Source organism: Schistocerca cancellata, chromosome 2, assembly GCF_023864275.1.
Source record: "Schistocerca cancellata isolate TAMUIC-IGC-003103 chromosome 2, iqSchCanc2.1, whole genome shotgun sequence".
Lineage (NCBI taxonomy): Eukaryota > Metazoa > Arthropoda > Insecta > Orthoptera > Acrididae > Schistocerca > Schistocerca cancellata.
The window spans coordinates 772892813-773036991 of NC_064627.1; the positions used below are offsets into that span (position 1 = coordinate 772892813).

A 144179-nucleotide genomic window follows, 5' to 3' on the forward strand; every position below is an offset into this window, starting at 1 on the left:
AGAAGAAGGGATCGGTCGGTAGGACATGTTCTGAGGCATCAAGGGATCACCAATTCAGTACTGGAGGGCAGCGTGGAGGGTAAAAATCGTAGAGGGAGACTAAGAGATGAATACACTAGGCAGATTCAGAAGGATGTAGGCTGCAGTAGGTACTGGGAGATGAAGAAGTTTGCACAGGATAGAGTAGCATGAAGAGCTGCATCAAACCAGTCTCTGGACTGAAGACAACAACAACAAACTAGGGCGACTGGAGGCTGGTCAAACACAGCAGGTCGAAACATAGGCCCTCAGTGTTCCACAAAGTGTGACCTCAAGATTATGGCAACGACTCCAGCAGACAGGAAACTTGTCCAGGCGCTACAGCACGGGACGTCCACAGTGTACAACACCACAAGAAGACCGATATCTCACCATCAGTGCCCGCAGACGCCCACAGAGTACTGCAGGTAACCTTGCTCGGGAGCTTACCACAGCCACTGGAACAGTTGTCTCTAGATACACAGTCTACAGACGACTGAACAGACATCGTTTATTTTCCCGGAGTCCTATGAGGTGCTTTCCACTGACCCCTGGTCACAGGAGAGCCGTAAAGCCTTGTGTCAAGAACACAGTACATGGTTATTGGAACAGTGATCCAAGGTTATGTTCAGGGACGAGTCCACGTATTGTCTGAACAGTGATTCTCGCCGGATTTTCATCTGATGTGACCCAGGAACCAGATATCAACCCCTTAATGTCCTTGAAGGGGACCTGTATGGAAGTCGTGGTTTAATGGTGTGGGGTGGGGCTATGATTGGTGCACGTACACCCCTGTATGTCTTTGACAGAGGAACTGTAACAGGTCAGGTGTATTGGGACGTCATTTGGCACCAGTATGTCCGCCTTTTCAGGGGTGTAGTGGGTCCCACCTTCCTCCTGATGGATTATAACTCACGGCCCCATCGAGCTGCCATCGTGGAGGAGTACCTTGAAACAGAAAATATAAGGCGAATGGAGTGGCCTGTCCGTTCTCCAGACCTAAACCCCAAAAGGCACGTCTGGGATGCTGTCGGTCGACGTATCGCTGCAAGTCTTCAAATCCCTACGACACTTCAGGAGCTCCGACAGACGTGATGCAAGAAAGGGAGGCTATACCCCAGCAGCTGCTCGACCACCTGATTCAGAGTATGCCAACCCGTTGTGCGGCCTGTGTACGTGTGCATGGTGATCATATCTCATATTGATGTCGGGGTACATGCTCAGGATACAGTGGCGTTTTGTAGCACATGTGCTTCGGGACGGTTTTCTCAACTTATTACCAATACAATGGACTTACAGATCTGTGTCGTGTGTGTTCCCTATGTGCCTATGCTATTGGCGCCAGTTTTGTGTAGCGCCACGTTGTGTGGCACCATATTCTGTAATTATTCTTAATTTATGAGCATGAGTGTATAAACGTTAAGAGTTATAACGTATGAAAACATCCGTTGTTGTTGGTTTCCTCTTTAGTTTGAAGGCATGCCTATCATCATGTTTATTGTGTTTATTGTAGTTCACCACTATTTTATTGTTCACTTTTCTAGTGTACTAGTGTATTGATCTCGCTTCCCCTCCTCTCCCTCTTGTTCTCTTTATGGACGGTACATGAGAAGAGGTACTGTTGGTAGCTTTCCACACGAGACCCGAGTTCTCTGCTTTTAGCGTCGTGGTAACTAGCGTCGTGGTAGCTAGCGTGGTGTACGTTGCAGGACGTAGTACTTTCCTTGACTCCTTTGAAACGTGAGGTCTGAGATGTTTGAGAGTAAGGGTCTGGCATTCTACGGGTCTGAGCGTGGAATGTTAGATTCCTTAATCGGGTAGGCACTTAAGAGAATTTAAAAGGGGACTTAACGAATGGAAGTGCCTGATGAATAGGACTACTAGTCAGCTGAGTACAGGCTTATGAATACTAAAAAAAAAAAAAGAGGTAATGCGGTATTAGGTCTAATAGTGAATAAAGAAATCAGAACGTGAGTAAACTGCTATGAACAACACAGTGAACACGTTATCAGAGCCAATGTAGAAACGAAGCCAACACTCACCATGGTAGAACGCGTTTATATGCCAACTAGCCTTGCAGACAATGAAGACCGAAATAATATGTGATGAGATAAAGGAAATTATTCAAATAGTTGAGGGAGACGACAGTTTGTGGTAGTGGACTGAAATTCGATAGTGGGAAAAGGGAGAGAAGGGAAAAATAGCAGTAGAACATGGGCTGCAGGAATGGAATAAAGAAGGAAGCTGAGTGGTAGAATTTTGCACAGAGCGTAGTTTAAGCTCGCTAATAAAGGGTTAAAAATAGTGAAAAAGACTGTTTACGTGGAGGAGACCTGGCGGATACAGGAACGTTTCAGACTGATTATACGAGGGCCGTTCAAAAAGTAATGCAACACTATCTTTTCTGAAAGCAGGTTGGTTTTTTCTACCATATTATTCCCCAACCTTTTGGCTAAAAAACTTATTTTTCAAAATAATCTCCGTTCAATGCAACTGGCTTATAACACCTTATTGAAAGGGCTTATATCCCGCATGGTACCACGCTACCGATCAACGTAATAGCCAAGGTCTTGCTGCATCCTTAACTTCCTCATCATCTACACACTGCTAGCCGCGAAATGCATCATTTATTGGAACAAACGGATGAAGTTGGAAGATGCGAGATCCAGGCCGTAGGGTGGATGAGGAAGAACAGTCCAGTGAAGTCTTATGAGCTCCTTCGGGTGACCAGACTTGTGTGAGGCCTTGCGTTGTCATGGAAAAAGAAAAGTTGGTTTGCATTTCTATGGCGACAAACGCACTGAAGTCGTTTCTTCGATTTCCAGAGGCTAGCACAATACACTTCAGAGTTGATCGTTGCACCATGAGGGAGGACATGACACAGCGTAACCGCTTAAGAGTCCCACGAGAAGGTCATCATGATTTTACCAGCTGAGCGTGCAGCTTTGAACTTCTTCTTCAGAGCAGATGTAGTATGGCGTCACTTCATCGATTGCTGTTTTGTTTCCGGTTCGAAATAATGAACCCATGTGTCATCGCCTGTGACGATATTCGACAAAAAATTGCCATGATCAGATGGTCCGTCGCTGCTATTTATGCTCTTCTGTTAGGCGGTGAGGAACCCAATGGGCACACAATTTTGAGTACCCCAACTTATGGACGAGTGTGTCAACACTACTAGTTGAGCAGCCAGGTCTTTGATTGTAATTTGTCGACAATGTCGAGTGAGAGTGTCCGTACGTCCCAACATTGCAGGAGTCACAGCTCTGAGCGGTCAGCCGGCACGCGGGATATAGGGCAGGTCAGCGCGACCTTGTTGCGACGATGACAGATGCTTCACCCAACGACTCGCCGTGCTTTTGTTCAATGCCAGATCTCTTTAGACATTGTGCGAGCACTTATGAATATCTGCGGTGCTCTGGTTTTCCGTCAAAAGAAACACAGTGGCAACTCTCTGCTTGGAACGCGCCTCCGTTACGAATGCCACTTTGAAGGCTACGTATGGCTTTGCCGCCAATCATAACTTCATGAAACTATAGGGCATGAGGCGGGAATATTCCACGTCGTTCCACAACAAGTTCTCCATTTCTTCAACCGAAACCGGCCAAGAAAAAAATAATCTGTTGCATTACTTATGGAACGCCCCTCGCAGAATAGTTGGAGATAGATTTCGAAACAAGATTTTAAACTGCAAGACAATTCGGGGCACAGACGGAGACTTTGACCACAATTTCTGCTGATGGTCTGCAGATAAAAATCGAAGAAATGGCAAAAAAGGGAATTAAGGAGATGGGACGTGGATAAATCGAAAGGACCAGAGGTTGTTGAGAGTTTCAGAAGGAGCTTTAGCCAACGATTAGGCTTTGGGAGATAAGATAGTGAAGGCAGTAAGCGATCGAAAAGGTAAATAGACAAGGCCTGGTAAATATCTTTGGATACCTCAGAAGGTATGGAATTTAATTGGACAAAGCCGGATGGGGTGGCCGAGCGGCTCTAGCCGCTACGATCTGGAACTGCGCGACCGCTACGGTCGCAGATTCGAATCCTGCCTCGGGCATGGATGTGTGTGATGTCCTTAGGTTAGTTAGGTTTAAGTAGTTCTAACTTCTAGGGGACTGATGACCTCAGAAGTTAAGTCCCATACTGTTCACAGCCATTTGAACCATTTTTAATTGGAAAACAAAAAATATATATAATGCAGCAAACGCAGCCGGCGAAAGAGAATACAGACGTACAAAAGCGAGGTATGTAAAAAGGGCAAAATGGTTATGTACGAATGGCCAGAGGACAAGTGCAAGGTGGTAAAAGCTTATGTGACTCGGAGAAACGTAGATGCCACATACATCAAAATGAAAGAAAATGTAAGAAACAGCCGGCCGCGGTGACCGAGCGGTTCTAGGCGCTTCAGTCCGGAACCGCGTGACTGCTACGGTCGCAGGTTCGAATTCTGCCTCGGGCATGAATATGTGTGATGTCCTTAGGTTACTTAGGTTTAAGTAGTTCTAAGTTCTAGGGGACTGATGACCTCAGATGTTAAGTCCCATAGTGCTCAGAGCCATTTTAGAAGAAACATTGGGAGGACAGAGAAGCAAAGAAGGGAAAGCTGAAAGTTGAAACTACTATATAAACTGGAGTCTAAATTTAAGTACTAAACGGAAATTTTGCAAGGCTGCGTTTATTTTGCCACAAAACTGTATAAACAGGGGATAATAAAGTAGAAACAATGTAAAGAATACATAACGTAAACAAGTGCAACATGCATAACGGTAGACAAAAACGTTCTTCGTTTTTTTTCAAGTACGCGGATTTGCACGCACGTTCCGACCATTTCTTAATGCGTTCGGTATGGGGTGTGACCTTCTCTGGCAGCAATACAGGCCGTACAACACTTATTCTTCCTGCAGAGCTGCTCACAAGTCTTCAAGCGTGATTGGTGGACGCTGAGGTGATGCAACCCGCCTCCCTAGTGTATCCCAGATATGCTCTACGGTATTCAAATCGGGGGAGCGAGGAGCTTGCAATATCTTCCGTTTCCAAGAACACATCAACCACACGTGCTCTATGAGGTCGAGGATTATCGTCCTTCAGTAAGGAGTCCGGGTCCACAGCACCTCACAACAACCGCATATTTGGTCTCAAGATCTCGTCAAGACACCCAACAGCAGTTAAACGTTCCCCATTCACCAACACAATTTCATGATGTGGTCAACATAATCCCTGCCCACACCATTAGGGATCCTCCACAATACTGGTCTCTTTCCACAATGATTGGGTCCCGAAATCGTGTTCCATGTTTCCTCCAGATGCGAATCCGTCAATAACCACTCTCCAAAGCGAATCGGGCCTCATCTGTGAAATGAGCGTTATCCCACTGTTCGACGGTCCAGGTGGCATGTTGACGACTCCTCTCTAGGCGTCCCCTTCTGTGAAGACGTGTTAGAGGTAAACATGCAGCAGGTCTCCGACAATAAAGGTCACTCTGCGAAGCCTTCTGTACACCGTTTGCTTCGACACGACACCTCCTGTGGAAGCTGCGAGGTCAGATGCCAGTTGCCGTGCAGTACTAAGGCGGTACCGTCATATCCTTACAGCAAATAACGGTCCTTTATTTCTAACGTCACACGTGACCGACCCTGCCCTGGTCTTCGGGATACAGTTTCGGTCTCTATTAACTTTCACCACATCCGAGAAACAACAGAACGATTCACATTAAGCCATCGGGTCACATCAGTTTGAAATTGTCCTGTTTCCTTTCTTCCTATGGCCCTCCACGGCATAGAGTCGTCTTTTCTGTACCACACTGCACCGCCTGTGACACAGCGATTGTGGATGTGGGACTACCCGGCAAACACTACCCCGTTTAAAGCGTGCCCTGACGTCACTGGCGTGGCTCTCCGTTGACCTGAATGCTATCTCTCTTGAAGAACACGATCGTACGGACATCTGACAGTCAGTATGATTATATCGTGAATTAGACACATGATGGGGAAATAGCGGTTTGGAGCTTTAATTTTGGACACCAGTGTAATAGATTGTACAAGAGAAACGAACTCGAAGATAGTGTTTTACGAAGGTAAGATGAATTAGATGATCAGATGGGAGATATGATACCACACCAAGCATTTGAGAGACCACTGAATGAACTAAGGCGAAACAGTGACCTCGAAGTAGAAGACATTCCCTCAAAGTTACTGACATCTCTTCCAGTTCCAAAGAGGGCAGGTGCTGACAGGTGCGAATATAAGCGAACAATCAGTGTAATAAGTCATGGATGGGAAATACTAACAAAAAATGGAAAGACAGACAGAAACCTAACTTGAGGATGATATGCGGATTGCAAAGAAATATAGGAGTTCGCGATGCAATACTGACCCTGCGACGTATCTTAAAAGATAGCCTTTATAGATACAGGGAAATTTCCTGACGCCGACCGCTGTGGCCGAGCGGTTCTAGGCGCTTCAGTCCGGAACCGCGCTGCTCCTACGGTCGCAGGTTCGAATCCTGCCTGGCGCATGGATGTGAATGATGTCCTTTGGTTAGTTAGGTTTAAGTAGTTCTAAATCTAGGGGACTGATGATCTCAGATTTTAAGTCCCATAGTGCTTAGAGCCATTTGAAAGCTCCTGATACTGTTGAATGACATACACTATTTGAAATTCTGACGGTAGCAAGTATAAAACACAGCGAGAAAAAGGTTATTTACAACTTGGACTGAAACCAGATTGGAATTATAAGAGCCGAAGGACATAAAAGGTGTGCAGTGGTTCAGAAGGGGTGGGACAGGGTTTCAGCGTATACCCGACATTGAGCAATTAGTAACGGAAACCAAGGAATAATTTGCAAGAGAATTAAAGTTCAGGAAGAAGAAATAAAAACGTTGTGGTTTTCTGATGATATAGTAATCCTGCCAGAGGCAGCAAAGCACATGGAAGATCAGCTGAACGGAATGGATGGTGTCTTGAAAAGAACGTATGAAATGAACATCACAAAAATAAAACAATGGTAATGGAATGTAGTCGAATTAAATCAGGCACCGCTGAAAGAATTTAGATTGTAAAATAAGACTTTAAAAGTTGTAGATGAGGTTTGCTATTTGGGGAGCAAAATGTCCCATGATGGCCGAAGCAGAGAAGATATAAAATTTGACTGGCTACAGCAAGAAATCATTCTGAAAAAGAGGAATTTGTTAACATGTAATATAGATTTAAGCACTAAGACTCCTTTACTGAAGGTTGTCTGCTGTATATAAACTTAGACGATAAATAGGTCGAACCGAAGGATACTAAAAACTTTTGAAATGTGGTGCTGCAGGAGAACGGTGAGTAGTAGAGAGGTAGATCGAATAACCAATGAGGAGGTACTGAATAAAACAGGAGAAAAACTAAATTTATTGCACAACTTCACTAAAAGAAGGTATGGCGTTGCAAGCGGTCCTGGGAGGGGAGGGGGGGGGGTTAGGGTTAAACTACGTTACAATCTCACATACTACTGTTGCACACAATGCACTATGTTATGCAGTACAGTCACGTGGACTCAAATATTTTAGGACCGTGTAGTTAGATTTACAGTATCAGTTTCCCCTCGGTACTTAATATTTTGATTCTCCAAACAGCATCTAAGAATTGATTCTGAAATTATTTATTATTAGCTGCTTGCTGAGGGACTAAGTGCACCACCAGGACCACAAATAACTGGTAGAGAACCACATATATTCTGCCAGCAAAATATCGTAATGTTGGTTGCGCAACAGACATATATTATAATTAGTTGCGCAACAGATATATATTATAATTAGTAAGTACCGTACTTCAGCCGCGTGGTCTACCTCCAGTACACTGAAAACTATTTTCGTGCAATCACGTCCACGTTTGTTGGTTCCATAATTGGGGCGAAGCAGCTGAATCTTACCTCGATGACATGACACACGAATGAGAAAATTACTCTTTTCGTAATAAATCAGTGATACTGATCTGTTAAAACTGATGTAAAATAAAAACAAAAATGTACTGTTGCCGAGTAAGCGCAGGGTCCGCCATGGGCCCGGATAATTTATTCCATGCGTGAGGCCATCGATTAGCATAAGGCGCGAATGGCGTCTTGTGGGATAGCCATCCATGCTGCACTGACCTGGTTGCAAAGTTCATCTGTGGTGGTTGGGATTGCGTCACATCGCTGTGCCTGTCGTTTCACCACATCCCACACATTTTCGATTGGCGACAAGTCTGGTGAGGCTGACATCCTGTGACAACAAGAAGGCACGTGTTCGTGCAGCAAAATGTGGTCGAGCATTGTCTTGCTGAAAACTGGTGTCTGGGGTGTTGTGCAGGAAAGGTATGATTTACGCTAGCGCTCACCTCTCAATGATGTGTTCACCAGAAACGACACGTGTTTTGGATTCCACGTTAATCTGTAGGTCCACTTTCCTTCGTGTGATTGCTAGGGTGGGTAAGAGCTCGCAAGTCGCCGAAATGTCCTCCAATTGAACTTGCAAACAGGCGGCTGAACCTTCCCCCTGGAGGGACTCCCAGTCAATCGTGCCATACGAAATTACGTTTATACGGAAGATTGTTCAAATGTGTGTGAAATGTTATGGGACTTAACTGCTAAGGTCATCAGTCCCTAAGCTTACACACTACTTAACGTAAATAAACCTAAGGACAAACACACACACACACACCCATGCCCGAGGGAGGACTCGAACCTCCGCCGGGACCAGCTGCACAGTCCATGACTGCAGCGCCTAGAACGCTCGGCTAATCCCGCCCGGCGAAGATTGTTGAGTCAGCTAAAACTATGAACCTATACCACGTAAATCCAATGCTTACAAACTGACTTCTTTTGATTTTAAAGACGCTTCTAAAACATTGTTGTGAATTCGGGAGTGTAAGATCTCTAAATACAGTATGATTAAAGTGTCTCACACTACTCCATCTCAAATAACTATTAAAATTCTTGCTCTGAAACAGAAGTATGGAAATATGTGAATGTTTTCAAAAGAGGAAAGACAATGGCTGGTGTATGCCATGTCATACTTCATCCAAAAGACCAGCCTAGTCTATCAGTTGCAAAACGGAAAGAGCTGTTGACGATGTTGACGTTTCTTCCTCAACAGCACTGGGATTTGGACAGTAAACTTTGCAATATCGGATCCCAAATCTGGGCTTGTATAAGAAATAGAAGTTAATAATGAATGATTTTTGTTTAATTTAATTTTGTTATTCTCTTACTAGAAATATAAAAGATAGTTGCAGAAATGGTTTCTGTTGGATATAGTTTTACTACTTACAACATTCCTCCTGTATTTCTGTTCTTTTATTTTCACAAATAAAACATAGTGCCTCAGTATTAAAGGCACTTGAAACAAAGACTTTTTTACTAACACTTGCAACCAGTCAGCTCCCTGGTACTTAGAATGTTCTTAACAGATTATTTATTTTCTAATTTCTCTCAGTTTTTTGCACAGATAAGATGATAAACATAATTCTGTGCATAATTCTGTTCTCAATTGTTTGGAGACAAGTAAGATAACTACAAAAAGAGATAAATTGTTTTGTGATTCGTGTCACAATATGAGATTTGGCACGTAGAACGTTTGACATTTCCATTCCTCAACTAGCATCGAGCAGTCCTTCTAACACAACAGGACACTACGATTGTAGCTTTTGAACAGAATGGTCAGTGCAAACAGTTAGAATACATCTTCAGTCTACACTTCGTAAACCTTTAGGAAAATTCCAAATTTTGTAGTGGATATCCTCTATTTGTCTGAAATCATAGATGTCTACTACTGTATTTCTATTTTTGATAATTTGGCAATCTTCCCAAATAATCTCAGTCAACTGCATCTCTTACGATTTTCGTAACAGTTGCAACCACAACACGAACAGAAAACTCTGGGCTTGTAAACGGCTGGCCAGACAACTATTTGAAAACATACGAATTCACTAAAGCATACAGCATTCTTTTCAGTTTATGGTTTAATTATCATTATCCAGTGTGATTTTCCAGGAACAAATTATTGACTATTGCACATAGTTTTGTTTTTCAGGAATTGTAATACGAAAGAAATGGCGAAATTTACGCGATAAATTTAGTATTACATTGGTTTCCATTCCATAGCCAGAACAAATACGGTTTACAGCTTGGCATTCAGTTCCTCGTTATTATCGAAATTGCTTCAATGGCGTCTCATAGAAGCTAAGAGCATCGCTTTGCCTTCGAATTGCTTTCTTCGACGTTCTTAACCTTTATCAGGAATCTAACATAAACGTATACCACGGATCACCGCGATTTGACTTACGTCGTCTCTCTCATAACTTCTCTCCCACTCCATTGCGTTGAGCCTTTCTGTGACTAAACAAACCCGTGACGTATCGTGCCCGTCTGTTTTGGTCAGATGTTTGAGCGGAGCGAAAAAAAGACTCCTTAGAAATTACACAACCGATTTTTGTTCGAATTTTCATAGCCGAACGACGAATAGGAAATGAACAAGTGAGGTATTCAACTGAGCAGCGAGAGAACTAGTACTACAAAAAAATATTAAAAACTTGAAAGTAAGCAGGGTAATAAATATATTTTATTTCATGTTTTCTGAACAAAAGTTGAAAATAAAAAAAATTGAAAGAACAGGCAAACTTCTGTGAAATGATTTGCCTAAGAGTGAGAAATAAAACAGATTAGAGAAACATTTGACGTCCCTCTGAATGATACTCGAAAGATTATAGCAAATGAAGTGCTGATTCAAGTTCAAAGTTCTTTGTTTGAAAGAGCGTTAGAGGATATTTATCTGGTGGTCCAAATAATCCATCAGGCATCCTCTAGTGCTCTTTAGAATTATAAGTTAGACATTGATTTCTAAGTGTCAAACTGCACCTGATTTTGTATAGGGCCTACATGATTTCGAGCATAATTCAAAGGTATATCAAATGTTTCTCTGATCTGTTTTACTTTTTTACTTTTAGGCAAATCATTTCACGAAATATTTGACTTTTTTTTGCAAAATATCCTTTATTGAGTCTTTCCTGTGTCTTCGATTAGTCGACCGTGGGAAGGGTCCCAGACTGTCAAACAGTACTCATTAATTGGTCGAATGAAGGTCCTGTAAGCTGCCTTTCTCGAGCATGAGTTACACTTTCTCAGGATTCTTCCAATAAATCTGCGTTGCAGGTGATTTGGGGATGTACAGGGTGGGGAATTGAGTGCACAGATCTTCCAACTCCGGCAGCAATAAAGATTCAAACTACGGTTAGAGTTATATATTTGATCGACATCAGATCTACCCGGACAGAAATTCCTAGAAACTTAAAAGTTGTGACTGATTCCAGTGACTTATTTCCTACTGCATGACCAGTAGAAACGAACAGGGTGAAGTAACACAGGGCTATTACTATTCACGGAAGGTAAAAATCTACATCTACATTTACATGGATACTCTGCAAATCAGATTTAAGTGCCTAGTAGAGGGTTCATCGAACCACCTTCACAATTCTCTATTAATCCAATCTCGTATAGCGCGCGGTAAGAATGAACACCTATATGTTTCCGTACGAGCTCTGATTTCCCTTATTTTATCGTGGTTATCGTTCCTCCCTATGTAGGTCGGTGTCAACAAAATATTTTCGCATTCGGAGGAGAAAGTTGGTAATTGGAATTTCGTGAGAAGATTCCGTCGCAACGAAAAACGCCTTTCTTTTAACGATTTCCACCCCAAATCCTGTATCATTTCTGTGACAATCTCATATTTCGCGATAATACAAAACGTGCTGCCTTTCTTTGAACTTTTTCGATGTACTCTGTCAGTTCTATCTGGTAAGGATCCCACACCGCGCAGCAATATTCTAAAAGAGGACGGACAAGCGTAGTGTAGGCAGACTCCTCAGTAGGTCTGTTACATTTTCTAAGTGTCCTGCCAATAAAATGCAGTCTTTGGTTAGCCTACCCAACAACATTTTCTATGTGTTCCTCCAATTTAAGTTGTTCGTAATTGTAATACCTAGGTATTTAGTTGAATTTACGGCTTTTAGATTAGATTGATTCATCATGTAACCGAATTTTAACGAGTTCCTTTTAGCACTCATGTGGATGACCTCACACTTTTCATTATTCAGGGTTAACTGCCACTTTTTGCACCATTCAGATATTTTTTCTAAATCATTTTGCAGTTTTTTTGATCTTCTGATGACTTTATTAGTCGACAAACGACAGCGTCATCTGCAAACAACCGAAAAAGGCTGCTCAGATTGTTTCCCAAATCGTTTATATAGATAAGCAACAGCCAAGGGCCTATAACACTACCTTGTGATAATTAACGCTAATAACTCTCCAAAGCAGTACGCAGACGACGCAGATGTAAACAGGAAGAGTGTGTACAGAGAGGTTTCATCGCAGGAAATAGTTGCGAAAAATAGGAAGATCTTCAATAGATCAACTCTGCCTGCGAAGACAGGCAATCGACGAGCAATACGAAGATAAATGTGATGCATATAAAGACATTTGATACTGTTTGATTACACTGTCGTGAATCAGTCAACGGGACCAATGAAAACCTCAGCCACACGTATAAAATACAAAAACACTAAATTTGAGTTTTTTTATTTATGGCATGTTTCGGAGGTTTTGCTCCATCATCAGGTGGCAGTAACAATCTTTTCCTCAGAAGCATTGATCCTGAGAAATCAACGATGTCGAAATATGTAGAAGGGATTTGCCACTCTACAGGGCTACCATTCGAAGAGGAATAAGTTGACACGAAGACCTAGGCCTTGGTGTGTCAAAGGGAGCTGCTAGATAGAAATTCGTTGGAAGAGTTTTAAGGATGTTTCCTTATTCACAAAATTCTTATTCGGCCAAACTTTGAGTAGGAATCATTAGTCTTGGATTACAATGGACTGTGATGCAGCTTTTGTTTTTTCGACAGAAACTCGTCAGTGCACGTACTGACCCCGATATGTAGGTGGCGGATAAAAATACCGCTGTGCCCCGAAATCTGAGGCGGCACCACGCCCAATTAGGCGCTACTGTGCTAAGCCCGGTCCGGTCCTGTGGCAGGGCTGCAGACGGCGGACCAGCTGGCTTCTAGACGCTGGCGGCCGCTATATAAGACACGCCGGCGCGCTCAGCTGCCAGAGCACTCCACGAGCCGCCTCCTCCGACGTCATGGCCTGCAAGGTGAGGAACGGGAAACACACACACAGTAGCAGCGCCTAGAGTTTCATACAGTTATTTGTAAACTCTAGATACAATCTTTGCATCTTTTAGAGCATTATTCCTCATTAGAGCTGAAGACCGATTTTACGAGTACCGTATGTGGCGATCTATGCTCGTTGGTAGATAGGCTGGATTGTCTTGCGTTTATACTTTTCTTGTAAAATTCTTGTGTTATTATATTTACCATAGCGGCTTGGAAATACCGTGACTGTTTCTGAATCTTTCAGTGAGGAATGACGCTGCGACAGGCCATACTACGGTATAAAGGGGGAAAAAGGGACGAAAATCGATAGAAATGTTCCAATTCGGTTTTACAGAGAGTACTCTACTGCATTGGCTCCTTACTTAGCTTGCATTTATCGCGAATCTCTTACCCAACGTAAAGTCCCGAGCGACTGGAAAAAAGCGCAGGTGACGCCTGTATATAAGAAGGGTAGAAGGACGGATCCTCAAAATTACAGACCAATATCCTTAACATCAGTTTGTTGCAGGATTCTCGAACACATTCTCAATTCGAATATAATGAATTTCCTTTTAGACAGAGAAGTTGCTGTCCATGCAACAGCACGGCTTTAAAAAGCATCACTCCTGCGAAACGCAACTCGTCCTTTTTTCACATTATATCTTGCGAACCATGGATGAAGGGTATCAGACGGATGCCATATTCCTTGACTTCCGGAAGGCGTTTGACTCGGTGCCCCACTGCAGACTCCTGACTAAGGTATGAGCATATGGGATTGGTTCCCAAATATGTGAGTGGCTCGAAGACTTCTTAAGTAATAGAACCCAGTACGTTGTCCTCAATGGTGAGTGTTCATCGGAGGTGAGGGTATCATGTGGAGTGCCCCAGGGAAGTGTGGTAGGTCCGCTGTTGTTTTCTATCTACATAAATGATCTTTTGGATAGGGTGAATAGCAATGTGCGGCTGTTTGCTGATGACGCTGTGGTGTACGGGAAGGTGTCGTTGTTGAGTGATTGTAGGAGGATACAAGATGACTTGGACAGGATTTGTGATTGGTGTAAAGAATGGCAGCTAACTCTAAATATCGATAAATGTAAATTAATGCAGATGAATAGGAAAAAGAATCCCGTAATGTTTGAATACTCCATTAGTAGTGTAGCGCTTGACACTGTCACGTCGATTAAATATTTGGGCGTAACATTGCAGAGCGATATGAAGTGGGACAAGCACGTAATGGCAGTTGTGGGGAAGGCGGATAGTCGTCTTCGGTTCATTGGTAGAATTTTGGGAAGATGTGGTTTATCCGTAAAGGAGACCGCTTATAAAACACTAATACAACCTATTCTTGAGTACTGCTCGAGCGTTTGGGATCCCTATTACGCGGAATTGTGGGAGGACATAGAAGCAATTCAGAGGCGGGCTGCTAGATTTGTTACTGGTAGGTTTGATAATCGCGCGAGTGTTACGGAAATGCTTCAGGAAATCGGGTGGGAGTCTCTACAAAAAAGGAGGCGTTCTTTTCGTGAATCGCTACTGAGGAAATTTAGAGAAACAGCATTTGAGGCTGACTGCAGTTCAATTTTACTGCCGCCAACTTACATTTCGCGGAAAGACCACAAAGATAAGATAAGAGAGATTAGGGCTTGTACAGAAGTATATAGGCAGTCATTTTTCCCTCGTTCTGTTTGGGAGTGGAACAGGGAGAGATGATGCTAGTTGTCGTACGAGGTACCCTCCGCCACGCACCGTATGGTGGATTGCGGAGTATGTATGCAGATGTAGATGTAGATGTACACGTACAGACAAACAAATGATTACAGTTTCAGAAAAATCGGATTATTTATTCAAGAGAAAGAGCTTTACAAATTGAGCAAGTCAGTAATGTGTTGGTCCACTCCTGACCTTTACGCAAGTAGTTATTCCGCTTGCCATTGATTGAAGGAGTTGTTGGGTGTCCTCCTACGGGATATCTTGCCACATTCTGTCTACCTGGAGCGTTGTATCGTCAAAAACTCGAGCTGGTTGGAGACCCCTGTCCAAAATGTTCCAAACGTTCTCCATTGGGGAGAGATCCGGCCACCTTGCTGGCCAAGGTAGGGTTTGTCAAGCACGAAGACAAGCAGCAGAAACTCTCGCCGTGTGCGGGCGGCCAGTATCTTGCTGAAATGTAAGCCCAGGATGGTTTGCCATGAATGGCAACAAAACAGGGTGTAGAATACCCTCGACTACCGCTGTACTGTCTCCAGTCACATCTTCGGCCTGGAATCTCAGTGGAACTGTCTTTTGTGATGAGCCCAGCTTCGAAATGAGGCACAATGACTAGCGGTAACATGCCTGGAGGTGCCCCAGACAGAATTGGATAGAAATCCGACTGCCGCCCGCCATACGGCCTAACAGCCACGAGTGATGGTCTGGGATGGGATTTCTTTTCAGAGCAGGACCCGTCTGGTTGTCATCCACGGAATCCTTACAGCACAGCGGTAGGTCGACGATGTTACACCCTCCGTTTTGTTGCCCTTCACGGCAAGCCGTATTGGGCTTAAATTTCAGCAAGATAATACCCGCTCACACACTGCTTGACTTCGTGCTTGCCAAACCCTATCTTGGCTAGCAGAGTGCGCTGGATATTTTCCCAACTGAGCGTGTTTGGAGTGTTATGGATAGGGCCTTGCAACTGGCTCGGGATTTTGAAGATCTAAAACGCCAGTTGGACGGAACTTGGAACTATATCCCCAGGAGGACCTCCAACAACTCTATCAGTCAATGTCAAGCCGAATAACCGCAAACGTAAGGGCCGCCAGATGTGGACCAACGCGTTGTTTACCTGCTCAGTTAGTGGAGCACTCTGTCTTGGATAAATCATCCAGTGTTTACGAAACTGTAATCATTTGTTTGTCTGTACACGTAGTCACGTCTACCTATATCCATCTCGTTCTGATAATTGTTTCGTGGTGCGTGTTTTTTCCTTACAGTGTATTTCTGGAGCAGTAAGTCAGTTCTACGTAATTATGCTGCTCCTCATTAAAATTCCAGTACCAAGAAGGACAACAAATAACGAACTTTTACTTTATACAATACAGCAGGAAGAATACGTGATTAAAAATGTAGGTGATTTGGGGGCATACTGGAAAGGAAATCCGGTATACAGATCTGTCACCTCTGTCTGCAGCAACGACTCTAACCAGGCTGGGCATCGAAATGAATTGGGCTCACCATTCCATGCTGCTTCAAATGCAAGCCATAGTTCATCAGTTATAGAGGCTAGCGGATGGTGGCGTGCCAGTCTCTCAGCAACGTATGACCAGATGTTCACAGTGGGCGAGAGATCTGGAAAACGTGCAAATAGTCGAACACTCTCTGAATCGAGATACATCAGGACAGCAAGGACAGAATGCGGAGTTCGATTATTTTTTGAAAGATAGTATCATGGAGACCTCCAAGAAGGGCACAGCCACAGGCTGAAACACTCTAGAAATGTCAAAAATCACTAGCTATTCGGTCCAGATGTGATTGTCTTGCGCACCCAGTGGCATTCCGTACTGTCACGCCTCGTGCTGGGGCAGTATGATGATGCATAATGCGATCTGGCTACGTTCGTTTTCATTCCATCCTCTGCAGACGTATATGTCCTTTGGGACTCGTCTGAAGGCACGACGTGATAGCACTCCTGTGTCCGGTGTTGGACGCAACACTCTTTGTGCCACCTCAATGGAAGGCGCAACAATGGTCGTTATGCTGACGGATGTTGTCCTCCAACCCTCATATTGTTGTCGGTAATGATACTTGTCTTGCTGCAAACAAGCACATTTATCTCCTGACTCGTTGCCTACATCAAGCGCGGCAGAGCGAACAATATGTCTGTACTCTCAGGCGTAAGTCGCGTGGGGCCACTGAGATCCAGTATGAAGCCGAGGATGGCACTGCTGAACCCATCAATTCCATAGTCACATGACACTCATGTTATTCGGACCAAAGTGGACAGCACGCCTATTTTGCCTTTGCAGCTTGCTGCTATCCTGGTGTTGCAAATTTTATGGCTAGCAGTGTAGTTTCGGAAAGAGAACCTATCATCAGACGGAAGTCGGGTTCATCCTAAAAATTCTAGATTTCGATGACAAACAAACGATTTTTCTTGAAGAAATAATGTAAAATATGTACCATAATTCGTCACTGCCGTGTCAAATAAATTATTCACTCACGTATAATGTATGTGGCTGCAGTTTCCTCCCTCACAAACAGTTTTTGTGTAGGTTTCGCGTAATTTGTTCATCTTCTTGTGCCGCGCGGGTTAGCCGCGCAGACTAGGACGTCTTGTCACCGTTCACGCGGCTCTCCCCGTCAGAGGTCGGAGGTTCGAGTTCTCCCTCGGGCATGGGTGTGTGTGTGTGTTGTCCTTACTGTGTGTTAGTTTAAGTTAGGTTAAATAGTGTGTAAGCTTAGCGGCCGATTACCTCAGCAGTTTGGTCCATAAGATCTTACCACAAATTTCCGTATTTTTGATTTTAGCAATGCGTTGTTGCGTGCTATCGAAAATGATTCATGGTTCTTGAGCAGTACAGGCAGTCGAGTGTAGTCCTTTCGGGAACGGCCACGCACCAACTAAGCGGGCGCTAGTAAACGCGTATGGCGCCGGTTTGCGAAGTATTCTTTCAACAGATGTCTTACTTGTCAGTAGTACATATCCTACTGAGTGGAAGCAAAGTTTAATTCAACCTATACCCAAGACTGACAACCCTAAGTCGCCAGGTGACTACAGGCCGATCAGCATACTACCTGCAATATCTAAAGCCCTAGAATACATCGTCCATGAACAGCTGACGGATTACCTCAAAACTCATAACATCCACGACAAATATCAGTCAGGCTTTCGAAAGCACCATAGTACAGCAACTGCATTAATCAAAGTAACTGATGACATTAAACATGCTATGGACAGACGTGAAGCTACCATCCTAACGCTGCTTGACTTTAGCAAGGCTTTTGATACAGTTGACTTTGATATATTACTAATTAAAATGATGCAGCTGAATTTCTCAAACAGCGCAATACACTGGTTCGACAGCTACCTCAAAAACAGAAGTCAACAAGTCATTTGTGGGTCGGAAAAGTCATCATGGAAAAACGTGCGCTCTGGAGTTCCCCAAGGCTCCGTCCTTGGTCCATTACTGTTCTCACTGTACATTAATGATATTTCTCCAGTGATTCACTCCTGCAACTACCATCTATATGCCGACGACATCCAACTGTACATAAGTGCAAGCCCCAAGAACATTGCTGACGCAGTAGCGAGTATGAACGCAGATCTTTGCTCTGTTTCTCGATGGGCACAGAACCTAGGTCTGAAACTAAACCCCAAGAAATCCCAGGTCATTCTTATATCTCATCCAAAGTTAATCAGTCGGTACTTTCGCGAAACAGTCCCTCAAATACTCCTCAATGGTACCCAACTACCATACCAAAAAACAGTAAAAGACCTTGGAATAATCTTGGATGAACACCTAAACTGGGAAGAACAAACAGTCACAGCTTGCCGGAAATCGCTCTCCTCCCTACATGCAATTCAAAAATTTAGAAAAATATTTCCAACCCATGTTAAACAAAAATTAGTCCAAACACTAGTCTTGCCTAATCTTTACTACTGTGATGTAGTTCAACACGGCACAAATAGTGAAAATTCGAGATGCCTCGAGCTAGTGATGAATGCTTGCGTTAGATACGTATGCAATATACGGTTGTATGGTCATATCAGTCCTTCATACTCCCAGCTAGGTTGGATACGCCCACATAAGGCACGCGATCTCCACACGATGTGCTTACTTCATCGATTTCTTAGCCACTGGTGCCCCCAATACTTATCTTCTCACATTAAACACCTATCATCATTCCACAACCGCAATACCAGATCGGATACGTCTAGCATCTTGGCTGTACCTTTACATAACACAAAATCTTTCTCCATGTCATTTTCCATCTCAGCCATACGACTATGGAACGCGCTCCCCTGTGATCTGCGTCTTATTCAGAACCACTTAACATTCAAGAGGGAACTCAAGACTTACATATTAGGGACGGTATAGCCACCATTGTTGTGCCCCTCTCATCTTTTTCTTTCTCCTCTCCATCATAGTTTCGAATTTTACCATTCTATTTCTCTTCCTCTAACCTATCTACCTCTTCTATATCTCTTTCACCCCATTCTATCGTCTTATGTCTCTGCTTGATGAGAATAACTCACAAGCTGCGAGAATATAACGAGAAAATTCCCAACTAGCATTAGGACTGACATTCATAAAAGAAAAATATGTTTACTTTCATACACATAGTCATTATTATTATTATTATTATTATTCTTGATTGTTATAATTATTTTTTGATTGTTATAATTATCATTGTACTACTTTTATAATCTCTATTTTTTTCTTTAACATTAATACTGTATAACATGTTATATGCCCTTAATGTTCTGTAGAAACTGAAATTTGTTGAATCTGAGTATGCCTGGTTAGGTGTAAGAGAGGGCCTGAAGGCCCTAATCTTGCCAGGTAAAATAAATGCATAAATAAATAAATAAATTAATTAAAATCAAGAGTAATGCTTGCGGAGATGTAAGTAAACTGCGATTCAACTAAGAAAAAAACGTGAACGAGCGTAAGCAGCTAAAATCAGGCAATAAAATGTTATACACTCATTCTGTCAAGAGAGCGGGACTAGAACCTCAGCTATTATTTTGTAAATTACTGCTGAATGACGTGGCTTATCCCAGAGTGCACGGATCAATGTGGTAGAGATTAAATGGTGTTAGTGCATATCAAAATGGTTCTGAGCACTATGGGACTCAACACCTGAGGTCATCAGTCCCCTAGAAATGGTTCAAACGGCTCTGAGCACTGTGGGACTTAACTTCTAAGGTCATCAGTCCCCTAGAACTCAGAACTACTTAAACCTAACACACAGTAAGGACATCACAAACATCCATGCCCGAGGCAGGATTCGAACCTGCGACCGTAGCGGTCGCGCGGTTCCAGACTGAAGCGCCTAGAAACGCTCGGCCACAGCGGCCGGCTGAGTGCATATCAACAACTAGGATTAGCTTCGAGTGTGAAGCCAGTAAGAGATAATGTCCTGCGATCGCACAATATTCAGTAGGCTGACTCCTAGCATCTGCAGTTAGGTGGTTCTTAGTGTGTGCTGTAGTTTACGAGCACTACACTTATTCAGAGATACAGTTTCTAGATCGTAAATCGTAACTGGTAATATGCACACCCACTTACGTGCAGAAATTAAGGATGAAAGTAACTTCCGCGTGATGTGTCACTGCAAAGAAACATAGCTCGATACATAGAATGAAATGTTACAGTACAGTATGGTGTATAACAGTGCAGAAGATAACTGAAAGAATTATGTAATGAGAGGGAAAGAAATGACAGTTATGTTCAAAGACAATAATTACATTGATGTGAGTGCGTTTTATGATGGTCCCCTGGACATTACAAAAGGTGGGACACGATTCTAATAGGGTGGGTGATCAGCACGGACGCCACTGCATGCACTGCAACGTGCTCTCATGCTGGCAACAACGCTGGTCTGGAGTTCTCCTGGTAGGGCGTTCCATTTTTCCAGCTGCGCGGATGACAGCTGCTGGATGTTCTTTGGTGCATGTGGACGTTCTGCAATATGTCCCCTATACGTCCCAGACGTGATCCATGGGATGTAAGTCGGGGAACGGACAGGCCAGTCCATTCGCGGAATATCCTCTAGTTCCACGAGCTGCTCCACCTGTGCTGTCCGATGCGGTCGTGCATTGTCATCCATAAAAGTTAAGCCAGGGGTGAATCCACCTCTGGAGAGACGCACGGCCGCAAGGGGTAGCCGTGCGGTCTGAGGCGTCTTGTCACGGTTCGCGCGGCTCCCCTCGTCGGAGGTTCGAGTCCTCCCTCGGGCATAGGAGTGTGTGTCGTCCTTAGCGTAAGTTAGATTAAATAGTGTGTAAGCTTAGGGACTGATGACCTCAGCAGTTTGGTCCCATAAGACCTTACCACAAAAAAAAGACGCACGTGTGATAGAAGTACAGTGTCACAAAAAGCTTGTCCGGTAAGTGTACCGTCTTCAAAGATTTGGCACTCAACATGCTCATGCAGTATCATACCTCGCTACACCATAACACCTGGACCACCAAAACGAACGTCTTCGATACTGTTCTTGGGCGCATTAAGAGTGGTCATACAGCACTTCTTTCTGTGTATGGTCCAAGTTTTATCGAGTTACGTTATTTGGCAGTGACACATCAGCGAAAAATTACATTCGTGCTAAGTTTTGAACACAAGTGTATTACTGACATTGGTTTTTAGGGTTATTATAACAGCTTAAATCAGGATTTCAAGTTCTCCCCTCCAGAATGCGAGTGCGGATCTTATACATCGCAGCAGCGTAGCTTTTGTGGTGGCTGTAGGTGTTATAGGCATGGAAATAATTATAGAGGAAAACAGTGAAATTCTATAGAGGTAAAAGTGAGCGTACAGATGAATGGCAGTAGAGGTAACTGTTCTGAACTGGCAGATGCAGGACAGCAGAGGTAATGTGGATGAGGCGTCATTGTTCTGCACGTGTCAGAACACGAAACTCGCTGGTGCTAGTGATCACTGATTCAGCCGCTGCCTCGTCGATGACAAGGATATTAGGTATGGAGCTCAGACTTAGATAGCACAACGATTGGGGAAGTCCTTTTCAAAGAAACTATTTCAGTCGCTTTAGGGGAAATCACGGGGAGCCAAAATCTGAATCGCTATAAGGGGATTTGAAACGCTAGAGCGTGATTTCTGTGTCTTATCTACGGTCTCACTCCGCCACCTCTCTCTCATTAGATGCCGGCCGCCGTGGCCGAGCGGTTCTAGCCGCTACAGTCTGGAACCGTGCGACCGCTACGGTCGCAGGTTCGAATCCTGCCTCGGGCATGGATGTGTGTGATGTACTTAGGTTAGTTAGGTTTAATTAGTTCTAAGTTCTAGGGGACTGATGACCGTAGAAGTTAAGTCCCATAGTGCTCAGAGCCATTTCTCTCATTAGATAGTATTCGTGGACGGACGCGTGACCATCTCACATCTCTCTCGACCATTAATGTCGACTTTCGAAAAGAGAGCCGCTATTTCTCCATCAAGTAGCTCCCCAGTTATTCAGACTAGTCGCCGTGACATTTTTTTCCCCGATATTGGGATTTTAGTTAGCGTTCTTGATGCAACAATGTTGTCGATCTGGTCTAACAGGAAAAGGGAAGAGCGTCCATGAGAGGTAGTCATAAACATTTCAACTATCGTATGGAAAAAAGGACTTGGAAGAGCAGTTGAACGGAATGGATGGTGTCTTGAAGGGAGGATATAAGATGAACATCAACAAAAGCAAAACGAGGCTAATGAAATGTAGTCGAATTAAGTCGGGTAATGTTGAGGGTATTAGATTAGGAAATGAGACACTTAAAGTAGTAAAGAAGTTTTGCTATTTGGGGAGCAAAATGACTGATGATGGTCGAAGTAGAGAGGATATAAAATGTAGACTGGCAATGGCAAGGAAAGCGTTTCTGAAGAAGAGAAATCTGTTAACATCGAGTATAGATTTAAGTGTCAGGAAGTCATTTCTGAAAGTATTTGTATGGAGTGTAGCCATGTATGGAAGTGAAACATGGACGGTAAATAGTTTGGACAAGAAGAGAATAGAAGCTTTCGAAATGTGGTGCTACAGAAGAATGCTGAAGATTAGATAGGTAGATCACATAACTAATGAGGAAGTATTGAATAGGATTGGGGAGAAGAGAAGTTTGTGGCACAATTTGACCAGAAGAAGGGATCGGTTGGTAGGACATGTTCTGAGGCATCAAGGGATCACCAATTTAGTATTGGAGGGCAGCGTGGAGGGTAAAAATCGTAGGGGGAGACCAAGAGATGAATACACTAAGCAGATTCAGAAGGATGCAGGTTGCAGTAGGTACTGGGAGATGAAGAAGCTTGCACAGGATAGAGTAGCATGGAGAGCTGCATCAAACCAGTCTCAGGACTGAAGACCACAACAACAACAATGGAAAAAAGAAATCCATGTTGTTATTTTTTGTTTGTTTCTTTACATGTATATGCTTGAAGCTCTGGTACATCGAAATCCACACGCCAGTGTATCGTAGCTTGTCGCAAGAAGACACAAGACTATGACGCAGACCACTCGTAGTGGAGCTGGGTTGCGTCATTTTGTCTTGTCTTCTCTGGCGGTCTGGTAAAGTACTCTGGCACGCAGATTCCAGTATGTACCAGGGCTGCAGGCATATATCTACAAACAAACAAACGAAAAATACGAAAAATCAGTGTGTGTCGTACTAAGAGATACGATGTAATGTTCCTTCGGACATGCATGGAATATACGCACGTACGAGTGCAGGTTGTGACACATGGACAACGACGTATGGAAGTTTGGGTCTGGCGGTGATTCGTGCTGGGATGGCCGAAGCTGTTAAGGCGACCGCTCGCGTAAAGCGGGAAATCCGGGTTCGAGTCCCGGTCCGGCATAAATCTGCTTTGTCATCATTCCAATATACAGTCGAAAAAGGTCAATGTTCTCAACTGCGAATGTATTTCCTCTATAAACAAATAATTACGTAACTTTATTTTCTCAAGGTGGTTACTACGACTCTGTGATTACCCTTTGTACGTTATCAGAAGTAGGTCGCTCGTACTCCAACTGATCAAGTGCCTGGCGATTAACAGTGCAGCAACTGTTGTAGAATATGTTAATAAGAAAAACTGAAGAAACATTGAAATTGGTTGCCTAATGGACAGACCCTCAATAGCTAGTAGTGTTTTGCTAGAGAGGACCAGAAAACGGTCTTCCGAGTATAGTCCACGACATAATTCACCCAGTGTTACTATGAAGTTTGTCTACAAAGGTCACAAATAGTACAATTTCTCTTGCATTGTTACTATGGGTGTCACACTTTGTCGAACGCTCGACATTTAGGCACGTTAGTGAAATAAACTATTAGTTGTGAGCACCCATTTGCTCTTTCGCTAAAAGCGCATGTTTCTGCAGTAAGAAGGTGACAAAATTTATGGGATACCTCCTAATATTGCATCCGACCTATTTCCCCGGACTACTGCAGCAACGCCAAATGGCATGGACTCAACAACATGTTGGAAGTCTCCTGCAGAAATATTGACCCATGCTGCCTCTTATAGCCGTCCATAATTCCGAAAGTATCTTTGGAGCAGGATTTTGTTCACGAACTGACCTCTCGATTACGTCCCATAACTGTTCGATGGGATTTATATTGGGCGATCTGGATGGCTAAATCATTCGCTCGAATCGTCCAGAATATTTTTCAAATCAATCGCGGACAATTGTTTCCCAGTTACAAGGCGCATTGTCACCCATAAAAATTCCGCCATTGTTTGGAAATGTTTGGGAACGTGAAGTCAATGAATGGCTGGAAACGTTCTTCAAGTAGCCGAACATAACCATTTGCATTCAATGATAAGTTCAGTTGGAGCAGAGGTCCCAGTCCATTCGATGTAAACACAGCCCTTACCATTATGGAGCCTCGTTTACAACTTGAGTTCATGGTTTCGTGTAGTTTACTCCACATTCGAACCCTACCATCAGCTCTTACCAACTGAAATTGGGATTCATCTGACGGCCGGCCGCGGTAGCCGAGCGGTTCTAGGCACTCAGTCCGGAACCGCACGACTGCTTCAGACGCAGGTTCGAATCCTGCCTCGGGCATGGATGTGTGTGATGTCTTTAGGTTAGTTAGGTTTAAGAAGTTCTAAGTTCTAGGGGACTGATGACCTCAGATGTTAAGTCCCATAGTGCTCAGGCCACGGTTTTCCAGTCGCCCAGGCTCCAACTGATATGGTCACGAGGCCATGAGAGGCGCTGTAGGCTACGTTGTGCTGTTAGCAAAGACACGGACGCATCTGTCGTCTGTAGCCATAGCCCATTAATGCCAAATTTCGCCGCACTCTCCTAACGGATACGTGCTATGTACATCCCACATGTATTTCTGCGGTTATTTCACGCCATGTTGTTTGTATGTTAGCACTGAGAACACTACGCAAACGCCGCTGCTTTGTCCTTGGTGAGAAGTAATTCCTGAAATTATGTATTCTCGGCACACTCTTGACACCGTAGATCTCGGGATATTCACTGCCCTAACGATTTACGTAATGGAATGTCCGATGCTTCTAACTGCAACTACCATTACTCTTTCAAAGTCTGTTAATTCTCATCGATTGGCCATAATCAGATCGGAAACTATTTCACATGAATCAAGTCAGCGCAAAAGATAGCTCCGCCAATGCACTGCCCTATGCTTCTGTACGCGATACTACCGCCATCTGTACATGTGCATATTTCTTTTGTCACTTCAGTGCGTTTCACTTGTGGGGTATGTATTTAAGTGCAGTATTTTCTTTCCTCCTGCAGCTGATCGTCCTCGCCGCCCTCGTGGCCGTGGCCCGCGCCGGCTACCTGGGCGCCCCCGCCGTCGTCGCCCCCGGCCCTGCCATCGCCGCCGGCGCCTACGCCGCCCCCGTGGCCTACGCCGCCCCCGCCCTTCGTGCCGCTCCCCTGGCCGTTGCCGCCCCCGCTGTGAGAGCCGTCGCGGCGCCCGCCGCCGTGGCCGCCGAGTACGACCCCAACCCCCAGTACAGCTACGGTTACAGCGTGTCTGACGCCATCACCGGAGACTCCAAGGCCCAGCAGGAGAGCCGCAGTGGAGACGTCGTCCAGGGCAGCTACAGCGTTGCCGAGCCTGACGGCTCCATCCGCGTCGTCGACTACACCGCCGACCCCGTCAACGGCTTCAACGCCGTCGTGCACAAGGAGGCTGGTGTGCACGCCGCCCCCGCCATCGCCGCTGCCCCCGCCATCGCTGCCGCCCCCATCGCTAGGGCTGCGTACGCTGCCCCCGCCCTGGCCTACGGCAAAGCGTACCTTGGTTAAACACTCCCAGCATGTATATTGACTAGAACATCCACCTTGTACAAATTTTTTCATTTCATCCTGTAGTTCAATGTGCTAAAATAAACGTTGAACGTGTATCTTAATTTGGTTTACAACCTTGATTTATAGTTTATCTGCCAAGTCAACAGAAATCTTTCATTGTTCCGTTAAGTACAGCAGGAATAATGACATGAAATATTTAAGTGCTTGGTGCAAACATACAAATAACCCTTGGTCTCAAAGGTCTCATACCAGACTACATGAACTGTCCTTCGAAAATGAAGAATCTCAAGCAGAGAACACTTTACTAATCCATGAAAATGTTATCAATAACGCTTTTATTGCTTTCATATTTCTATTTCTATTTCTTTGACAGACGGGAGCGCATCAAGGAGATGCTGAAAAAGTGGCACATGCTTGAACGTATCTGACGAATGCGTACTTAGAAAGTATTAAGAAACAGCTTTAAGCAAAAAAATGTGTGTGAAATCTTATGTGACTTAACTGCTAAGGTCATCAGTCCCTAAATTATCCTAAGGACAAACACACACACCCATGCACGAGGGAGGACTCGAACCTCCGCCTGGACCAGCCGCACAGTCCATGACTGCAGCGCCCTAGACTGCTCGGCTAATCCCGCGCGGCAGCTTTAAGCAAGGAATCTAGAAACACGAGGGCTATTCGTTTATTAAGGTCCGATCGGACGCGAAATGAAAACTACAGTGACAAGCAAAAACGTTTCATCTGCAACAGGTACCTACACATTTCGGCCACTTCTCTACGTAGCCACCGCTTCAGTTCAAGACATCTGTCATAACGTTGTACTGGCCTTCCAGTTCCCTCATCATAGGAGGCAGCCAGCCACCTGTACCATTCACCATTTTCCTTCACTGGTCTGTAGTCGTTGTCTGTGCCAAAATGTTGTGTTCATAGGCATTGGTTCATATGGGCAGCGATGAAACTCTGAGGGAACAAAGTTCAGGATGATCAAACACTACCCATCGAAAACGCTGTAGGAGCTTCATTGCCCCTGCAGCGTACGGCTGAGAATTTTCGTTAAGAAGGAAATGTATCACAGTTATGTGGGCTGCATGAAATCAGGCGAAATCTCTCAACAGGCAATCATACTTGGCGGAAAATACTGTTTTCCTGACATCTTTACGTGCTCACCGTGTGCTCAGAACTGAAAAGAGCAATGTGACTTTATCAACAGGCATACTAGACACACTGGCCAACATATGTGTGCAAACCTTCATCGAATTTTCAGTGTGGTTTCCATTGTGGGACCAAACGGACTTTAATAAACGAATAATAGATAAGACTCATTACAAACCACACAGAGGCGTTTAAGCAATCATTGTTCCTGCACTTCATGCGTGACTGGAATGGGAAGAACCCCAAAACTGATACAGTGGTAAGTACACTCTGGCCTGTACTTCCTAATGATTTAGTGGTTTGCAGGGTATAGCTTAGAGGTAAATGAAGACGAATGAGTATTCCTTACAGTGTACTTCGCTTTTAAAGTGTAGAACACTAACGTTGCGGTACGAAGTGTATATAGCAGAAAATTGTAGGCCTCACCTAGGATTGGATCTCCTCTACTCGGACTCTCCTAGACGCCCGTCTCATTATGAACATTCCTGCAATCACTTAGACACTGATGGTGACTCAGGTACCAACAAAAGGAGCACTGGGCTGCTGTTCGTTAAAAGGAGAGTTGAAATCTTCATACGGCAATCCTCGGTTACACTTTCTGTGGCTTCCGTAAATCTGTACATTTAATAACGACATGACGGATTCCTTCCTCATTTTTGCTTGTTCCAAGCCAGACCTCTGTTGCTAACGAACTCGTCCTCGGCGGGTCGCTACACTCAAATATTCTTACAGAGGTTGCAAATACCGCTTCACTTGTAAGGGTCTTTTTATTTAAAACACGACCGCTTTCGGCTTCTTATGCCCAGAATCAGGTGTTATATTGAAAATAAACAACACAATTAGTTTTTAAACACGGTAGAGCACACAAAAAGCAAAAACGAAGTTCCATATAAAATTTTAGAAACCGGCGGTCGGGCTAGCTGCGGTAAAACCTAAGTCAGTAGCAAAGAGACGCCAGGCCAGTACTACTAAGGACGACTGTCTGGGTAAAGAAATACGCAATGAACACCAGGATGCTTACACTTTGTGCTGTAATCCCGAGGCCGCGGTGGGCGAGTACAGGACGCGGTGTATCACCAGAGGGCGCAGAGCACGGAGTAGCGTACACGAAGGGGAATGATGATGATGATATTTGGTTTGTGAAGCGCTCAACTGCGCGGTTAGCAGCGGCCGTACAAATTCCCAGTCTTTACACAGCCCAGACTCGCCACTTTCACAAATGATAATGAAATGATGCGGATAACACGAACACACAGTCCCCGAGCGGAGTAAATCACCGACCCTGCTGGGAATTGAACTTGGGACCCCATGATGGGGAGGCAGCAACGCTAACCATTAACCACGAGCTGTGGAAACGCGAAGAGGGAAGCAAACTGGTAATCCAGAGCGGAAAAAGTACTGCCGTCTGTTGACGGAAAGAAGATCGCGGGGCCACTAGCCCGGCTGTACACAATCTGAATTAGTGATTTACGAGGGCTATTGGGAAAGTAAGGTCGAGTCGGGCGCGAAATATAAACCACAGTGAAAATTCGACGAACGTTTGCGTAGATGGGACGGATAGTGTCTCTAGTATACTCGTCGACCGCATTACGTCGCTCTTTTCAGTTCTAAGCTCGCAGTGAGCATGTAAACATGCCTGGAAAATAGTGTCTCCTGCCAAATACGAGGGCCTGATGAGAGATTTCGCCTGATTGTATGCAGGCCACAAAACTTAGCTGTCACGCATTTCCTTCTTCGAGAAAATTCTTGGCCGCACACTGCAGGGGCAATGAAGAGGTCCTGCAACGTTTTCGACTCATGGGAACTACATGATCACCCACCATACAGCCGGCAACTAACTCCCCCAGAGTTTCATTTCTGCTCACTTGAACCACTGTTATGAAGACAACATTTTGGCAAAGACAACGAGTTGCCTAAGTCGGAGCGGCGACTATGTAGAGAAGTAGCTGGAAAGTGTAGCTAACCGTTGCAAAGAAAACATTTTTTTGATTTTCACAATGGTTTCCATTTCACGACCGATCCGACATTACTTTCCGAACAGCCCCCGTACATTCAAAATAAAACAAAACATCACATAGAAAGTTGCATGAAAAACAGTAAAGATATTGTACGAGAGGTAAAGAAATATGTTGAACAGGGGCAGTAAAGAACTGTAGTATACTAACTGGAAGCCGGCAACATAAGATTTATGTATAAACCGTAAAACACAACGAAAAATGTTTTCCCTTTCCACGAGTGGCTCGAAAATTTTTGATTTAGTGGGGCATATATGGTGAGTTGGAACAATGCGCCACAGTTCTGAGCTAAAAGAGCATACACATGTTCCACTCCTATTACAGATCATCTCGCTACTGAACAAAATGGAAGGTAGCAAAAACTTGCAGCGCACACTGTCAAAAAGTACTGTACCAATTAATAGTTAGCGGCAATAGCACTAAAGGTATCATTAAAAGTGGGATCAATTTAGAACCTGCTAACTAAAAGCCGACGACTAAAGGAGGTTTACACAAGACAAGACCTAGTGACCCAACATTCTGCACCCCGTCAACAGATGGCAGTAGTTTTGCCACTCTGGTTTACCAGTTTGCTTCCACCTTCATGTTCGCTAGTCGGTGCTCTGCGCTCGTTGGTGATACACTGCGTCCTGTACTCGTCCACCTCTGCTCTCGGGGTCACAGCACAAAGTGTAAGCGTCCTGGTGTTCAATGCATATTTTTTTTACCCAGGCAGTCGTCCTTAGTATTGTCTGGTGCCACTTTGCCACTGACTTAGGTTTTACCGCACCTAGCGCGATCGCTGGTTTCTAAAATTTTAAATGGAACTTCGTTTTTGCCTTTTTTATATATACTGCATCGTGTAAAAACTATCATTAGCTCCGGAGTCTTGTTTATTTTCAGTATAAAACCTGATTATGGGCATAAAAGAGTCCGAAACCGGTCGTGTTTTAAATAAAAAGACCCTTACAAGTGAACCGATATTTTCAACCTCTGCTCAATTGCGGATGTTTATCCGACAGGATTGTTTGTTGCCAAATGTTCTTGCACTTACTTTTTTTGGCACATTGATTCTATAGTAGGAAAGCAAAGCGAATAAACTCTCCCACTATATTCTTTAATTTGAGTAAAATATGGAAACTGTCATATTCTGCTGCAATCATTTTAAATTACTATGTCCTTATGAATTGCCCTTTTAAAATAACAGACGAATTTAGAATTGAACAGAACTGCACTAAAATCGTTGTCCATCGAGATAACTACAGGGATTCTTAGCGTACATAAGTATCTCCAATGAAGGGAATCCTGAGTTGTGGAACATGAGCTATATTATTTCTCTCGTCAGATATCCCATAATAAATATAAATATATGTTAATACTACTGAGCGACAAGGACACTTGCGTATTGATTGCCGCACAACACAGTATACTGTGTACATCATTGTAAGAATGGTACTTCATTGTAAATCACCACTAAACTCAAATATTCTGCTCCCATACGGATTGTGTTTAGACCATTAAAGAATACACATACGTTGCCCGTCCTAAAAGTTTCCAGACTGATTTTATTCCTGGCGTATAAGGGACGTCACGCAGTAACTACGATGGTAGCTTGAACTAATAACCGTAAACAACAGATGTGCACCCTGCCAGTCAGTTGTGAATAGGTAGTGTTAAATAGTAGACGGTGGCTGCAGTGTCTCACAAATCGCAGTGGAGCAATATGTGTAAATCAAGTGTTGAACACATGTTTCGAAGAAGAGAAAACTGTCTGTGAAGTTTGTCCTGCACGCCTTGACTCCCGAACAAAGACAACGCAGTGTGACGCCTGTTGCGACCTGACTGAAATGCTAAACATGGACAATTCTTTTCTGGAAAAAATCATCACGGATTACGAGGCTTGGTGTTATCAATACGAACCTGCCACAAAAAGGCAACGTGCAGAAATTCACACGATGGAACCACGTTTCTCTTCTTCGAAACATGTGTTCAACACTTGATTTACACATATTGCTCCACTGCGATTTGTGAGACACTGCAATACGGGAGCTGAACGACAAGAATGATTGTCGGTAAACCTCTGTACTGACTTTAATTTCTCGAGTTGTCTCATTGTGCTCATTTCGCGAGACGTATGTGGGAGGACGTAATATACTATCCGACTTAACCCTGAACATACTGTGTCGGAACTTCAACAGTAAACCACTTCGTGACGCCCAAAGCCAGTTTTGTAGCGTCTGCCACAGGAGTTTGTTCAGCATCTCTGTAACGCCGTCTTGCCAACTAAACGACCGTGTGGCGAAACGCACTGCTCTTCACTGGATCTTCCTTATCTCTTCTATTGGTTGTACCTGATAAGGTAGGACAATAAGTGCCTGGTAGAGGGTTCATCGAACCGCCTTCAAGCTATTTCTCTACCGTTTCACTCTCGAACAGCGCTTGGGGAAAAAGAAAAATTAGATCATTCCATGAGTGCTCTGATTTTTCTAATTTCATTTTGATGATAATTTCTCCTTGTGTTGGTGGGTGCCAACAAAATGTCAGAGTGAAGAGAACCGGTTGTATGAATGTTCTGTGCGTTGAACTCAAGTGTGGAAAGGCCATGCAGAGCACCTGAAAAATTAAAACCAGTTTGTTGGCTTTATTTTTTATTAATAAAGTCTCGAAACGTTTTGGATTGACGGAGAAAATGTGTAAATGGCAGTACTGCGGGCGACAGAATGCTTTAAGGGGCTCCGGAAAGGCTCAAAATCATGAAAAGTTCAATTTTTACTTTTTTGCGTTTTCTGAATTTGCAGACTATTACCTTTTAATAGATATATAATTTATTCAATTCCGAAGACTACAACTATTTTTAAATTTTTTTTGAAATGTGTTCTACATGGGCGTGACCCACTGTGGCGCTGTTAAACTGCTGTCAAATGGTGTTATTATTAACGTCCGTGTTCATCGGGTACATTTTAGTGATGTGAGATAAAGTATGTGTTGTGGCTAACCTGTGATGGTTCAATATATATCGCTGGTGTGATTGTCGATTGTTTCATGTTTATTTACTCTGTCGTTATCTCGAAAATATTCGTAATTAATTCTGTTTCTTGAGTCTCTGTTTTGTTGAAGTATAATAATGAGTAAAAGTAAAGTTATTAGAAATCCTCTGAAGGCTTTTAAGAAAAGGAGAAATGTTGGAAAGCCAAAGGTATGTGTTATTACTGTAAATAATAACATTCTAACATGGTACGAGCGATGCTTGCTTTAGACAAGGAACGCCTTCGGGCTGCAGACAGGGCTGTAAAGAGTCTAGAAATACAAGCAAGAGTAAACAGGAGGAGGAACAAGAGGAAGCTGGAGGAGGAGTTTGCAGAGGATGAAGATAATCCATCCTATGGACCTGGAATGCACTAAAAAGTTAATCCAATTTTTGTCGCTCGATTCCCAAAACTTTTATTTTCTCATACTAATGACATGTTTTCTAAGGATCTTCCAAACATATTTGTTTCAAACTTTCAGTAAATGTTACACAGTACCTTCTGCATAATTTAACACAGCCTTTTTCCAAAAAACTGTATATTTTTGAACATATAAATAAAAAATTGCAAAAAAATGTTGTGAATTTTCATTACAATTGAAAAAAAAATCATCTTTAATAACTGAATTAAAATTTTGTAAAATCCCTGTGTTAAGTTGTAGCCCATATTCCAATAAATAATCTTTAAAAAGTTCACCTTCCTACCTCAAATACTTTGTGAGGAAAGATGTAATTTATAAGCGTTATTTTAACATTGCAAGTACAGGGCGTTCCGGAGCCCCATAAATTGCTGGAAAGAAAGTCCATATGTTATGAAAGTCCATATATTACATAACGGGGGAAATTATGCAACCATTCGAAACAATTCGAATACTATAGGCCTATATGTAACATAGAGATGTTAGACATTGGACATTTTTTTCGTTTTGAGACCTCTGACTTTTCTTTCACTTAATTTACTGGATAACAAACACTTCATTAAATTCTGCTAAATGAGAACAGTATTAGCTGCTTCAGTGAATATATAGAAGACAGCTTTCAAACTTAGCCGTATATTGCCGAAGATGTGATGTAAGCGTTCGTACATTACGTTACGGAATTATACTTCGGGTAATCGAAGTATTAATTGGCAATAAATCGAAATACTGATTGCAAGCATGCTGATATTACTGCAGGAACGTGATGCGGCTAAGTGATGGTAGGAATACGTTGATCCCCTAGCACTATAATTTAGGAGAGCTTCGTGATTCAGAAAATGGCATGAGACATGGTGAAAATATATGCACTAACAGATAGCGTAGCAATGTTATGACACGCGACACAACACACCCGAAAATTCGTCGCTCACAGTGGTTAGCCTTCACCATGTGAAATGCCTCATTGTTGCTGCCAATAAAATGTCAGCACGGAGCTTACAATACTGTACAGTACAATACTGCACAGAGTGGCTATTTATTTGTTTACCATCATATATTACGTTTGCCGTCTGGCGGCTATAGCAAACTGTGGTAACTAATAAGGAAAAAAGTTTGTTGTAATGGGTAATTTTGTGGAAGTAGGGATCTAGAGCAGTTAACAGCGGAATTTCTTAGCGCCATCCCTGTGTTAGTTAAAACTAAAAATTGCATAAAATACAATTTTATTCAAAAAAACTGTCACTCTCTCCGAAGTTCGCTAATATTTGCTTAAATCGTATGCAATCACAAAGAATGAAACACCTTTTCAATGTTGAGATGCAGTGCCAAATTCATAAAAAAAATTGCAGAATAAATGCTAAAAAAATAACTTAGGAAAGTGTGGATGGCTCATCAGTTATATTATTAAAACCAATATCAATTACCAACGTTAATACCTTCTCTATAATACACGCATCAAAAAAAGTTTTGCTGTAAGTAGGCTGTTTAGGTTTTCTTATTGGTAACGCCACGTAGCGCTCTGTATGAAAATCACTGGCTGTGCTGTGTGCAGTCTGTGGCTGGTTTGCATTGTTGTTCGCTATTGTAGGTTGGGCAGCTGGATGTTAACAGCGCGTAGCGTTGCGCATTTGGAGGTGAGACGCCACCAGTGGTGGATGTGGGGAGAGAGATGGTGGAATTTTGAGAGCGGACGATCTGGACGTGTGTCCATCAGGAAGCGTAAATTTGTAAGAATGGATGTCATGAACTGCTATATATATTATGACTTTTGAACCCTATTAAGGTAAATACATTGTTTGTTCTCTATCGCAATCTATCATTTGCTAACTATGCCTCTCAGTAGTTAGTGCCTTCAGTAGTTTGAATCTTCTATTTAGCTGGCAGTAGTGGCGCTCGCTGTATTGCAGTAGTTCGAGTAACGAAGATTTTTGTGAGGTAAGTGATTTGTGAAAGGTATAGGTTAATGTTAGTCAGGTCCATTCTTTTATAGGGATTTTTGAAAGTCGGATTCCGTTGCGCTAAAAATATTGTGTTGATCAGAATAGGTAACGAGCGAAATGTCTGAGTACGTTCAGTTCTGCTCAGCTGTTTGAAAATCAAATAACGTAAGGGATTTAACAGCACAGTAAATCATTAATTTATTCTAAGGGGACGTTACATTGCATCACCTCGGTTCAGAGAGTTCCGGACCCTGTACAGAAAATTGGAATGGAGATCAACTTAAACATCATTTCCGCTCTTTTTATTGCTCATGCAAAACCACACATTGCATGTTGTACCACCATAAAGCGAGACCTTCAGAGATGGTGGTGCAGATTGCTGTACACACCGGTACCTCTAATACTCAGTAGCACGTCCTCTTGCATTGATGCATGCCTGTATTCGTCGTGGCATACTATCCGCAAGTCCATCCAGGCACTGTTGGTCCTGATTGCTCCACTCCCCAACGGCGATTCGGCGTAGATCCCTCAGAGTAGTTGGTCGGTCACGTCGTCCATAAACAGACCTTTTCAATCTATCGCAGGTGTGTTCGATAGGGTTCATGTCTGGAGAACATGCTGGCACTCTAGTTGAGCGATGTCGTTATCCTGAAGGAAGTAATTCACAAGATGTGCACGATGGGGGCGCTAATTGTCGTCCATGAAGACGAATTCGTCACCAATATATTGCCGATATGGTTGCACTATCGGTCGGAGGATGGCATTCACGTATCGTACAGCCGTTAAGGCGCCTCCAATGACCACCAGCGGCGTCCGTCGGCTCCACATAACGCCACTCCAAAACAGCAGGAAATCTCCACCTTGCTGCACTCGCTGGACAGTGTGTCTAAGGCGTTCAGCCTGACCGGGTTGCCTCCAAATACGTCTCCGACAAATGTCTGGTTGAAGGCATATGCGACACTCATCGGTGAAGAGAACATGATGCCAATCCTGAACGGTCCATTCGGCATGTTGTTGGGCCCATCTGTACCGCGCTGCATAGTGTCGTGGTTGCAAAGATGGACCTCGCCATGCACGTCGGGAGTGAAGTTCCGCATCATGCAGCCTATTGCGCACAGTTGTAACACGACGTCCTGAGGCTGCACGAAAAGCATCATTCAACATGGTGGCATTGCTGTCAGGGTTCCTTTGAGCCGTAATCCGTAGGTAGCGGTCATCCATTGCAGTAGTAGCCCTTGGGCGACCTGAGCGAGGCATGTCGTTGACAGTTCCCGTCTCTCTATACCTCCTCCATGTCTGATCAACATCGCTTTGGTTCACTCCGAGACGCCTGTACACTTCCCTTGTTGAGAGCCCTTCCTGGCACAAAGTAACAATGCGGACGAGATCGAACCGCGGTATTGATCGTCTAGGCATGGTTGAACTACAGACAACTTGAGCCGTGTACCTCTTTCCTGGTGTAGTGACTGGAAGTGATCGTCTGCCGGACCTGCTCCGTCTAATAGGCGCTGCTCATGCAAGGTTGTTTACATCTTTGGGCGGGTTTAGTGACATCTCTGAACAGTCAAAGGGACTGTGTCTGTGATACAATATGCACAGCCAACGTCTATCTTTAGGAGTTCTGGGAACTGGGTGATGCAAAAATTTTTGAGGTGTGTCGTTTAGGCAGCAGGTCAGACAATTCACAAAATCTTAAAAGTCGTACCATATCCATCTCAACGGCTGTGAAAATACAGGGCAGGTCAACTGGTAAGCTAATCTTAGCTCTCTTGGCTGAATGTAAAATATATTCAGTTAAAATGAGGCGTACAGAAATTAGTACGTCACAAGCTATGCGACAACGGACTATGCGCTACCTGAAAACATTTGATAAGAACTTCATCTCGGCTTGGTGGCCGGAAAGAGGTACTCCAAGGTCTACGAGTCGGTTTTACCAATCGCTTATTACTGCGCGCTACTTTCAGCTCCTTCTTCCCACCGATGCAAACCCCTGCAACACAATAGCGAAGATATGGCCTTTATACACTTCCTTGGCTGACACAACCGTTAATTAATTTCCCTAAATTCCCTTTCGCCCTGGTACCGAGCAGAATGGCACTTCCTTCTCCCGAAATTGTAGGCGGAGAAGGGAGTCCTGGATGTTCTGCACATTATAAGGTGTACGTACATATGGTGAGTAGTTTTAAGGGCACTTCGGGAGTCGAGACAAACGAGGAACTTCCTTCTGAGCACGAATGCAACTCATCTGCTCCAGTACCACCATGATTGCTTGCAATTCTGCTTTAAGTGGGGTAAATTCTTTCCGCAAATGGATGTTGATGTCTGCTGTAATTCTATAATGCAGTATAATACGAGGTGCATTCAAGTTCTAAGGCCTCAGATTTTTTTTCTCCGGACTGGAAAGAGATAGAAACATGCGCATTGTTTTAAAATGAGGCCGCGTTCATTGTCAATACGTCCCAGAGATGGCAGCACCGTACGGCAGATGGAATTTTAACGCCAGCGGCGAGAATGAGAACTGTTTTAAATACTTAAAATGGCGACCTTTTCCTTACTTGAACAGCGTGCAATCATTCGTTTTCTGAATTTGCGTGGTGTGAAACCAATTGAAATTCATCGACAGTTGAAGGAGACATGTGGTAATGGAGTTATGGATGTGTCGAAAGTGCGTTCGTGGGTGCGACAGTTTAATGAAGGCAGAACATCGTGTGACAACAAACCGAAACAACCTCGGGCTCGCACAAGCCGGTCTGACGACACGATCGAGAAAGTGGAGAGAATTGTTTTGGGGATCGCCGAATGACTGTTGAACAGATCGCCTCCAGAGTTGTCATTTCAGTGTGTTCTCTGCACACAATCCTGCATGACGACCTGAAAATGCGAAAAGTGTCATCCAGGTGGGTGCCACGAATGGTGATGGACGACCACACGGCTGCCCGTGTGGCATGTTGCCGAGCAATGTTGACGCGCAACGACAGCAGGAATGGGACTTTCTTTTCGTCGGTTGTGACAATGGATGAGACGTGGATGCCATTTTCCAATCCAGAAAGCAAGCGCCAGTCAGCTCAATGGAAGCACACAGATTCACCGCCACCAAAAAAATTTCGGGTAACCGCCAGTGCTGAAAAAATGATGGTGTCCACGTTCTGGGACAGCGAGGGCGGAATCCTTACCCATTGCGTTCCAAAGGGCACTACGGTAACAGGTGCATCCTACGAAAATGTTTTGAAGAACAAATTCCTTCCTGCACTGCAACAAAAACGTCTGGGAAGGGCTGCGCGTGCGCTGTTTCACCGAGACAAGGCACCCGCACATCGAGCTAACGTTACGGAACAGTTTCTTCGTGATAACAACTTTGAAGTGATTCTTCATGCTCCCTACTCACCTGACCTGGCTCCTAATGACTTTTGGCTTTTTCCAACAATGAAAGACACTCTCCGTGGCCGCACATTCACCAGCCGTGCTGCTATTGCCTCAGCGATTTTCCAGTGGTCAAAACAGTCTCCTAAAGAAGCCTTCGCCACTGCCACGGAATCATGGCGTCAGCGTTGTGAAAAATGTGTACGTCTGCAGGGCGATTACGTCGAGAAGTAACGCCAGTTTCATCGATTTCGGGTGAGTAGTTAATTAGAAAAAAAATCGGAGGCATTAGAACTTGAATGCACCTCGTATATCACTGATCTACTCTGGGACGTACATCACAAACTGTTTGCATGAAATTAAATTAAAACTACGCCTAATTCGTAGGAACGTATGACACTTCCTGTGTCGAACTTAATGGGCGATCAAAAAGTTTCCGTTCGAAGGCCTTACAGTCCAGAACCGGTATGCCAAACAGACGTAATAGCCATGAGCATTGAGGCAATCGTCCCACCGACGCACAAGGCTGCAAACTACTCGTTTTGTAAAACAACGTGTCCTGCAGCGTGAAGAAGTCATTAACTGCCTGCTACACGTCCTAGTCCGAAGGGACACGTCGACCCTTCAAGACCTTTTTTAAGGGGCCGAAGGCGTGATAATCGCATGGGGAGAAATGAGAACTGTATAGGGTGCGTGTTCGAGTGCCCCCTTGGGAGTTGGAGTAACTTCTGCGTTACGACAGTTGCGATATGGCGAAGTACGTTATCATGAAGCAACAGCATCCCTTGTCGCACCATTCCACAACGGTGGTTTTCGACAGACATTCTGCCCCAAATAACGTTGCCATAGTTCACATTTCCGCAGTTATCGATGTCCGTCGGAAAGACACAATTAAACGTCGTCGTCTGTCACGGGTTCCCTGATGTGCAAATATATTGATAAACTGCGTTATCTAATAATGTAGTATCTAGGAACCCAACAATCAACATAAAATCTCTACCACAGTATCATTTATCCAATTTATAAATTTAATATTGCAACGATGCTCAGTCTGAGGAGCGACGTCGCCAGTATAGACGTGTAGTGTTTTCACTCTGCAGGTACTCATAGAATGAGGTGACGAAAGTCGTGGGTAGCGATGTGCACATATATAGATGGCGGTAGTACCGCGTACACAATGTATGAACGGATTATGCACTGGCGGAGCTGTCATCTGTATTCAGGTGATTCATGTGAAAAGGTGTCCGATATGGTAATGGGCGCACTTCGGGAATTAACAGAATTCGAACGTGAAACGGCAGTTGGAGCTAGACGTATGGGACACTCAGTTTCGGAAATCGTTAGGGTCTTCAATATTCCGAGACCCTCAGTGTTAAGAGTGTGCCAAGTATACTAAATTTCAAGCACTACGTCTCAGCACGTGCAAGGCAGTGGCCGATAGCCTTTGATTAACGACTGAGCGCAGCGGCGTCTGCGTGATGTTCTCTGTGCTAACAGAGAAGCAGCACTGCGTGAAATAATCGCAGCAATAAATGTGGGACGCGCGACGAACGTATCCGTTTGGACAGTGCGGCGAAATTTGGCATTAATGGCCTGTGGCAACAGACCACCGACGCGGGTGCCTTTGCTTACAGCGCATCACCTACAGCGCCTCCCCTGGGCTCGCGACCACATCCCGTAGACCAGTTTTCGGTAAGCTAGAGCTGATTATAGGATTTGGGTGTGGGGTAGATCCCAAGAAGCCATGGAACCAAGTTGTCAACAGTGCACTGTGCAAGCCGGCGGTGGCTCCATAATGGTGTGGGCGATGTTTACATGCAATGGACTGGTCTGAAATGATTATGTTCGGTTGCTTGGAGACCATTTGCAACCATTCATGAATTCGACGTTCCCAGCCATGTCGACGGGCCAAAATTGTTCGTGATTGGTTTGGAGAACATGTAACCTCCCCCTCACTTATCGACCTTAATGACAGTGAAAAATTAAACCGCGTGTACCTAATGGAAATTTGGGAAAAGCAATCGTCACCCAGGTTAATTTGTCGGTAAAGAGGGAGGAAAGGGTTACATCTAAATGAAAGGAAAATGCTAATGAAACTGGTGGAAATTAATGTTGAAAAAGGGGTAAAGTTAATAAAGAAAGTAAATGTGCGGCCGTTACGTTAACAATCAACTAGCGGTAATTAGATATTTGAGATTTGGAGGAAATTACGGTCGCCAGTCCTAAGGACAATTACTATAGTAACTGAAAAAGAAAGATTATTACACATATAATTAGCACTAGAAGCGTGGCAACTGAAGGTTGACAAGTGTAGTGTGAAAACTGAAAGTTTGTCAGAAGTAATAAATTTCGCCACACTCTGACTTAATTTAGCAAAAGAATTAATAAAACTGGAAAATCGAAAGTTAATTTAGTGACTGAAGTTAATAGTGAGCTTTCTTTCTGAAGCACATCGGAATTCAGTAAAATACGGTTAGTCTTGGACTACCTCAACAATCATTTCAAAAGCTACTTGAATCTACGCAATTTAGAAATAAGAGATTTAACTTTGAACTTGAATTAAATGATTCTGAACAATTAACAATAGTAAAATTTAGTATGTACCAAGCTGAGCTGCAGTCACAGGTAAGCTAAAATACGGTAACAAAACTCACACTCTTAATTCGTGCTTGTGTAATCTAATCTTTGAAATTAAAGCAGTGAAAAGCTATAATATTACTTTAATGCTGGCGTTTGAATTTCAACGACACTCGGGTTCATTCCGGAAAAGGAAGTGACCCTGCTTGGTAATGCAATTGGGACAATGAGCAACAAAGGTTCATGCTAAGTAGCTGTAATTTTGTGATGCAACAATTTTAAAAGTTGGAAAAGCTGAGGTCTGCCATACAGTTCTAAAACTTTACGTGCTTCCAGTCTTCCTTGTTGGTTGATTGAAGGTTTGAAGCCGTCGATCGAGGAGGTGGCGACAGTCACTCATTGTCGGCCGTCGCTGTTGCAGAAGCTGGATGTTGGCGCGCCTTCTTCTCGACACGGTCACCAGACGAAACGGGCTCTTGATGTGCGCCAGCTAATGCTTCCCGTCCGCGACACCATGTCAGAAACAATCATCGCAAGTCGAGCGCAATTACATGCTGCAAAAACCCCGAAAGCGCGGCAACTCGCGGGAGCTTCACACAACACACCTGCTCCACTCGCTACTCCCGCCAGACTCCTCTCTCTGCCCGCGCTCCACGCGACAGAGTTAACACTACCAAAGATCCTCAGCACTTTGGTTCTCCACACGACCTATCGATGTATCCGTTCGATAGCATAGTTTTCCCTAGGCAAGACCCAGCGTAAAAATACAAATAATATTTACGAAACAAACCAATTATACATCGACATAAATGCATAAATACACTCCTGGAAATGGAAAAAAGAACACATTGACACCGGTGTGTCAGACCCACCACACTTGCTCCGGACACTGCGAGAGGGCTGTACAAGCAATGATCACACGCACGGCACAGCGGACACACCAGGAACCGCGGTGTTGGCCGTCGAATGGCGCTAGCTGCGCAGCATTTGTGCACCGCCGCCGTCAGTGTCAGCCAGTTTGCCGTGGCATACGGAGCTCCATCGCAGTCTTTAACACTGGTAGCATGCCGCGACAGCGTGGGCGTGAACCGTATGTGCAGTTGACGGACTTCGAGCGAGGGCGTATAGTGGGCATGCGGGAGGCCGGGTGGACGTACCGCCGAATTGCTCAACACGTGGGGCGTGAGGTCTCCACAGTACATCGATGTTGTCGCTAGTGGTCGGCGGAAGGTGCACGTGCCCGTCGACCTGGGACCGGACCGCAGCGACGCACGGATGCACGCCAAGACCGTAGGATCCTACGCAGTGCCGTAGGGGACCGCACCGCCACTTCCCAGCAAATTAGGGACACTGTTGCTCCTGGGGTATCGGCGAGGACCATTCGCAACCGTCTCCATGAAGCTGGGCTACGGTCCCGCACACCGTTAGGCCGTCTTCCGCTCACGCCCCAACATCGTGCAGCCCGCCTCCAGTGGTGTCGCGACAGGCGTGAATGGAGGGACGAATGGAGACGTGTCGTCTTCAGCGATGAGAGTCGCTTCTGCCTTGGTGCCAATGATGGTCGTATGCGTGTTTGGCGCCGTGTAGGTGAGCGCTACAATCAGGACTGCATACGACCGAGGCACACAGGGCCAACACCCGGCATCATGGTGTGGGGAGCGATCTCCTACACTGGCCGTACATCACTGGTGATCGTCGAGGGGACACTGAATAGTGCACGGTACATTCCAACCGTCATCGAACCCATCGTTCTACCATTCCTAGACCGGCAAGGGAACTTGCTGTTCCAACAGGACAATGCACGTCCGCATGTATCCCGTGCCACCCAACGTGCTCTAGAAGGTGTAAGTCAACTACCCTGGCCAGCAAGATCTCCGGATCTGTCCCCCATTGAGCATGTTTGGGACTGGATGAAGCGTCGTCTCACGCGGTCTGCACGTCCAGCACGAACGCTGGTCCAACTGAGGCGCCAGGTGGAAATGGCATGGCAAGCCGTTCCACAGGACTACATCCAGCATCTCTACGATCGTCTCCATGGGAGAATAGCAGCCTGCATTGCTGCGAAAGGTGGATATACACTGTACTAGTGCCGACATTGTGCATGCTCTGTTGCCTGTGTCTATGTGCCTGTGGTTCTGTCAGTGTGATCATATGATGTATCTGACCCCAGGAATGTGTCAATAAAGTTTCCCCTTCCTGGGACAATGAATTCACGGTGTTCTTATTTCAATTTCCAGGAGTGTATATGTATACAAATAGTAAAACAATTACAATATGTAAAGACACAGAAATGTCATATATTCAGGTAACAAAAATAAGGAAAACAAATTTATAGTACAATAGATGGAAATAGGAGGATATGCATTTCCGGCGTTACAAACATTCTGGACAATTTGAGCGAAGGATTTAGCGACCCAGATAGCCCGACATGAATCCCATCGAACGTTTATGGAACATAAATTCCTGCACTGGCAACACCTTCGCAGTTATGGACGGCTGTACAGGCACAAAGGCTCAGTATGTCTGTAGGGGGCTCCCAACGACTTTTTCGGTCTATGCCACGTCGAGTTGCTGCACTACACCTGGCAAAAAGAGGTCCGACGTGAAATTAGGAGGTATGCCATGACTTCTGTTACCTCAGTGTATATCAGGTCCTACATCGTCGTGTATTATCATCCATCGGATACCACTCACGTCCGTATGTATCATGATAAAAGAGCAAATATTGACGTCACCATTAAAAACTGCTTCCGCAATAATAAACAATAGAAGACATGAGGAGGCGTATGTTCTCCTAATTTGACGACGCCACATGCGAGAACATTGGCACTTTGCTTCCCAAGCACTGGCACGTTAAAACGTATCCCAAGCTCGTGGTAGATAATTAGTTGTTGACAGTCAGTCTCCACTCTGAACTGGAACTCAGTCGTGAACAGGACACTACCCCCTCTTCACTGATCAACCGACGGCGCTTATTAACTACTGAACTACTCGCTGCCTTCGGATGAGGCGAATAATTTTGGCGGGTCGCCTAGCACACAGAGCAGTCTCTGGCAGCTTACAGTATACATTCTGAAGGGACAAGTATTCCCCGGAAGGTGGACTGGTGTATAGCTGACTGGACGTAGTTAGGGCAAGACAACTGTCTTAGTGGCTAGTTGTAATGCGCGGTCGACCTTGTCCTCATTTTTGTTTAATGTTTACTTTCTCCTGGAATATCTAGCCCGTGAAATGAGGCTGCTCACGACAGTCAGCTGCCAGCCGACCTTGCACTAACTGTGACTCAGCCTCTAACCTGCCACGATGTGCTTTTTGTGTCATCCTGCTTCCTGTAGAGTCGAATACTGTGTTCCACACACTCAATAGACGCTGGCTTCAGCATACACGGACTGCTGCGAGTACAAGTACAACAAGCAGTCTCGGACCGGTGAGTCATGTTTTTCTTTTATGCCCATTATACACTGAAGAGCCAAAGAAACTGGTACACCTGCCCAATATCGTGTAGAGACCCAGTGAGAACGTAGAAGCGCCGCAGCACGACGTGACATGTACTCGACTAATATCTAAAGTAGTGCTGGAGGGAACTGACTCCATGAATCCTGCAGGGCTGTCCATAAATCCGTATGAGTACGAGGGGGTGGAAATCTCTTCTGAACAGCACGTTCCAAGGTATCCCAGATAAGCACAATAATGCTCATGTCTGGGAAGTTTGGTGGTCAGCGGAAATGTTTAAACTCAGAAGAGTGATCCTGGAGCCTCTCTACAGCAATTCTCGACGTATGTTTTATCGCATTGTCCTTTTGGAATTGCCGAAGTCCGCCGGAAGGCACAATGGACGTGAATGGATACAGCTGATCAGGCAGTATGCTTATGTACTGTCACCTGTCAGAGTCATATCTGCATGTATCAGGGGTCCCACGTCAGTCTAAATGCACGCGCCCCACGCTATTGCAGAGCCTCCACCAGCTTGAACAGTCCGCTGCTGATATGTACGGTCCATGGAGCCATGATGTTGTCTCCATATCGGTACACGTCCATCCGCTCGGTACCATTTGAAACGAGACTCGTCCGACCAGGCAACATGTTTTCAGTCATCAACAGTCCAATGTCGCTGTTGACGGGACCAGGCAAGGCGTAAAGCTTTGTGTTGTGCAGTCATAAAGAGTACACGCGTGGGCCTTCGGCTCCGAAAACCCATATCGATGATGTTTCGTTGAATGGTTCGCACACTGACTTTAGTTGATGGCCCAGCATTGAAAACTGCAGCAATTTGCGGAAGTGTTGCAATTTTGTCACGTTGAACGGTTCTCTTCAGTCGTCGTTGGGCGCGTTCTTGCAGCCTCATTTTCCGGATGGAGCGATGTCGGAGATTTGATGTTTTACCGGATTCCTGATATTCGCAGTACATTCGTGAAATGATCGTACGGGAAAATCCCCACTCCATCGCTACCTCGGCGATGCTGTGTCCCATCGTTCGTGCGCCGACTATAACACCACGTTCAGACTCATTTAAATCTTGATAATCTGCCATATTAGCAGCAGTAACGGTTCTAACAACTTCTCCAGACACTTATTATCTTAAATAGGCGTTGCCAACCGCAGCGCCGTATTCTGCCTGTTTACATATCTCAGTATTTGAATACGCAAGCCTATACCAGCTTCATTGCCACTTCAGTGTATAAGAGCACTACTGTGCTGTAAATTCGTTACAAATTACGTTTTCATATGTGAGTAGATATGAGATGGCATACAACATCACTTGCAGAAAGTCTTATCCACCTGTTCGCACTGTCAGTGACATCGAGAGTAGTAAAATTACATGTGTCTCCTGAAAATTTGGATAAATAGTCAAGAATCGTTATAATAATACCCTGTGCACGGACGGCTGATTATAGCAAGAGATTAAGGGAAACAGGCCCGACTGTTTCAGTCCGAAATACAGTCAACAGAACTGAAAAGAAAAACTCTCCAACAGGTTACTAGTAATATCTCTAAGCAAACACCACTTGTTTTTAATAAGAATACAGTAACATAAATTCGTGCATAAGAAGGAAGACACTGAAATTACTAAATAAATCGGACAGCATTGTCAGTTAGAGTCTATCAGCAATCTATAAAATTAAGTGCAAGTACTGCAGCTGCTTTCCCATTCACCCCAGTTCCTGTAGGTAAGTATTAAGATTTAAAGAACATTTTACAGCCTATCGTTTGAAATTCAACCTACGTCTTAAATGTAAAGGCAGCAAGCTTGTTGCGCTGTAATCCACTGCTGTGAAGAGCAGAAAGGGGACTTGAGCTCTTTTTACACTATAGCCATAGTTAGATTACTTGAAATATTTAAGAAGACTTTGTTAAGATAATTGAAGCGATGATTGTTTTAGAGTGACTGTTAAGACTCGTTACCTACACCTGTGCAATGAGTTGATGAAACGGAAAGACTAGCAAACGAAATTGTTGTAACTGTCCGTCACTGAGATTGGCGCGGAGATTTCCAGACAAATCTTTTATCGTTTTATGTCTTAAGGAAGTTTATGCTTTCGACAAAGTTATTAAAATTATATATAGCGAGGGCGGACAAAGCTTTGAGACTGTCTTTGGTGTGTGTCCCCTCCCCCTTCGCCTCCCCCCCCCCCCCCCCGCCAAAAAAAAAAACGAAAAAAAAGCTGCGCGTATTTGGAATGATTGTAACTAAATGCTACGATAGAAGATGCCACTAGTATCTATCTGATACTGTTTATCTGAATCTATTTGATTCTTACGTTCTCTGTTGTTACATGCTCAGGACTTCTATATTTCTGAACTTTCTTTTTTTAATACGAGTGATAACGTTAAACACAATAAGGCACTTTTATGCATAGCCTGGAGACGATTTACTTACCGCCATGTGCTGATCTTTACTTCGGAGAAGACAGATGTAGACTGCTTATCGCGAGGTTAATTATCTGAATTGCGCTTGAATCATTTTTCCATTTTCTCTTCTGCTTCTTTTTTTGCAGCTTTTATCCCAAAGCACTTAGGCGGCACTGCCATGAAAAAGTTACGAGTTTGTTCCTCTTTGCAACATATAATTAATTTCAAGTGTTAGAAATTTAGCTTTCAAAGCAAGTCCTCCATTAACAGCACGTCCGCTGTTCTGGTAACAACTGCATATATCGCGGGAGGACGGCTATCGCAACTTTCGTTGCCAGGTAACGTAACTAAGAATATTACAAAGTAATGTGAATGTGTTTACGATACATTTACTCTTAGACTTATTCTTGTGCTGCACCTAATTCGATATTTCTAAGGTGTGTATTTGCTTGCTAGGCGTCAGATTAGACTTTTTAAAATGTGGTTCATGAGCCAAGAAAGCACTCCATCTACCGGCACAACGATGTTCAGTCATGTGTATCTCGTGCTGATTTTTATAACTCAACAGGAACTGCAGACAGTAACAACTTGATCAAGGGGCCACGGCTTGAAATACCCATGTCCCATTGTCTAAAGAGAAAATAGCCTAAATTGTGACAACGTAATGTCTGTCCAACAAGTAAGACACTAAACAAACGGTCAGAGAGATCTTTGTGGCGCACGATCGATGATTGTAGAATTCATGTTGACTCCTGCAGAGGAGCTGTTAATTTCCCAAGAAAAGTCATCATACACGGACACCAAACGTGTTTCAAAATTCTATACGAAACTGACGTCTGCTGTTCTGCGCATCTGCCTGAAATCCTCCTTGGCAATACCGGGTCCAGCAAACAGTCGAGCGACTACAGCTGCTTTTCGATTCAACATATTATACGTTGCATGCTACCATCTTCAGTGTACTTGGAAATTGCGCGATAGCATTACTATAGAAATCTGCCTCGTGATACAGCAGGTGTTCCATTCTAACCCCCCCCCCCCCCAAAATGGTTCAAATGGCTCTGAGCATTATGGGACTTTAACTTCTGAGGTCATCAGTCCCCTAGAACTTAGTACTACTTAAACCTAACTAACCTAAGGACATCACATACATCCATGCCCGAGGCAGGATTCGAACCTGACCTGTAGCGGTCGTGCGGTTCCAGACTTTTAAACCGAATTTGCAAACCAACACGTAGGCCGATAATGGTCATCAGAGGTCAACGAACGGACTGAGAGATCCTGTTGTCATCACAGTTTGACACAGAATCTTTGTAGTAATCTTTTACAAGTATTTATGCTCTCTGAGGTACAGTGTAATCTGGGTTACTACATAATTGTCCGAGTTAAAGAAAACAGAGTCGAGCGGAAGGATTGGTTCAGAGGCCAACCTCCAACTGACTAATCACCTGTAATAGTGTCACGCGCTCACTTCACATGAAACTGTGGAGACGTATGAGATTTGAGCATGGACGCTGCTGCATATTCAGGTGATCGATAACTCTACGACACCACGCGTATTACTGACCAAACCCTGGGGATACCTCCCACCAGTAGGACTCGAACTGGCTCCACCAAACTAATGTACATTAAGACCTTTGTTACGGAATTGATTTCGGAATAATGTGAAATCATATCTTGTGTGTATAGCTTACACGATGTAATACTGTATCATAGATACAGCTATAAGTCAAAAAGCGTTGGCTTAAAGCCTGATGTCTTCTTTTCGGCCATCAATATACAGCCTCAATGACGGCGAGAATGAACAGTTACTCCGAAATTATTTCTCTCGTTTGAAGCCTGAGCATTTGGGTTACGTGGTAGGAAAATCATGTACTTTGGAAACCAGCCCACCAGGTTATTAAGTGTTACGTACCGCTGTATATGTCGATGACATTCATAGCCCTTGTCTCGTTTGTTATCGCCACATAGTTTTCACGAACGCTTTCGTGAAAGGTCTCCCCGGGGGTTACGGCAACGCACTCGGAATTAAAGCTACGGCGTGTACACAGTAGCTGGAGAACAGCTGGTGTTTTCTCTTTCACGTCTGTCTGTTCACGAAGCAAAGTCTCGCTGCCCAGTGACCCATACCCGACTGGACAGTCTGCTTTACAAGTGCAAGCCACGCCCAGCATTGCTTAACTTGGGTGCTCGGAACTTGTAGAGTGGTGTCGCCACACCGTGGGGCCAAACTTTGTTAAAGTTTGTTCTTAACATAAATCATAGTATTTTTTGCAGTTGATTTGGCAGTTGCATTTAATCATTATGGGAAGACAGCAACAAAAGAGCAGTTCAGGAATCTCCTTAAAATAATTTGTAATAGATTCCGAGGTAAAGGACGCCTTTTTGTTTACTTTGATAAAAAAAGTGAGACTATTATTCAAATCTGCAGAACAAATCACGAGGGGCTAGCTTTACGTAGTACATGAACAACATGAGTGAACAACAGAGAATACTCCGAGTATTTCTATGTATTTATTGACAAAAAAATATATTATGGATCAATACAAATAAAACACTGCAAACTGGGGACTGCACGGATGACTGAATACCACTGATAATTAAAATACACATGTTTTTACTAGAAGTGCTATTTGCTGTATTTACAAAACAGGCTACAAGAAACATCTCAAAACTCACTGCATAGCTTACACGTTACTCGTCGGGAACTGACAACTTATTTACAAAGTTATATTTACAGAACGCTATGTTTCGTATTACTTGTTTACAGTTCACTTTCTGGAAATAATAATATAACGGAGGTTTTCTCCACTGTCAATTAGCACCACCTATTTTCGTGATAAACGTTGTGTGTAAGGTTAATTAAGGATAACTTGTATCTTACTGATTTTTTTCAGAACATATTGTATCAATGCAAATATAAGGGAATGCAATATGCATAAACATCCTCAAGTTTTATACGATTCATGTGCAATGCATGTGTAAAAGGTAGTAGATTGGTATGCTTGAAAAAATTTAATAACTGCAAATTTTTATTAAAATGGTAGCGATATATGAAAGTATGGACAGTTGATGCTGCGACTCGGACGTGTAAAGATGTATGGGAGCGACCCGTCTTTTAATTAGTGGAGAAGAGTGATAAATTAGCGGAAAGGAGGCAGTTTTCTTTATGTGAGTTGTAACATGGGGAAGAAAGTGAGAGTATTGAGGCAGTGGAGACAGTTGGAGAGCGCAGAAATGTGTGGAAGGAAGAAGTAGCCATCTAATTATCATAGCAACATTCATGCAGGGAAATATCAAACTTTTAAGTAGAGCAGTGATTTTGAAACTATCAGCGAAGAAGAGGAAGACGAATTAGACTTAAAACAGCAGAAGATCGACGCAGAACTACAGAAGATTATCAAAGCAAAGAATGAAACATCGAAAGTACGAGGAGGGACTGGTAATCACAAAACGCGAGTATACCTTACACCTGCAGATACTGGATACTAAATAGTTCGTCTGAGAGGCAGAGTGAAATCCTGAACTACAAAGATGACACAGTCTGTGTTTTAAAAGTGGCTGTTATCGATCTCTTGTGTTTGAGAATATAGACGAAGAAATAATCGATAAACGTCAATAGGCATTTAATATGTGGACCAAAGCACTCATTAAATTACAAGTGACATTTTAAAAAGGATTATACCAGACTACTACAGATACGCCGTTACGTGGACGTCTAGCGTTGTGTGTAAAAAACCGTGTTTGTATGCCATCCCAGGACATGTCAGTCCTATACAGTTGCTAAAGAAATGTAAAAGGCTTGACAACGAAATTTACAAAACAAGACGAGGTACCAGAGTAGCAGTGGGGATTAATAATATTTTCTAAATTATATAGTTCATTACAAGATAGTTCGCTGACATCTTATCGTCTTCCCGTGGACACAGAACATCTGACCTCTACAGCTCCAGTGACTGCCAGCTGCAGCAGAAGATATTTCTCAGTTACGCAAGCATGTGCATTCCGCTGGTTGCAACCATTTTTCTTGTTTTATAACTAATGAAACGTCCCCATTGAACAATTTTACATGTGAAACGTCCACTTAGAACAATTATACAAGCCTGTGCTTAACCTGACACACAATATTATTTAGCGCAACGCAATCTGACTTTCAATAACCCCTAAAAAACAAATGCCCTGACTAACTTTAACCTATACCTTTTACAAATCACTTACCTCACAAAAATCTTCGCTACTCAAGCTACTGCAAAACAGCGAGCGCCACTACTGCCAGCTAAATAAAAGATTCAAACCACTGAAGGTACTAACTACTGATAGGGATAGTTAGCAAATGAAAGATATTAATAGAGAACAAACAATGTATTTACCTTAATATTCATAATTGACATTCAGTCTTACAGATTATCAAAACTCCGCCATCTCTCTCCCCACGTCCACCACTGCTGGCGGCTCACCTCCAACTGCCCAGCGCTACGCGCTGTTCGCATCCAGCTATAGCAGTTCATGACAATAATGGCAGACAACAATGCAAACTAGCCACATACTGCACACAGCACAGCCAGTGATTTTCATACAGAGTGCTATGTAACGTTGCCAATAAAAAACATAAACAGCAAACTTACATAAAGAAAGCCTAAACAGCCTACTTACATAGCCCCCATGCTCCCCACAAAAAATTTTACAAAATGTTTTTTGCCGGTGGCCAATAATGATTTGATAAAATTTTTCATAATTACACTAACAAAGATATCCAATGCACACACTTATTGATACAATGTTGGTCAAAAGCTAAAATTTTCTCACAGTCCATAAAGACAGTCCAGATTGTTCATCATAATAGTAATTACAGGTGTTTGTTCACAAAGTCTCATTAGTAAAAAAAATTGCACACAGAAGTAGTGGATTTCCATGCAGTCTTGAAGAAGTAGTGTTGTCCTTACAACGGAAAGACAGTGCTGACTCTTGACATGCTGACAGGTAATGGGCCACAACAGAGCAAACCCACAGCAGAGTCATTCGACGTTTTGAAGAAGATTGGTAGGTAGGTCATCACAGAGCAGACCCACTGTAGTCCTGGTAGAGAGTATGGTATTGGTGGGCCACCAGAGGAGCAGACCCACTGTTGTCCTTGTAGAGATGGCCAGCAGCCATCTGTTGCGACTGTGCAGGTGCACAATCACCATTGAAGAGTCTTGCGGATAATAGAGCAAGTCCATAACCACCACTTGTGCACTCACAAAGTTTTTGGAATTGTCCTTAGAACCAGCAATGCTGTTATCCAGTCCCTTGCTGAATTATTAACACACGTGCAAACACTAACAGTCCCTACTTCTCACATATTGTCCATATACTATGACCAACAGAAATGTGTGCAGTGAAATGGAACTTCCAAGTTACTTGATTAGATGAACTGGTGTCAATCACAATATTATAACATAAGAATACAATTACAAAGGTACAAACTACATCATTAAAAACATAATAATACAGATAACATTTGTAGTGCAGGCTTTACAAAACAATAGAAATAAACATATACATCAGTGTTACAGGAATGATGACATGAGTACATACATAAAAGATCAGAATCACTTTTAAAAATTCAACTTCACACATGAGCATTAAAACAACACAGAATAAATAATGTCTAAGCATCTTTACAAAGTAAATAACATATTATTAGAAAAAGTCTACAACAGAGCTCTCATCAGCTAAACACATAAAGACAGGAAAAACACAAATACACAAGGGTACCCAAACACATAGTGGGATAACACAAAAGGAAAGGACAGGGTTTGTTTTCAGTGTAACATTTGGTACTGCAGTCCACCCCACAACTTCATTCGATAGATCTTTCGTCTTATTTCAACATTTGTTTCCACCAAAAAAATCCTATCCAAGCATGCTTTCTGTATTTATATGTTCACACATTGCTTACCTCATCATTTATTTCCAAGAAAATCCTACCTATACCTCGTTCCTGTATTCTATCCATATTTCTTTCAAAATAATTATTTCTGATTGTACAATACTCATTGGGGCCCAAATCTTTCTTCGCAATGCATTCTTTACCTATTCTCCATAGTCAGTTTCTTATATAGTCTACCCCCTCTTAAGCTAACTTAAATCTACTGAGCTCAGATATATATACCAAAGGACGAGGCAATGCAGCATCACAACAAATCAACACAAACAGAAATGACAAAGAAATGCAAATTGGCAAAGCTAGCAGCATAAATTAGCAAAAGTCAAATTCAATAACACTATGCCTTGCAAACAGCAGCAACTTATACCTAAACATGACATAGCGCAAGCAGAAAAAATATTACAGTAAAAACAACAATGCAGACAAGGGAAATGCATATTCACATCTTAATGTCTATGTAATTAAAGTGGTCATCTTAATGTCTATGTAATTAAAGTGGTGCACCATAACAACTTATTGTAAAAAAAATATTACCATGTACCTGAAAAGAAAATTAAGTGTTACTGTTACGAGTTACTTCTTATTGTTCTTTCCTTTCCAAGTGCTCCTTTTTTAAAGAATGTGGATTACAAAATTATCATTTAATAGATCTGTTGACAGAAAGAGTTCACATTAGCAAATGCATCTCATTTTATAAAAGCAATGCTGCAACACAGCTGGAAACCAGACATCAAATGAAATAAGCAATTACACAAACCAAAGCATAAAAATGTCATTCAGTAGTCATGTGACATTTCATTTCATAAGTTAATTGCTCTCAACTCTCGTACAAAGACTCTTGTCATAATCAGGTGTGCAGATGTAAAAATATTTCTTGTCATTTTGTTAGGCATTTCAGTAAATATCATAAATTTTTAAGTAACGAGGGTGTCGCATTAGCGATGAAAGGCACATCCTAATGGTTTATTCTCCAGGTGTTTGACACAGCTGTGTGCCCACAACGCATTACAAAAATCATATGTTTTCAAGTAACGAGCGTGTCGCATTAGCGATGAAAGGCACATCCTAATGGCTTTCTTTTCTACCTGAGCGTCTGAAAAGGCTTGTTCTCCAGGTGTCTGACACACCTGGGTGCCCACGTCGCATTATGTGCAGGTGGTCACTTAACTTTCTTACGGAAATATTTACGACAGCAGTTTCCGCTACAGTGACAGTCTCATATAAAAACATTTCATAGGTCAAGAATTTTATTGACATAAACATACCTCAACAGCATAATACACATCGTCGTCGTAAAAATAACATCATAACACCTCAGTCAAATGTCAAAAACGTCGTAGCTTCCTCCAATGATTTCAAAACCTATAGAAAATTCTCTGCTCATTTCAGTAGTGTCATCTACCTCAAACGTACTTTAAAAATTATACTCCCTTACCAAATACATCATTCAAAGTTCTCATAGTATCACAATGGTTCCAAAAAAATATGAACAGTGCACAAAGTACAGACAAAGTACAATTTCTTAAGTGTGAAGTAATCCAACTCTGTAATTGCGTAAACATGTGTCACTGACGTAGTAAAAGGATGTTTGTTTCTCTGTTAAATGATCAGATAGGTGTGTAATTTATGTGTTAGAGAAATATGGTACCGATGTGTAAAGTTGTATAAGCAAATACCATATTAGCTAGGGCTCCTTGTGCTTGCCAAACACATGGTACACAAAGTAGGCGTGTACCCCCCTGAGGTTTATTGTAATTGTATCCTCAGGTATTACAGCTTACAGCAATGAAATGAAATGTGTCACGAAAAACTTTCTTTGTAATTCAAAAATCTCTAAAAATAAATGTCTTAAGTACAAAATTAATCACTCAAATACGTCTCCAGTAGCGCTAAATGTGCGTCTTGCTCTAAGATAATCTCTGGGGAGTGTCGTAGTTATTGTCCTCCGAAAGCTAAGTTCTGCAGAAGTCAATGTACTTACCTCATGATACACAAAAGTGAAATGCTTTGCGTATAGATATCATACTTATTACGCTTATTGCCGTGATGAGGAAAGTACTGTGCTGTAACGTATTGTTGTCCTACGGAAAAGGCTGTCTCCTTGTAGCAATAGCACAAAAGTCACCACTAAAACATGTTTTACTTTACAGAAGAATTCAGAAAAACTGTGCAGATATCAAACAGATACACCGCAAAAGCAACATTGTAAATTGTCACTCATTAGTAACGTCGTGATATAATCGTGTAGCTGTCACACAAACCAACCACTGTGTCATCTGGCATTTCACAGAAAGCACCTCAAATCCAGAATCCACTCGTAAGCAAACCAAAATGTTGCATGTTAACAGTTTCTTAACTCTGACAAATTGTACAAGTAGCGTGAAGTGAAAATTGCAAAGACTAAGTTAAAAAGCAAATTATCTGTCAATAAATGGTTTGACATGAGAAATGTGGTGTAAACCTTTACTCTTCCTAGTACGCAGAGTTTCAACTTCAACGCAATTATCATGTGGTATACGTCGGATTCTGTAAGGTCCATTGTAAACTAGAAAGAATTTGTGACTCAAGTGTTTCTTCTTATGTGACAATGAATGAGCTTTAATGAGAACTTTCTGACCAATATATAATTTCTTTGCATTTGCTTTACCGTGTAGTTTTCTCCTTTTCTCTGCTGCAGATTTTATATTTTTAAGAGCCAAATCAATTATGTCTTTGTGTCGCAGTTTACGTGTATTCGGGAAAGGCACAAGCTCTCTGATTCTGTTCGGTGGTTCTACATTCTTCAGTACAAGAGTAAGTGGTAAAGCAGTGGAATCATGAGGCATTTCATTCAGCACATTTTGAAATAAGTGTAAATATCTGTCCCAATGCTGATGCTTTCTGTGACAATAAAGTCTGCAAAGCTTATTGATTTCTTTCATAATCCGTTCAGACGGGTTACAATGTGGTGAATACAATGAAATAAAAACAGGTTTGATTTTATGATTCCGAAGCATGCGTGACCAAACAGCAGATCTGAATTGCGGTCCGTTATCTGAAATGACTTTACTAACGTGTCCAACTTCACGTAAGAAATTTTTAACAAAGGCGTTGGATACAGACCGTCCAGTGGCTTTACGTAACGGAGTGAAAGAAACAAATTTTGAAGTAAGTTCAACAGCGACTAGAACGTACGAAAATCCATTCGATGTTCTGACAAGGGGTCCCAAAAGATCAACAGCAGCAAATTCTTTTAATTTAGAAGGAATAATTGGAAACAACGGGGCACGATGTGAGATAGTAGATGGTTTCGCCTTTTGACAAAGTTTACAAATAGACAAGACTCTTCGAATTCTCTTTTCCATATTGTTAAAATAACAAGTCGTTCGAAGAATATGATAACATTTTCGTGGGCCAAAATGTGCGTAGCTGAAATGAATGTACCAAATGAGCTTATTAACAAAATCGTCTGGAATGCAAAGTACCCATAGCTTGTCATCAACAGTGCAGCGTTTGAAGAGTATGTTGTTTCTAACCAGGTAATAATGCCGAATCTGAGTGTGTGTCTTTTCATGCCATTTACTTTTGATATCTTTCCAAATCGGATCTTTATCTTGTTCATGAGCAATGTCCTTTAAAGATGTGGTGATGAAATTTTCAAAGGCGACTTTCTGAATGTAAAGAATACTGAAATTTTTCTCGAGGTTGCCTTCTGTGTTACTTTTCTCAAGCCCAGCCGGTGCGCGTGACAGTGCGTCCGCAACAATGTTCTCCTTGCCGGGAATGTAGACTATTGTGAAGCGGAATTCTTGCAGAAACAATGCCCAACGTTTTAACCTATCATGATTTAATTTTGAAGACATAAGAAATTGTAATGCACGGTGATCACTGTATACTTTTACGTGCTTACCAGAAAGAAAGAAACGGAATTTGTTAAATGCCCAAACGATAGCTAAAGCTTCTAATTCAGTAACGGAATAATTTTTTTCAGATTTTGTTAGCACTCGGCTAGCAAAAGCAATGGTTTTCTGAACAGTAATGTCATCTTCTATGGCTTCTTGAAATAAATGGGCACCAAGACCAACTTTGGAAGAATCAGTGCTAAGGCAGAAATCTTGTGACAGATCTGGATGAGCTAGTATTGGCGCGTGAAGTAACGCTTCTTTCAAAGAATTGAATTCCAACTGTGCTTGTTCGTCCCAGTTCCAAATAGTATTTTTTCCAGTGAGAGAACAAAGTTTTGGTGTAACTAGAATTTGCATATTCAGAAAACGACGGTAAAAATTTACGAGACCTAGAAAACTGCGGACTTGTCTTTTTGTGGATGGAACTGGAATGGCTCTGATTGCTTCTAACTTTTCAGGATCCGGCTGAATGCCTTCAGAAGAAATAATATGTCCTAAAAACTTCACCTTTGACCTACCGAATTCAGACTTTTCCAAGTTAACTGTAATTCCAGATTCTGCAAAAATACGTAACAAACTGTTGAGGATGCGGTTATGTTGTTCCCATGAGGCTTCTGCTATTAGAATATCGTCCACATATAAGGTGATGTGACGTTTTAAGAACTCAGGTAATATGGAATTTAACCCGCGAATGAATGCTGCTGAAGAAATGTTCAAACCAAAAGGAAGTTTCCGAAACTGATAACAAACGCCGAAACAAAGGAAAGCTGTGTATTTTCTACATTCTGGATGTAGTTCGATCTGATAAAAGCTTGATCTGAGATCAATGGAAGACAACACTTTTACACCATTAAAATTTTGAAGAAGTTCTTCCATCGTCTGCGGCCTGTCTGTTTCAGGAATAATGATAGTATTGATTTGTCTCGAATCTAAGACAAGTCTGATCGATCCATTTTTCTTCTCAACAACATGTAACGGATTGTTGTATGAGCTTACTGCAGGCTCAATAATGCCCTCGTCAAGCATAGATTGTATTTCTGTTCTAACACGGTCCCTATAATGTGCTGGAATTACGTATGGTCTTACACAAAATTTAGTATGCTCACGAACACGAAATTGGTATTGAAATCCCTTGATTGTTCCTGTTTTGTGAGTAAAAACTGTGGAATGTGCTTGTAAAATCTCAAAAAGGTCCTGCCTATCAGTGTCATTACAATTCTCAATTGTTTGAATTTTATTCTGAATTAACTCATTAATTTCAAATATGCCGTCGATGTCATCCCTGTCAGTACTTGCAGAGTGATTGTTAGTGTCTAGTTCCGTAGAAAATTCCGAACTGTTATCTAACAGAAGGTAAAGCCGATTAATTTCCTCATCATGGTTTGAGAGCCAGTCTTCAAATTTCAAAGCTATTGACTTACCTTCTTTCTCTAAACTTATTTCAGCATCGTGAAAGCTTAAGATTGCTTTATATTCATTCAAAAAGTCTACTCCCAGTATAATTTCCGTCGACAATAATGGAACAATAAGGAAGTTCATAGAGAAGCTGTGGCTTTGACAAAAGAATTCTAAGTTGGTTTGTTGGCGTACATCTACACTTTTTCCAAAGATTGCACCTTGTAATTTAATCTTACGTAACGGAAGTGTGGGGCAATCGTTCGCTTTGTTGCATTTGCTAAAAGCTGTTTCGCTAATTACTGAAATGGGACTGCCAGAGTCAAGTACTGCCGTAAATTTTACGTCATTTACAGTAATGTGAATCACAGGATATGCAATGTTGTTATGTTTTACGTCGTGTTCCTGGAGTAAGATGTCCCTAATGTCTTCCATTTTTACGTAATTACTAGCTACGGCAGCTCCGTCGTCAGTTTCATAAGTACGTCTTGTGGCTGCCAGTGGTGTGAGTCATCGCCTATTGTCTCTTTGTTGGCGCGCGTCGTTATTGGGATTTGGAGGCCTAACTTCCACAAATTCGCCTTGCCCAGAGGGCCCAGCTCTGTTTAAAACTCGCCAGTTCTGATGCAATTCAGGTCTGTCGTTACGATCATATCGTCTGTCGTCATGTCGGTAGATTCCATAGTTTCTTTCTTGTCAGTCACGTGGTGGAGAATTTCTCCTTGAATCGTAACTACGCGCTGGACCGTTGCGTCTAAAGTTATTCTGTCTCCCTTGATAATAGTTATTTTGGTTCCCATATTGTCTGCTTCTCTGATTGTCTCTGTGATAGTCATTACTGCGGAGAGGTGATCTTTCCCTGTAATTATTACTACTCTGCCAACGGTTGTCATACGGGTGGCGTCTGTTTTGGTCACGATTTGCGTTGTAAGAATAGACTTGTCGTGTCCAGTTATTATTTCTGTCGTCACGGAATTGTGACGGATGTGACCTGTAGTGATTGATTTCCTGTTTTCGCATCCCACGACTGTCTGTGTCAATTTCCAGTTCTTGTAACAGTCCCTGAAAAGCTTCAATGTCGTCTTTGCAACGTCCTGCCAAAATAATATGCCGTAAGTGTTCAGGTAATTTGATTAAGCAAATGCGGATGAGTTCTGAGGGGCTGTATGGGTTTGACAGGTATTGATTCTTGTGCAACATGTCTTCAAAATATTTGACAAGACTGGAAAATTCAGATTGTTCAAAGTGTTTCATCATCATGATGCTATGTTTTACGCGGTCTTGTGTAGCTTGAGACCAATATGCTGAGAGGAAGGCATGGTAAAATTCTCCTTCACTGTGGCAATCGTGAATGACCGATCGCATTCTTACAGCTGGTTCATTCTCCAAGTAGCCACACATAAATTCTAATCTGTGTTCTAATGACCAGTTGGGGGGAAAACAATGAGAGAATTGATGGAGCCACGCTTGTGGATGAATGTCGTTGCCAGAATTCTTAAATGTTTTGAATTTACGTGTAGTAATGAACAGCTTATAGTCAAAATCATCATGTCGGCGAGTCACATATCGGTCATTGTTACGTCGTGTCGGCGGTTCCATCTCAAAATTCGGTGCACCTTGCCAATTTCTTTCATAATTACCGAAATGCTCTGTGTTATTATATTGTGGCTTTTCCGTATTTCTATGTCCCTCTTCCAGTATTGGGGCGCGAGTGTCCTCTGAAATACGTAATTCTTGTATCACCTGCGTCAACTGATCTTGTACTTCCCGGATTTCTCTTTTATACTGTGTATTAATTTGATTTTGATTTTGTTTGAATTTTCTTATTTGTTCATAGTCTTCTGTGTCAGTGAAGGCTACGGGTCTTGTGTCATTCAGATCATCATCTACCTTTGTAGATAAGTTAGTGACCTGATCCGAAAGTTCAGCTACTTTCTCCGATAGTGAACACATTTCCTCAGTGTGTTTTTCTGAACCAAGTTTCAGAGTGTCCATTTGTGTTGAAATCGAATCTACTGTGTTCTTTAAGTTTTCCTGAGTTTTTGCCAGTTGCGTAACCGAATCGGTAGATGCAACTGAGTCAATTTTAGCCCACAAGGTCTCATGATTTTCATGAACAATGGTTTGCAGTTCTTTTATGGCTGCTTCGTGATTCTGTAATACATTCTCATGACGCGAAAAAATAGGTTGGAAATGCTCACAAATTTGTGTTTTTACGTCATTACAGACTTTCTGACATTTCGATTCGATTTTATGTAACTCAGTAGTTAAATCTTCACGTGTTTGTTCAAGCATATGTTCCACTGAGTCTAACTTTTGAAGCTTTTGTTCCATTGTGTCTAACTTTTGAAGCTTTTGCTGTGTTTGTCTCTGATTTTGTTCCATTGTGTCTAACTTTTGAAGATTCTGTCCCATTTGTTTCTGATTTTGTTCAAGCGTTGTGTCTAACTTTTGTAGCCTTTGTCCCATTTGTTGCATTAACTGTAATAACAATGCACTGGTGTCTGAAACATGTTCCTCAGTGCTTTTCGGCAGTGAATTTGCACCGGCAACATTCACATTTTGACAAGCGGAAAATGTGTCTTGACTCATTTGAGAAAACGGTGAGGACGCAAAACCTGAATCTACAGTATTTGCAAAATTGTGTCCTATCATTTCGGATTCCTGAGGCGAGCTGTTGCCGACCGATCGATCGACAATGCTTCCCTGTTCACTACCTGTTTCACTGCCTACGCCATTGTCTGACGCCCGCTCCATTTCCCTATGCACAGTTACCAAATTACTACTTTGAATATTAGTTAATTCACTACCCAGTGGTGCTGATAAGCTACGCTCGTCGTCACTATTATTTCTCAATTTAGTTTGGAGCCTAGTGTTACGTTTTTCACACGCCATTATTGTCACAATATTTCACACGACAACACAGAAAAGCACAACTTGAATAGCAAAAACAAGAGAACACATTAACATAGCACTGAAAATAATATCTAGTTAATTGCAGCAGCGAAATACTTGGCGCAAAGCTACATGCATGCCACAACTGTTTTACTGTACAACAATGAAAGACTGCAACTACAAAGGAGATTCTCTCTACAATTACGCGCTAGCAATAAACAAAAGCTACACTAAATACACAAACTACAAGAAAAAAATCAGAAGATTCCAGTGAGGTATCCTAGGCTAAGGGTCGACGTCCCCATTGAACAATTTATACATGTGAAACGTCCACTTAGAACAATTATACAAGCCTGTGCTTAACCTGACACACAATATTATTTAGCGCAACGCAATCTGACTTTCAATAACCCCTAAAAAACAAATGCCCTGACTAACTTTAACCTATACCTTTTACAAATCACTTACCTCACAAAAATCTTCGCTACTCAAGCTACTGCAAAACAGCGAGCGCCACTACTGCCAGCTAAATAAAAGATTCAAACCACTGAAGGTACTAACTACTGATAGGGATAGTTAGCAAATGAAAGATATTAATAGAGAACAAACAATGTATTTACCTTAATATTCATAATTGACATTCAGTCTTACAGATTATCAAAACTCCGCCATCTCTCTCCCCACGTCCACCACTGCTGGCGGCTCACCTCCAACTGCCCAGCGCTACGCGCTGTTCGCATCCAGCTATAGCAGTTCATGACAATAATGGCAGACAACAATGCAAACTAGCCACATACTGCACACAGCACAGCCAGTGATTTTCATACAGAGTGCTATGTAACGTTGCCAATAAAAAACATAAACAGCAAACTTACATAAAGAAAGCCTAAACAGCCTACTTACACTAATTGCTTAATTTGAAACGGGACATTAGATACAGACATTAACTACAGGTGGACAACAGTAAGAGGTATAACACTGAGGCGACAAAAGTAGTGGAATATCCCCCAATATCGTGTCAGACCTCCTTTTGTCCGGCCTAGTGGAGAACACTCGACGAGTCGATGGAAGTCCCCTGCAGAAATATTGAGCCATGTTGCCTCTACTGCCGTCCATATTGCGAAAGAATTGCCGTCAATTATGTCCTATAAATGCTCGATGGTATTCATGTCGGGCGATCTGGGTGGCCAAATCATTCGCTCGAATTGTCCAAGATGTTCTTCAAACCAATCGCGACAAATAATGGACCGGTGATATGTGTCACTGTTATCCATAAAAATTCCATTTTTGTTTGGGAACATGAAGTCAATAGATGGGTGCAAATGGTGTCCAAGTAGCCGAACATAACCATTTCCAGTCAATGATGGTTTCAGTTGGACCAGTGGCACTATTACGGAATCACCACCAGCTTGCTAAATGCCTTGTTGACAACTTGGTTCCATGGCTTCCTGGGGTCTGCGCCACACTCGAACCCTACTGTCAGCTCTTGCCAAACGAAATCGGAACTCATCTGTCCATGCAAAGGTTTTCCAGTCATCTTAGGTCCAACCGATATGGTCACGAGTCCAGGGCAGTCGCTGCAGACGATGTCGTGCTGTTAAAAAGGCACTCGCATCGGTTGTCTGCTGCCATAGCCCATTAACGCCAGGTTTCGCCGTAGTGTCCTAAAGGATACGTTTGTCGTATGTCCCACATGCAATTATTTCACGCATTGTTGCTTGTCTGTTAGCACTGACAATTCTAAGGAAACGCCGCTGCCTTCGGTCGTTAGGTGAAGGCCGCCGGCCACTGCTTTGTCTGTGATGAGAGGTAATATCTGAAATTTGGTATTCTCAACACACTCTTGACACCGTGGATCTCGGAGTGTTGAAGCCCAGAACGATTTCTGTTCTGGCGTAACCACAAGCGCCGACACGAAGACGAAGAAAGCAAGAGCAGAGAAGGTGGCGAGAGGACGTCAGGCAATAGCCCGCTTACTAGGACCGTACCACGACAGGATCGACGTCTACAAGAAGAGAATATAAGCGCCGCTTCTGCCAGCTCGGCTGCATAGTATTAGCACAGCACTAGCCCGGCCCTAGAAGACAGCACTACGATAGCCTTTGTCAGCGATCCACAAACTGTTTGACAAATTTGCATGAACATTGCATGTCGCCCATCGCTTGCTATATGTTCTTGTAAATACAGGTTAAGTATTGTCAATCTTCTTCCGCCGGCCGGAGTGGCCGTGCGGTTCTAGGCGCTACAGTCTGGAGCCGAGCGACCACTACGGTCGCAGATTCGAATCCTGCCTCGGGCATGGATGTGTGTGACGTCCTTAGGTTAGTTAGGTTTAATTAGCTCTAAGTTCAAGGCGACTGATGACCTCAGAAGTTAAGTCGCATAGTGCCCAGGACCATTTGAACCAATCTTCTTCCTTGTCCGTGCGGTCTGAGGCGTCTTGTCACGACTCGCGCGGCTTTCCCCGTCGGAGGTTCGAGTCCTCCCTCGGGCGTGGGTGTGTGTGTTGTCCTTAGCGTTAAGTTAGTTTAAGTTAGATTAGGTAGTGCGTAAGCCTAGGAACCGATGAAAAAAATGGTTCAAATGGCTCTGAGCACTATGGGACATCTGAGGTCATCAGTCCCCTAGTACTTAGAACTACTTAAACCTAACTAACCTAAGGACATCACACACACCCATGGCCGAGGCAGGATTCGAACCTGCGACCGTAGCGGTCGCGCGGTTCCATACTGTAGCGCTAGGAACCGATGACCTCAGCAGTTTGGTCCCATAGTCATTACCACAAATTTCCAATTTCTGCATTGTAATAAAAACCATTAATGTGTTTTGCTTGAATTGCATAGCTATTCCGAGAACGCGGGGTCCTTTAGGCACCCTATAAGCGAGGAGTGGGCAGGACCCCACAATTTCCGAAATGGAATGTCCCGTGCATCCAGCTCCAACTACTATTCCTCGTTAAAAGTCTGTTAATTCCCTTCTGTGGCCATAATCATATCGAAAAACTTTTTCGGTGAGTCACCTGACTACAAGTGACAGCTTCCCCAATGCACTGTCCTTTTATATCTTTTGTCCGCGACAGGCCGGCCGAAGTGGCCGAGCGGTTCTAGGCGCTACAGTCTGGAACCGCGCGACCGCTACGGACGCAGGTTCGAATCCTGCCTCGGGCATGGATGTGTGTGATGTCCTTAGGTTAGTTAGGTTTAAGTAGTTCTAAGGTCTAGGGGACTGATGACCTCAGAAGTTAAGTCCCATAGTGCTCAGAGCCATTTGAACCATTTTTTTTTGTCCGCGATACTACCGCCATCTGTATACGTGCGAATCGCTATGGCATGACTACACCGTAGTAAAATGAAAGAGAGAATTATTCAAAATGATAGCAGCATTAAATCGGAATATGTTAAACTTTTCATTCAGGAACAGAAATCTCTCGCTGTCAGATGTGTCACCTCACAATATAAAACTGACAGTGAAATGGTTTTAATTCGCATTAAAGTGTTCAATTGAATGTTGCTATGACCTTGACACCACTTCGTAATTCCACAGCTAAATTACTGCAGTCAGATTCTTCTAACTTGACATGAAAACGTTCACTGAGACTGACGCCATTTTTTACATTGCAGTAATGATCTTACTATAGATACTTCGTGTTTTCTTTCCATTCTCTCTTCTCTTTTACATACAGATAGCGCCACAGACTTAATAATTCTAAACAGCTTATTGATATGTAGTTTAATAAAAGAAAATGCACTCTAGTTACACTGATCCACAACTATTCACCTAAACCGGAAAGTAACATGTCGATCTAAATAGTTGCATAAATCCTATTGGATTTCGTATTTATGTGCGTGTGAAACTTATCACCTGTCACAGACAAGGACAGATGAGAGACTAGCCACCTACGGATCAGGCGGAGGCATTTGTTTAGCTCTGAATTATTTTGTTGAAACAGTAGCCCTTTTGGTGTTGTACTATTTCAAGTGTTTGTCATTGACAGTGGGAGCAACTACTCATTCAAGCACACATCAGTAGTATTCGAGAGTACAAGACACTATTACTGGGATCTTTAGGCAGTTAATCTGTATAAGTCAGGGTATTTTAGAATTTGGTGTACCAAACCAGACTGTCCATCGCGTATTAATAAAGTTGTTAACCATTTTAATACTCCAATTCGTTCCGTTTCTTTTGTCCATTAGCTTTTTCTGACAATGTTCCTCTTTTTCCAGAAAGCAAACAACACTGATATGGTCTAACAAATTTTGTCCTTCATAGAACAGCGTGATGCACCTGGAGGATAGTGCAGATACGAACACATATTTTTTGGTCAATACTTAAGTCTACTGACTAATTTTAGAATCGCACGAAGAAATGCGCACAAGAGACCGCTGTAAGCAATTTCCGCCATTTCCTACAGTTTTTGTTGTTAAACATGAGGTTCTGTTTTGTGCAGCACTTGATAATATTCCGCGTTCTAAGCATTTAACTGCTGTTTAATGTATTAAAGCTATATGAAATACACACACCAAAGAAAGTTTTGCATCACCTCGGTTCCAAGAGTTTCGGACCCTGTACAGAAAATTGGAATAGAGATCAACGTAAACATCATTTCCGCCATTTTTATTGCTCATGAAAATCACACGTTGCATGTTGTACCACCATACAGGGAGAACTTCAGAGGTGGTTGTCCAGATTGCAGTACACACTGGTACCTCTAATACCCAGTAGCACGTCCTCTTGCACTGGTGCATGCCTGTATTTGTCGTGGCATTCTATACAAAAGTTCATCAAGGCACTGTTGGTCCAGACTGTCTCACTCCTCGACAGCGATTCGGCGTAGACCCCTCAGCGTGGTTGGTAGGTCACATCGTCCATAAACAGCCATTTTCAATCTATCGCAGGCAAGGTCGATAGGGTTCATGTCTGGAGAACATGCTGGCCACTGTAGTCGGGCGATGTCGTTATCCCGAAGGAAGTAATTCACAAGATGTGCACGATGGGGGCGCGAATTGTCGTCTATGAAGACGAATGCCTTGTCAGTATGCTGCCGATATGGTTTCACTATCGGTCGGAGGATGGCATTCATGTATCGTACAGCCGTTAAGGCGCCTTCCATGACCACCAGCGGCGTACATCGGCCCCAAATAATGCCACCCCAAAATCCCCTAAACAGCAGGGGACCTCCACCTTGCTGCACTCGCTGGACAATGTGTCTAATGCATTCAGCCTGACCGGGTTGCCTCCAAACACGCCTCCGACGATTGTCTGGTTGAAGGCATATGCACACTCATCGGTGAAGAGGACGTGATGCCAGTCCTGAGTGGTCCATTCGGCATGTTGTTGGGTCCATCTGTACCGCGCTGCATGGTGTCGTGGTTGCAAAGATGCACCTCAGATGGACCTCGCATTATTCAACGTGGTGGCATTGCTATCAGGGTTCTTCCGAGCCATAATCCACTGCAGTAGTAGCCTTTGGGTGGCCTGAGCGAGGCATGTAATCGACAGGTCCTGTCTCTCTGTATCTCCTCCATGTCCGACCAACATCGCTTTGGTTCACTCCGAGACACCCGGACACTTCCCTTGTTGAGAGCCCTTCCTGGTACAAAGTAACAGTGCGGACGCGATCGAACAGCGGTGTTGTCCGCCTAGGCATGGTTAAACTACAGGTAACACGAGCCGTGTACCTCCTTCCTGGTGGAATGAGCAGAAGTGATCGTCTGTTGGACCCCCTCCGCCTAATAGGCTTTGCTCATGCATGGTTGTTTACATCTTTGGGTGGGTTTAGTGACATCTGTGAACAGTCAAAGGGACTGTGTGTGTGATACAATATCCACAGTCAACGTCTATCTTCAGAACTGATGCAAAACTTCTTTTGATGTGTGTATGTTCTCAGTGTTTTAGATACGGAATGTTATGGTGAGTAAACGTCTATGCATATTTCGAACTGTTTATATAAGACATAACACGTGGATAGTTGAGAGATACAACGTCGGACGTGCACAATCTTGTATCTTGAAACAGAAGGTCTTTTGCCATGGAACGTGGTTCAAATGGCTCTGAGCACTATGGGACTTAACAGCTGTGGTCATCAGTCCCCTAGAACTTAGAACTACTTAAACCTAACTAACCTAAGGACATCACACACAACCATGCCCGAGGCAGGATTCGAACCTGCGACCGTAGCAGTCACGCGGTTCCGGACTGCGCGCCTAGACCATGGAACATGTGATACTTGCAAATGACTTGAGCTTCTTTAATGCAGTAACAAATTTCCCTGTCTTGCAAATGGAAATTTTTGTTAGTTTCCAACAGATTCAGTTTCAACATGCATCGAACGTGTAACCGGCTATTGATAATACATGTGCTTAATTTGATTTCACGTATTGATTAATGGTGTCTAGTAGACTAATAATGTAATAACTAGTCGTTTTTCTTCAGACTATGCTCATACAATAACTCCATATTTAGCAATCATGTACAACCGCTCGCATGTACAAATATCCGTAGCGAAAGATCGGAAAGTTGCAAAAGTTACACCAATACTAAAGAAAGGAAATATGAGTAATCTGCAGAATCACATACCCAAATCACTAACGTCGATATGCGGTAGGATTTTGGAACATATACTGAGCTCCAACATTATGAATCACCTCGAAGAAAAGGACTTATTGACGAATAGCCATCACAGACACAGAAAACATTGTTCTTGTGAAACACAACTACTTCTCAATTCTCACTGAGTATTGAATGCTATCGACAGGGGACATCAAATTGATTCCATATTTTTAGGTTTCCAGAAGGCTTTGCACCGTTCCTCACAAGTGACTTCTAATTAAATTGCTTGCCTGTGGAGTATCGTCTGACAGGTAGGTGATTTCTTGTCAGGAAGGTCACAGTTCGCCATAATTGACAGAAAGTCATCGTGTAAAACAAAAGTAGTATCTGGCGTTCACCAAGGAAGTGTTACAGACCTGTTGTTCCTGACCTACATAAACGATTTAGGAAATCTGAGCAGCCCTCTTAGATTGTTTGCTAGATGATACTGTCATTTATCGTTCTGTAATGTTATCAGATAATCAAAACGAATTGCAGAATGATTCAGACACGATATCTGTATGGTGTAAAAAGTGGCAGTTGACTCTAAATCACGAAAAGTGTGAAGTCATCCACATCAGTACTAAAAGGATTCCACTAAATTTCAGTTACACGATGAATCACACAAATCTAAAGGCTGCAAACAAAACTAGATACTTAGGGACTGCAATTACGAATAATATAAACTGGAACGATCACATAGATACTGTTGTGGGGAAAGCAAACGAAAGACTACGATTTATTGGCAGAACATTTACGAAAAGGTACCGGATCTACTAAAGAGATTGCTTACACTGCGCTTGTCCACCCTCTTCTTGAGTATTGCTGTGTGGTGTTGGATCCGCATAAGAAGGGATTGACGGATGGCATCGAAAAAATTCAAATAAAGGCAGCTCGTTTTGTAATATCGCGAAATAAAGGAGAGAGAGTCACGGATGTAATACGCGAATTAAAGAGGCAGTCAATAAAACAAAGGCTTTTTATACTACGGCAGGACCATCTCATGAAATTTCAGTCACCAGTTTTCTCCTTAAAGTGTGAAAATACTTTGTTGGGTCCTACTTAAATAAGAAGAAATGATCATCATAATAAAATAAGAGAATTCAGAGTTCGTAAGGTAAAGATTTAAGTGTTCGTTTTTCTTGTGCGCTGTTCGAGAGTGGAACGATACAGAAGTACATTAAAGGTGGTTCGATGAACCCTCTGCAGAGTAATCATGTAGATGAAGAGTAGTTTAAATACAGTAGTGGCGAGATTTTCTCGATTGCAACGCTTTAAATTTCAATAGAATATTTGTTCGTAGGTACAGGACCATGTTGTACCTTGGGACATGTTTGGAAAAACCTTAATTTTTCCGCGATAAATTTTGTAATTTCATAAAAGGACTGCAGCACTTTAAAAGCAAATATCATCATTTAAAATGTAATTAAAAAGTCTATTTAACTTTTCTTACAGGACTGGCTAGAGGCCTAAGTCTGATAATTGTACCAAGATACAAGACGCTCCCGCAGTCTATAAATAACGCATTTCAGTGCCTCGATGTACATATCTGATTTCTTGGCCGTCTCGTCTTCTTTTTCATCCTCTACTGAACACGTTTCGTCCACTACATCCTTGTCTCTTACGTACTTAATTACCCAGCCATTGGCATCGTTGTAGAACCACACGTGAATGTTGACGTCATCTATGTGTTAACAGCCAGAAAACAACACTCTAAACTGAAATATTCGTTATAATTATCAGAGAATACCTCAGATTTTGATTTTTCGTTTTTTCAAAAATTCTCGAACTCTGCACTAGTACATCTACAGATTTACACCCACGAACGTTTTAAGACGTAATATTCGGGAGTTCCACATAAATTAAAAAGAAAGTTCTTGGAGCACAAAAGCGAACATTGAGCTAGTTTTTACTGTTTACCCACAGGTATACAAATAAAATCTGAAAAAAGAAACGATAATCATTACTTTTGACTAAAGATGTCTGTTGATCAGAAAGGGACGCAATGTGTCGTTACAAAAAATTCCTTCAGGTCTGCAATTGAATTAAGCATTAAAAACTAGTAGCATGTGAAGCGTTCTATAGCAAACTGAAAAATTGTCTTGCTTCCAATGTTAAATTTGAACACATTTAACCAAGTGCATGAATTGGGATGGATAAGTAATTTGATAATGTTTGTTACTAAACTGAAGTCATTATGTTATTAAATAATCTGAAAATGTACTAAAAGTAGCCATATACCCAAAACATATAACCTCCATTACATTAGTAGCTATTGTTGTCGATAACTAATTTCTAATGTCAACATTTCGTACACCATGTCACGATAAATTAATTCAGCCTCATACATTTTATGTTAGATCTACCTGTTCTACGATCATTTTCTGTAACAGCCAAAGAGATTCAACACTAACCCTTCCATTTCCCATTTCTCTCGTAATTTGACTTACGATGTCATCTAGCACTTCCCCTAAACTGGTCTTAGATGTTTGTTTGTGTGTGTGTGCGTGCGTGGGTGTATGTTCGGTGCACTCCTAAACAAACGAAATTAATATTGATCCAGAAGAGGAAACATACTGAATGGGACAAAGAGTGAAAACCACTCCTAAGGGAAAGTAGGCGAGTGGGAATCATTCTAATGTTCTTTACGTTCACTAAATACGTTTTTTCTAGATTTGTATCTATAATAATGCTTTCAAAATGAGTAAGGGAGGCGTGGCACACAATGCTTATTACTCTGTCGAAAGTAGTGTGTACGCTTCACGTTCAATTTACGGGTGAAAGTGGGATGAATTATGGCTTGTTCTTATCCATATGCATTCTGATTAATATATCGCGCCTTAGGATCTTTGGAGGTTCGGTAACTGATAGTTCCTCATTTTCTCACTGAGCGCTGCTTTTTGAAGAGAGTAAATAATGTTTCATCTATGAGTCAGAAAATATTTTGCTCTTTTTTCAAATTCCTGATGTGGTAGACGAATCAGTGAACTTGATCGCTCTTGGTTTTGATCACAAAACAAATCACAGAAGCGTTCTGGAGACTGCCTTTATCGGTTTCTAGAAGCAAGGTTTTACTTCCAACAATTTTACTTGTGTTTTCCTAAATTAACCGTCTGTGAAATTTCCTATTACGTACCCACAACACTTCATATTATGCTTGTATAGAAAGTGAAGACCTTTGTTCATCAAAAGTACTTATACTTTTAGCAAAGACAAGAGTCGAGGAATCTATCGACTTGGATAGAATATAGACAGCAGAAATTTGCTTAACGGGGAAAAATGCAGGGTGCATAAGAATAGACAGGAAAGGAAATATCGAAGTGAGAACGATGTTGAAAATACTGTACATGTCAGCCCAATTGGAAGAAGATAACTGTGTCGACCAGAAAGATGTAGAAATGTGAATAACACAATAAAATGTAGATGTCGTAATACGCTACAATCCCTAATATGTCACGAAAGAAGGAGAATAAAAAGAAGAAATTAAAAAAGTAATGAACATTTCCTAAAACAGTTTTCAGACAGAACATATGAAGCTGTTTTGTGCATTGTCGCCATATAACGCCGAATAGATCCTTCTGTTTATTTGTCTATAAAAAAATTGCTGACCCTGTTCGGTTCCTATCAGATCAAACTTTAGTTCCGCCCAGTAAATCACTGACCTTGGGAAACAGATGATAAATGATACACTCCAAATATTGTGATGAATGGTAGAAAATTCCCGAAACAAAAGCACTTGGGAAACAGATGATAAATGATACACTCCAAATATTGTGATGGATGGTAGAAAATTCCCGAGACAAAAGCACTGAAGCAGCAGTTGAAACATTGAAGTAAAATATCGACTTGCACTTTCATAACAACAAACATCTGACGCGGTCTGCGAGTGGATTGTCTTAATTCTTGACGTAAAGTGGATCGAAAGAATATCACTGTGATTCAAAAACACGCTTACTATTACATCGCACGTGCCGAGTGTTTTTAACTTGTTCTTTAATTTTAGTTGACGTCGAGGATGATTTCATTCATAGAACGATGTATTATGTTTCATTTAACACACAATTTTTGTTCCACTTTGTATCTATAACGATTAGTTATAGTCTTTCTCTTAGCGGGCAAGTAAAATAGTATGTTTTTTATAAGCAGTGCCCTCTAGCTTTTATCTATTTAAATAAGTTTATTTTGCGTATAGCATCGACTGCTATTTAAACAAATCATTGTGTATGACTCCTAATGTATTCGTGAGTTCCTGATCAATAAGAAAATTTTTGCGTTGGATGCCTCCTTCCGCTGCGCTGCTTTAAATCGTCACACCTAAAACAAACTAGTCTGAAAAATCCTACCATTCTGCATCAAACCATTAGAGGACCAAAGAGCAAAATTTGCCAACTTCTTATCTGTTTACGTAATCTAGAATGTCAGCAGGAAGTTGACGTGTTATATTGCTCAGAGCACCATCTAAATACAGGAATCCATACTTCAAACATAGAGGACTACAAATTAGCAGCTCTTTTTCGTGAGGAAAATATGCAGAAAGGAGGAGTTGTCATGTGCGTAAATAATAAAACCTAGATAAAATCTACTGACACCGGGGTAGTTTCTGTCTACATAAACAATTGGAAGCATGTGCTTGTGAATTGCTGCTACCGGAAAAGGCATTACAGTATATGGATCTCCACTTCGATACCTCAACATATTATTACAAAAATTTGAGTCACTATTATGTCACTTCATAAACAAAAGAAAGCAATTGATAGCCAGCACAGATTTTGATATTAATTTTTTGAAAGATCAGTTAGAAGAGTCGATTTACAAAAATTACTTTACACTTACAACTCGTTGTTCTGTTGGTAATTTTTCCAGCAGAATTACCCAGGAAAGTAGCACAGTAACAAGACATCATTTTTGTAGGCAAACCCTTAATCATTGATATACGTAGGGACTTCACAAAGAAAGTTACACGTGTTTTCAAAAGCTAAGTCCATTACACAACAAGAGTGCCGCTTTGTGAGAAGAAAGAACATGTTCCAGGTTTCCTGCGGAACATTTCTGCTGCGGTATGGAAAACACGTGTGTCACAGTGTACGACTGACACGGCGCGGCGATTGGAAACCTACTCCAAAGTTGAAGTGCGCACGACAGTGTGAAGCTTGAGGGCAAAACGTTTCAACTGCACACAGATTCACTGGAAAATCCTAATGATATATAGACCGAAAGCAAGGTAGCGTCCAGCCATGATGAAACGGTGACAACAATTTCACTAACGCCGCACAGACTTGGGTGATGTTGATCGGAGGACAAAGAATCTCCCACGATGAGGACGTTCGCACAGCGGTTCTCGAATGGATCACTAACCAAGGAGCGCATTTCTATAGTCGAAGAACTGAACGACTGATAAAATGTTCCGACAGTATGGTGGATCACACATATCCTCCGGGCGCTTACTATTCTTGGGAGGTGTGGTTTGTCGACCACCTGGCCCATAGGAAACTAAGCACAACGAGTACTAGTCAGCGACCTAGGGAGATGCCACGCGAATATGAGGATTGAATAATTATCAGCATAATATCTGCTATCTCACGACGGTAATCCCACCCCGAATGAAAAACACTGCCTGAGTGCTAAGAAATTGGCAAGGGCGAACAGGAGTGTTTCGATTCTTGAGTAAAAATCACCAATTTCTAAGAATAGCTCACTGACATAGAATAAACACAATGTAACTTTGGTGCTATGTTCTCCTTCTCTATAATGGCGATTATACTCAATCCTGACTTCAGATTGATAGGATATAAATCCGTCAGAACTCCACTAAAGTCTCAACTACAAATCACAGTCGCCACTAGTTAAATTCAACACAAACATATTGTTCTGAATTATTGCAGTAAAGCGCCACTCAAAACACAGCCTATCACAAATTTATGACAATTACAAACAAGTCCTTTTAGATTCAATATAAGTCAAGCCTGGCTGTGTGCAAAGTCTTAACAGAGCCATGTACAGGTCAGAACAGAATTTTCTTTTTAACATTTCACATAGTTTCAATCTACGCCAGGGAGGTTATTGACTCTTTGGCTGCTGCCTCATCCTCCCTAACTGTAGACTACACGCTGCTATTGTCCAGCTACTCGGTTCACCCATATGTTCACCAACAGCGGTACCCGTAACTTACATTACGCTTTCTGCAACATATATTAACTTCTGATAACACATAGAAAATCCGCCTTGTCCAGACAATGGTTGCAGCATCAGCTGTCTATGTAACTTCTCATCAAGACGCGCCTACCCTGCGCGATGTCTGGGTAAGCTAATTTAAGACGGCCGATGTAAGCCTAGACGAAATGGCACCTCGGTGACAGCTGAGTCGGTACTACCATCATTCTTAGGGGTCAACAATTCTGACAATTTCATTATCACTCTAACAAATTAAGTTAAAATGATAAATAGTAAATGGCTATATTCTTTGGCTTATGAAGCCATTGTTAGTCTTTCTTAGCATACAGGGTGTTTCAAAAGTATGTACGTATTTCGAACGCGTATATTTATCAAACTGTAAGTCATACAACTGTCAAACTTGGGACATATATTTACGAATCTCTCAGGTTTAGATTACAGATCTTCACTATGTCCTCCGCAATCGACACGAAGAATATGAAATCAACAATCGAATTCCTCCCATACTCGGATAAGCCGGTACACCGTCACTTCATCTGGTCTTCAACTCTACTAGGTTCTGTGGTAGTGTTTGTGCGAAAACGTCGTTCTTAATTAAACCCAACAGGAAGAATCCACAGGCAGTCAAATCCGGTGACTCTGGAGGGAAGCAACCTACGTTGCCGCCCATTTGACGATGATTACAACGGCTCGGTAGAGTTTCATTCAGATATTCACTCCTCGACGTCTCAAAACACGCCAAACACTTGTTGTAGCCCTATGTAACTCCCGACCGGCACGACGTGTTGATTTCGTAGGACTACGTTGGAAAGCGGTTTCACTTCATGCGACATTTTAGTCGGAAACTCGAGGCCGGTCAGGTCTAATTCCTTCACACACACGTCCTGTTGATACCATCAGCGAATGATCCATCCATTAGAAGGATCAGTTTGATACCACAAACTGAAACGTCTTTTCACTGTAATCACGAAACGACACTTCGCATACTAGAAAACACAAAGTGATTTCTGCTGCCGAGCAGCCATTTTGCAACATTTGACGGTAACCAAGCGAACAGGAGACAACCGAAATCTAGCGTCAATGAATATAAACTGGACAATGTATTTGTTCCTTCAATAAACGAATCCTGACGCGTCAGTCGATAGTTTTGACAACATAATACTTTGTCATATGTACATTCTTTCTGAAATACTCTTCATCAGTAGTCAGTCTTAGTGTAGGTACGAGATAATCCCTTCCTTACACCCTAAGTTCAAATCTTGTAACAAAATTACAGAGTACTATTTCGTTTCCGTATGTAACTTTGTTCCTTCATTCTCTGTAAGTGTCTGGGGATCCCAGTCTTACACGCCATAATATACTTTTTATATTACTCCTGATTTCTTACATTGCAACTCACTAAATTAGTATGTAGTATAACAAAAAATTATTATGCTGGCAGATTTACCCAGCATCTCCTTCGTATTCCCTCCACGGATTATATATAACATAATTTACATAACTCGAGCCAAATACGTTGTCAAATCTAGATTACTGAAAACGTTAGTAACCATAGGTACTTATGGCTCAGTACAAAATTGGTGCTTTCACATTTAACTCCGTATGGACCACTATCAGTTAGATAACGTAACAACAGCAAAGGCACAACCGAGAGTAATTTTACTCAAGTCTCGCCACAATGATTATCATTAGTTTAATCAATTGATTCATAAGCTTAAATAATAGTTATTCTCGATTCCTTATTATTTTAATTAATCACGAACTTATTTCTAAGTAATTACGACATTTCGTTTCCCTGAGTTTATTCATTATTAGTGTAAGTGTTTGGGAACCCCTTTCTCAACGCTAAAAGTCACTCTTCATTATTCACTACTACTTTTAACATTACCACACAATAGACAAATAATGTAAAATAATTCCCAACGGAGTTGTAATCTCAGTCTTCTTCACAAAGTTTAAATCAGCTCGTGTTTGGTGTTGTCTCTCACGAAAACATCGTCCAACATACAACTTTGGCTAATTCCAACATTTATCTAATACTTCAAATGCTTCGCTGTAGGAACTTACTATAAGGTTAATTAAATATTCATTAGTAACCAACAGTATAATGCAACAACCTTTGGCATATAATCTAATACTGATGTGGGTTCCAAATAAAACGTACTATGTCCGCAACTAAATAATCCTTCCACAAAAGTTCAATAAGGTTATTAAATAATTAAATTCATCGTATTTACCATGGCCTGGTAGTATTTATCACAATCCAGTGATTACCCAGCACTAAGGTCGTAGATCCAGCGATCGTCTTTGACTGGCTTAACCTAACAGTTGATTCTTGACAACTGAAGGTGCGGCGCACTCCAACCCGAACGTGAGCTACCTCTCACCTCAAGAATGACGGCTCTTTAACAGTACCGAGATAAAGAAACGGCTATTTCACCTAAGGTAAGTAACAAGGCAAATGAATATCGTGTTACCGTAATGAACGTAACTAAATAATTGTGTCATGTCATGCGAACGGGATTTTAGTAATGACGGTCTCTGCCACCCCCCTTCCCCCACGCACACACCATTCGTGACACTTTTGTTCCCCTCCCGTCGACTCGTACAGGAAACGCATTCTTCTTCTCCCGGGTGAGGTCCACCTCCTCCCCACATACAGCTCGCACGCCACTTCCTTGAGGTTCGAAAATCTCTTCAATTGTAGCCCCTACTGACGTAACTATCTGGGACAGTGGCATTCGCCCCGCCGTCCCCAATTTTCCTGTTTCCTTTCATATACTATGATTCCCCTCCAGGAATTTGATAATCGTTATTGCCCACCTGAACTTTATTTTTTCAGTATGTAATTTATTATCTAATACTCTTTCACAATTTCCTGGAAATCCGTCAGATTGATAGTGATTGTTAGTCATGTCTTTTTGTGCGAACATTGGTTTCTCTGACCGGGGGCCCAGGAAAGACCATTACGACTCAACCTACAATCTGGAACCCTCCGTTGGGCCTACTCTTCTCCAAACCACCTAACTGGTCCAACTAATCCAACAACTTAAATCTATACATGCTACATGAATGTTATTTTAGAACCACGACTATATTGTAAGATTTTTGTGATGTAATATATGCTGCAACAGTCACTTTTTATTAACATTTTATTAGCACGACGAGTTAGGCATCACGCTGTAATCATCAGATAAATATAAATGCACCTGATGATGGCAGCATGCTGCCGAAAACCGTTTTCCTAATAATATATTAGTAGCAAGTGACTTTTTCAATATATAGTATTTCATAACAGTCCAATAACCCTTGAATATGACTTAGATATTTAGTAATAGCTTTTTCTTTAACATGGTAGGGTAGACGAGTTACTAATATTTGTCCCGCGTATTTGGAGCTCAGAGGATCATTCAAATATTTCACTAGATTCATATACCTTTCGAAATAAGACCGCAGGTCGCCATACTAATTAGTATAGTTTCCCGGGTCTAATATTTCGAGTCATAATCGGCTTTGAACATCCTCTAATCAGAAACGATTTCTGAAAGTTATCTGAAACTCATCGAAAGTCTTATAATTTTCTTGGTGTATAAAACCCCATATGGCGAAGGAATCAACTGCAGACCTGCTTTTCCTACCCTCTATTCATCCTGAATGGAGTGCAACTTAAAATGATGTAGATCACCTGACGGGTCGTAGGGTGAAAAATTATTGCTTATTCTTCCTAAGGGATAATACCAGCGTTTTCATGGCCTTTACTCTGTGAATGATTTCCCCTTTTAATTCATTTGTTTTTTCGATATGAGTCTCTACGTCCGTCAGCTAGTTTTTGTCAGTAACTTATTTCCTACCTTCTCCACTCGTTCCGTCACGACAGCATGTAACTGCTTCAGGTCACCAGCAAATGTGCCCATCAACTCCGATTTTTACTTTCTCACTATTTCGCAAAAACACTTAACAGGTAATATTTCGTTCTGGATGGTGCTAATGGTTTCACCTTGGTCCTTGATCCACTTATCAATACTACCGTTATTCTCACCAGCCAAGTCGTGAACGGCTTCTGACTTCTAATTAATTTGCCTCGATCAGTGGTCACATTGAGCTCAACCCTTTCTTGACCTCCTCTCTGATACCCGAAATGCAGGCTTCCATATCACATTTTAAAATTACATAATTAGTTTCTAAATTATCTAACTTAGACGCATTAGGTTCTAACTTGACTCTCATTTTGTTATTATCAGTCTGCAGCTCAGCAATACCGGAGCAGAACTTCACGCTTAAATATTTACTTAACTCTTTAATATTTGAGTCCCATTTAGATTCACGATTTTTCTTAAGAGATTGGTAATCAGCTTTTATATCACCTCTAAATATTCAAAGGATCCTTGTCATTTCCCGAAACTAGTCAGGTGACCCCTCTTCCTCAGTTGTTACAATTTTTACTCCAGCCCTCCATCTACGGTTCTGTTGACGTATTGTCACATACATCCATGTCTACTTCATCCCTTAAAGTCTTATCTCTTAACACTACTGGTTTCATTCTGGGTATATTGTGTTATTTTTATCACCTTCGTCTCTCTCCATTATGTCCAAATTAATTGTACGTTCTCATTCACCTTATGGGAGTCTGGGCAGGTTGGTAATCCCTATCATACATAATGTAAAATTTGTTCGTATGAAAGAGTTCCTTAAGCAGAAACTTTGGGAATAAAAATTTGTAAAAAATGTGGCTTGTAGGTTACAAGATTCTAACCACTAAACAGAAGGATTTCTAAAAAATACGCTTATTTTCAAGATAATAATTATTTCTGAAAAAAGTTGACATCAAAATAAGAAACTGTCTACATTTTTCTATGTAAGTTAGGCTTTATATTCTTTGAGATTTACAAAATAGGAAAACCACTGTGTTAAAATATGTGCAATATTCAGATTAGTGTATCCTGCAATTCTGAACAATTTCCGGCAAGTAGAAGCTGAGTAAAAGTACATTTCATTCTTAAAAGCTGCCACTAACGGGAAACAGTCATTATAGTTGTTAACGTATTCCAGCAGCATAAGATGGGTTGTCGGCATCCTCTTCCATCTCATCGTGCAATGTCGTTTTCCTGCTCTTCTGCGTTGTCTTGTCCTTGTTTCAAAGTGTTTAATAGGTCTCTCTGATACCTTAACTCTTTGTTTATGTAAATTTGACATTTGGTTCAAAAAAAATTGTTCAAATGGCTTTGAGCACTACGGGACTCAACATCTTAGGTCATAAGTCCCCTAGAACTTAGAACTACTTAAACCTAACTAACCTAAGGACATCACACACACCCATTCCCAAGGCAGGATTCGAACCTGCGACTGTAGCAGTCCCGCGGTTCCGGATTGCAGCGCCAGAACCGCTAGACCACCGCGGCCGGCTCGACATTTGTTTCACAGTGAAATAACCAACAACTTTTCAGAACTTCGCACCTTGCACCATTTCCTTCATTGATCGTTGCCACAGCATCAAAGACAACAAAATGCAGTGTACTAATTGACACAAATACTGTCTTGGGAATACTGGTCCAGATTACGCTGACGGCGGATTTGTTAGGATCCTGGATGCGGCCATGAAGTCATTTCTTCAACAGTTATAAACTTGACAAATTTTTGAAAGTTTCGTTGAAGACCTCTACTATGTCAATACGTAATAGCTGGTTTGTAAACAAATTTTTCACATTTTTTCTGTGCCGTGCTGTATTTTCACCATGAATCAAATGGTTCATATGGCTCTGAGCACTATGGGATTTAACAGCTGTGGTCATCAGTCCCCTAGAACTTAAAACTACTTAAACCTAACTAACCTAAGGACAACACACACATCCATGCCCGAGGCAGGATTCGAACCTGCGACCATAGCTTCCATGAATCACTTCATGGAGGGCGTTAAAGATAAGTGAAACAAAACTGCCCATACTGCGCTTCTCATATCATCTCCGCTACTCACAGTCTTCTACGCTACTCACATTTTGCCTTATGGCCACACCATAAGGATTTAGATTTTGTCTACGACAGATTCTGTGAGTCTATTCTTACCATCTACTCCCCTGTCATCTTCTATTTTCTTTCCCTTGCATGCAGTTTTCAGTCGTTGCAGCCTCGTACTCATTCGCTTTTGTACATGATCTATGCACTCCAATTTAGTGATATCAACGTTTTCTCCATATGGCTTCTCTTCGTCAGCTGTTTCGAAAGCTTTTGAATTCCCATCTCCTACGTAACTGACGAATCATACTTTCTTCAACCGTTCAGATTCTTGGAAAATGGTCACACCCGCACAGCGTTTTGATTAAATGAATTAATAAACCAGAAGTAAGGAATTAATACATACACTGAAGCACCAGAGGAACTGGTATAGGCATACAAATTCAAATACAGAGGTATGCTAACAAGCAGAATACGGCTCTGCGGTCGGCAACGCCTATATAAGACAAGTTTCTGGCGCAGTTGGTAGATCGGTTACTGCTGCTACAATGGCAGGTTATCAGGATTTAAGTGAATTTGAACGTGGTATTGTAGTCGGCGCACGAACCGAAATAGCGATGAGGTGGGGATTTTCCCGTGCAAAGAGTGTACCGTGAATATTATGAATCCGGTAAAACATCAAATTTCCGACAGTGCCGTGGCCGGAAAAAAATCCTGCAAGAACGGGACCAACGACGACTGAAGAGCATCGTTCATGGTGACAGAAGCGCAATTCTTCCGACAATTGCTGCAGATTTCAGTGCTGAACCATCAACAAGTGTCAGCGTGCAAACCATTCAACGAAAAATCATCGATATGGGTTTTCGGAGCCGAAGGCCCACCCGTGTACCCTTGATGACTGCACGGCACAAAGCTTTATTCCTCGCCTGGGCCCGTCAACACAGACACTGGAATGTTGATGACTGGAAACATGTTGCCTGGTCGGACGAGTTTCGTTTCAGATTGTATCGAACAGAAGGACGTGTTTGGTTGTAGAGACAGGCTCATGAATCATGCACTTTGCATGTCAGCATAGGACTGTTCAAACTCGTGGAGGCTTTGTAATGGTGTGGGGCGTGTGCAGTTGGAGTGATACGGGACCTCTGATACGTCTAGATACGACTCTGGCAGGTGACACGTACGTAAGCACCCTGTCCGATCACCTGCATCCATTCATGTCATTGCGACGGACTTGGGCAATTCCAACAGGATAATGCGACACCCCACACGTCCAGAATTGCTAAGGAGTGGCTCCAGGAACACTCTTCTGAGATTAAACACTTCTGCTGGTCACCAAACTCTCCAGACATGCCTTGCAAGGTGCTGTTCAAAAGAGATCACCACCCCTTTGTACTCTTACGGGTTTATGGACAGCCCTGCAGGTTTCATGGTGTCAACGCCCTCCACCACTACTTCAGACATTAGTCGAGTCCATGCCACGTCGTGTTGCGGCACTTCTGCGTGCTCGAAGCGACTCTACACGATATTAGGCAGGTGTACTAGTTTCTTTGGCTCTTCAATGTATATCATTTTGAAGGGGAAATTCTGTAGATTGAGATCAATGAAAAAAAAAAAAAATTGAAAATTTCAAAATTCAACTGATACGGAGCCCTTTAAACTAAGCCGCATGCCGAGCGGTGTGGTTGCTGGATTCCCGGCTGCCTAAAGGTGATGTGCCGCTGAAGAATCCTCGGAGAGTCGAACTGCGCCCAGCGACCAGGGGCTCTCGACAACTGGATAGCTGCTTGTTGCAGTTAGCCGCCGCGATGACACGTTCTCCGTCGTGGACAGCAAAGCCCAAGACGTGTGGCACCCGCACTTGCGACTTAACAGCTTGCTGCCGCCGCCGCGAAGCTCACCAGCGGCTGGGCATGTTAGAAGGGTAAGGAGTAAGGCAGCCTGTACACCCGTGGACTGGGTATGAGATGGTACAAAAGAGAACAACACGCTCGGAGCTAGCGAGCGATCTCTGATGTTCTCGCCCACCTTTAGACAGCTGTGAGTGTCCGACTCCTGCTCGCCCTGCTGCTGCGGTTCCCGTACCTCAGCACTGGAATTGTAAAACTACTGTAGACTATCACAAGTAAGCGTAGACTATGGAAGTTTTCCTAGCAGCTTTGGTCAGTTAAGATCGTTGCCGTGTTACCTGCACATTCAGTGTGTTGCATACCTGTCGGGCATTACCTCATTCAGATCGCTTTGTTTTCATACGCGCTCAGTGTCTTACTAGGTTCCCTACAAAACGAAAGCGGTGAACCATCTAGAAACGGAGTGAGAATGTACACTGAAGAGCCAAGGAAACTGGTACACTGGCCTAATATCGTGTAGGGACCCAGCGAGCACGCAGAAACGCCACAGCACCACATGACATGGACTCGACTAACGTCTGAAGTAGAGATGGGGGATCCGCTCTTAAACTAATTCATAGAGTTGAATCTTTCAAAGGAGAGTGAACAATCAGTGATTCAGAAAAAAAGAACGGTAGCTCCAAACGTTTCCCACGGCAGAGAGAGAGAGAGAGAGAGAGAGAGACGGAGCATATCAGCAGCGTCTCTGCTGGTCAGAGCACAGTGCACGCCACACAATACAGCCAGCGCCGGCCTCTGCCCTGCTTCTACCTTGGCTGCCTGCATTGTGCAGTGCCCCATTGGATTTTGTGTTTCACATATGCCGTGCCGTCTCTGTGCGTCGTCTGCCGCCTGCAGTGTCTGGCACAGCGTAACTTCGCATTGAACTCTGTCGGCGATCGTTTCAGTCGCACGTCCTGCCCTCTGGGCAGTTGATGCGAGCAACAGGACAGAGAGCCACCTAGCGGATAACATAGGAACTACTTGCAACAACCTGCTCGCAAGGGAACGGACGATTTGTCTCGGAGCGGGTGAGTTCACCGCTCCCCCCACCCTCGGAACTCGCCCGCTCAATGCTCACCCCACCGTCTCGACTCTAGCCAGAGCGTTGAGCAAAGCGACTCAGGTGTCACTCTGGTCTCTGCGGTCTTAGCTCACGCAATAATACAGCTCGCGGCTCGACCTGCTCGACTCAGCGCCTCTGCATCGGAGTTCGTCCCTACTGGATATTGTTCTTCGTAGTAATACCGCTATGTATATTACATTATTATGTTATGTATACATCAATTGTTTTTATTTTATTTTTATTTGTTTAAACTGATTAGATTAGGTTCCTGATGACTCCTCTTACTATAGGATTTTTATTATGGACACTCGAATTTACGCTTTAATTACGAGCGAACCGATAAACGTATCGCAAAATGTGAAACACCAATATTTTCCTTGTTTTATTCTGCGTAAGGCTATATGCAGCACTTTCGTTTTACAGTCAAATTTATATATTTTTTTCTTATTCTGGTACGGATTTTGCGATATTAGGCGTCTTCGGAAGGAAACGTTCACTTTAAAAATATATGGCTTGCGATGTATTTGTATGAGGTTAACGAAATTTTAATACATTATAGCCAAATATATTGTTAATGTAAATCTTAAGTTACAACATTTTCCGATCACCCAAAAAACCACGATAGTGCAAAATAAATCAATAATCAAAGACTTTGTCATATCGTGGAAATTTCAATAAACAATACAAAATTCTTACTCATTATCTGTGTTACTTCAAAATAGGACCAAATAAGATCAAAATACAGGTATAGTACTGGAATAAACCAAGTTTAAAGGGCAATGTGCCTTCCATTAATGTTCTGTTGTAAATGAGTGGTGAGTCATGAAAAAGAGCTAATTCATTTCAGGGAGTGAACAGTTCTGATCCAATCTCTGAAAAGAACAGTTTTGCCCATCTCTAGTCTGAAGTAGTGCTGGAGGGAACTGACACCATGAAACTTGCAGGGCTGTTGGAAGGCATCCCAGATAAGTTCAGTAATGTTCATGTCTGGGACGTTTGGTGGCCAGCAGAAGTGTTTAACCCCAGAAGAGTGTTCCTGGAGCCACTCTGTAGCAATTCTGGACGTGTGGGGTGTCCCATTCTCCAGCTGGAATTGCCCAAGTCTGTCGGAATGCGCAATGGACGTGAATGGATGCAGGCGATCCGACAGGATGCTTAAGTACATGTCACCTGTCAGAGTCCTATCTAGACGTATCAGAGGTCCCAAATCACTCCAACTTCACAAGCCCCACACCATTACAGAGCCTCCACCAGCTTGAACAGACCCCTGCTGACATGCAGGGTCAATGGATTCATGAGGTTGTATCCATACCCGTACACGTCCATCCCCTAGCTACAATTTTGAACGAAACTCGTCCGACCAGGCAACATGTTTCCAGTCATCAACAATCCTATGCCGGTTACGGGTCCAGGCGAGGCGTAGGTCTTTGTGTCGTGAAGTCATCAAGGGTACACAGGTGGGCCTTCGGCTCCGAAAGCCCATGTCGATGCAATTTCGTTGAATGGTTCGCACGCTGACGCTTGTTGATGGCCCAACACTGGAATCTGCAGCAGTTTGCGGAAGGGTTGCACTTCTGTCACGTTGGACGATCCTCTTCAGTCGTCGTTTATACCGTTCTTGCAACATTGTTTCACCGGATTCCCGATATTCGCGGTACACTCGCGTAATGATCGTATGAGAAAATCCCCACTCCATCGGTACGTCGGAGATGCTGTGTCCCATCGTTAGTGCGCCGACTATAACACAACGTTCAAACTCACTTAAATCTTGATAAGCTGCCATTGTAGCAGCAATAACCGATCCAACAACTGCGCCAGACAGTTGTTGTCTTATATAGGCGTTGCCGACCGCGGTGCCGTATTCTGCCTATTTAAATATACACTCCTGGAAATTGAAATAAGAACACCGTGAATTCATTGTCCCAGGAAGGGGAAACTTTATTGACACATTCCTTGGGTCAGATACATCACATGATCACACTGACAGAACCACAGGCACATAGACACAGGCAACAGAGCATGCACAATGTCGGCACTAGTACAGTGTATATCCACCTTTCGCAGCAATGCAGGCTGCTATTCTCCCATGGAGACGATCGTAGAGATGCTGGATGTAGTCCTGTGGAACGGCTTGCCATGCCATTTCCACCTGGCGCCTCAGTTGGACCAGCGTTTGCGCTGGACTTGCAGACCGCGTGAGACGACGCTTCATCCAGTCCCAAACATGCTCAATGGGGGACAGATCCGGAGATCTTACTGGCCAGGGTAGTTGACTTACACCTTCTAGAGCACGTTGGGTGGCACGGGATACATGCGGACGTGCATTGTCCTGTTGGAACAGCAAGTTCCCTTGCCGGTCTAGGAATGGTAGAACGATGGGTTCGATGACGGTTTGGATGTACCGTGCACTATTCAGTGTCCCCTCGACGATCACCAGTGGTGTACGGCCAGTGTAGGAGATCGCTCCCCACACCATGATGCCGGGTGTTGGCCCTGTGTGCCTCGGTCGTATGCAGTCCTGATTGTGGCGCTCACCTGCACGGCGCCAAACACGCATACGACCATCATTGGCACCAAGGCAGAAGCGACTCTCATCGCTGAAGACGACACGTCTCCATTCGTCCCTCCATTCACGCCTGTCGCGACACCACTGGAGGCGGGCTGCACGATGTTGGGGCGTGAGCGGAAGACGGCCTAACGGTGTGCGGGACCGTAGCCCAGCTTCATGGAGACGGTTGCGAATGGTCCTCGCCGATACCCCAGGAGCAACAGTGTCCCTAATTTGCTGGGAAGTGGCGGTGCGGTCCCCTACGGCACTGCGTAGGATCCTACGGTCTTGGCGTGCATCCGTGCGTCGCTGCGGTCCGGTCCCAGGTCGACGGGCACGTGCACCTCCGCCGACCACTGGCGACAACATCGATGTACTGTGGAGACCTCGCGCCCCACGTGTTGAGCAATTCGGCGGTACGTCCACCCGGCCTCCCGCATGCCCACTATACGCCCTCGCTCAAAGTCCGTCAACTGCACATACGGTTCACGTCCACACTGTCGCGGCATGCTACCAGTGTTAAAGACTGCGATGGAGCTCCGTATGCCACGGCAAACTGGCTGACACTGACGGCGGCGGTGCACAAATGCTGCACAGCTAGCGCCATTCGACGGCCAACACCGCGGTTCCTGGTGTGTCCGCTGTGCCGTGCGTGTGATCATTGCTTGTACAGCCCTCTCGCAGTGTCCGGAGCAAGTATGGTGGGTCTGACACACCGGTGTCAATGTGTTCTTTTTTCCATTTCCAGGAGTGTATATTTGAGTACGCGTGTCTATACCAGTTTCTTTGGCGCTTCAGGGTATAAAGGGTAGCGTAATTTGTGGAACATTTTTGCCCTGTCACTTAAGAATAAAGAGTGTTTAAAGCAAAATTGAAATTGTCAGTATTTAATTCAGGCTTTATTCTAAAATTATCGATTTATAACTTCTAACGGAGGGATGTTGTAGCAAAAATAAAAAAATACAGATTTATCTTATAGGGCCAGAAAACGTAATTTCCTCAGAAAAAATTCGAACTAAAAAAACAAAAACGTATGAAAAATCAGTTCAGTACTTCGTCGAGCTTATATGAAGCATGTTCCTGTTGTTCGTAAACCACTTAGCCCTTCTAAGTAATAACAGGAAACTCTCGCCTTTAATCATGATGAAGAACGTTCTACTTAGTAAAAAAAAAAATCATAATAATATAGACTTTTTATGGTTGTGGATGTAAACTGTTCTTACATTAAGAGTAATTCCTTTGGTTACATAAGAACACAGAAGCTACGCGATGAATTAATTTTTATTACTTATAAAATGGATTTTGTATTTTATAAGGATATACTCGTAGAATACACAATGGAGTCACACTAAACGATGTGTGGTTTTAATTATGCGCAAAACAAAGGAAGTAATACAATAATAGAGAGAAGTCATGAGCTCCCAGCTTCTCTCTTATAAATCTTTCGTTCCCTACCAGCGCTACCAATACTACCGAGAAAAAACGACCGAATCGTAGTCGTGGTAGAGCGCAACTCTACTCAGCACTGACCGCCCTTCACCGCCGGCTGCTCTTGCACCCCTCACCAGCTGCGGACGTCCACCAGCATATGGAGGCTGCACCCGCCGTCGACCTACTTCCTCGTCCACCGTCGACCAAACTCCCAGCTCCTCTAGGACCCTCTCTATAAAATATACCTAGCCATCCTTCAGGAGCTTACTACTCTTGGGAGGACGTGGAGTGTCGACCAATTGGCCCGTGGGCACCTATTCGCATCGAGTACAAGTAATTGACCTAGGAACGTGCCATGCGAATATAAGGACTGAACAATTACCCCTGTAATATTGCTATCTCGCAACAGAAATCGAAACCCGAAGAATAACTTTGCCTGGCTGCTCAGAAATTGGCGACAACGAGCATGAGTTTTACGATTCTTGAGAAAAAACCACCAATTTGTAAGAATACCTCACTTAAACAGAATAGAAACAGTATAACTTTAGTATGATGTTCTCATTCTCCATAAGAACGATTATACTGACTTTAAAATGACTCGCAGATCACCTTACTAATCCATCGAACCTCCATTAGAGTCTCAAATGCAGATCCCAATCACCACAAGTTAAATTCAACACAATATATTCGTCTGAATTATTACAGTAATATGCCATTCATGGTAGTTACTAACAAGTTCCTTTAAATTCAGCTTACTTCTGGCCTAGCTGGGCGCTAAGATCTTTATAAAGCCACGTAGAGATCAGAACTGAACTTCGTTTTTAACATTTTTCATAATTTCAATCAGCGCGGGCTAGGTTATCGTCTCTTTGGCGGCTGCATCATTCTCGCCCGACTGTACACTGCGCACTGCTATCTACATCTACATCTATACCCTGCAAACCACCGCGAAATGCATGGCAGAGGGTATGTCCTACTTTACCAGTTATTATGGTTTTTCCCGTTCCATTCACGTATGGAGCCCGAGAGGTATGACAGTTTAAATGCCTCCATGTGGGCTGTAATTAATCTAATCTTGTGATCAGTATCCCTATGAGAGCGATACGTAGGTGGTTGTAGTATATTCCTAGAGCCATCATTTAAAGCCGGTTCCTGAAGCTTTGTAAGAAGGCCTTTTCAGCATAGTTCACGTCCATCTTCAAGAGTCTACCTATTCAGTTTCTTCAGCATTACTGTAACGCTCTCCCACGGCCAAATAAAACTGTGATCATTCATTCTGCCCTCCTGAGCAATATTCTGGGATAGGTCGCACGACTGATTGTATTTCCACAGTATTCTACCAATAAACCGAAGTCTATCTTCTGCTTTAACCACGACTAAGCCTACATGCTCACTCCATTTCATATTCCTATAAAGTATTACTCCCAGGTATTTGTATTGGTTAAACGATTCCAGATGTATCTTACTAATATTATAGTTGTAGAATACTACATTTTTTTCGGTTTTCGAAGAACACAGTATTGCATGTCTGAACATTTAAAGCAAGCTGTAATCTTTGCACCTCTTTGAAATCTTTTCAAGATCTGGCTGAGCATTGAAGCAGCTTGTTTCAGACAGTACTTCGTCGTAGATGACTGCATCATCTGTAAAACGTGTGAGGTTAGTACTAATATTGCCCGCAAGATCATTAACATACAACATGAACAGCAAGAGTAGCAACACACTTCCGTGGGGCATACCCGAAGTTACTTATAGATCTGCTGATGACTCTGCATCCAAGATAATTTGCTGCGTTTTCCTTACTTGAAAATGCTCAATCCAGTCACAAATTTTGCTTGGTACCCAACACAATCATACTTTTAATAATAAGCGTCGATATGGTAGGGACTCAAATGTTTTTCGGAAATCATGAAGAGCTGCATCTACTTGAGTGGCTTGATCTAAAGCTTTTAGTATGCCGTGTGAGAAAAGTTCGAGTTGAGTTTTACATGATCCGTGTTTTCGGAATCCATGCTGGCTGGTATAGAGGAGGTCATTTGGTTCGAGATACTTCAATACGTTTGAGCACAGAATGTGCAAAATTCCACTTCAATGATATTGGACGATAGTTTTGTCGATCATTTCTACTACTCTAATTGTAAATGGGTGCGACTTATGATTTCTTCCAGCTGCTGGGCACAGCTTTTTGTTCGAGGGATCTACGATAGATTATAGTTAACAGAGAGGCTAACTCTACCGCATAACCAGTGTAGAATCTGATAAGGATTCCATAGCGCCTTGGAGGTTTGTTAACATTATACTTTCTGTAACATACATCAGCTTCCATTAACACATGGAAAATCCCTACTGGCCAGACAGTGGTTGCCCTCTCAGTTGTCTATATAACTTCCTGTTATGATCGTGCCTACATTGCACGATTTCTAAGTAAGGTAATTTAAGACGGCCAACATAAGCGGTCCGTCGTATCTGTTGTTTACAGAAGTTTGGTGGTCCTGTTAAAAACAGTATCAAGTATCTGTGTCACTTTTAAATGTTGTGCAGCATTGCTGGATTCAATAAAAGTTCCCTGGCGTAGCTATAATATCTAAATTTCTTTTCGAAGTCCCCTCCTAAATGGTTGGTTGTGAAGTAGTGAACTGCGTTTCGGACTATGATGATGAACAACTATCTACACGAAACACCTCTTGTGATTGCACTGAAGTGGGACCATAGAAAACAGGCAACAAATAGTTTCAAGGTAGTTTTACAGGATGCTGACAGGAAAGATGAGTGATTTACGCAGATGTCAATTCCAAGTTTAATGTATTTATAGATGGTTTTCTATCTGTCTTTAACAGCTTTTTCCTCAAGGAAAACAATAAAGTATGGTACTAATAAGACATCGAAAAAGCATTAAATCTATAAGGACAATAGTGAAAAGATAAACCAGGACATTATTGTAGCAGCGTCAGGACTCTATTATTGAAGAAAATAGGCAGATAAGAAATGATACCAGTCATGTAGCCAATAACGAATTACTTGCAGCAGCTCAGGAGATTAGCATGGGCAGTTCAAGGGCTAAAGCAAAAGAGTATATCGAAGATAAAAATTATAAGTACTCCATGCCGTACCAAAGAAATTAAGAAAGTAACTGACCCCCTTAAAACAAGTCTCATAGTAAACAAATACGTCGCCACCCCTTTTAGATACTGTGAAGCTTTCAACTAACTGCTAAACTGTAAAGATGAAGCAACGATATATGTTTAATCTGTAGGATGCACCCTGATGACCGACCATATCATCGTTGTAAGACATCTTACCTTGTAGTCCTAAAATAATAAGTTCATTGTTATAGATGTACAGTGAAGAGACAAAACTCTTAGGATACCTCCTAATTTCGTAGCGGACCTCATTTTTCCCAGCATAGTGCAGCAACTCCACGTGGTATGGACTCGACAAATCGTTGGAAATCCTCTACAGAAATATTGAGCCATGACTGAGCCGTCTATTGCATTCCATAATTGCTGACGTGTTTCCAGTGCAGGATTTTGTGTACGAAATGACCTCTCGACTGTGTCCCATACATCTTCGATGGGATTCATGTCGGGCGATCTGTGTAGCCAAATCATTCGCTCGAATTGTCCACAGTATTCTTCAAACCACTCGTAAACAATTGTGGCCCGGCGACAAGGCACATTGCCATCCATAAACTTCGATCGTTGTTTGGGAACATGAAATCCATGAATGGGTGCAAATGGTCTCCAAGTAGCCGAACATAACCATAGCCAATCAATGATCGGTTTAGTTGGACCTGATGATCCAGCACAATCCATATGACGACAGCCCACACCATTATGGAGCCACCCTCAGCTTGCACAGTGCCTTGTGGACGATTTGCGTCCATGGCTTCGTGGGGTCAGCACCACACTCTGACCCTGCCATCAGCTCTTAACAAATGAAATCGGGACTCATCTGACCAGGCTACGGTTTTCCAGTCGTCTAGGGTCCAACCGATATGGTCACGAGCCCAGGAGAGGCGCTGCACGTAATATCGTGCCATTAGCAAAGGCACTCATGTCGGTCGTGTGCTGCTGTAGCCGATTAACGCCAGATTTCGCTTTACTGTCCTAACGGATATGTGGATATGTTCATCGTACATCCCACATTGATTGTGCCCCAGGCCCCGACCGGAACATAATTTTAATCTGTTAAGATGTTTAGTGAAAAACAGTTGTTAAATATTTTATTACACTTTTTATTATTATTTTTTTATTTTTACGTATTGGTTTCGCTATCGTCTTCGCGTGCTACGCATAAGCTGTAGGTTTCACTACCATTAATGCAGTCCAATGTTGAAGACATACGAAGACGGTTTTCAGAGAATGTGAGTCTTCGTAACACTTCACCTGAATATTTCGAGACACAACGCAGTATGTACTTCTAAAATCTGACTGGGTGATACGGTGCGCTGCTTCTTCAAAGCGAAGTTTGCAGGTTGTTAATTAAGGTTTTGTATTTTGCTCAGCTACTTTTTCAACCGAATGAAGGAGTAAATGATAGGTTTCTCGATTTATTTTCGGATTAGATGTCAAGTTTAAATTAGAAAATTCTCTAACAAAGTACTTTCACGGACTTTGAAACTTTTGTTTGAAGTGACGTGATCCTTTGCGTACCTCACCGAAGTACAAGAAACGTTCATATGTAGGCACCCAGTCATAAGTTGCACGACGACGAATGAATGCACGCTTATATACGTGTCTGCTGCAGCCACACTCGTGACCCACTGGGTCAGCCGACTTATATTTTAGGCGTGTGTAATATCGCTTTGGCACACGCCCCATCGGTTGTTTATGCGATTTGGCAAGGGCCCGGCAGCCCCTGTTCGAATCCTGTCTGACGGGGTCGCAGCCGGCGAGGCTGGTATAAATGCCGTGACCGGGAGCTGGGTCGACACTCCACGCTGAAGACTCACTCCGCGAACATGGCCTGCAAGGTGAGACACTGAACCGTCATTTGCTGATAGTCACTTGGTGTGAAGTGCTGTCACTTTAATGCACTCATACACTAAATTGTGCTACACATTTAGATACCGAGCATCGTAACCAGCTGTCACTTGCGGAACGATCTACGACGAAATTGGTGAACATAGTTAAGAGTGTTTCTTGCGGAGCTTTGTTTGATACGATAGCCTTCAGACACAGGTGACTACTAATATTTCGCTGCTGTATACGAATGTCATTCTAGCTATAGTAACTTTACAAAAGGAAATAACAAATTCCAAATATATGCGTTTCTGGCGTGTTGACATCGTCATGAAGATTTTTACGTAACAACTAAGGCCCTGATGATGAAATCATGACTCATAAAAACAAAGTGACTTGGTATAACTCTTCTGATAAGAGAGTAGGCGGAGTTCATTATTAAGTTTTCCAGTGGAAAAATGAACCATGATTTCTGATTTTACACACCATTGTTTACTTTCTACGAAGGAAGGGGGAAGATTAGGGTTTAACGTGCCGTCGACGTCGAGGTCATTAGAGACAGAGCAAAAGCTCCGATTATTGCAAGGATGGGGAAGGAAATCGGCCTTACCCTTTCATAGGAACTACCCCGAACTTTGATCGGAGCGCTTTAGGGAAATAATGAAAAACCTGAACTAGGATAGCCGGAAGCGGATCTGAACTGTTATTCTCGTGAATGCGACTCTAGTGTGCTAACTATCGCTCCATCTGGTTCGGTAGTTTCTACGCTTCCTCATCACTCGATCAACATTACTACGATACCATACTTTCATTCTTTACTCTCAGAGACGTGGATCATTAGCATTTATAATTGGGCCTTCAACTGTAGCACATAAGCAATAATACAAAAATTGGTGCTCCAGTGATATAAGCGAACCAAATGAATATAGTAGCACAGCTGTAAATTCTAGAAATCTGGCGACATAAAAGTTTAGCTCGAATTGATCACGAACGGCGTAAGTTATGAACCGTGTCCTTGTCGAAAAAACTAGAATTCTTAGAAAGTGGTCTAGTAAACCACTGTGTCTAAATGAGTATGGCCGAAAGTGTATTTGAACACTACTTCGAGTCCACTGCGTTAACTACGGGAAGTGTACACATTCTGAAATATCGTTAAGCTAGCAGTGTTGAAATGTTACCGATTTAATGTAACATCGAATAATATTCTTCATTATGATTTAATCAAAAACGCGAGCAGCTTTGACGATATAGGTAATAAAATTCCCAAAGAAAATATTTTACACTCGTAGCAGACTGAATGAGTCAGAAATAAACATTCCCAATAAGTGCAAAACAAAATGAATATTTTTTCCAATATACGAATGTTACGAGTTACCTATACCCTAATTATACGACTGTCACGAAGAGATCTGACTTCAACAACTACGGAATGAGCGCAGAATATTACAACGTTCCTCATTAGTACATTTGACTATTTTCGAACACAGAAGGCGGTATGTATGCGGAAGGAAAACAATGAATTAGTTAGAGAAATATACAAATTTTACCTCAGGCTAGTTGTGGGCAAAAAACGTTACTGAGAATGGCTATCAGTAAGTCAACCAAATAGTAGGCACAATAAGTTTTGTTATCCTGCTTCATGTGTAACGATAATCAGATAAATGTGCTCAAGATATTTCCTGTACTATTGGAGACATATTTACTCTGTCAGTTCCAGCGTAAATCGAAAGAAAGTAGTTATGAAGTTAGTAAGTGAAGTATCAAATTTATCGCTGCGCTATATGGTCAGCAACATTATTATTACAAATAGTACTGAGTAATCCCGTGTGGTAGAAGACAGGTGGTTTCTTAGGAGACAGACGTGGAGTGAACTATTCAAATTCGAGACGAAATTCTAGACAAAAGCTGTAGTCTGTACATCAGATACAGTGTCATATCAGAGGAGATTTCATCGGAAAGAAATTTCCCAACGTCTTGTTCTTCAGCGATTGCGTTTGATAAGAAGACAAAAGGTAATTATCCATATGCAATTTATTTACGTTCTGCTTCTAGCTCTACTAGAGGTAGAATGTAAAAATTAATTAACTGCAATTTGCACTGTTACTTTTTACTTCGATGTCATAATTGTTGTAGTCTCGCTCGGTGGTGTATGTGCTTTTAGAGAGTGTTTACAGAAGATAAGTCTTGACGTATACGAGGAGCGACTCTAGGAAACATGGTATTTTAGACTTCGAAATCCTGTTTTCTTTACACTATTGCTGTGTTTGTGTTGTTATGAAGTACTATGCAATGTTCCTTGGGACATGCACGCATGCGGACGCTTAATGTATCTTATCACTTAGTTCCGTATTCTGTTAGATTTTTGGAAACCATTTTACGTGGAAAATATTGGTGGCTACTTACATCCTGCACAAACGCGGGATGTATTATTAAGATGAATGAATCACTAGAAGAGCTGTGATTAAGGACGTGGAACTTGAAGTGAGCGACCTGTATTTTGAGATGTGCTGTTCTCTGTCGCAGCTGATCGTCCTCGCCGCCCTCGTGGCCGTGGCCCGCGCCGGCTACCTGGGCGCCCCCGCCGTCGTCGCCCCCGGCCCAGCCATCGCTGCCCGCGCCTACGCCGCCCCCGTGGCCTACGCCGCCCCCGCTGTGAGGGCCGTTGCCGCCGCCCCCGCTGCCGTTGCCGCCGAGTACGACCCGTACCCGCAGTACAGCTACGGATACAGCGTGTCTGACGCCATCACCGGCGACTCCAAGAGCCAGCAGGAGTCCCGCGACGGTGACGTCGTCCAGGGCAGCTACAGCGTGGCCGAGCCCGACGGCTCCATCCGCGTTGTCGACTACACGGCTGACCCCGTCAACGGCTTCAACGCCGTCGTGCACAAGGAGGCCGGCGTGCACGCCGCCCCCGCCATCGCTGCCGCCCCTGCGCTGGCCTACGGAAAGGCCTACCTGCATTAAAAATCTCTCCAGTCAACATGTATTCATATAAATACTATGTACAAAGCCATATTTATCAGTGTACCTGGAATGTGTAATATAAAAACAGTTACAAATGTCTTTTCTCTCTACTGTAACGCTAATTTCCTTTTAAGATGAAATATGGTTTTGTATTACTACGCAAAATACATACAGAGAGAGTCAGGAGGAAAGGTACACCCTTTGAGGGGTGATAGTATTAGATAGCGATAGTGATTGTTAACAAAAAAACTTCATATGGACATATGCCGTATTCCAAAGGCTTTCAGAGACAGGACACATTTAACATACATTGTTATTTATTTTCTGCATTATTCAAAGGCAAAGGGAAGCAGTGGTTGAGAGAGGTGTGATACAGGATTGTCGCCTGTCGTCTATGTTATTTAACCTGTACATTGACAAAGTAGTGACGAAACCAAAAACAACGGAGAGAAGGAATAAAAACTTTGGGCTTTGGCGATGACACTGTAATTATTTCAGAGACAACAATGGACTTGGAAGAGAAGCTGAATGCAATGGACAGTGTCTTGAAAGGTGGATATCAGATGAACATCAACAAAAGCTACTTAGTCTACGTTTAAAGTGTAGAAAGAGCTGAGACGTGCAATCTGATGCAGGATACTTTGATCTATCACGTCGTTGGGAAACTACCTCAAATTTTCCTACAAAAACTACCTGACCTATAGCAGATTCGCGTCGCGCAATATTTTCACCTTTCTCGCGCTCTCTTCGCGCGAACTGTTAGTCCTGGTGAGAAAACGAATAGGAGTTTTTTTGTACGAATGTTAATGTAGTTTAATTTTGTACTGCGACACGTTTGCGCTGAAGGGTGTGGTTTTCATGTTATTCAAGAGACACTTACAAAAGTAACACACTGAAAAGACAAAGAAACTGGTACACATGTCTAATATAGTGTAGGGCCCCCGCGTGCACGCAGAAGTGCCGCAACACGACGTGGCATGGACTCAACTAATGTCTTAAGTAGTGCTGGAGGTAAGTGACACCATGAATACTGCAGGGCTGGTCATAAATCCGTAAGAGTACGAGGGAGTGGAGATCTTTTTTACACAGAATGTAACAAGGCATACCAGATATGCTCAATGATGTTCATATCTGGTGAATTTGGTGGCCAGCAGAAGTGTTTTAACTCAGAAGAGTGTTCCTGGAGACAGTCCGTAGCAATTCTGGACGTGTGGGGTGTCGCATTGTCCTGCTATAATTGCCCAAGTCCTTCAGAAGGCACAATGGACATGAAGAGATGCAGGTGATTAGACAGGATGCTTACGTACGTGTCACCTATCAGAGTCGTATCTAGACATATCAGGGGTCCCACATCACTCCGACTACACACGCCCCATACCATTACAGAGCCTCCACCAGCGTGAACAGTCCACTGGTGACATGCAGGGTCCGTGGAATCGTGAGGTTGTGCCATACCCGTACACGTCCATCCACTTGATACAATTTGAAACGAGACTCGTCCGACCTGGCAACATGTTTTCAGTCATCAATAGCCCAACGTCGGTGTTGACAGGCCCAGGCAAGGCGTAAAGCTTCGTCCTATGCATTCGTGAAGGGTACACGAGGCAGCCTTCAGCTCCAAAAGCACATATTGATGAGATTTCGTTGAATGGATCGCATGCTGACACTTGTTGATGGCCCAGCAATGAATCAGCAGCACTTTGCTGAAGGGTTGCACTTCTTTCATGCTGAACGATTCTCTTCAGTCGTCGTTTATCCCTTCTTGCAGGATCTTTTTCCGACCGACCGCAGCGATATCGGAGATCTGATATTTTACCGGATTCCTGATATTCACGGTATACTCGTGAAATGGTCGTACTGGAAAATACCCACTTCATCGCTACCTCGGAGATGCTGTGTTCCATCGCTTGTGTTCTGAATATAACACCACGTTCAAACTCACATAAATCTTGATAACCTGCCATTGTAGCAGGAGCAACCACTCTAACAACTGCATCAGACACTTGTCTTAAGACGACACGCTCACCCATGCCCGAGAAAGGACTCGAACCTCCGACGGGTGTAGCCGCGCGAACGGTGGCAAGACGCCAAAGACAGCACGGCTCTCCCGCGCGGCCATATCTCTGTATTTGAATATGCATGCGTATACCAGTTTCTTTGGCGCTTCAGTGTATAGATGCGTTCTATCTTGGAAACATTTCTAGTACTGCATACAACGTATCCCTGAATATACAAATTAAAATTACAGAAGTTGCCGAATCTTAAGTGGGTCTTAATTGGTATACAGAGTGAGTCAGAAGGAAATGTACATGTCTTGAGAGGTGACAAAATCACTGTAACTACATTAATTGGCATATTGTCACAAAACTCAGCTCTCATATAAGAAAACTCAAAAAGTTTTGTATTTTTGCAGTTGCAGCTGCAGTTCAGATTCTTGCCACGAGAGCGCAGCATTGAGCAGTGAGGCAAGATGTCGACAGGTGCCAAGAAAGCGTATGTTGTGCTTGAAATACATTCACATCAGTCTGCCGTAATAGTGCAAGGACACATCACATCGAACTTCAATACAGATCCACCAACCGTCAATTCCATTTTTGGACAGGAAATTGAGAAACTGATGGATCGGTTGTTTTGGTACTGACGATCAGCAATCCATGTCATGTAATGACGTCCGCGCTCTTTGCACAAGATACGAGTTTTTTCTTAGAATCGGGCTTATGTCCATACGAAGTTTTTTGTTCATAGGTGACAGTAGTACTGTTACTGCAAGTCCTTTTAGATACACACTGTGGTACGTGGTTATTATAAATGGCTGAAGCGATTTCATGAAATCACAAAAAAATTATGGAAGAAAATAAATGTAAAATGAAGTATGAAAATTCCATTTAAACTCATAATATTTAGTCGTCACATTATAGAACTTCCTCACAATAAGGACAAATGAATGGTTAAACATCTTCAGAATGTAAACACATACATTGTTCCTGAACATATTCTTTGCACAAGATACATAGCTATATAGCTAAAACCCGATCCTTTCGAGAGAATTTGCAATACCATGATCCCTTTGCTTCTTTGCTCTTTTAAGTATCATAATGTTGGTTGGTTTTCCCATGTTTATGTTCTTGGCCTATCGTTTTGTTTTTGCGTTGAGTCACTCATGTTTTATGGGCTCCTTTGTCTGCAAACAAAGACTTTGAAATAATGTTTCCCTTGAAATTAAACAAGGCTCAATTGGACCCTTTTAGAGACCTCCTACGTTTCGTCATTTAATTATTGACTACTTCCATGCTACTACTAATTTCCCAAATTTGATTACACAGTTTTAAAGACAAAGAAACGAGCTTTTCAAACTTATGTAATACTCGTACACAGAAGACTACTTTCAAATTACTCCAGATATTTGCAAAAGCCACACTTTCGAGGATGGTCACACGAAGCGCTCAAAGGCAACAACACAAAATGGATTGAAAGAATCTCAGTTGCAATGTGTTGCTAGCGCCATGGTGTGCTTACTAACAGTAGGTTCAATAAGTGCTGTCCTGGTCTTCTCGCTCATACCTTCAGAATTTCGAGCAGTGGACCTTATTTAAAACTGAACTTCATTTGATACAACTACCTTACATAGGGTATTAGATTATATTAAAACGCACCAACACATGTAAATCATTTCTTTAGAGAATGAACATTAGCGTCAGTTACCGAATGTTCATTTTTCAGCTACTTTTTTTTTTTTTTTTTTTTTTTTTTTTTTTTTTTTTTTTTTTTGCAGCAGAACACTCACCAGTGCTGTACGTTTTGTTAGCAAAGTCACTGGACGTGGAGTAAAGACTCAGTACTATGAGGATAACGGGAGCCAATGATCATTGATTCATGATTAAACCAAATGTGAATAAATACGTCCAGCATCTTAACCATTGCTACTCAAAAGTATTGTTTTACCATTTGCTGATTCAAAATCTACACGCACTCCCCTCAATGGGTCGTTATAAAAAAGTTAATTTGTGTTAGAAAAGAGTTGTACGTGGATAATCCACATATGCTGTAACGCCATTCTCTTCTACGAACTTCCTGGGATTTTCCAAATATGCTGTAACTGTTTCTCCATACATATTACCTAAGTTCTAATCGGTCTTGGCAGGAGTATATGCCCAAAGTGAAATTGGAGGACATTATGCAGTCAGCTAACAGGTCGGAACAAGATCTTGTCGCCGGCCGGGGTGACCGAGCGGTCCTAGGCGCTACAGTTTGGAACCGCGTGACCACTACGGTCGCATGTTCGAATCCTGCCTCTGGCATGGATGGTGTGCTCTCCTTAGGTTAGTTAGGTTTAAGTAGTTCTAAGTTCTAGGGGACTGATGACCTTAGAAGTTAAGTCCCATAGTGCTCAGAGTCATTTGAACCATTTTGAACCAGATCTTGTCAAAAATGGGAAAAATAAGATTTGTGCGATATTCCCAGGATTCAGTTTTTCAGAAAGTTCACTTCGTCCTCGAGGACGTTCTCATCCATGCAAACATTCTTAATTGCTCACCGATGAAAATGTTATTGTAGTGTGGTTCCTAGTGATGGAAGTTCAATTTACATTAGTCCAAGCACATAAACTGTGGAAACCCAGTTCTTAGTAACTCGTGATGAAAACTGCTGTGTGATTCTAAAAGGACTTCGCAAATTCACTTACATACAATATTTTATTGAAACGGCTGACATGGCGTTAAGGTGCCGCTTTGCAGCAAAATACTTCAATTTTCATTCCCGTATTGCTGTAGTTTCGAATTCCGTCACTAGAAACGTCAGTTGCGGATTCCGTCACTAGGAATGAAAGAAAGTTTAAAATCAAAATGGTAGACTTCACAGGACGTGAACGTACTCACTGAGAGTTTTGGATGGAAGAAACGAAGTCAGCAACAAGGATTCAACGTAAATTTCGTGCCTCATACACTACTGGCCATTAAAATTGCTACACCAAGAAGATGACGTGCTACAGACGCGAAATTTAACCGACAGGAAGAAGATGCTGTGATATGCAAATGATTGGCTTTACAGAGCATTCACACAAGGTTGGCGCCGGTGGCGACACCTACGACGTGCTGACATGAGGAAAGTTTCCAACCGATTTCTCATAAACAAGCAACAGTTGACCGGCGTTGCCTGGTGAAACGTAGTTGTGATGCCTCGTGTAAGGAGGAGAAATGCCTACCATCACGTTTCCGACTTTGATAAAGATCGGATTGTAGCCTATCGCGATTGTGGTTTATCGTATCGCGACATTGCTGCTCGCGTTGGTCGAGATCCAATGACTGTTAGCAGAATATGGCCTCGTATCACTAGCAGTGGAGATGACAGGCATTTTATCCGCGTGGCTGTAACTGATCGTGCAGCCACGTCTCGATCCCTGAGTCAACAGATGGGGACGTTTGCAAGACAACAACCATCTGCACGAACAGTTCGACGACGTTTGCAGCAGCATGGACTATCAGCTCGGAGACCATGGCTGCGGTTACCCTTGACGCTGCATCATAGACAGGTGCGCCTGCGATGGTGTACTTAACGACGAACCTGGGTGCACGAATGACAAAACGTCAGTTTTTCGGATGAACCCAGGTTCTGTTTACAGCATAGTGATGGTCGCATCCGTGTTTGGCGAGATCGCGGTGAACGCACATTGGAAGCATGTATGCGTCATCGCCATACTGGCGTATCACCTGGCGTGATGGTATGTGGTGCCATTGGCTACAAGTCTCGGTCACCTCTTGTTCGCATTGACGGCACTTTGAACAGTGGACGTTACATTTAAGATGTGTTACGACCCGTGGCTCTATCCTTCATTCGATCCCTGAGAAACCCTAAATTTCAGCAGGATAATGAACGACCGCATGTTGCAGGTCCTGTATGGGCCTTTCTGGATACAGAAAATGTTCGATTGCTGGCCTGGCCAGCACATTCTTCAGATCTCAATGGTGGCCGAGCAACTGGCTCGTCACAATACGCAAGTCACTACTCTTGATGAACTGTGGTATGGTGTTGAAGCTGCAGGGGCAGCTGTACCTGTGCGCGCCATCCAAGCTCTGTTTGACTCAATGCCCAGGCGTGTCAAGGCCGTTATTACGGCCAGAGGTGGTTGTTCTGGGTACTGATTTCTCAGGATCTATGCACCCAAATAGCGTGAAAATGTAATCACATGTCAGTTCTAGTGCAATATACTTGTCCAATGAATACCCGTTTATCATCTGCATTTCTTCTTGGTGTAGCAATTTTAATAGCCAGTAGTGTAGTACGCCTACAGTTTAGTCCTGCCGTCAGAGTTTCATTTAAATTAGATGTAGCATTCGTCATAACAAATCTCCAAGTCACCCACGAGTTTCTAAGGCTGTCGTCGAGCGAGTGAGGACGGGTTCTGTTCGCCCCAAGAAATCAACGCATCATGCCTTACGACAGATTGGAGTTTCCCAATCAACTGACTACAGAGTGTTACGAAAAATTTTGCACCTGAAGCCACAGAGACTGACATTTTTACGAGCCCTCATAAGTGCAGATAAGGAGGCACGTAACGCATTTTTTTGCAGAATTTTACGTCGGATAGAGGAAGATGAGACACTGCTTTCATGGTTTTTAGCGACTAATCGACATTTTATACAGCTAACGCGAAAATGAATGTATCGGATGAAATTTGCAGTATTTTGCCACAAGACATATCCGCTACCTGTACAAGCCTCCTCAATAAAATTCTGTATGAAAGTAAAGTTGTAAAGCTCTTTTAGACTCACCCTATGGTATGTTGTTGTTGTTGTTGTGGTCTTCAGTCCTGAGACTGGTTTGATGCAGCTCTCCATGCTACTCTATCCTGTGCAAGCTTCTTCATCTCCCAGTACCTACTGCAACCTACATCCTTCTGAATCTGCTTAGTATATTCATCTCTTGGTCTCCCCCTACGATTTTTACCCTCCACACTGCCCTCCAATACTAAATTGGTGATCCCTTGACGCCTCAGAACATGTCCTACCAACCGATCCCTTCTTCTGGTCAAGTTGTGCCACAAACTTCTCTTCTCCCCAATCCTATTCAATACTTCCTCATTAGTTATGTGATCTACCCATCTAATCTTCAGCATTCTTCTGTAGCACCACATTTCGAAAGCTTCTATTCTCTTCTTGTCCAAACTATTTACCGTCCATGTTTCACTTCCATACATGGCTACACTCCATACAAATACTTTCAGAAATGACTTCCTGACACTTAAATCTATACTCGATGTTAACAAATTTCTCTTCATCAGAAACGCTTTCCTTGCCATTGCCAGTCTACATTTAATATCCTCTCTACTTCGACCATCATCAGTTATTTTGCTCCCCAAATAGCAAACCTCCTTTACTACTTTAAGTGTCTCATTTCCTAATCTAATTCCCTCTGCATCACCCGACTTAATTAGACTACATTCCATTATCCTTGTTTTGCTTTTGTTGATGTTCATCTTATATCCTCCCTTCAAGACACTATCCATTCCGTTCAACTGCTCTTCCAAGTCCTTTGCTGTCTCTGACAGAATTACAATGTCATCGGCGAACCTCAAAGTTTTTATTTCTTCTCCATGGATTTTAATACCTACTCCAAATTTTTCTTTTGTTTCCTTTACTGCTTGCTCAATATACAGATTGAATAACATCGGGGAGAGGCTACAACCCTGTCTTACTCCCTTCCCAACCACTGCTTCCCTTTCATGTCCCTCGACTCTTATAACTGCCATCTGCTTTCTGTACAAATTGTATATAGCCTTGCGCTCCCTGTATTTTACCCTTGCCACCTTTAGAATTTGAAAGAGAGTATTCCAGTCAACATTGTCAAAAGCTTTCTCTAAGTCTACAAATGCTAGAAACGTAGGTTTGCCTTTCCTTAATCTTTCTTCTAAGATAAGTCGTAAGGTCAGTATTGCCTCACGTGTTCCAGTATTTCTACGGAATCCAAACTGATCTTCCCCGAGGTCGGCTTCTACTAGTTTTTCCATTCGTCTGTAAAGAATTCGTGTTAGTACTTTGCAGCTGTGGCTTATTAAGCTGATTGTTCGATAATTTTCACATCTGTCAACACCTGCTTTCTTTGGAATTGGAATTATTATATTCTTCTTGAAGTCTGAGGGTATTTCGCCTGTTTCATACATTTTGCTCACCAGATGGTAGAGTTTTGTCAGGACTGGCTCTCCCAAGGCCGTCAGTAGTTCCAATGGAATGTTGTCTACTCCGGGGGCCTTATTTCGACTCAGGTCTTTCAGAGCTCTGTCAAACTCTTCACGCAGTATCGTATCTCCCATTTCATCTTCATCTACATCCTCTTCCATTTCCATAATATTGTCCTCAAGTGCATCGCCCTTACCCTATGGTATATGGTTATTATAAATGACTGAAGCGATTTTATAAAATCACTGTAGCTACATTAATTGACATATTGTCACAAAACTCAGTACTCACATATAAAACTAAGAAAGGTTTTGTATTGTTACAGTTGCAGGTCAGATTCGTGCCATGAGAGCGCAGCATTGAGCAATTAGTCAACAGGCGACAAGTGCCAAGAAAGCGTATGTTGTGCTTGAAATGCATTCACATGAATCTGCCGTAATAGTGCAAGGACACATGAGGACGAGGTTCAATAGAGGTCCACCAACTGGCAATTCCATTCTTAGAGAGGAAACTGAGAAACTGATACATTGGTTGTGGTGTGGCTGATGATCAGCAGTTCATGTCAGGGCGTCCACGCTATTCGTACCTAGCCCCACACGAGTTTTTTGTATGGGGTTATGCGAAAGATTTATTGCTTACGCCTCCTCTAGCAACAAACCTACCAGAGATACGACTCGCATGAACAGAGCTTTTGAACAGATTGGTAGGCGCATGCTGCACCAGACGTGGGAAGAATTTGATTATCGACATGATATCTGCAGAATTAGTAGGGTGGTACATATGGTGCACTTCTAATATGTCAAAAAACTGTATAAGGTCTTCTATGTGTGTGAAAAACCCGTGACAACATGTCAAATAACATAGGTACAGCAAATCTGTGAAACGTCTTCGAACATTTGTAATAACGTTGTATTGTTACATGTGGCACATTCAAGAAGAGTGTCACTCAGGAATCTGTTCTGCAATGCTGGAGTTAACCTTGATCCCACGTACACACAGATAAAGACATGCATACGTACATACAGTCCCATACTCAGGGAATAAGTGTCGAGGAGGAGATGCAGAAAACCTGCATCTTTGCCCTGAGCAAGGTCCAAGTGGATGTGGTTTGCCACAGCCTGTCTCTGACCTGTGGAGAAGCGTTAACGGTGAATCTGCGTTGTATGGACTACGATGAATGTTTCTACAGCGTAGTGTTGGGTTTGTGTTGTTAGGATGCAGGGAAGGGAGGGGGTGAAACCTGGTTCTGACACAAAGCCTACACCTCGCGAATAGCACCAAGGGGGATGCCAAGTTTAGTGTGCCCATCCGACAGACAGATCACCATCGGCAGTCTCACACGCCATCACTTCATGAGATACACTGGAGATGTCTAGAGTTTAATCCAGGAGAGTGGTGGAAAATGCAGTCAAATTTATCAGAAAGTTACCAGTATGAGCTCAGTTATCAGTGTGACTTTGCACCCCCCTCTGGCCTGGATGTATTCACTGATTTGGGTGGGAAGGGTATCATAAAGCCTTTGTATCCTCTCCCGAGGCAAGCTGGCCCGCTACTGTTGTAACTAGTCCTTGGTATCCTGGACACTGGCATTAGGACAGAGTTAAGGTCCGATATGGACCCACACATGTTCTGTCAGGGACAGATATAGGCATCTCGGTGGGCACAGAAGTACCTTAGCACCACACAGACACTTCATAGAGACACGTATCGTGTGTGGACGAGCATTGTCCTGCTGAAAAATGGCACAACTATACCGTCGCATGAGAGGTACCGTATGAGGACCCAGGATGTTCGTTACGTACCGTTGAGGCCGTCAGAGTTACCTCGGTCACTACAAGTCGATAACTGAAGTTTTCTCGGATGGCTCCCACATCATTGTGCCAGGATTAACACTGCTGTGCCTTTCTGAAACATTCAGGGAATGAGACCTCTCTCCAGATCACCACTGTACTCGCCGACGACGCTCATCCACCATAGTGCAGTCCACGATTCATCTCTGAACACAATGCGACATAATTCATCAGCAATCCAAGCTTCCCAGTCGCGGCACCACTCCAGACAGAGCCTTTTGTGTTGTCGTGTTAACGGTAGCATATGCATGGGACAGTAATTTTTTATTCCAGCTGCTAGTCTCTGACAAATGGCGCAGAACAACGCAGAATGTTGCAGGAAGTCCATGGCTTGTTGTCGGATGGCAGGGACAGATGTGAAAGAGTTACGATGTGCTTGGTGCACAATACGACGACCGTCCCTTGTGGTGGTCGACTGGAACCTTGACAACGACTGTGCTTGCCCTCGCAATACCATGGAGTCCAACATAGGGCCACGTCACAGCCGAGCCCTCCGCAAATCTGGATGTGTATGATGCAACCAGACGGTCAAATGGAGATCCGCAATGAGGCCCCTTTAAACTCTGCCACGTCTCTGGCTGTCTCACACGAGTACGTGCGCTTCATAGTTAGCATGAGAGTCTGATACTATTCAAACCCCTTATGTATCCTACCAAGCTTAGAAATATCACTCTAAACGGACAAGAGTAATGCACTCCCGTAGCCGTTCTATCTGTCACAGAGAATTTACTTAACGGCTGGTAGTGTGTACGTGCGAAGTTACTTTGACGTCCTGTGATGTCTTGTGGGTACTTCACTTCGTTTGTCAGGCAGCGCATTACAAAATTTTTCGCAGATCCTAATTTCATCTTATCCGCTGTTCTATCAATCTGCTTGAATTTATGTATAAATGGGAAAATAGCGAAAAATATCAATTTTTGAATTGTTCTACGATGGTGTGAAGAAATGTAATGCCTACGAATTTTTATGCGAAACTCTTGAAGTTTTTTTAAAATTAATGAAATCTTAGTAACATTCTAAATCTTTGTTCTTCATGTTTAAGTATCTATTTCTCAACATAGTCATCCTGGCGATCAATACATTTCGCCTAACGAAAGACCAGTTTGTAAACGTTGGCTTCCACTGCCACTGTCACTGTCCACAACATTCTTCAGGCTATGTGACTGCATTCTCAACATGCAAAATTCCTCCAACGTTTCGGCCACTGTTGCAAATGGACTTCCTAAGGATGTTTTGCTTACAAAATACCCTGAGGAAGGCCATTTGCAACAGTGGCCGAAACGTTGGAGGAATTTACATTTTGACAATGCGGTCACATAGCCTGAAGAATATTATGGACAGAGAGACCGGTTTGTTGACACTGTCACTGCAGAATGTTTTGTAATGTTATGAGTGCCTCACTGCTTGTTTTTCTTTAACTAATTTGTGCCTCATTTTATTCTGAGAAGCTCAGTAATGTATGTAAATACCGTAAATGTAAATGTGATTCAAAAAGTACTTGAAGTGAAGTGAAGCGCAGAATCTTTGATATTAGAGAATCTTTGATATGGACTCTAAAAAAATTGACAATTGATTTTATTAAAAAGAAAGTCTGTTAACATGTATCTTGTGGAAAGAGGACGTGTTGCTAGGCCGTCGCTCAGAAGATATTATTGCATTTAATGAAAATTGATATTTTAGTGATAAAACCGAGTAAAGTATGTCTAAGAGTTGCCAGACATTTCACTATACAAATTTTCTGGAAGTGAAGAATAGAAATATCTTGTTTTTGGATAAGTAAGTAAACTTCATTGTAGTTGCCGTCTATCAATCGACAGAATTGTAAGTGTACAAAGTTAACTAAAATACAGGAAAAGAAATGCATTCTCTATAGTTTTCATTCAATAAGTAATAGTCTCTCATAATTTCTTAATTACAGTAATTTGATTATTTTATTGTACAATAGTATGGTGCTGAACTCCACTGACCGCTTTTGATGTAGCAGGACGTGTAGTGTGAAGGAAGTTTGTGTGCCAAGCAATCTCCTTTTCCCACGAAAAGCAGACTGCTGTTTGAGCTTACTTACTTACAACAGTGGTCCCTTAGGTATAAAAAGCTACGAAAACTTGGGCTCAAAGCTATCCGCAATACGGCCAAGTAACTAACAGAGTCGCATTTTAAACCTTAAAGAACAATAAGTTCCTCCAAATGGCAATACGTGAACAAATGGTGCAGAAGCTGATCATTCAAGGAGGCGGCAACCAAAATTCAGGTACCAGTTACGACTTAAAGTAAAAATCTCAATCAAAAATCAATCTCTCTCTCTCTCTCTCTCTCTCTCTCTCTCTCTCTCTCTCTCCAAACACGTATATAAATATTGATATTATTAAAAAAAAGTCATTTTTACAATTTTACTTTATTAACGGAGCCACAATTTCACCCTTGCTTGCACCGGTTTATTAGTATCAAAGTGAAATCGTCGAATGTGTTCCTTACATTTTGGAAACACGTCAAAATCGGGAGTACGTGGAGCATGATCGCTGACACTGAACCCAAGGCGTCGGATTGTTGCAGCCTCGTGTGTGGTCTTCCATTGTCATGCCGAAGGAGAGGGTGCTACATGTGTGGACGAACTCTTCGAATTTGTACTTTCAGGCCGGCCGAAGTGGCCGTGAGGTTCTAGGCGCTACAGTCTGGAGCCGCGTGACCGCTACGGTCGCAGGTTCGAATCCTGCCTCGGGCACTGATGTGCGTGATGTCCTTAGGTTAGTTAGGTTTAAGTAGTTCTAAGTTGTAGGGGACTGATGACCACAGCAGTTAAGTCCCATAGTGCTCAGAGCCACTTGAACCATTTTTTGTACTTTCAGTCTCCTAAGAATCACTCATGCATCGACTGTATTACGTTACACACAGCCACTTTACACGCTACAGTTCGGAGCCCTCTAGCGGCAAAGGGTTGCAAGTTACGTCAGCGAAGCGGGAAAGTCGACCCATTAATATGGCTGATATGTAATACTCTCAACCGATGTTTAGAACAGAATAAAAAACAGAGCCGTTACTTTTTAGCACGCCCTCGGTGTACTTGTGACACTATGTCTAACCACACGCCAAATTTATATTCTCTAGTGACCGCGCATTTCAGACGAGAGGCGTATGTAGTAGCCTGGCCTACTCTGCAGCTGCGGTGTACACTACGGGCAGCGAGCAAACACCGCAAGGCCCGCTGCTACAGCTCTGTCACGCAAACGCTGGTCCGTGTCCAGCCTGCAGCGGCAGCAGACTGCCGGCCGCCACACGCAGCAGGCTGTCAGCTGGTTCCAGTTTACGCAACACGGCCGGCGAGGCGTACACTATACCCACGCGACGCCTGGGCTGTGTCGTAGATCGTTGCAGCGCAGGAAGCCTTTTCTATTTGCAGTGCTCCGCCATTGTGTTTCAGCACCGACGGCGTTTTTCAAGTATTTAGATTTCTTACCTTATAGGATACTAAAAGGTATCAGATAGATTATATAATGGTAAGACAGAGATTTAGGAACCAGGTTTTAAATTGTAAGACATTTCCAGGGGCAGATGTGGACTCTGACCACAATCTATTGGTTAGGACCTGTAGATTAAAACTGAAGAAGCTGCAAAAAGGTGGGAATTTAAGGAGATGGGACCTGGATAAACTGAAAGAACCAGAGGTTGTACAGAGTTTCAGGGAGAGCATAAGGGAACAATTGACAGGAATGGGGGAAAGAAATACAGTAGAAGAAGAATGGGTAGCTTTGAGGGATGAAGTAGTGAAGGCAGCAGAGGATCAAGTAGGTAAAAAGACGAGGGCTAGTAGAAATCCTTGGGTAACAGAAGAAATATTGAATTTAATTGATGAAAGGAGAAAATATAAAAATGCAGTAAATGAAGCAGGCAAAAAGGAATACAAACGTCTCAAAAATGAGATCGACAGGAAGTGCAGAATGGCTAAGCAGGGATGGCTAGAGGACAAATGTAAGGATATAGAGGCTTATCTCACTAGGGGTAAGATAGATACTGCCTACAGGAAAATTAAAGAGACCTTTGGAGATAAGAGAACCACTTGTATGAACATCAAGAGCTTAGATGGAAACCCAGTTCTAAGCAAAGAAGGGAAAGCAGAAAGGTGGAAGGAGTATATAGAGGGTCTATACAAGGGCGATGTACTTGAGGACAATATTTTGGAAATGGAAGAGGATGTAGATGAAGATGAAATGGGAGATACGATACTGCGTGAAGAGTTTGACAGAGCACTGAAAGACCTGAGTCGAAACAAGGCCCCCGGAGTAGACAACATTCCAGTACAACTACTGACGGCCTTGGGAGAGCCAGTCCTGACAAAACTCTACCATCTGGTGAGCAAGATGTATGAAACAGGCGAAATACCCTCAGACTTCAAGAAGAATATAATAATTCCAATCCCAAAGAAAGCAGGTGTTGACAGATGTGAAAATTACCGAACAATCAGTTTAATAAGCCACAGCTGCAAAATACTAACACGAATTCTTTACAGACGAATGGAAAAACTAGTAGAAGCCGACCTCGGGGAAGATCACTTTGGATTCCGTAGAAATACTGGAACACGTGAGGCAATACTGACCTTACGACTTATCTTAGAAGAAAGATTAAGGAAAGGCAAACCTACGTTTCTAGCATCTGTAGATTTAGAGAAAGCTTTTGACAATGTTGACTGGAATACTCTCTTTCAAATTCTAAAGGTGGCAGGGGTAAAATACAGGGAGCGAAAGGCTATTTACAATTTATACAGAAACCAGATGGCAGTTATAAGAGTCGAGGGGCATGAGAGGGAAGCAGCGGTTGGGAAGGGAGTGAGACAGGGTTGTAGCCTCTACCCGATGTTATTCAATCTGTATATTGAGCAAGCAGTAAAGGAAACAAAAGAAAAATTCGGAATAGGTATTAAAATCCATGGAGAAGAAATAAAAACTTTGAGGTTCGCCGATGACATTGTAATTCTGTCAGAGACAGCAAAGGACTTGGAAGAGCAGTTGAATGGAATGGATGGTGTCTTGAAGGGAGGATATAAGATGAACATCAACAAAAGCAAAACGAGGATAATGGAATGTAGTCGAATCAAGTCGGGTGATGCTGGGGGTATTAGATTAGGAAATGAGACACTTAAAGTAGTAAAGGAGTTTTGCTATTTGGGGAGCAAAATAACTGATGATGGTCGAAGTAGAGAGGATATAAAATGTAGACTGGCAATGGCAAGGAAAGCGTGTCTGAAGAAGAGAAATTTGTTAACATCGAGTATAGATTTAAGTGTCAGGAAGTCGTTTCTGAAAGTATTTGTATGGAGTGTAGCCATGTATGGAAGTGAAACATTGACGGTAAATAGTTTGGACAAGAAGAGAATAGAAGCTTTCGAAATGTGGTGCTACAGAAGAATGCTGAAGATTAGATGGGTAGGCCACATAACTAATGAGGAAGTATTGAATAGGATTGGGGAGAAGAGAAGTTTGTGGCACAACTTGACCAGAAGAAGGGATCGGTTGGTAGGACATGTTCTGAGGCATCAAGGGATCACCAATTTAGTATTGGAGGGCAGCGTGGAGGGTAAAAATCGTAGGGGGAGACCCAGAGATGAATACACTAAGCAGATTCAGAAGGATGTAGGTTGCAGTAGGTACTGGAAGATGAAGAATCTTGCACAGGATAGAATAGCATGGAGAGCTGCATCAAACCAGTCTCAGGACTGAAGACCACAACAACAACAACCTTATAGGATACGTGAAAAAGAGAACACTGAAGGTCTCTACAAGTGGAGGAACTGTCTACTGGCGTGACCGAAGAAACGGCTGGCACTTGGTACGGGGATCCTGCATTAAGCCTAGTTTACACGACGACATTGGGTTGCGCCACTCGTTGCGTGGAATGAGTTGCACGCAAGTGGTTTCGTATATGACTGCAGACACGGCGACACCAGTACACACTTCAGTTTCGTCGTTTTGTCGGTCCGTGAAATGAAAGTTTTGGCAGCTGCACGTCGCACGAGTTGTGATGGATTTAAAGTTTGTTGCGTGGAATCGCTGCTTAAGAAAAAAATAATAAACGTGTTTCGATTCGTGACCGGGTGAAGAAAAGACGTCAGCTCGGTTGCTCAGCATCACTGCTGAAATAACTTATAACAGAAGATCCAAGAAGTTCTTTTAATTATCTTACAATGTCACCAGAACTGTTCACGTTTGTTCTAAATAGAGTTAATTATGCAATAAGGAATAAAGGTACTGTAATGCATGAAGTACTGTCGCCAGAACTGAAATTACATATCATACTACGTGCATTACAATCGAGAACACTCGGCATGCTATAAGATACAGTTCTAGTTGGTGATGACGCTATTTCATTAACACCAATAATTATTAACATTAACAGTAATAATTATTAATATTAGCAACAATAATTATTCGAAGCAGGTCGCATTAAGAAGATAGATCTGTACAGTGGCAATATTTCAAAATTCTCACATATGTGAATGGAGAGCACTGCAGCGACGTTTTAAATAGATGAATATTGAATAAAGAATGCAGCTTCTTCAATTTCTACATCTACATCTACATCTACATCCATACTCCGCAAGCAACCTGACGGTGTGTGGCGGAGGATACCTCGAGTACCTTCCCTCCTGTCAACAATATTCCTTAACAAAGAGCTGGCCAACTCAAACGATGGGATTTTAGTGTTGTAGACGAGAGCATTGCCACAGCTAGAATTACACTTGCTTGCATTTTTCTAAATTCAGTTGTATATGTGCTCCTAACTCAATAAATTTTGCCCTGCAGCTAAGATATTGTCAAACAATCTATGTTATGATCGCACATGACGGTCTCAGCGGCAGCAGTATGTTGCTTATTCTAGTAATCAGCATCACTGAAATCCCACAAACACCTATCAAAGCATAGATATCCAAAAAGCGAACATTATTCTCAGTTCCCCCACTTCATATTTCAGTTTGTCTACACTCTACGAACACACATAACCTCCAAACTCATGCAACTAGTGTCGCCATAGTTGGAACATGCCGAAAGTGTTTAGTGTCACCGACGAGTTGCGCAAACGCGCTGCGAGCATGCGCACTGGCCGGTAGCGCAGTTGCTTCCAACCTAGTGCCGGCCGGAGTGGCCGTGCAGTTCTAGGCGCTACAGTCTGGAGCCGAGCGACCGCTACGGTCGCAAGTTCGAATCCTGCCTCGGGCATGGATGTGTGTGATGTCCTTAGGTTAGTTAGGTTTAATTAGTTCTAAGTTCTAGGCGACTGATGACCTCAGAAGTTAAGTCGCATTGTGCTCAGAGCCATTTGAACCCAATCCAACGTAGTGTAGTCCTGTAAACTAGGCTTTAGAGTCAGAGTTTAACAGACTCATGGAAGACTTGCGATCAAATAAGACAGAAGAGATAGTTAATATTCCTCCACAATTTCTAAAATCACTGGGGGAAGTAGCAAGCAAAATATTATTGTAGTTGCTGTATCAGGATTGCCGCAAGTTTCCCCAAGTGAAATTCCCTGATATTTCCCTGATTTCCACACAAGTTTTAGCATTTTTCCCTGAAAAATTTTGAGATGTCAAGGGTTAGTAAGGGCATAAGTTGGCAAAAAAAATGAAGGGACTTCTCTAGTTCTAAACAGATGAGTAAACATCTTAAGTACTAACACCAACATCTTTTGTAATGAACTGTATGTAGATGGAGAAAGCAAGCCAAATGGTATATGTGTTCGATTAAGACCAGTGGAAGTATTTTATTTCAATAAAACGAAACACATTTGGTGACAAAAATACGTGTTTCCTTGGAGTCGCAAGACAGATTTAAAATACCTTCACTGATTTCAGAAATAACCTCAGAGAAAAGTAGGCATCTTGCAAGAAGTGTATAAGGCGCGGAAGAGTTGTGTAGACGAACACTATAGGTGACCACCAATAAAATGTTGGTTCTACTCTGTTCATTATTGTCAGTTATTACACTCTCTGTTATGTCTATTATTTGAGTAGTATTGTGCGTCCGGATGCTTAGCGGAGTGGTAACGTGTTTGCCTACCATGCAGCGGATCCGGATTCGATTCCCAGCCTGGTTGGAGATTTTTTCTGCTCGTGGACTGGGTATAGTGTTGTCATCATCATTATTTCGTGATCACTGACACGCAAGTCGGCCGATGTGGCGTCACCTGAATGAAGAATTGCAACCCTGAATCGCTGCCATCAATGGCACACGATTATTTCATTATACAGTCATTGTGCGATTTTTGTTTCGAGAAATATACGAGTACATAGTGTACAAATGGTACAAATCGCTAGCGACTGCCACAATTTTCTTCTTCTTATCGTCCATACCTTCTAATATATGGACTACTTTCAAAGCACTACCATATATAAAATGTCTATAAAACGCTACACTGTACAATGTACTCTCGGTAAGACAGTCGCAATTCCTGAAATCTATCGCCTGTGGCCTCTGACCTACCGAGGAGCACCGCAGTCCTGGGTCCATGACGAAAATCCGCAGCATAATGCCACACACAAACAGACCCGGCCTGCGGGCAGGTCGGTGGGTCTATATGAGAAAGCAAGGGCCTACACATTAGTGGGAAATGATGGACTTCAGATCCGCATGCCCGATCCGTTAGAAAAACCTCCAGAAATGGCCTGCGGTTTTGGACCGTTGTGGAAGTACAGTCGTCTGGCCACCTGTTTACGTGTCACAGACACCATGTTGATGAAATAAGACTGCGGTGATCAGTCCAAGCAACAGATAACTTGCACGAATACGCTGAGAATCAATAATAATGATAACTCACTGTGAAGATGATCGCTGAGCCGCAGACAGGCACGTAGAAAATACAGTCACACTCTCACAACTAAATTTTCGGCCATAGCCTTTGTCAGAAAACGAGAGCACACACACTTTCACACTACCACTCAGACACAACTCACGCACACTTGACCGCTGTCTCCGACCGCTGCGTCAATAGTCTGTGAGAATCAGATCCAAACAAACCACTCCTCACGCCTCCCTGCCTCTCGTTGGCAGCTGCTAGGCTAGCGGCAAGAAGTGGTGGCAGCACTGTTTGCAAGCTGAGGCGAATGGCAGGAAGGGGAGAAGCAGTGAGAATAATGAGGTAGGGAAGCGGAGCACATACTCAGTTGCGCCCAGTCAGCGACAATGCATGACATCTCAGTAAACACACTATTTCATCTACTGAGACAAAAAGGAGATTTTTCCAGTGTTTTTTTTTCAAATTTCTCTGATGTTTCCCCGATTTCCCTGACATGTTTCAAGTTCCTTCATTCCAATGATTTCCAGAACTTGTGGGAATCCTGTGTATAGAATCCTTCAGACTGGACAAAGACAATCGGACTCTTGAAAGAATATCATCCTCATACTCTTAAAGGACAGAAACCAGATGGCAGTTATAAGAGTCGAGGGACATGAAAGGGAAGCAGTGGTTGGGAAGGGAGTGAGACAGGGTTCTAGCCTATTCCCGATGTTACTCAATCTGTATATTGAGCAAGCAGTAAAGGAAACAAAAGAAAAATTTGGAGTAGGTATTAAAATCCATGGAGAAGAAATAAAAACTTTGAGGTTCGCTGAAGACATTGTAATTCTGTCAGAGACAGCAAAGGACTAGGAAGAGCAGTTCAACGGGATGGACAGTGTCTTGAAAGGAGGATATAAGATGAACATCAACAAAAGCAAAACGAGGATAATGGAATGTAGTCGAATTAAGTCGGGTGATGCTGCGGGAATTAGATTAGGAAATGAGATGCTTAAAGTAGGAAATGAGTTTTGCTATTTGGGGAGCAAAATAATTAATGATGGTCGAAGTAGAGAGGATATAAAATGTAGACTGGCAATGGCAAGGAAAGCATTTCTCAAGAAGCGAAATTTGTTAATATCGAGTATAGATTTAAGTGTCAGGAAGTCGTTTCTGAAAGTATTTGTATGGAGTGTGGCCATGTATGGAAGTGAAACATGGACGATAAATAGTTTACACAAGAAGAGAATAGAAGCTTTCGAAATGTGGTACTACAGAAGAACGCTGAAGATTAGATGGGTAGATCACATAATTAATGAGGAAGTATTGAATAAAATTGGGGAAAAGAGGAGTTTGTGGTACAACTTGACTAGAAGAAGGGATCAGTTGGTGGGACATGTTCTGAGGCATCAAGGGATCACCAATTTAGTATGGAGGGCAGCGTGGAGGGTAAAAATTGTAAAGGGAGAAAAAATGGTTCAAATGGCTCTGAGCACTATGGGAATTAACATCTGAGGTCATCAGTGAAAAATCATACTTTTCGTTATTAATTGAGGAGAGCCCCAGTGGATGTTACAAACAACTTTTTTATTAGCTCGCAGAAAAGCTAGTGCTTTCAGTAGGGATAACGAGAGACTAATTATATCTCTTCAGATGTTCCAGCTAAATAATGTTCTGAGGTATAGGCTCCAACTAACTCTCAGAAACCGGGACTAAAAAGGAAAAAAAAACTAGCACTCGAAGAACTGTTGCCTACTACGAAGCCTAACTCTCAGCGTGACGTAGTTTTCCCCACTGACACGTCGACGAGAGTTATGGACTGCAAAGAGTCGGCTGGCCGGAGTGGCCGAGCGGTTCTAGGCGCTACAGTCTGGAGCCGCGAGACCGCTACGGTCGCAGGTTCGAATCCTGCCTCGGGCATGGATGTGTGTGATGTCCTTAGGTTCGTTAGGTTTAAGTAGTTCTAAGTATAGGGGCTGATGGCCTCAGATGTTAAGTCCCATAGTGCTCAGAGCCATGTGAACTATTTTTTTGCGAAGAGTCTGCGCATGACTCGGCCAGCTCTCGCCTACGGGAACTGTCCACAGTGGTCCCTGGGTTGGGTTAAACAGTCTAAACAGTCACTCTTCAGGAAGCAACTAGATGCCCCGTAGTCATTCGTGACCGGGTGGAGATGTGGTTTTGTGGTGCGGCCAGTGACCCCTTGCTGATCTCTGGCGCGATACCCGGTGGTCCGTTGCTCTCGGTGCGTCTGCTGGGGCTCTGGGTTTGTACCTGACGTTCCCGCGTAGCTGCAACGGAGCGTGCGGGAGTCGCGTATTGTCATGCGCGCATCGTGACTGTCGTGAGAGCTGCGGCTAGTGCCCCTGGTCACCATAGCAAGAAGAGTAAAACAGAAAATTGGCGACCTGTCAGGGTATTTCTGAAGTTTCGCCTAACACTTAAGAAGAGTCAAGGCACTTTCATAGTATTTGTTGACTGAGGAAAAGCGTTCGAAAACGTAAGTTATTGCAGGATGTCTGGAATTGTATGCTGAAAACTTATAACATAACGTGAATGGGAGCCAAGAGGCAAAAATACGAATGGAAGACCACCTTACAGTCCTCTTCAACTGAAAAATCGACATAGGGAATCTTCAGGTTGAGGTACATTGAGGCATCTGTATGTACTAACACAGTAAGGTGTCTACATCTACATCTACATGGATACTCTGCAAATCACATTTAAGTGCCTGGAAGAGCACTATTCACTATTCTCTATTATTACAATCTCTTATAGCGCGCGGAAAGAATGAACACCTATATGTTTCCGTACGAGCTCTGATTGCCCTTATTTTATTGTGGTGATCGTTCCTCCCTATGAAGGTCTGTGTCAACAAAATATTTTCGCATTCGGAGGAGAAAGTTGGTGATTGGAATTTCGTGAGAAGATTCCGTTGTAACGAAAAACGCCTTTCTGTAAATGATGTCCAGCCCAAATTCTGTATCGTTTCTGTGACACTCTCTCCCATATTTCGCGATAATACAAAACGTGCTGCCTTTCTTTGAACTTATGTGAATTTGCATAATGAGGACTGCTGCAAGTGTAAATACTATGACACTGCACTCGGCGTTTCTCTAATATTGCAAGAAGAAGCCTGCTTACCTCAAATATTCCCGATACGAATATTTCTTTATAGGTCGCGGCTTCTAGCATTGCAATATTTAACAGTGAAATTCAGCGTGGCTTTTGGGATTGCTAAAACGGTCAATATAAAACATTATAAAATTTACTTTAAGAAAAAAGGAATGCCACATTATTTCTTCGTCAAACTTAAATAGGGAAATTCGTAGGGACTTCAGAAAGTGACTTAGACACGTCTTACCCCGCTGAGATAATTACGCAACAAGAGTGGCGCATTGTCAGAACGGAGTACGTGTTCCGAGTATCCTGCAGATACAGTTCTTTTGCGGTACGGATAACAGGTGCGTCACAGTATGTAATGGAATGGCGTAGCAAGTGGAAATGTGTTATGAAGTTGAAGTGCGTGAGACGGAAAGATTCTCGTGGAAAAACGTCTAAACTGCACACCGATTCGCTTAGAAATTCTGGCGATATATGTACCAAATTCAGTGTCGCGTCCAGCTGTACTGAATTGGTACCAACAATTTTATCAAGGCCGCACAGTCGTCGGAGATGCTGATCGGTAACACCAGATCTTGCAACATGCGATTTTCGGCAAGATAGAAGAGCATCTGGGAAGGGAGGAGAAACTTTCCAGTATGAGCACATTCACATAGCGGCTCTCGAATGCATCCATGACTGAGCAGCAGATTTCTATCGTCGAGGAACTGAACGTTTGGTAGAGCGTTCCTATCATTGTTTACAGAGTGTTGGTCACTATGTCGTAAACTAGTGTCTTGTAGTTGTGTCACTTTCAAGCGTAGCACAACACTCTATGAAGCTTAATTAAACTCCCATAATAATGGGTAACATACTGTTTGAACTTCCACCGTTTATCTGTTCTCTTGCATGTTTTCGTATTATAATTTTTATTCTTTTAGATTTTAATTACCTCAGCTTAAAAAATAAATTCATGAGTACCATCCTGAACATAAATGTAAAGAGAATATCTTTTTGATAAATTCAAATGTTGACAGTTATTTTCAAGTTGACACTCAACCGACATCATGATAGGTGATATTTGTTTCTTGACACTAACGGTATGGTTATCCGTTCTTTAGTGTAATAGAAGACAAGAGTTTCGTGAGTTTTTCAGGAATTTTATTCAAATATTATTGTAGGTGTAACAGGAGTTAACGCATTACGCATACTTGTTGTTATTGTTTTTCTCGTATGCCTTTTCTAGCGAACTATGGATATCAAAAGAGTGAGAGAGAGTAATTTAAAAATAATGAGACAAAAAAATAAGAATAATTCTACTATTGCAAACATTCAGACAACAAACAGTTTCCAAAAATGACAGAAAGTATCTACTTCTAATACTAAGGTGGTGTTGGGGAAATAACTCGTTTGGAACGATTATTTTATAGCGTATATGAAAACAAATGTGCTGTTTAATAGGTGCAATCAACAGACTTTCGCTAGACTTTATTATCATATGAATATATAACGGCATAAATATCATTGAATATCATAAATCTGTAGGAAGATATCATTTTAAGCAGAGTCATACCTTAGCGTAGAATAGAAAAGGATGTAATACTATAGTCTGCAGTTATTCTTCGAGAAGACTGTATTTTTCAAACGTGCACGTGTATTTTAATTGTTGACAAGTATACGCCAAGCACTGTAATGTTTTAAAACCCTATCAAATAATCTAAATTTTTGGAGCCTGAAGGCTGTACAGCTGCTACTACACACATCAAAATAAGTTTTGCATCACCCCGGTTCCCAGAACTCCTGAAGATAGACGTTGACTGTGGATATTGCATCACAGACATAGTCCCTTTGACTGTTCAGAGATGTCACTAAACCCGCCCAAAGATGTAAACAACCATGCATGAGCAGCGCCTGTTAGACGGAGGGAGTCCAATAGCCGATCAGTTCCAGTCATTCAACCCGGAAGAAGGTACACGACTCGTGTTGTTTGTAGTTCAACCATGCCTAGGCGGTCAATAACGCGGTTCCATCGCGTCCGCATTGTTACTTTGTGCCAGGAAGAGCTCTTAACAAGAGAAGTGTCCAGGCGTCTCGGAGTGTATTAAAGCCATGTTGTTCGGACATGAAGGAGATACAGAGACAGGAACTGTCGATGACATCCCTTGCTCAGACCGCACAAGGGCTACTACTACAGTTGATGACTGCTACCTACGGATTATGGCTCGGAGAAGCCCTGTTGAACAATGCTTTTCTTGCAGCCACAAGAGGACGCGTTTCGACTCAAATTGTGCGCAATAGGCTGCATGATGGGCAACTTCACTCCCGTCGTCCATGGCGAGGTCCACCTTTGCAACCACGACACCATGAAGTGCGGTACTGATGGGCCCAACAACATTCCGAATGGATTGCTCATTTTGGCATTATGTTCTCTTCACCGATGAGTGTCGCATATACCTTCAACCAGACAATCGTCGGAGACGTGTGTGGAGGCAACGCAGTCAGGCTGAACGCCTTAGACATACTGTTCAGCGAGTGCAGCAAGTTGGAGGTTCTCTGCTGTTTTGGGGTGGCATTATACGGGGCCGAAGTTCGGCCTGGTAGTCATGGAAGGCGTCGTAACGGCTGTACGATACGTGAATGCCATCCTCCGACCTATAGTGCAACCATATCGGCAGCATACTGGCGTGGCATTCGTCTTCATGGACGACAATTCGCGCTCCCATCGTGCACATCTTGTGAATGTCTTCCTTCATGATAACGACATCGCTCGACTAGAGTGCCAGCATGTTCTCCAGACATGGACCCTATCGAACATGCCTGCGATAGATTGAAAAGGGCTGTTTATGGACAACGTGACCTGCCAACCACTCTGAGGGATCTTCGCCGAATCGCCGTTGAGGAGTAGGACAATCTGGACCAAAGTGTCTTGATGAACTTGTGGATAGTATGCCACGACGAATACATACCTCTGAATGTCTCGCTTGTATGGTGTTTTTTTTTTGTTTGTTTGGGGAAGGAGACCAGACAGCGAGGTCATCGGTCTCATTGGATTAGGGAAGGACGGGAAAGGAAGTCAGCCGTGACCTTCCAAAGGAACCATCCCGGCATTTGCCTGGAGCGATTTAGGGAAATCACGGAAAACCTAAATCAGGATGGTCGGACGCGGGATTGAACCGTCGTCCTCCCGAATGAGAGTCCAGTGTGCTAGCCAATGCGTGTATGGTGGTACAACATGCAATGTGTGGTTTTCATGAGCTATAAAAAGGGTGGAAATGATGTTTATGTTGATCAAAAAAATGGTTCAAATGGCTCTGAGCACTATGGAACTCAACTGCTGAGGTCATTAGTCCCCTAGACCTTAGAACTAGTTAAACCTAACTAACCTAAGGACATCACAAACTTCCATGCCCGAGGCAGGATTCGAACCTGCGACCGTAGCGGTCTTACGGTTCCAGACTGCAGCGCCTTTAACCGCACGGCGACTTCGGCCGGCCTTATGTTGATCTCTATTCCAATTTTATGTACGGGTTCTGGAATTCTCGGAGCCGAGATGATGCAAAACTTTTTTGATATGTGTAGAAACTTACATTTTTTTTAACAGGAGTACTTATTTTAGTCATGGTTGTATAATCTGACAGAGAAGTGAATATGGAAACTACTACGTGTAAACAATGATAAATACTGGCGTTAAACGACTGGAGATGACTTCTTTCCGCGTTGCAAAAAAATCTATTGTCACGTACGTAAAACTAACCACAATGGAAAACATTAACTTATCTTACAATGTAGTATATCATTCGAGTATGCACTCATGACAAAGTCTTATATAAAAAATAAGGAGAACAGTTGCCTAAGACACAAGTGCTGGAGGTTGAGGTTACTGTGCCTGATTATCTATGCTACGAGGTACTACGATAATCATGCTGCTGAACGCCCTGAACCACCATCGTTATAAAGGCCGCGAATATTTTTAAGTGCTGGAACAACAAAAAAATAAATATGAGAAACATTTTACGTTTTTACGATTGTTGAAACAGAAGCTTCATTTTCGATTATTACGAGGCTAATCCCAAAAGTAAGGTATCTTATAAGTACATAGACCTGTTTATTTCTACAATGGTTTACATCAGTTCAGTTCTTGAACATTTAGCTATTTTTCGACATAATCACCATTTCTGTCGGTGCATTTTTGTAGACGCTGTGGCAGTTTTTGTATGCCCATGTCATACCAGCTCGCCGCCATGCTGTACAGAAAGTTATGAACCTCTTCTTTCACCTCGTCGTCGGACTTGAACCGCTTTCCAGTCAAATGTTCTTTTAACCTAGGGAACAGGTGATAGTCACTGGGCCTCAAGTCAGGGCTATAGGGTGGGTGGGTGATTATGTTCCACTGAAACTGTTGCAGGAGAGCAACGGTTTGCCGAGCCATGTGTGGGCGAGAGTTGTCATGGAGAATGTGTACGTCCTTGCTCAACACTCCTCTTCTCCTGGTCTGAATTGCCCGTTTGAGTTTTTTCAGCGTTTCGCAGTACCTGTCAGCGTTAATTGTGGTCCCAGTGGGCATAAAGTCGACCAGCAATACCCCTTTCCGATCCCAAAAAGCGGTTGTCACGACTTTACCGGCAAACTGTGTTTGTCTGAATTTCCGCGGCTTCGGCGAAGAAGGATGCCGCCACTGGCGTGATTGTTGCCTTGTCTCAGATGTACAGTGATATGCCCAGGCTTCGTCACCCGTGACAATTAAGTCCACAAAGTTGTCCTGTTCGGCTGCAAGGCGGTGAAGAAACGCTCGGGAAGCATCAACTCTTGCCGCATGTGGTCAACAGTCAGCATGCGTGGCACCCATCTTGCGCACACCTTCCGGTAGTTCAATGCTTCCGTTAAAATTCTGTGAGCGGTGCTTCGGGAAACCTCAGGAACCAACGTGCAGAGATAATCCAGGATGATCCGCCGATCTTCACGCATCCTTTGCTCAACCTTCAACACTATCTCCTCAGAAACTGACGGTCTCCCGCTCCTTTGTTCGTCGTGAATTTCGGTCCGACCAGCTGCAAACTCTCTACACCACTTACGAACATTTTTGACATCCATGCACGACTCACCATACATTTCCGTCAATTGGCGATGGATTTCAATCGGCGCAGTGCCCTTTGCGTTCAAAAACCGAATAACTGCACGCATTTCGCACTTGGCGGTAACATCCAACGGGAACTCCATTCTCAACGGCTGCCAAGCCAAGACTGAGCGCCTCAGCGCTGCGTGCGCATATTTACACACAGTGCGTGAAGCACTCTTCATAACAGTGTGACCAACTGCCACACAAACAGAGTTCTGTACTTATAAAAAAATAGGAGACCTTACTTTTGGGATTACCCTCGTATATTCGCAAGATGTTTTCAAACGCAGAAATTTAAAACAAAGTTGTGGCTGTTTGCTGCCATACGTTACAACTAATTTATATTTCATATCAACAGCGGCTGCGCCAATGTTTGACAGAAAATTTGTTAATTTCTTCGTGTCAGGTATCACAGTCGTGTACAACTGCCTTAAAAAACAAAATATTTGCCAAAACGAGAGAAGTATTCTGTAGGAAAAAATTATTCAATACTTCCTCGAAAATGTTGTCATTTTTTAGTGGGCAATAAAACCGTTTTCCTGTAACTAATAGTTAAATAAGGCGTCAAGAAGACAATTTAAAAATCAATTAGAAACGATCACAGAGTTTCTTGTTGACGGAACGAGTCGCACGGTAATAATAATAATTACTTTAGCACTATCGTTCCTTGAGTACGGAGTATCACTGATTGCCGGACGAAATGCTTTGACCTGTTGTTTCTTGTCAACGAAAGTGTGAAAGTAACGACACCTTACCAAAAGGGTGTGCACCAACAGAAGAACCCTCAGCAACGCGCAGGGTAGCCTGAAAACAGTTCTAAACTTCTGACTCTTTCATCCACTGTAAGTAATCCGGTGGCGCTAATCAAAACGGTTACTTTTCTATTGTATCACTAAATTCCTCACGCAAGTTTCCTAGCAGGTGCACGACAGCTGTCTCCGTCCGCACTAGAGATAAGCTGGCGAAAAATGTGAATGGGGTCAAGCATTGTGTGGAGAATGGCAGAAGTGATTCAGGTCCGGGCTAACGCCCCGGCGCCGCGGGTGTGACTATATAAGCAGCAGCGGGTAGACGGCGGTCAGAAACCAGCCGACACCACCGCAGCCATGGAGTGCAAGGTGAGCGAGCCCACACTGTTTACTCGTACCCGTGAACGCGGTAGTCAGCGAGATTAAGTTCAAACGCAGTCTACCGGAAAGCGGCTTAAAACAGGTCTACACTGAACGTGCGGCACGGCTGCTCGTAAAATAACACTAAGGTCAGAGTCAAAGCGTAATGAAAATACTCAGAGAGCTCTTGCGGATTTCCAAAATTGTGAATTTTTTTCACCTCAAAATTCTACGTTTTTGTAATGTGCGTATTCGCTGGCACGATATCTATACAAATATGTCACAAACATGCACAACTGAAGAGCATGATCTGAGCCTGTCAGTTAGTCCACAGATCGTCATGTGAAATGTAGGGTCTACGCTACTTACTCCACAATATAGAGGTAAGCGGATCATTCGCAACTTTTTAGACGAAAATAATACAGAATTTTAGTTGCTATTACGCCATTGCCCTTCTCAACATGCATCTTCACTTTGAATCTGGTGAAGGACTAAGTAAATAAAAATTTTTGTTGTTGCCGGTACTCGGAAATCCAACAATTTTGTTGTTCTGTAGAATAAGAACTTGAGTGTAAGTATGAAATAGAGATTACGTGAATGTTTTGCCCCATGACGATATGTCTACAAGCTTTACAATGAGGTGCTGAATTTACCATGCTGACACTCGAATGGTGTGACCTGTCATGATTTCAGCGAACTGACTTTTAGTCAACTCTGCTAAAAGAAATTTCTTCGCGCATTTCACATAGTTGTCTACGAAACGTGGTACGTGTTGAAAATTTTATGTTTCTGGTGTCATGTCGCGAAAAAGGTTTGTATGAAAATTATTTAGAACTAGTTACGAAGTCGGCTTCTCTTTTCTTTTTCCATGCAGTTCTACTTTGCGTAGAGAGATTACTTGCAATGAACAACAAAGGAGGTTGGTGTGGATACTATGATTACATTTTATATGGAAATATTTCTGATTCTGGGGAAACAAGTTTAATTCTTAGTGAATGTGTAACAGATCGTGCAGTGTTTCGCCTTCCAAAAAATGAGTACGTATATTGAAAACAAACACAATTCAATAGTTGTTGTTGTTGTGGTCTTCAGTCCCGAGACTGGTTTGATGCAGCTCTCCATGCCACTCTTTCCTGTGCAAGCTTCTTCATCTCCCAGTACCTACTGCAACCTACATCCTTCTGGATCTGCTTAATGTATTCATCTCTCGGCCTTCCCCTACGATTTTTACCCTCCACGCTGCCCTCCAATACTAAATTGGTCATCCCTTGATGCCTCAGAACATGTCCTACCAACCGATCCCTTCTTCTGGTCAAGTTGTGCCACAAACTTCTCTTCTCCCCAATCCTATTCAACACTTCTTCAGTAGTTATGTGATCTACCCATCTAATCTTCAGCATTCTTCTGTAGCACCACATTTCGAAAGCTTCTATTCTCTTCTTGTCCAAACTATTTATCGTCCATGTTTCACTTCCATACATGGCTACACTCCATACAAATACTTTCAGAAATGACTTCCTGACACTTAAATCTATTCTCGATGTTAACAAATTTCTCTTCTTCAGAAACGCTTTCCTTGCCATTGCCAGTCTACATTTTATATCCTCTCTACTTCGACCATCATCAGTTATTTTGCTCCCCAAATAGCAAAACTCCTTTACTACTTTAAGTGTCTCATTTCCTAACCTAATACACTCAGCATCACCCGACTTAATTCGACTACATTCCATTATCCTCGTTTTGCTTTTGTTGATGTTCATCTTATATCCTCCCTTCAAGACACCATCCATTCCGTTCAACTGCTCTTCCAAGTCCTTTGCTGTCTCTGACAGAATTACAATGTCATCGGCGAACCTCAACGTTTTTATTTCTTCTCCATGGATTTTAATACCTACTCCAAATTTTTCTTTTGTTTCCTTTACTGCTTGCTCAATATACAGATTGAATAACATCGGGGAGAGGCTACAACCCTGTCTTACTCCCTTCCCAACCACTGCTTCCCTTTCATGCCCCTCGACTCTTACAACTGCCATCTGGTTTCTGTACAAATTGTAAATAGCCTTTCGCTCCCTGTATTTTACCCCTGCCACCTTTAGAATTTGAAAGAGAGTATTCCAGTCAACATTGTCAAAAGCTTTCTCTAAGTCTACAAATGCTAGAAACGTAGGTTTGCCTTTCCTTAATCTTTCTTCTAAGATAAGTCGTAAGGCCAGTATTGCCTCACGTGTTCCAGTATTTCTACGGAATCCAAACTGATCTTCCCCGAGGTCGGCTTCTACTAGTTTTTCCATTCGTCTGTAAAGAATTCGTGTTAGTATTTTGCAGCTGTGGCTTCAATAGTAATGAAACTTATTACTATTCTCGGATGCAAGTGCACTATAGAAGAGGAACGTAAACCAATCTTTTACATGAACCTCCTCTTCCCCTCACCGCATTTCGTGCTGATTATAGGAGTTTTTTTTTCAGATATAGCTTTCACCGACAACAAAAAATGTTTCAAATGGCTCTGAGCACTATGGGACTTAACTTCTCAGGCCATCAGTCCCCCATAACCTAGAACTACTTAAACCTAACTAACCTAAGGACATGACACACATCCATGCCCGAGGCAGAATTCGAACCTGCGACCGCAGCTGTGTCGCGGTTCCACACTGTAGCGCCGAGAACCGCACGGCCACTCCGGCCGGCTTTACAATGGTACTTATTTCAATGTATCGCTACTTTTATTGAACTGTAGTATTGAAGCATCTGTAGCGGTAGCTGCATCTATTTCCAGTCTTTCCTTTAATGCTTCGTCTTCATATTTTTTGTGATCTGAATATATCTACAGTTCTTCCAACAGATCCATTTTATGACCTTTACTTAGCCGGTGGACTGCTTTGACATTTTACTCTGCTTTTCTAAATGGATGCCTTTTACTGTACATGCAGCCGGCTATATATGACGTTCTGTGTATAGCTTTAATGCGCTCTGGTGTGGAAATCTCGGCCTGTTTGTCCTAGGCACTAGAAGAAGCATTCCTAGCACGTTAGTTTGTATATTCCATAATGTGAATATGGGTCATGATTACACTTTATATTGTGTATTTATTTCTGTAGTAGTTTATTATACGTGGACAATCAAATTTTTATTTCATGGTTTTTGCAGATATTTGCAGTCTTTTGTGGTATTTTGTCAAATTGTGGGATATTTTTTTCTTTATCTTCTGTGGTGCGGCATGTGTCTGGGTTTTTCTCTTCGTAGTACTTGCAGTCTGAATTTACCGTCACGAGCCCTGTGTTTGCAGCTGATCGTTCTGTCTATCGTGATGGCGGCGGCGCACGCCGGGTACCTGGGTGCTCCCGCAGTCTACGCCCCTGGCGCGCCGCTGGCTGCCCGGGCCTACGCCGCCCCTGCCTATGCCGCCCCCCTCGCCAGAGCCTACGCCGCCCCCGTCGCCAGGGCCTACGCCCCAGCAGTGGCCGCCCCCGCCGCCGTCGCTGCCGAGTACGACCCGCACCCCGAGTACAGCTTCGCGTACAACGTCCAGGACGCCCTCACCGGTGACTCCAAGACCCAGCACGAGAGCCGCAGCGGTGACGTCGTCCAGGGCAGCTACAGCCTGGTCGAGCCCGACGGCTCCGTCCGCACCGTCGACTACACCGCCGACCCCGTCAACGGCTTCAACGCCGTCGTGCACAAGGAGGCCGGCGCCCACCCCGCACCTGCGATCGCCGCCCCCGCCTACGCCGCCCCCATCGCCAGGGCTGCCTACGCTGCCCCCATCGCTAGGGCTGCTTATGCTGCTCCTGCCCTCGCATATGGAGGTGCTTACCACGGCTAAGGTGTCAAGACATTTGCTTGACGCCTCACATTTTGTACAAACCGCATTATTTATATCTTTATGTCCAGCATGCAAGTAAATACTTAATCACACAGTCTTTATTTATTACTTCTTATACTTCAAACTACATTTGTGAAATGTTTGATTAAATCTGTGAGTGCCTGCACTAATGGCGTTAAAATTCAGCCAAGCACACTGAGTCACTTCTTCACTAACAAAGTGTATCATAATACGTCAATGTGACGTCCCTTAGTGAAGAGCCAGTTCATCCACACTCCTTTTGGAACTATGTATGGTATTTGTGTTAAACTAGTCTCAGGACTGTTGACGTTTGTCAGTCTGAAACAAAAACATTTCTCCACGACACTTCATCCAAGTTTTCATGCGACGCACGATAAATTCACTACATAGCATTCTTTAAAACAAAAAAAATTGTTTATTATTACTTTTACCCCAAACGGAATACATAACCTACTATATATATATATATATATATATATATACAAGACCAAAAAAATGGTTCAAATGGCTCTGAGCACTATGGGACTTAACTTCTGAGGTCATCAGTCCCCTAGAACTTAGAACTACTTAAACCTAACTAACGTAAGGACATCACACACATCCATGCCCGAGGCAGGATTCGAACCTGCGACCGTAGCGGTCGCGCGGTTCCAGACTGTAGCGCCTAGAACCGCTGGGCCACTCCGGCCGGCTTACAAGACTAAATACTGAAGCACCTCGAAGTGATGCCTTTTTTAATGATGCACTTGGAAAGTTCTAAGTTTCCATGGCACACTTATCAAAAAGACACTTTCCAGTTCTGTGTGTGTACGTTTGGACAAGTTTCATTCCAGAATGTGATCAGTTGGTGGTGCAACCCAATTTTGCAGCACAGTCTTATGTTCTGTGAGGCACTGAATCAGCAAGTGCCTGGATTACTTCCTGAAGAATACATCTTTTCCTTACCGGAAAGGATGAGTCATAGCTAGGGGTAGTTAATAGAAGTTTTGCAGTAGTCTAACCAATGCGTACTCCGCATATCCAGTATCTCCTAGGTCTGGGGCCTGCCAAGCCACAGCAAAATTAGAACATATTCATCGCAGATGCTTCCACAAGCGCCATGGTCATTCTTCTGCTTAGGCATCTATTTTCAATCAACAGGGAGCCAGCCACTGCGTTGAGAACAGTGGGAAAGTGTGAAGAAAAGTCATTATGCCTTCAGCAATGGATGGTGGTGATTGAAGGTTAAGGACCACAGCTCTCCATACTACCACGTCTGGTTCAGTTCTGTGTGTCTCTAGACTGCGAACGGGAATGGTAGTGACGACCGCTGAAGCCGAGGCAAGACTGCGATACTTCAGCTTAGTGTGACGTACTCCCTTTTGCTTCTGTGTTCTGAGATTAGTGAGATATTCACTGTAGGAACAGTCAGCAAAATTTTTGGATACAAACAATTAACAGTTGTTAGTCGCGTGACGTGTGATGTTACAGACTCTTAAATTAACGCTGCTGTCGCTCGCAGGTGTGATCACCAGATTGTTGGCTATTGGCTCGATCAAATTCCTTTATTTCATCACAGTTGCCACAAAAGTTCTACGGTAAATGGATTGTTGGATTACCTTGAGCACATGGCAATGCAGTCCTCTTTGATAACTGCATCACAAACAGAGCAACTATTTGCAGTCCCATTGCAAGTACCGCCCTCACATCTACCAAAAGGCGCCGGTTGATTGCATGTTAGTATCAGTTCTCGACACATCAAGTCGCCTTAGTTCACAGACTGACTGTCAAGTAAACTGAATTAACGACTGCTTGCTTCAGTTGGATCTCTCTCTACAAATTATATACTTAGGACTATTAAAATGTAGCAAGTAACTTGAAAACAACATGGACTGCATACCATCCTGGCGCCATTCAGTAACTTCGAAGTCAACATAAATACCCAAACTATTCGTGAGGTTGTAGTTTCCATTTTCTGCAGTTTGGCGTCATTCGGGTGCGCTCTAGGAGGGGCGCTGTGAGAGCTCACTAATCTCCTGCCCTTTGTCGACTTAAAAGAGCGTGGATTTTCTTTTCAGGACAACCATAAATGGACTGCAACAGACAAATGGGGACTTGATCCCCATTCGTCTTGAATGCGTTTGCGCCTCTGTAGCTGAAAATCGGCGCATGTGAGTCTAATAAAGACCCAGGTTCATTTCTTGTACTGCCACGGAGTTTTCCTTGGGGGGGGGGGGGAGGAAAGAAATGGGTTGTCCTCCTCAGCCTCTGAGTGCAGTTGAGGAGCTACCTGAATGAGGAGTAGCAGCTCCAATCCGTGAAGCTGGCAGTGACTGGGAGAGCAGTTTGCTGACCACATGTCTCTCCATGCCGCATCCAAATGACGCCATAAGACACAGTGAAACTTTGGCTGACCAGCATCACATGGTCCTCTGAGCGTAAATTCGTAGTTTCTTCTTTTACTGTCGAAAGCGATACAAATACCTTAACGGCAGTATCATCTTCACTCGGTACAAAAAAAAGGACGACCCAATTCAAGCAGCTTTTCATGCCATAATTACAGGCGAAGGAAAAATAATGTGAACAGTAGCAGTAATGGGACGGTTGTGTTTGACGGTAAACAACGCAGGTAAGGCACGTGTGGCCGGCCGGGGTGGCCAAGCGGTTCTAGACGCTACAGTCTGGAACCGCGCGACCGCTACGGTCGCAGGTTCGAATCCTGCCTCGGGCATGGATGTGTGTGATGTCCTTAGGTTAGTTAGGTTTAAGTAGTTCTAAGTTCTAGGGGACTGATGACCTTAGAAGTTAAGTCCCGTAGTACTCAGAGGCATTTGAACCAAGGCACGTGTCGCACTGGACTGGGCGTGTTCAGTACGGGCTAGACATCAGTGCAGGTTGTTTACGCGTGGAGCAATGGAAGACCTGAGAGAGTTCGAAAGAGGGCAGATGGTGGGGGCCCCTATTAGCTGGAGCCTCAGTAACCGAGATGACCAACTTATCGAATGTTTCAAGAGCAACTGTTTCAACAGTCATGACAGCCCACACAAAACAAGGAAACGTAATAGTGGGCACAAATCAAAACTAAATGACAGAGATCGTCGTTCGCTAGCACGAACTGTGTCAAAACAACACTAAGTTACGGCGGCTAAACTGACTGCAGAGCCCAATAGCCGTCTTCGAGACCCCGTATCTATCGACACTGTCAGCCGAGATCTCCATAAAGCGAATATTCACGGACGAGCTGCCAAACCGAAACCATTAGTGACGACAACCAACGCATAAAAGCGTGAAACATGCTGTCAGGAGCATAAATCCTGGACAGCTGATCAGTGAAAACACGTCATAGGGCCAGACGAGTCAACGTTTTCGTTTTTTCCAGCATCGGGCCGGGTTTAGGTCTGGAGAACGCCAAAAGAAGCCCACAATCCTGATTGCTTGATGCCAACGATAGCATGGAGGTGGAAGTGTGGTTGTGTGGGCAGCCATATCATGGTATTCTGCTGGTCCTATAATTACTCTCAAAGGTCATGTTACAGCCATGGATTAAGTGAACATTTTAGGTGATCGAGCGCACACCGCGCGAGCGCTACGGTCGCAGATTCGAATCCAGCCTCGGACATGGATGCGTGTGATGTCCTTAAGTTAGTTGGGTTTAAGTAGTTCTAAGTTCTAGGGGACTGATGATCTCAGAAGTTAAGTCCCATAGTGCTCAGAGCCATTTGATCCATTTTTTGAAGTGCACCCCATGATTCAAATATTGTTCTCCAATAATGATACCATATTTCAGGACGATAATGCACCCATTAAAACAGCCAGGACAGTACAATCGTTGTATGAGGAGCATGCAACTAAACTGCAGCGTCCTCTCTGGCCAGCACAGTTCCCGGATTTGAACATTGTTGAACCCTTGTGGACGGTGTTGGATCGCAGACTCTGGAGCAGATTTCTGCCTCCTCACCACTACAGTAGTTAGAAGAGCTTCTGATCGAGGAGTGGCATAACATTGTACTGAAGTCTATAAAACCATTATATGACAGTATTCCAATGACTCGCAGCTGTATTACGGGCAAAAGGAGGTCCAACCCCTTATTAATAAGCCTCTCCCAAGTAAGTAAAGGTGTTCACATTCTTTTGCCTATCCCCTGTACAAAATAGCAGTGTGTATGTTGTAAAAAGCCATTTTTTACAGAAAATACATAGGAATATTTAGCAGTTTATTAACTGTTCGAACGCAATCTGTGATTCTTGAATTCAAGAAATTTTGACACGTACAGTTGTGTACTAATTTCTATGCATTGTTTACGAATAGTCCTATGGCCACACCACATCAGTGAAGAGTTCTGAAGTAGAATAATCCAGTACTTCATACGAGATACACCACCGTATCCGAAACCGGACAGCCATCTTGTTCGCTAACAGGACGTACGTTAATTAACAAATATACCTGCTACAAGTATAATCACATTAATCTGAAAATATTTTTTCGGATATCACGAGTCTTCGGGAGACAATCAGCTAATGGAGAATGACTAATGTACTTACATATTTGTGTAGGAGTATAGACAGCCCACAGTTCAGACTCTTATCTCATATTTCTCAGAGTAATCACCTGAAGCAAAACGGCCACTTCATGTCATTGCTAGTTAATTATTCCCCGTATTGTAATACTGAATTTTCTACTTGATGATGTCAGGCAACTAACTATGTTTTTATGTTTCACTATCATTCCATTAGGACTTTCTCTCTACTGCCAAACTATGAATTTAGTGAAAACGTCAATTTGCTATCGTTATGAAAAGATGTAGATACTTGCCTAGACGTATAATAGCGTAACATCTGTCGAATGCATTCCTTTAATTTGGTGCATATATAAATGGGCGTCATTGAAGTAACCATCAAAGTGACGTCGCTATATCCCGTCGACGACGAAATGATTAGGGACAAAGTGAAGTGAGAGCTGGGACGGGACGAGGATAGTCAATGAAATCAGCTACATTCTTTGCAATACGAAACATAAATCGCTCCTCGGTGAGCCCTCAAAATTCCTGTAACATCTCGAGGTATGACTCTACAGTGTGTTGGAATTATTATGGAGAGATGCTACCCCATACACCTTGCACTGCTACTCACAGTCATTCATATGTAGTTGATGCTGGGTTCATAGAAGGTAACACTGGTATCGACAGCATCGCAGAAAAACTCGATTGTGTGATATGGAGTGGTCAACAGAGGGTCATGAATTCATTAGTAGTGTTTACCGAGCCACTTAACGTGCAACTGAAGGCCAATGACTGATGCACTGTCTTCTTGAAACATGGCGTCTCCATCAGAGTATTTTAACGCCTGCTGCACATGGTCTACAAGAATGACTGCGTAACATGGGTGATTCATCGGTACATGCTACACGCAACTACTGTTTTACGATTCAGTGACAGCAGATCCTGTACAGTCAATGAAACCTCTATTAACATGTCAGCAAAGCGACACGAGTCGGTGGTTGGCAGCTAAATGCAATGTGGTGCATATGTCAACCTAAAGTGTTAACAGAAATGGGTTGTTAAAGCTCCACATTGAAAGCGATGTCGATCTGGCTCACAACATACCGTAGATCGTCCGATATAGCTCTGCGGAGGTGGCGTGGCGTCCAGTCATCAAACCCCCGTGGTTGTCCTGTGCTCTGTTACCGCATGTGATAACGTTATCTCTGCAATACTTAATATACACCCTATTTACTATTTGCTGCATTCCAGGGTTGGAATCCCTCTTCCTCTCGGGAGTAACTGCTGGGCTGCTCTTAGGATTTAAATTCCAATATGGAGTAGTTACCAATCGTCTTCGTCGTCGCTTTCTCTGCCAGTCTTCGCTATGTGTCATCACCTTCGCCGCCAGTCCTCGCTATGTGTCATCGCCTACGCCAGCCGTCATCACTTTCACTGCCGCTCATCATCTTCGCATTTTCATCTCGCCCTCGCCACTGATCATTGCCATCCACATCTTCACTGCTAGTCTTGGTCTTGGTCTCCACCAGCGTCATCGTCGTTTCATCGCCTGTTTGCCATCGCCGCCGCCTTCATCCGTTGATCGCCGCCACCGCATCTCGCCTGACATAGCTGCTTCCATCCCTGTCACATCGGAAACATTCTCATCGTTCACAATTTCACCACAGATCGTCACCGTAGACCCAGCGCCGTCTCGTTGGCTGCTCACTGCAGTCAACGCCATTAATCACTTTCGTCTTCATGAGCCAACCTACTGCACCATCATCTACACCTCTCCGTCTCCTGCTCCTATTGTCACCACATGGAGTATGTCTTTTAACCCACCCCTGTACATCTATCTCCCTTTACTTACCATATCCTGCCATACCACAGCAGCTAAACATGCATCTCTCTCTGTCCTCAGCTTCCCCTACATTTTCTTTTTCAGCCATGACTCACCAGCCACCTCCCCTGTTGCTGTACATGTCATCGAACACTGAGTAACATTTGCAACAGATAATGTCACAAGCATCACCTCATTGAGCCTCACTGCACTGACCAACACCAACCACGCTCAAGGACCTGCACAACTCTCAGGTAACCATTAACAACGTCCTATTCCGTCAACTCCCATCTCACAACCCTCTTTCCCTCCAACAGCCGTTACAAAACCTACAGAACCTCAAACCACTGGCATCTCCCCTCCCTCCCACGCCTAAAAAAAAAACACACACAGAACGAACTTGACGACACTCAGCATATGGATACAACTCCTCCTTTCCCAACTTCTTCCCCTACCATGCACAGCTTCATCCTCTCCAACACTGACCAAAAGTTCCTTAATTCCGAACCCCTCACCCTCTAAATCAAAAAATACCTACCAAGCTCCACATCCAACAAATCATCCCACAAAACGATTATGTCTTTCTAAAGGCCTTATACCCAGACTTTCATACTGCCCTTATCTCTGAAATTCCCTGCTTTGTCATTGGTCCCAGTGCCTCCTTAACACCTCTGACCACCACATCCATGGCCAAACAATCTCAACCTCCCTGCCATCCTCCCACCCTCACTACAATGATCATAGACATTGACCTTGAGATCATGGATGAGAAAGTGGCATCTGAGCTGGACAACCAGCCTGATGCACGAGCCCTATGCATCAATAATGACCTGATCCCACTTACTTTCTCCATGTCTTTTCTGAATCTGCCACCACCATGGACCTTCTCCTTAAAGGGAGAGCTTTGATCTACCACCACTGCCACAAGGTCTAACCCTCAAATTCCCATCCTAAGTCCTACTGCTACCAAAAAACTCTATATTACAATGACCACCTGACTGCAGACTGTAAAAACCAAACTACCTGTCCACACTGCAAAGCCTCCCACTTTCTTAAACAGTGCCCTATTTTAGCATACCCTCCTACCTGCAACACCTGCAATGAATTCTACTCCCTCTACTCTGCGAAACCAGATCTCACTGTCCCAATCCGTCCCATTGATACCCCCACTCATCCCCACAATTCCCTTCACCCAGTTCCCACTGTCGAAGATATTATCAAATTCTCTCAGTCATCCTCCGAAACATACATCCATTCCAACATCCACACATCCTCCAACAAATCTTCCTTGTTACCTGCTCCATCTTCCATCTCAAAACCCAAGCTACATGCTCCTGTAACCAGGTCTACTTCATCTTCACATGCCTTCACACTCTTGTCTGAAACTCCTGAGACCTCATCCACATAATTCATTCTTATCCCTTGTAATGGTGCAACAGCACTACACAATCCCATACCACAAATGACTGCATCCTCCCCAACAATAAATAATTTTTAATACATACTATATCCCAACACAATGTCCATACATTCATCCTTAATGAAACATTCCTCCAACCCTATCACACCATCTGTACCCTATATCATCCACAGTATAGATAACCTCCTTCACCTGGCCAGAGATGGAGTTGCAAATTGACCACAACAAGAATGTCCCTATTGGCCATAACCCTTATATAATAGTCCCCCTTCTTTCCCCAAACTATAACCATTACCTGTGCCACCATCTACATCTGACCTAATCACCTCCTCCCCTAAGACTTCCTCATCCAACAGAGAGTACCTTTTCCACCTATATTACTTCACTGAGCTCAACATCCATAGCAGATACCTGACAGAACTTCAGCTGTGGCGTCAGTTTTCTGACTCCCTGTGAGGTGACGTTGTTTCACCCTGCACCACTCACTTCCTGAAAACAACACCATCCCTTCATGTCATACCAGCATTTCCCCGCCTGCTTGGATGCCTCACTTCAGAAGTGCTTGATACGATTCGAAGTGACTACCTACCTGTATTCCTCACTTTCCCTTCACACAACCTGGTCCCCATGCACCCCATCCTAATTTCCACCCAAGAGTTATCAACGACTACTCCCACGACAACTGGAAAGCCCACTGGGAATCCATTGAAACTCAGATTGGAAGCCACCCCATGTCCTTCCACCAACCTGACGATATGGCTCTTGCCTTATTCTTCGTGCAGCAGACGCTATCTTCACCCACAGGAAGAACATACATCCTCACTGCCCACCCTCCGCCCATAAGCCCAATTACTCCTTCAAGAATCCCATCGTCTTTAACGCTCCTTCTCGCAGACTCTTGACTGGGATATACAAGCCACTGGAAAATACAGAGACACATCAGGAATTTATTAATGCGAAAAAACGCCGAGACTGGCGCCAGCCATGCACAGACTCAGCGCTACACTCACATTATTCTTCCAAGTATTGGAAAGCATTCCATCGACTCACTGGCAATAATCCCACACCTTACTACCTGCTTCTCTATGACAACCAACTCTTACCAGACGAGTAAAGCTAACCATTTTGCATCCTACCTGACATATTCTCCATCCCTGATAAGCCACCTTTTGATTACTCACTTCTTCCTACCATCCATGAACGTGCAAATACTGCTATTCCACGCCTGGCTGCCAACTTTTTGTAACTGGACAATATACCAGAAAAAGAATTAAATACACCAATACAGAAAACGACATAAAAGGAGTACTCCACAAAAAATACAACACTTCCTCCGGTCATGACTGCATTACTAATCGACACCTCTCCTTTCTCGTCACCCTTGCGAGCCACTATCCCTTCCACAGGTTACTGTCCTTAACAATGGAAAACAGCCAAAATTCTACTTTTCCTCAAACCCTTCGAAACTCCTACTGGCGCCTCCTCCTACCATCTCATTTGTCTACCTCAGTACTTCGTAAGGTCTTCGAATCTATTGTCTCCTGATGCATCTACCAAGACTTGAACCAACACCACCGTCTTCTTATTAACCAGTGGGGATTTTGTCCCAATTTCTGCTCTGATGGTCAGCTCCCACACCTCATCATCTTCTATCCCGTCAACTCAACTCCCATAAATCAGCTATTTTTGTCTCCCTCAAGCTAGAAAAAGCCTACAACTGTTTATGGCATTCCAGTCTCCTTTTCAAACTCCAGACGTATGCACTTCCAATTAACTATGTCAGTGTTATTGCTTCCTTCCTATCCAATCGTCCATCCTTTTCACTAATAACAATACCATTTTCCATAGCTTCTATCCCATTGCAGGAGTCCCCCAAGGCTCTGTATTCTCCTTTATCTCCTCTAAACATCTGATATGCTCAAACCACCCTCACCAGTCCATCTCCTTCAGTATACTGATGACACCACTTTCCTCGCCCTTTAGCCTACACTGTAGAACTCCCAACGGTCCCTTGAAATCCTACTCAATCAGTTTACCTCTTTATGTAATTAATGGCTCCTTAAGATCTACCTCTTCAAAACCCAAGCCATGATTCCAGGATGAACCAACCTCACCCTCCACCTCCATGACTTCTACCTTACCATTTACAGCCGTCCTATCCAGCTAACTAACACACTAAAATATCTTAGACAAAACCCAGGCCATAATTCCAGGATGAACCAACCTCACCTTCCACCTCCATGACTTCTACCTTACCATTTACAGCCGTCCTATCCAGCTAAGTAACACACTAAAATATCTTAGACAAATCCTTGACTGGCAACTAACATGGAAACCTCACCTACTAACCATCCAACAGAGAGCTAACAACAGACTAAAACTTTAACTTTGGGATTACACCCATCCACTGTTCTCCACACCTATAAAACCCCGATCCCACCCATCCTCTGGTATGCATATGTTGTATGGATCTCTGGCCCACCAAAGTTCTAGAAGTCCCTCCAGATTCTCGAACGCCATAAACTCCAGCTCGCTTTCCACATCCGTTAACTTCCCCCATTTGGATCCTCTACCACCTGATAACATTCCAAACCCTCCTCACCCATTGTGAATGCCTCCACATCTGCTATACTGACCACAAATCAGATTCGAATAACCCCATTGTCTCCTCTCTGATCACCAGCCCTTCACAAACACACCCCTACACACACACACACACACACACACACACACACACACACACACACACACACTCCAAATCCTATCCCAACGCAACTTTAAGCAACTTCCTCTCCCAGATTATGAGATCTGCCCCGATATTTATCCCTCCTCCCCACCCATTCCACTCCACATCAGGACTCCTCTATCCTTTCTTATTCTATTCATCCCCATCCCTTTCCTCTTGCAACCACTGCCCTACCCACACACTCACTACTTCTCGCCCTCTGTCTTTCCCACTATCCACCTCATCTCCTACCCCTCATCTCCATAGTTTTCTTATCTAAAGATCCTTATCTTTCTACCTATATTCCTCAACCCTATGGTATATACTCTCTCTCTTCCGGCAAACAACAGGTTCTTCAGATTTTAAGTGAAAGTGAAGTGCCTCGGGGTTTTTGTCAGAAGAATTTCACCGCCCTGCGATGTGTTCTTAAAATGTATATATTTCCGTTTTTTAACTGTCTGTCTTTGATTTTTAATTTAAAACAGGAAACAGCCCCAAATTTTGTTTGTATTTCCGGTTGTCAGTTTTTTAATTCGCCTAGCAGAAGAGCGGAGAACTGTGCTGCTGACAGCCCACCTCCCTCCCATATATGGCGAGGAGGACAAAAATAAGGTATTTACGTCGGAAACGCTAATTCTAGAGTAATCTCCGTTCGATGTGACCTATGCGTCTTCTGTCGAGTACCACTCCACGTTCAAATTGCGATATTCACAATGTTCACTAAACAGCAGTTCGTTAAGACCAGGTTCTCATTCAAATGAACAAAATATCGGCAAAATTTGGATTTTTTTTTTGAGACAATGAAAAGACATACATAGGATCTGTTTGGGGATTCTGAATGATCATACTCTGAACTTTGTTTTAGATTTTCAATAGAAAAAATGGCGTCTGTTATTATGGTCTGATCGAGGGCCTGCGAGTTTGAAGTATGCAGACTAGGTGCAGTGTAGCCCGTCAGGAGTAATCTGAAATTTTGAAAAAAATGGATAACATCAGTCGATACTACATTAAATTTATGGAAGCTTTCACCTAGCTGCAATGAAATAACCTTAAATTTAACGGTAGGGTGCTAACTCGAACTTTGAGTTCAATTTTTTTTTCACTCTTCATGGCTTTACAAAAAATGGACAATATTAAGAAATTTCAAATATTATAGGTATAAGCTCACAAGAAAAGCGTTTGCTTTTCGGGGGTTAAAGGTAGAAGTTGATAGGTTGAACCGTTTTTATTTTATGCAGCACGCAGGTTTGAAAAATTGTTTTTCGAATAAAACCTGTTTACAGTTTAGGGCAAACTTTTATATGTATTACTAGTTCAGTTTCTATAAAAACTACGTGTTATTATAATTTTTGATGTCGCCAAACACAGATCTGAAGTCAGATTTTCAAAATTCAAAATGGCTGATACAACTTTGTTGGACCAAAAATTATGTTCTGATCAATTTTCACCAAAATCTGACAAAAAAGTGTTTTCATTACTTACGTTTAACTTGCAATTCGAGGACCGTATGTCAGCCCTTCCACTAACTTGAATTGTTCCTGGAGAGCAATTTCCTCGTTCTTCTTGGTGAGAAAAAATAGTTCAAATGGCTCTGAGCACTGTGGGACTTAACATCTGAGGTCATCAGTCCCCTAGAACTTAGAACTACTTAAATCTAACTAACCTAAGGACATCACACACATCCCGAGGCAGGATTCGAAACTGCGACCGTAGCGTTCGCGTGATTCCAAACCGAAGCTCCTAGAACCGCTCGGCCACACAAGCTGGCTCGTGAGAAAAGCCGATGTGGCTGAGCTGGATATACTGCGTTCGGCAGCCTGCAAACCTTGTTCGTCAGCATTTTTGCGAATATGTTTGCGTGCATACTGCAGTATAAATCATTTTGTGCCGCGCGGCGGCCTTGACACTGCATTGAACAATAGACTGTAGAACCTTTTGTAACGCACGGTCTAGAGAATCTTTTCGTCCCAACATTCTAGACACATAAACCTTTCAAAAAACTCTACACGAAATCGAGTTTTCGACCATTTTCAATGAGAAACTAACCTACTCGGACATAGCAGCACGACACATTTTCTAATGAGAGAAACCTTTCCTTGACTTTTGGCTACTCCATTTAACTGCAGTGACATGAAGAAATGATTAAAAACTACAAAGTGGTAAGTTACTCGTAGTGTATGTGTGGAGGTACTATGGCTGCAATTTTCAGGAACTCAATACGTAGATGCTAACGGTACAAAATCGGCAATTTCAGGAGTATTCTAAGGGAGTGTTATAGGTCCGTCAGTGTTTATAATTTATATTAGTCATCTAGAGCAGGCGCTTTTAAAGTGTGTGTCGCGGCACCCAGACGGGTCATGGTATTCTAATACGACCGCCGCAGTGGTTTCAAAGAATAAAAAATTTAGTTTGTTTTCCGACTAAAGGAAAAACGTATGTGCAAGTAGTGATATATAGCGGGCTGTAAAGTAAGTCCTATTGGTATGGCAGCGTGGTAGATGGCAGTCGAATCGTACTATGTGACTCATTTGTTCACATTCAGTAAAAATCAGTTTGAAGGGTACTTTTATCGAATGCAGATCGTTTTTGATTGCTATTTGTATTTTGTCATTTGTTTTTCTCTATCAGTATGGACAAATTTTTAAATACAAGTAGAAAATGTGATATTTTAGATGCGTCGTAGAGTCTAAAGAAAAGAATGCATGAAAATGCACGAAGTACGACAACAGTTATTTGAATTTCGGATTTACGCTGTAGAAAACGAAGAACAACCACAACCACAACCACAACCATTTGTTTCAGAGTCCTAGCTACTGAGAGCACGCTTCATAATAAAAAAAAGAGAACTTCATAGTGAAAGACAAAATTTCAGATACAGAAAGAAAGTAAAATTGCGAAGGAAAAAGCTGGATGGTAAAGATATATATTAAGTTGTCCTCGCTCTTTAAACAAATTTGGCAGACAATTACTTTCGCCTGGGTGAAGAACTGAAGTCTGCGTTGGTGTATCATTTAACTGAACTCGGTGATTACTTTCTGAAGTACTTACAAGAACAAAGTGATCAACACAACTAGATCAACGATCGTTTCGGCACAGAACTTCCATAACACTTACCACTGAAGAACAAGAGCTATTTATTGATATTTCTTCAGTCTCCACATTGAAATCGAATTTCGTTACCCAATCACTGGATGTGTTTCGGAGCTTGCTGAAACAGGTTTATCCGGAAGTAGGTAACAAGGCTCTACGAGTTTTGATACTTTTTGCAACATTCTACTCACGTTAGGTAGGTTTTTTAGCATCGGAAGTCATCAACACGAAATAATGATCACGAATAAATGTGGAGAAAGAGATGCGAGTCACAATTTGCTAACTTGCGCTGGCATTCGAGTGTGCAATGTTAACATTTAATAAAGAATTAAACACTATTATTCCATGAAAGAATGGGACATTTTGTTGCACCTTCATGGTTATAAGCTTTGTTATCCCAAGGTTTGTATAGGGAATGTCAACAATGTACAGGGTACAATTCATTGTCGACAGCTGTCTGAATTTGTCAGTGTGTAGATTACGACTGAAAACGGGGAAAATCGAGTTTCGTGCTGTTATTAAACATGTTCATTTGGAGGGTTGGAGAGCTGCACAAATCGAAACAGAACTGGATGAAGTTCACATGGACTCTGCAAAATCATTGAAGACCATTTATATTTGGATTAATGAATTTTAACGTGACAAGGCAAGCACCGAAGACGAAGCGCACTTCGGCCGTCCTATTGAGGTCACCACAAAGGACTTGACTGACACAGTCCATGATATGGTAATGCAAGACCTACAAATAAAAAATTCGTGAGATTCCTGAGGCTGGAGGCATCTCAGCTGAGCGAGTGCATAATATCCTACATGCAGAAACTAGATGCGCAATGGGTGCCCCGATTGCTCATAGTCGACCAAAAGCGCATCCAGCATCTCATTTCAACACAATGTCTGGCGATATTTAATACAGTTCGCAAGACGTTTTGCGCCAATCTGTGATTGTTGATGAAACCTGTATCCATCATTAGACACCAGAATTAAAACGGCATTCAAACCAATGAACAAATGCTGGTGAAAGTGCACCAAGAGGGAAAAGACAACTTTTTCAGCTGGTAGGATGATGTTCATGGTTTTTTTGGGATTCCCAAAGAATAACCCTCATAGATCACTTAGAAGAAGGCAGAACCTGAACTGGACTCTATTATGCTTCATTGCTGGATCGTTTGAAACGCGTTAGCTGAAAAAATACCACTGCTGACGAGGAAAAAAGTGGTCGTTCAACAGGATAATGCACCGTCACACACATCAGCGTTAACAATGGCGAAAATGCATGAACTGGGCTTTTAATTATTTCCTCATCCACACTATTCACCGGACTTATCCCCAAGTGACTTCTTCTTGTTCTTGAAACGTCAGCTTGCTGGGAACAAATTTTCACAAGTGAGGAAGTGATAGTTACAGTCAACGAATATTTTGCAGAGCTTGACAGCACATATTTTACCGCGGGGATGAAAACTCTGGAGGGTCTCTGGTCCAAGTGTTATCTCTGAAAGGGGACTTTGTCGAAAAGTAAGGTTAACTGCTCACGAAACAAACTTTTGTTTTCTTTTTTAGCATTCTTATCAAACCACCCTCGTATTCAGCTCAACGCAGCTCTAGCCCGAAAAGGTTTGGAAATCACTGACCTATTGGATAACTTTGAAGGCTTCATGAGGCTGCTCACGGACGATGCTGACGAGTGTAGAAGATTACAATGTCAGAGGACCAACGTAATGCAGGAACACCTACGGACAATCGACAATTGGTGCAATTACCGGCATCTCACTCTGAATTTAAGTAAATGTAGCGTTTTGTGCATAAATAGGTCAAGCGATCCGCAACTATTCGATACATTATTCGTGACGGGTCACTGAAAGCAGGAACAACCTAAAATATCTACGAATAGACATCCGAAACGACGTAAAGTGGAATGACGACATAAAGTAAATATCAGGAAAAGCAGACGCCAAATGTAAATCGTCCACGAAAGAAGTATTTTACAAAATACCTGTAAGACCGACTGTGAAACTCTTACAAGGTTGAAGTAACGGGAGAGATAGAGATGCAATGAGGAGCGGCGTGTTTCGTCACGGGATCGTTTACTCGTCGCCAGAGAGTAAGGGAGATGGCCAACAAAGTCTCCAGTGGCAGACGTCACGAGAAAGTCGTGTTGCACGAAGTGGTTTATTATTGAAATTTCGAGGAGTGCTTCCCAAGAATAGCCAGGTATAATTTAATCGAATTTTTACGTTGTTCGCAAATTGCAACACCCTCTAAGCTTTTCACGCTAATAAAGGCCGTATAAGCACGTCTTTTCCAAATTTACTTTTGGCCAAAAAGTGATTCTGGTAGCTGGAGTCTAAAGTTATTGTTAATCATGTCTTTTGCATTCTTGTTGAAATATTTCCATAGCAACTTTCATCCCCTAAAAAATATTTCTTTGTATCTAACCGAGAAGTGAAATACCAATTTTCTTAAACTCAGCTTTAAAATTTGATTAATGCAATGAAATATTTTCTTGAATATTTTTGTGCCCTATTTCACTACCTTCGGGGTTGAATTTCCAGAAACACCGAGAAATCAAATACCAGTTGTCACAGATTTAGCCTTTAAAATCCTTTAGCGTATCCTTCGTAATCACTTATTTTCAAAAAAACCTTCACCCACTATTTACCCTCTTAGTGGCTGAATTTCCAAAAATTCTGAAACACGTATTTTTTATTTTCTGTCTGAGAAACCAAATACCAGTTTTCGTAGTTCTAGCTTCAGAATTCTCTCAATAGCCACATACTTTCAAAATACCTTTCATCCTTTATTTCAGCCCTTAGGCGTGGAATTTCGGACATTACTTTCTTAAACGATGCCTACAGTATACGATCCACATCCTCTCCAAACTTCAAGTTTCTATCCTTAGCAGTTTGGGCTGGGCGAGTATGAGTCAGTGAATCAATCTTATCGTATTTCACACCCTTATGGGTTGAATTTCCAAAAACAGTGAAACATGTATTTTTTTTATTTTCTAACTGAGAAGCCATATTTAAATTTTTGTAGATCTAACTTTAAAATTTTTTCATAAGAAATCTCATCCCCTGTTCACTCCTTTAGGGGTTCACTTTGCAAAAATTCTGAAACACGTATTTTTTATTTGTAACTGAGTTTAAAAATACTATAGTAGTTCTTTAATGATATAGTTTCAAAAAAAAGCTTCCACCCACTTTTCACCCCCATAGGGTGAAATTTCCATAAATGCTGAAAAACATATTCTTTTGTGACCGAACAAACTAAATATTAATTTTCGTAGGTCTAGCTTCAAAATTGCCTTAATAGTGGCTTTTTTTTTAAAATTACCTTCATCCCTTATTTCACTTCCTTGGATCCACACCTTCTCCAAATTTCAAGTTTCTATCCTTAGCTGTTTGGGCTGGGCGATCATGAGTCAGTCAGTCATTCAGTCAAGGCATTGCCTTTCGTAATGTAGAGATTACTTCTCTCACATGTGTCTCGCGAATTGACCACGACGAGAAAATCAGATACATTAAAGCTCTTATGGAGCTTCACCGACATCAAATCTTCCCATGTGCCATTCCTCAACTGAACAGAGAAGGAGAGAAAAAGATAGTGGTATCAGAAATACTCTCCAACACACACGGTAAGGTGGCTTGCAGAGTAGAGATGTATATGTAGATGAAGTTTCCATGTTCTACGTGTAATGCTAATCTGAAAATTCAAAATATGAATTCCATATTGGCATCGTGAAATGATCTTGAATCTGTTTAAAAGTCACAAAGTGAGTGCAATAATTTTACTATTGTGAACGAAATTCACGAAGGGTGAAATGCCATTGCCTTACCGAATGCATTGCCTCTCGCAGTGGGTTACATGTCACGTTTAGTATTTATTTCAGAGAGACTGTGTTCGCGTATTTATTTAAAACATTACTTCGATTCCTAAGGTATTTCCTAGTTAGTATCAGTGTTGCCTAGCGGTTTAGTAGAATTCAGTTTCAGTAAGTGAAAATGCGAACCACTAAGTTATTTGTATGTTTCGAAATATGTTACTCCTGCTTTATTTAATTTCAGGATTACTTAACTTTTACTGAAAAGACAACAATATGAATTAGAATGTGACATCAAACGAACCATCACACTCGATAGACTACATGCAGGGATTCCCTGTAGAATGAACAATATTTAGTAGCACCTGGTTGTAGTTCGTTTCACGAGAGAAGGCGGTTTGCGCAGATGCAGGGAGTGCAGTAGCCGGTTTGAAACAATGTATGCTCACTTGCCTCATTGTAGCTTCGAATAATCACTGAGCGTTTGTTGGCTCACGCAAGGGGCGTCATGTCAGATTCACAGAAAAAGTTAATCGACTGCCGTCTTTCGTGGTGTCCACTATACAATCGCGATTCTCTGCGGATGGTATTATTTCACGACTTCATACGTGTATAACTATGATGAAACTACAATATACGCCAAAGTTTCGGGAGTCTTGGCTTCAAGACCCACAAAAATCAAATGGCTCTGAGCACTATGGGACTTAACTTATGAGGTCATCAGTCCCCTAGGA

General features: G+C 42.8%; 2 protein-coding genes across 2 annotated transcripts; both read left to right on the top strand.

Moving 5' to 3' along the window:
- Positions 1-13157: 13157 nt before the first annotated feature.
- On the top strand, positions 13158-94230 carry LOC126158475 (cuticle protein-like). Its single transcript, XM_049916445.1, has 4 exons — positions 13158-13184; positions 25642-26147; positions 91098-91188; positions 93701-94230. The coding sequence occupies exons 1-4, from the start codon at positions 13173-13175 to the stop codon at positions 94139-94141; spliced, it is 1050 nt and encodes a 349-aa protein (XP_049772402.1). The 5' UTR covers positions 13158-13172; the 3' UTR covers positions 94142-94230.
- A 31236-nt stretch (positions 94231-125466) lies between these two features.
- Positions 125467-126072, top strand: LOC126158491 (cuticle protein 18.6-like). The gene has a single exon (XM_049916446.1). The coding sequence runs from the start codon at positions 125467-125469 to the stop codon at positions 126070-126072; it is 606 nt and encodes a 201-aa protein (XP_049772403.1).
- The last annotated feature ends 18107 nt before the right edge of the window (positions 126073-144179 follow it).

Coding starts and splice junctions, on each gene's coding strand:
- LOC126158491 (XM_049916446.1), top strand. CDS start 125,467: ATGTGTCTGGGTTTTTCTCTTCGTAGTACTTGCAGTCTGAATTTACCG.
- LOC126158475 (XM_049916445.1), top strand. Junction 26,148..91,097: donor GCCCTGGCCTACGGCAAAGC/GTACCTTGGTTA, acceptor TGTCTGACGGGG/TCGCAGCCGGCGAGGCTGGT. Junction 91,189..93,700: donor CCGCGAACATGGCCTGCAAG/GTGAGACACTGA, acceptor TCTCTGTCGCAG/CTGATCGTCCTCGCCGCCCT.